Source organism: Ictalurus furcatus, chromosome 1 (genome assembly GCF_023375685.1).
Source record: "Ictalurus furcatus strain D&B chromosome 1, Billie_1.0, whole genome shotgun sequence".
NCBI classification, from domain to species: Eukaryota; Metazoa; Chordata; class Actinopteri; order Siluriformes; family Ictaluridae; genus Ictalurus; species Ictalurus furcatus.
The window spans coordinates 25,524,756-25,667,821 of NC_071255.1; the positions used below are offsets into that span (position 1 = coordinate 25,524,756).

The 143,066-nt window shown below is 38.2% G+C and overlaps 10 protein-coding genes and 2 non-coding genes across 25 annotated transcripts in view; 5 read left to right on the top strand and 7 right to left on the bottom strand.

The window, feature by feature from the left end:
- Positions 1–247: 247 nt before the first annotated feature.
- On the bottom strand, positions 248–2,732 carry LOC128613404 (trace amine-associated receptor 7d). The gene has a single exon (XM_053634134.1). The coding sequence runs from the start codon at positions 2,641–2,643 to the stop codon at positions 1,603–1,605; it is 1,041 nt and encodes a 346-aa protein (XP_053490109.1). The 5' UTR covers positions 2,644–2,732; the 3' UTR covers positions 248–1,602.
- Positions 2,733–6,449: 3,717 nt separating this feature from the next.
- plekhf2 (pleckstrin homology domain containing, family F (with FYVE domain) member 2) lies at positions 6,450–37,421 on the top strand. Of its 2 annotated transcripts, none has more exons than XM_053634146.1 (2): positions 6,450–6,883; positions 36,236–37,421. In XM_053634146.1, the coding sequence occupies exon 2, from the start codon at positions 36,247–36,249 to the stop codon at positions 36,970–36,972; it is 726 nt and encodes a 241-aa protein (XP_053490121.1). In that variant the 5' UTR covers positions 6,450–6,883; positions 36,236–36,246; the 3' UTR covers positions 36,973–37,421. The 2 variants fall into 2 exon arrangements, with proteins under 2 accessions (XP_053490121.1, XP_053490129.1); XM_053634154.1 differs by lacking the exon at positions 6,450–6,883 and adding an exon at positions 33,609–34,288.
- Positions 37,422–41,037: 3,616 nt separating this feature from the next.
- Positions 41,038–45,921, top strand: LOC128613425 (serine/threonine-protein kinase pim-1-like). Of its 4 annotated transcripts, none has more exons than XM_053634165.1 (9): positions 41,044–41,195; positions 41,998–42,123; positions 43,091–43,525; positions 43,615–43,706; positions 44,180–44,230; positions 44,394–44,766; positions 44,849–45,025; positions 45,505–45,600; positions 45,724–45,921. In XM_053634165.1, exons 1-9 carry the CDS (start codon positions 41,174–41,176, stop codon positions 45,801–45,803), a joined length of 1,452 nt encoding a protein of 483 aa, XP_053490140.1. In that variant the 5' UTR covers positions 41,044–41,173; the 3' UTR covers positions 45,804–45,921. The 4 variants fall into 4 exon arrangements, with proteins under 4 accessions (XP_053490164.1, XP_053490140.1, XP_053490148.1 ...); XM_053634173.1 differs by having other exon boundaries at positions 45,728–45,921; XM_053634189.1 differs by lacking the exon at positions 41,998–42,123 and having other exon boundaries at positions 41,038–41,195.
- Positions 45,922–50,159: 4,238 nt separating this feature from the next.
- Positions 50,160–65,645, top strand: LOC128613447 (T-cell differentiation antigen CD6). Of its 4 annotated transcripts, none has more exons than XM_053634219.1 (14): positions 50,160–50,564; positions 52,704–52,781; positions 55,298–55,615; positions 55,931–55,996; positions 56,151–56,291; positions 58,188–58,316; positions 61,104–61,187; positions 61,290–61,367; positions 61,458–61,541; positions 61,671–61,772; positions 63,757–63,834; positions 63,928–64,011; positions 64,141–64,242; positions 65,389–65,645. In XM_053634219.1, the coding sequence occupies exons 1-14, from the start codon at positions 50,513–50,515 to the stop codon at positions 65,517–65,519; spliced, it is 1,527 nt and encodes a 508-aa protein (XP_053490194.1). In that variant the 5' UTR covers positions 50,160–50,512; the 3' UTR covers positions 65,520–65,645. The 4 variants fall into 4 exon arrangements, with proteins under 4 accessions (XP_053490194.1, XP_053490185.1, XP_053490175.1 ...); XM_053634210.1 differs by having other exon boundaries at positions 61,461–61,541; positions 63,925–64,011; XM_053634200.1 differs by having other exon boundaries at positions 50,161–50,564; positions 63,925–64,011.
- A 1,872-nt stretch (positions 65,646–67,517) lies between these two features.
- On the bottom strand, positions 67,518–73,307 carry cfap418 (cilia and flagella associated protein 418). Of its 4 annotated transcripts, none has more exons than XM_053634252.1 (6): positions 73,074–73,307; positions 70,111–70,210; positions 69,950–70,008; positions 69,621–69,686; positions 69,147–69,242; positions 67,518–67,914 (listed from the first exon to the last, which is right to left on the bottom strand). In XM_053634252.1, the coding sequence occupies exons 1-6, from the start codon at positions 73,154–73,156 to the stop codon at positions 67,752–67,754; spliced, it is 567 nt and encodes a 188-aa protein (XP_053490227.1). In that variant the 5' UTR covers positions 73,157–73,307; the 3' UTR covers positions 67,518–67,751. The 4 variants fall into 4 exon arrangements, with proteins under 4 accessions (XP_053490227.1, XP_053490218.1, XP_053490244.1 ...); XM_053634243.1 differs by lacking the exon at positions 73,074–73,307 and adding an exon at positions 71,770–72,212; XM_053634269.1 differs by lacking the exon at positions 73,074–73,307 and adding an exon at positions 70,367–71,130.
- Positions 73,308–73,332: 25 nt separating this feature from the next.
- trnas-aga (transfer RNA serine (anticodon AGA)) lies at positions 73,333–73,414 on the top strand. The gene has a single exon. It is a non-coding gene; the product is annotated as a tRNA-Ser (tRNA).
- A 2,089-nt stretch (positions 73,415–75,503) lies between these two features.
- trnae-cuc (transfer RNA glutamic acid (anticodon CUC)) lies at positions 75,504–75,575 on the bottom strand. Its single transcript has one exon. It is a non-coding gene; the product is annotated as a tRNA-Glu (tRNA).
- A 1,465-nt stretch (positions 75,576–77,040) lies between these two features.
- cd83 (CD83 molecule) lies at positions 77,041–81,028 on the bottom strand. The gene is made up of 5 exons (XM_053634305.1): positions 80,886–81,028; positions 80,649–80,779; positions 78,896–79,130; positions 78,115–78,221; positions 77,041–77,964 (listed from the first exon to the last, which is right to left on the bottom strand). The coding sequence occupies exons 1-5, from the start codon at positions 80,929–80,931 to the stop codon at positions 77,821–77,823; spliced, it is 663 nt and encodes a 220-aa protein (XP_053490280.1). The 5' UTR covers positions 80,932–81,028; the 3' UTR covers positions 77,041–77,820.
- A 4,424-nt stretch (positions 81,029–85,452) lies between these two features.
- zgc:113232 (uncharacterized protein LOC541546 homolog) lies at positions 85,453–95,706 on the bottom strand. The gene is made up of 25 exons (XM_053628288.1): positions 95,524–95,706; positions 93,942–94,029; positions 92,860–92,966; positions 92,007–92,264; positions 91,872–91,925; positions 91,709–91,762; positions 91,543–91,596; positions 91,412–91,465; positions 91,196–91,249; positions 90,806–90,859; positions 90,607–90,660; positions 90,444–90,497; positions 90,306–90,350; positions 89,870–89,923; positions 89,722–89,775; positions 89,455–89,508; positions 88,715–88,786; positions 88,526–88,561; positions 88,236–88,280; positions 88,081–88,113; positions 87,684–87,830; positions 87,110–87,286; positions 86,127–86,217; positions 85,939–86,016; positions 85,453–85,747 (listed from the first exon to the last, which is right to left on the bottom strand). The coding sequence occupies exons 1-25, from the start codon at positions 95,704–95,706 to the stop codon at positions 85,542–85,544; spliced, it is 2,160 nt and encodes a 719-aa protein (XP_053484263.1). The 3' UTR covers positions 85,453–85,541.
- A 2,149-nt stretch (positions 95,707–97,855) lies between these two features.
- On the bottom strand, positions 97,856–105,258 carry snrnp48 (small nuclear ribonucleoprotein 48 (U11/U12)). 2 transcript variants are annotated; one of them, XM_053634292.1, is made up of 9 exons: positions 104,976–105,258; positions 104,307–104,420; positions 104,147–104,207; positions 103,943–104,023; positions 101,878–102,057; positions 101,569–101,690; positions 101,350–101,447; positions 98,479–98,625; positions 97,856–98,114 (listed from the first exon to the last, which is right to left on the bottom strand). In XM_053634292.1, exons 1-9 carry the CDS (start codon positions 105,117–105,119, stop codon positions 98,054–98,056), a joined length of 1,008 nt encoding a protein of 335 aa, XP_053490267.1. In that variant the 5' UTR covers positions 105,120–105,258; the 3' UTR covers positions 97,856–98,053. The 2 variants fall into 2 exon arrangements, with proteins under 2 accessions (XP_053490267.1, XP_053490258.1); XM_053634283.1 differs by having other exon boundaries at positions 104,307–104,423.
- A 100-nt stretch (positions 105,259–105,358) lies between these two features.
- On the top strand, positions 105,359–120,764 carry pik3r4 (phosphoinositide-3-kinase, regulatory subunit 4). 2 transcript variants are annotated; one of them, XM_053634331.1, is made up of 20 exons: positions 105,359–105,609; positions 105,980–106,752; positions 106,841–106,974; positions 107,091–107,700; positions 107,792–107,926; positions 109,016–109,237; positions 109,388–109,561; positions 109,756–109,901; positions 109,990–110,193; positions 111,863–112,064; positions 113,264–113,484; positions 113,721–113,943; positions 114,225–114,390; positions 115,586–115,750; positions 116,799–117,010; positions 117,113–117,244; positions 117,702–117,802; positions 118,842–118,930; positions 119,255–119,375; positions 120,204–120,764. In XM_053634331.1, exons 2-20 carry the CDS (start codon positions 106,035–106,037, stop codon positions 120,372–120,374), a joined length of 4,146 nt encoding a protein of 1,381 aa, XP_053490306.1. In that variant the 5' UTR covers positions 105,359–105,609; positions 105,980–106,034; the 3' UTR covers positions 120,375–120,764. The 2 variants fall into 2 exon arrangements, with proteins under 2 accessions (XP_053490306.1, XP_053490315.1); XM_053634340.1 differs by having other exon boundaries at positions 113,264–113,361.
- A 2,851-nt stretch (positions 120,765–123,615) lies between these two features.
- Positions 123,616–143,066, bottom strand: part of LOC128613512 (collagen alpha-6(VI) chain-like) — a 41,925-nt gene continuing 22,474 nt past the window's right edge. The window contains exons 16-40 of one of the 2 annotated variants that reach the window (XM_053634354.1): positions 142,930–143,001; positions 142,789–142,815; positions 141,636–141,680; positions 141,417–141,470; positions 141,210–141,272; positions 140,903–140,968; positions 140,222–140,275; positions 140,099–140,134; positions 139,784–139,846; positions 138,473–138,535; positions 138,310–138,372; positions 138,157–138,219; positions 137,824–137,874; positions 137,691–137,726; positions 137,406–137,468; positions 137,249–137,311; positions 137,117–137,152; positions 137,003–137,039; positions 136,877–136,888; positions 136,250–136,743; positions 136,032–136,128; positions 133,988–134,656; positions 132,938–133,046; positions 124,485–124,621; positions 123,616–123,965 (exon numbers count right to left, since the gene is read on the bottom strand). In XM_053634354.1, coding sequence (XP_053490329.1) covers positions 123,952–123,965; positions 124,485–124,621; positions 132,938–133,046; positions 133,988–134,656; positions 136,032–136,128; positions 136,250–136,743; positions 136,877–136,888; positions 137,003–137,039; positions 137,117–137,152; positions 137,249–137,311; positions 137,406–137,468; positions 137,691–137,726; positions 137,824–137,874; positions 138,157–138,219; positions 138,310–138,372; positions 138,473–138,535; positions 139,784–139,846; positions 140,099–140,134; positions 140,222–140,275; positions 140,903–140,968; positions 141,210–141,272; positions 141,417–141,470; positions 141,636–141,680; positions 142,789–142,815; positions 142,930–143,001 — 2,487 coding nt within the window. In that variant the 3' untranslated portion in view covers positions 123,616–123,951. The remainder of the gene's footprint in view (positions 123,966–124,484; positions 124,622–132,937; positions 133,047–133,987; positions 134,657–136,031; positions 136,129–136,249; positions 136,744–136,876; positions 136,889–137,002; positions 137,040–137,116; positions 137,153–137,248; positions 137,312–137,405; positions 137,469–137,690; positions 137,727–137,823; positions 137,875–138,156; positions 138,220–138,309; positions 138,373–138,472; positions 138,536–139,783; positions 139,847–140,098; positions 140,135–140,221; positions 140,276–140,902; positions 140,969–141,209; positions 141,273–141,416; positions 141,471–141,635; positions 141,681–142,788; positions 142,816–142,929; positions 143,002–143,066) is intronic. The other variant, XM_053634364.1, reaches the window with a different exon arrangement.

Genomic DNA, 143,066 nt, shown 5'->3' on the forward strand with positions numbered 1-143,066 from the left:
TAGAAAATAGTAATACATTCAGAACTAATATATTAACGTTAATATATAACTTCTGGAAAATACTGGGATTATGTAAACATGGTTTCAAGTATTATGGAATTCAGACACTTGTTTTTGTAACATGAGTGTGATGATCATGAGTGTGGAGAAGAATATGAAATTGAAGTATTAAATAAAAAATAAAAAAACATGTTTGTTTTTTTTTCAGTTAAAAAACATTTTTAAAATCCCATCCAGAAGCAGACCTGTGTTAGATGATTTAATAAGGAGTTTTACAGTTCCTAAGCTGACTTGGTGGTTAAACACTGCAACCACACAGAATAGTTTGTCGAGCTATGTGTTGCTTCTGTGAGCAAAAGCAAATCCAACATCAATACTAAGCAGCAATAAGCAAATTCTGACTTTTAAGGTAAACACAGGCATGGCTAAGTATTGAGGAGAAGGACTCATTCCAGGCAACCACCAAAAGCCCTCCTCGGTACGCTCTGAGAAACGTCCTCAGTACATTCACAGTCTTTCAGAGTCATTCTTTTCTTTATGGACTACAATGAAGAAAATCAAAGTTTGTAACCTCCATCAAAAACATCCTAATTCAAGTATAAATAGTTTAGGATCTAAGAATGTCTTCAAGCTAAAACCTTATTAGATGATTTAGAGAAAGTTGTTTTTTCAGGATTTGGTATAGAATAATCATACATCCTATCCAATGAAAATATTAATAAATATAAGATACATCCACTACAAATATATGTCTGATCAGACCTCAGACATACCCACTGGATAGCAATAAGTAGGACAAAACCTTTTTTTCCCCCAATAGGAATAACACAATAGTCTGGCTGAGCTTCTTAATTTTGCATGGACTATATAGTAACACAAAAAAATGGCAACATCAGTCATAAGAATGTACACACACTGTATATAATATACAAAAATGTTGACTAGTGTACCAAGCTGAGACCAAAGCTGAATACATTCATCAAATGAATGATACTGTATTGAATTTGATATGTTTTGCCATATAGGTGTACTATAACACACCTTGATGTATAGATTGTCCTGCATTATTTTATTTTTAAAAAATGATTTGTTTCTTGGGGTGCACGGTGGCTTGGTGGCTTAGTGGCACGTTCGCCTCCCACCTCCACGGTTGAGTATTCGATTCCTGCCACTGCGTATGCAGAGTTTGCGTGTTCTCCCTATGCTGTGGGGGTTTCCTCCGGGTACTCTGGTTTCCTCCAGCAGTCCAAAGACTGTGTGGTATGTGATTGTGCCCTTTGCTGTCCAGGGTGTACCTTGTCTTGTGCCCCAGGTTCCAGGTTCCCCGTGACCCTTAAGGATAAGCGGTATAGAAGATAGATGGATTGATTTGTTTGTCAGATTGTGAAAGCCATAATTCATCAGAAATCTCTCATACTGAATTACTCACCCATCAGATGAGTCAGGATTCTCATACTCATACCTATTGAAACAACTTGTGCAGTCTTATTTAACACGAGCAGAGTTTACTGAGAAATGTCTGGAAGGCAATGTGACACATAATAATAATAATAATAATAATAATAAATAATAAATAATATAAAAAAAAACTCCAGCTTATTCTCAGGGTGAATTCTTTATTTTTGAGAACACGAGAAGTTGACGTGCTCTCAGTCTAAACTTTTGGTCCCTCACACTGTAGATGATGACATTCCAGCAACTGCTTGCGGCCAGAATCCAAAAAGCAAAAAACGAGAAACTGCACCATTCGTTTCCAGTGACGTTTCCTACTACAAACACTGCAACAGGAGTGAAGGACGCGGTGAACACCAGCGTGAGCGCGCCGATTGTTTTGGCAGCCTTAATGTCGGAGAAACTTGGTCCTGATGTACTTTGGCATCCCGCTCGAGCCAGACGCCTTCTTTTCTTTGAATGGTGGCGGATCGTAGTGAAGGATATAATGTTTGTAACAACAGTCCCTACGAGAAGAGTAAAATCAAACGCTGGGAAAAGTAAGAGGATATGCCAAGCATGAGGCGGAAACTCGTTCGCTCCTAACGCGTAGATGCACATCCTGCTGCATGCGTTATACTCCAGCGCCATCCCTTCGCTGAAGATCAGTGGAGAGAGCGCTAAGAAAAAGCTGGCTGTCCAAGAAAATACAATCAGCACGCTCGTGCGTCGTCTTGTAATAACGGCTTCTTTGTGTAAAGGTTTCAAAACAGCAATGCTGCGTTCAAGAGTGAGAAGAAAGACTGTGGTGATGGACACCAGCGTGCAGCCTGCAAACACCGGGCCAATAAAACTGCACGGGTGGAAAGCTGCGCGCTGGGAATTACGCAATGTCCAGCCCGGTGCTGCATCCGCCAGCATCAGAGAAATCTCTGCGTACACGGAAAGAGGAACCACAAAAACACCCACAGCCAAGTCCGCCACTGCTAAAGAGGCTTTCAGATAACCCTGGGGGGTGTGGAAATGTTTCGTTCCGAGCACCACAGCCAAAGTCAGCGAGTTTCCAACCAGTATAGCAAACATCAGTAATATCATGAAGACGATCATCAGTGTTTTATTGAGCGCAGTGCAGCAGCACGCGCTGCAGTGTGTCGCTTCCTCCAGCATCACTGCTCTCCTGCGCGTAAAGGTGCTGTCAGTCCACAACCTCATCCACACAGCTGAAGCACCAACAGGGCAGCATGCTGGAAGTCTGCAATCAAATACTATTTAAAATGATCGACGAGGAGGGGGAAAAATTACAGGCAGTAGCTCATAAAACTGAACGCTGAAAAGACGATGGAGTGCGTAAAATCACGCGCATCAAGGGTTTTATTTCTGGAAATAGAAACTTTCCCGGATGTACATCTGCGGAGAACTACGCTGTCTTTCCTCCATGCTTTTGGAAAGCCTTTTAAAACTGTGGAACTATTATCACAAATAAAATCCACAAGTGTCTTTTGGATTAACACGAATTCCTTAAAGGTACATCTCGGGGTGCAACGGTTGCGCTTGCGCTTAAATCCCTTTTGGCACGTGATGCCAGTCTGACGTGTGTGTGTGTGTGTGTGTGGGCCCCTGGGCCGGATTATCCAATGGGCATTATGGGCACTGGCCCAGTGGCCCATGCGCACATGGGGCCCAAGCGAGGGGCTGAAAAAAAAAATCTACAGTGGTGTAGACAGTAGGTAGTGTGGCACCTGAAAGTTCAACCCGAGTTCTAATCCGCCTTTAGCTGAACTCTCTCTTCTCCATTTTCCATCACATATCAGATCGGAAAGGCATGTACTTTCAATATAAATGAAGAAAATATTTGAAAAGTGGAAATAAAGCGCCTCACGACTGTTTAATAATAAAGTGTTTATGGGCTAGGGGTAGGTGTAGGGAGGGCTTTATTGTCCCAATAAGGTGGCATCCATTTAATCATTTTAATAAATTTGGTCATGTAAACTCTGTTATTACTGTAAATGTACAACAATACTAAGGTGCAAATAGTATCTGCCACTATTTATAAGTATAAATAGCATCTAACAAATATTTGCACTTATTGCAAAGAGCTGCGACTTTAATATAGTGTAAATAGAATATATATCGCTATTTATTTTCACTTAGTGTAAATGACATATCGCCAAGAAAATGCTGCTATTGTCACTTAGTGTGAATAGCCACTTACTTCAGATAATGACACCATGTTCAATAAACAAAAGCAATAAAAAGCACGCTGATATTTTTTAAATCTAAACAGAATGATAACATTGATCAAGTACAAGTGTGGAAAGGCCTCTGCCATCAGATAACCCAGTGCTGAACAAAGGGGGACTGTGGGAGTAGTCGTCATTTAGTTCAAAATGAGTGAGGAGAGGAGAGAGAATAGGGGGAAAGGAGGAGAGAGACAAACAGAGAGGCCCTGAGAGAAAGAGCTGAGGAGGAGAGAGACAGACAGGAAGGAAGCATTAACAGGTGTGTGAATGTGTGTTTGTGTGTGAGTGAAATGTCTGGCTATTGTTGCTGCTGGTTCAAGAAAGCATTGTTGCAATCATGTGGTGTAAATCCTGTATGATGGAGAATATCTACAGGTGTTGATATTGTCCTTCAGGTTGTGATCATAAACTGGAACCTGTCAGTGTAAATCCTGTGTAAGCAAGAGGTGTTTCCAACAAATAGTACATTACAAATCAAAACCTTGAGTGTGTGTGTGTGGGGTGGGGGGTGCCGTGCTACAAGACATTGTGCCCAGGCGCCTCTGAATTCATAATCCAGGCCCAGTTTGTGCATGCTCTCCCAGTGTTCCTGGGAGTTTCCTATGGGTTGTCTGGTTTCCTCCCATCTCCCAGTGCTCGTAGGGGAATTGACTACACTAAATTGCTGCTATGTGTAAATGTGTGTGTGTATGGTGCCCTGCAATGGACTGGTGTCCCGTCTGGATGTCGCCCCTGTCCAGACTGAAATTATAAAGCTACACCATCATTCTTCCACCTACAACCTTACGTGTATACAAAAACAGGACAAACAACAATATGTGAGGTTATAGTTTTTTTTCTCTGGACCTGTCTGCCTTTTGAATTGCATCTTCAGATCCACCACGACCCTGACAAGGCATGCTGGGATACGTCATGTTCAGTTAACTGTTTCCTTTCTTTCCACATGCAAGGTGCCCATTCCAGGTGACAGCAGTTTCTTTCAGAATGTCAGGATACGTTTAGAAACCCAAATAAAGCTTTTGATGTTCGTTTGGTGGATATCAATGTCAATGTTTTACAAATAATCTCCTGATGTTAATTGGGAAAGGGAGGTGTGAGCGTTCTAAATGAACTGATGTATAAACTTGATTTGACTCTTAGAAAACATAAACATATGCTGTTTAGTTCTTGGCAGCTAGGAATGATAATATGGCCACAAAACATCCATCCATTTTCTGTACTGCTTTGTTTGCAACACTAACATATTAACACAGACACAAACATCAAATCCAAACCCAAATCCATTATTAACTCCAGTGACACAGCACATTACTGCAGATTATTACTTAAAACTGCCATTAAAGGTGCACATTAACCCATTAATAAATTATGTTCAAGAACCTACTAAAATTAGGAGCATCGCTACACCTTAACCCTTATAAAGAATGCTAGGATTTCGGATTATGAATGAATACGCATATTGCATATTTGCATGTCCTTTCACAACTTCCTCTAAATCCACCCCATTATCCGGTTATAGTATACCCATGGATCATGGTGTGCTACACAGTTACAAAATAACAGCTAGGAAGTAACAATGGAGAAACAGAAAATGATATGTCTGAACCTCAAACTGACTCATAGTCTGACGTGTTCATTTGTTCTCCAAAACTGGGAAATTATCGACTGATCAATTTTGTTTTTAAAATAGAATATTGTGTATGACATTCCTAAATCAGTTCTGGTGCAACCAGTAGACATCACAAATCACTTCAATATTATGGGCTATATTTTGTGTAGATTCATGACATATAATCCCAGTTACAATAATTACAGAACAGGTCCAGGTTGTAACACTAGCAAATGTGTAAAAAAAAAAATAAAATAAATAAATGTTAAGGGAGTGAATGCTTATGCAGGACACTGTATGATATCTAAACCTGAGTAAGATAATACATGGCTAAATATTAACGTGACTCCTCTGAAATATAGTGAATCAGTTGTATTGAGAGATTATTTTTAAAAATCAGCAAGCTTTTTCACCTTAACCTTTCCCCATAAGAAGAGCAGACTACAGTTTAACCCGTCACTGTAAAGCTGTTGTAAAGCTTTCCCTGTTGAAAACAAACAAACAAACAAACAAAAAACAAACAAACAAAAAAACAGAAATCCTCAGAATTTGTAATCTTTTATCTTTTACAACGGGAATTGTATTGGTTTTAATGGAAACTGGAATGGTCCCTGTGGGCCTCTACTGATAATTAGTTGCCTTCTATTAGTACCATGTCTACTGGATACCATTAAGGACCAATAATTTATAATGGATTTAATGATTAGCTGATGGTTTGTTTCTACTGTTTTGTTTTGTTTTTCAGCAGGGTTGTTGACACAAAAATATACTCTTTATAAAGTCATACAGTAAATGTAACAAATCATTTTCCCCAGCAAGAAAGAAGCACAGCTGTGTGATAGTACCATGAAATAGTTTTGGACCTTAATTCCACATGGACATTTTCGCTGTGGTTTCTGGGACTACGGTTGCTGTTATGGCCTTGAGACTGAAATTACCACATGCAGTTTTGCACTCAGGTCCCCTTTAATGAACAGTGGACTAATTCAACAAAGACTTCATGTAAAAACCAGAATGCACTTTCTTTTACTTTCATCTTAAGGAGTTTTTCCTTGCTCAATAGTGATAAATTCACACATTTAAAATCGGTATCCTGTGTTTATATATTTCTGTAAAGCTGCTTTCAGACAATGTCCATTATAAACAGCACTATACAAATAAAATGGAATTGAATTGAAGCTGTGCGAGTTCACAGCAAAAGCTGGTTGTATTAAAAGAAAGGTATTAACACATATTAAGGCTGATTTTCTCTCAGGGAGTGGTATATTTGAGAAGAAGTGGCTGTCTAGTCGTACAGGTTTGGGTTACAGGATCACTGTGTAGCAGTAGCAGTTCATTCTCTCACACTGAGAGAGTGTGTGTCGCTCTTTCCCTTCTCTTCACCGACCTCAGCCATATTGTTGTTGATCACACTGGACTGTAGCCGCGCCGATAGCGGCAGAGAAGTTGAGAAGGGATCAAACTTTACGGATTACCTACGAGTGCAAGTTGGATTTTATTTACTCAACTCTTTTTTTTTTTTTTTTAAACCGATTAAACGTTTAAGAGGAACCGGTGCCTGCGCGGCTGCTCCCCGGCTTAAACACTGCGGTTACTCCGCTGGGTGAGTTTCTAACTTGCTAGCTCTAACGTTTATTTCATTCGGCTCAGGCTTCTCAGTCTAACAACTCTCAGTGCTGAATTAACCACCAACTAGTTACCAAACTACAAAACTGGATAGAAACCCCAGATTTTTTTGCAAACGCTGCCTAATATACAGTCTTGTACTCTCCTTCAGTGGTAGTTAGGAAAAGCTAAGCAGTTGCCTTGGAGCTGATGTTTATAGATTAGCTTGCAGCTAAATGATCACGACAGGTTGTTTCACACTTTTGTGTTTACGGTCGGTCAGCTCATATCCACTTCACCTAAAATAAATTGTCTAACGGTATTTCCGACCGTTTTCGAAACAAGACAGGAAACATTTAGCATTTATGGTCGATGATAGGTGTCTTCGCTAACAGGCTAGTTTTAGTGGCGGAACTGTGTGTTCAAACGAACTGACCTAACACTATCCACTCTCCCTGAAACTTTTCCTTGTCGCTTTTGGCTTCTTCTTCTTTTTTTCTTCATTTACTATTTTAAATTAGTTTATTTTTAACGTGCTGTTTCCAGGTGCTGTCTGAAGACTGTGTGAATTCAAAGCCCTGCTTTAGAAAAGTTTTGGTGAAAACATTGGAGGTTTGGATTAGTCTGGGTGGATCACTCACTCACTCACTCACTAGCTGGCCAACTATCTAACATTTTAATTAGCTATGTAAATTACTTGTTGAACTAGAAGTTTGTATTTAATGTTACCCAAGCTTTTTTGTTTCTACTTACCTGTACTTTCTTGGTAATATAAATAATTAACAGAGCCTGCAGGCTGTCTATATGAGGGGGGAAATGGATATGTGTGTGTTAGGAGTGCTCTGCTATGTACTTTGCTATTTGGTGGCTAAGCTTCAGGAACCTGGATTAGTGACAAAAATATCTGAGACACTATTTCCTATCCCGGATCTCACAGGGCAGAGTTAGTGGACTGTTAAAATACTTTAGGAAACATGCATTTTTACCTCGGTCACGTTTTAAAAATCAAAACAAAACTACTCTCCCAGATATCCTCCACATTCAGACACAGTCAGGGAGACATCTAGCTGAAAAATTTCCTCTGAGTACAGATTTACATGATTATTATTCGTAGAGTCATAGCGCTTTCCATTTCTTGAACTTTCCACTGATTGAACACACATTAGGTCCAAGTTGACATTATTTATAGGCAACTAATCTTTTGAGTCACTGAGGTTTGGATTAAAGTTCAAGGGACTGAAAAAACATGCGAAAAACTATATACAGACTCGATCTCGATAATAAATCGAACTTTGATGAAAGTGGCATTTCCACCCTAGATTTAATTTATGAACGTAATCCGACTCAGTAAAATATTATGTTCATTATTTAAATGTGTACAATAGTATTTAGTTATGAGTTGTAGTCATAAAGCATTGTTTGTATTGCTGAAGTTTCCACTCAGAAAACACAATTTTATGAAAATGGACTTGATTCCAGTAGATATTATTTATCAGTCCCTTCAGGGTTTTGTAGTTTTGCAATCGCAGGAATTAACACAAAATCAAGCAAACTCTCCAATATTTTTAAAAATTACTGCAGATTTTATACAGATTTGGGCCAAGATGTGTCATGTGACACGCATTCAGCCAAAGCCCTCTTTGATTCATGTGCATTGAAAATATTTACAGATAAAAGGTCTCATTTACCAACAAACGGCACAGTGAAAAACCATGCAAAACAGTCGCTGCTTTGAGACAATGTCTATTGTAAAAAGCGCTATACAAATAAAATTAAATTGAACAATTTCGTGCAATTGCAATCTCGCCAATTCACATAGTTTTCCGCAAAAAACTCTGCAAGTTGCATCGCACCATTGTAAGAAATGTTTTTGCTGCAACAATCACAAAACTGAAAAAACTGAAATCCTGTATGGACTGATTTATAGGCCTAGTTTACAGGCCCAGGCAAATCGGCTAATATTTATAAGAACTCAATAATATAAGAAATAAAACACTACAGGATGTGTTGTTTTGGGAAGATTAGACGCCGGCATGGTGTAATACATCGTTACCTCCCTGTAGAGTTTTATTCCTCTTATACCACATGACGAACGACATGTTCTTTTAGTCTGAGACCAGACAGTTGATAAAGTTCTGCTAATGTCAACATATCACCTCAAGCTCACTTTGAAGATTGTTTCTGTGAATGCGACTTCATTTTCTGTACAAACTCAGACTGCTGGTTGCTAACGTAAGCAGAATGTAGCGATTTCTTAAATCACATAGAGTGCTGCAATAATGAGGTATTTTTGTAGGCCAACCCGGAAGTTATCATCACCCAGGTTCCTTCGACAAAAAGCCGGTAGTATTTTTCCATTGGTTTTTGGATTATTGCAAAAATTAAGCTCAGTGACCAGCAAAACTTTACGGCTCTTACCCGTTTTGTTCACCAAGATAATCTTCACAAATTAGCACAACTTTCATGAATTTTGAAGCCTAAATACAATCGCCAGAAGTAAAAAAGCTAAAGGTATGCTAAAAACGAACTACACCAGGGTTGCATGACTTGAATGTTACCATCACTAAGCTTTATAGTGCTACGATAAAAAAAACAACACTACAATTGGAAAATACTATATATTGATAAACCTGCAAGTTGGAAAGTTTGAGTTGGAATAGTTTGCAAAAGCGCGAGTATAAACACAACGAGGCTGTAGTAGATGAGATTTCCTGTTCGGCGTGATGACGTTTAATGTCCCTGACGACCTCTGTAGTCCCAATTAGCCACTTGTTAGCAACTGCCTTTTTCATGACAGATAAAAGCTTAAAAATGAATGATATTTTATATCATAGTATACAATGTGAAAACAGCAGACCTTATTTCAGGCATTTAACCAAAAATCCATCCAAGAAACCCATTGACTTCAGCACGATGGAACCGGAAGTGCAGAAATGCTAACTCATTTCTGGGTTTTAGGACTCATTTTTGCAGCACTCTATAGCTAATGTAAGAGGATGTTTGTCATGTAACCTGACATGGAGAACACATTATTGCACAGTCTGTTTTAGAATTCAGCCAAGTATATTCATTTAACATAGAAATAAAATGCACCATGAATGATACCAACTAAAATGCTTTGCATGAGATGTAACCCAAGTAAGAAACTGATAAAAATGCACGTGAAGTAAAAAGCCGAGCTGATCCAAATGCAAGAAGATGAATTAATAAGCCATTTAATGTCATACACTGCAAAGATAATTTGCTGAAAACTGAAGGTTTTTACGAGTAAAATACGAGTCGTGTTCATTATTTACCATCACGTTCTGTACTTTTTATGCACTTATTAGTCATATCAGAACCAAGAACAAAGAAGGGTGAGCGGGAAAAATATTATTTAATAAAAGTCAAGATGATGTCAGTTAAAGCATGTGGATTAAAAAAAAACCGGACAATTTGCAAATCATTTTATTGTTTTTTTTTTTTTTGTCATGTCATCATTTTATCCATTAAGCTGACATTTTGTTCTGCTCATCATTTAAGTGAATATTTTTGTTACTTTTACTTTGTTTATCTCTCGGTGTGGATGTTACCTCCCCGCCTTTGTTACTTCCGATGTCAGCAGCTATTTTTATTGTAAATAGTAGGAAGTTCTGGGGTGTGATTCACATCATTAGATGTGATGGACCAAGGTGAGAGAGAGTGATGCTGCATATAAACATGATTACTCAGACCGAAATAGAAAAAAACTCTTAACACGCCGTGCATAGAATACTCTGAATACTCCGAGTCGTTTTGGCCCAGTGTTGGTTTCTATCAGTGGAAAGGTCAACTGGCAGAATGTGAGCAAGTGCTGTATGAAAATAACACTGAATGAAGCTGTTTCACAGAGTGTAAAAAAACAAAACAAAACTGTGAACAGGAAATAAAATGAAGCGAAAGCACAAAAACGGACTTGGACTCGAATGCCCATCCACAAAGCACAAGTCACAGAGGCTTATCAAGAATATCTTCGTCAAGACCAAGAAAGCTTTAACATCATCAGCAAGGCGACGATACACATCTCACACCACACACACTCCAAACACGCCTACGGCATTCAGAGACTTGGTCAAATGTCAAGCCAGTATAGAAGGAGGAAATGCTTTCTATATGCCAGCTTTCCAAAAGATTGCACATATGCTGAGGTGAGAGGAGAAATAAGTTGGAGTATATTCCCTTTCTGTTGGCTGTTTGTTGAATATAGCTTGTTTTTGTATGGTTTGCACGTAAGTGTAAATTATTCAACTAATTTAAGTTTTCAAATGAATCACTAATCTAACCATTATTTTCATTTTAGTGATAGTAACACTTAACCGATTACAAACAAGAAATCTGACAGTGAAGCGCTTCCTTGATCAAAACTACAGCTCAAATACTACAATATCTCGATCTTGATCTTAAATTTACCTCAGACATCTTTTTTGCATTTGATCCAATTTCTAACAGTACATAGTTGAGATTGATACCAGCTGTCTCTTTATTGATTATCAGTAGTATTCATGAAATTAATGTTTAAAAAAAAAAAAAAAGTTTGTTTTTGCATCATTTTACTGTTGTAGGTTTCTTTGGACTGCACAGGTTTGTTAGCTTAGTAGTGAGTCCCTCCAGAATTTAGCGATTTTGCGATTACCGCAGATTTCATCATGATGTAATGTCATCACAACGTGCATTCAGCCAAAGTCTTCTTCAATTCACATGTGTCAAACGTGAGTACAGCTAAAAGGTTTCATTTACTAACAAACATCAGTGCGAAAGGCTGTGCAAAACAATTACGTGCAATTGCAATTTCCCCAGTTCAAGTAGTTTTCCACACACAAAAAAGCACAAAAAACTCTGCAAATTGTATCATACATTTTGAGAAACAGCAGCAAAATCAAACATTTCTGGCTGCAAACAGTCGCAAACTTGAGTACTGTTGAGTACTTGAGTAGCAACGTAAAATGTGCGATTTCAGAAACCTAAAACTTGAATTGATGTACGAATACTAATATAAGCAGAGGTTATATCCCAAATTGACATATTCAAGTACAACTGAGTTTAATTATCCAAATTGCAATCATTTGCTTTAACATGAAAAGTTTATTTATTTATTTTTTAAATAATCCAAAGTACAAATTGCCATGCAGTCAGCTGCAGAATTATTGGCACCCTTGGTAAAGACGGACCAAAAAAGGGTTATTAAAAACAAAATGTCTTTGGGACAAAATACACTCCGGTTTTGCTGTTAATAGCAAAAGTTCCACATGGACATGGGAATGTGTGTGCGTGGCGGCGCAATCACTTTTCGTAAGCCTGTTAATGTTTGTCTTTCCTGTGAGAACATGCTCAAGTAGGCTCTCAATTTAAATGCTTTTTAATTTTGATCTTAAAAATATATAGTGCATCAAGTCCTCGACATGAATAATTTTTTACATATTTATACTGTATGTAAACTGGCAAGCTTTGAATACTGAATTCAGATCACTGCACTCACGATCACGATTCACACTGTGCCAACACGCCAGTCACCTGATTCAGATTAAGACAATATTCTGATTCCCCATATTCTGATTCCCATCCCTGGAATATGCCGGTTTTAACCGGAAATTTGTTGAATGTAGTCACCTTATTCAGAAAATCCTCGGAAAGGAGAGATATGCACATGCTCAGGCCACAAGGAATTGTGGGTGCTAACAGATGCTAATCTGTAGGCTAGGTATTTAGGATTGGCAACTCAGGCATATTTCCATCAACCATGTATACAGGAATATTCCAATGCCTCTACGCATATAAACATCGTATTCGGAATATGGCCGCAACCTGAATATAGACCGTAAACATAATCTGATGTTCCTAATAAACATAGTCATTCATAATGTTGCTCAGCATAAACAGGTGACGTTTCCTCAGTAAGTATTATCTTTATAAGTATTTAAATTTCTATTGGAAGATACCGCAGATGGCAGTTCCATCACTATCAGAGAAAACGCAAGCCGTAGTGTAACCTAATGTTGAAAATACACATCATGACGAGGTATATAAAAATGCAAAAATATTTCCTACTTATTTTGCTTTTAATGGGCCTCATTTATTAATCTTGTAGTAAAATTGTGGTGCGTGAATGTTTCCATAAGCCAACTTTTCTTGGATTACAGAAGATTCGGAAATGCTGATTTTCTTCATAGTCCTATGTGTATGTTACTCACACGTCACGGCTCATTTGCATTTAGTGATGCCTAAAAAATTTCTGTAAAAGGGCAAGCGCACAGAAAGCTGGAACACAAGATGACTACTAAAGGCTAGTTCACACTACACGACTTTCAGCATCAGCAGATCTCTGTGCTGTTCAGATGACACAACTTGCTCTCTTGTAATCGGGAGTCTTGAAGTCGTAGCGGAGTTCACACTACGGGATTGCTCAGCGACGGTGGGTCACACACTACACAATCTGACAATGACTCTGTCACTCGATGACTCTATCTGGTGTCTGAACTAGGTGTTGTTGTTTATTAGAAGATGGACGTTGGACATAAACGAGTGGTGTGAGCTGTTTGCACGATGATTTGTGCTGAAGAAACCCCAAAAATGAAAAGACAAAGAAAGTGGGTGAAAGAATATCTTCTTTAAATGTTAAAAAGTTGTTCCTTGCCTTGGAGAACTGCTTTTTCTTAGTGTGTTCAATACTTTTTTCCCTGTGTCATTCCACTTTATTACACAACTTTATTTATGGACTTTAATGTTGTGAATTCTTTATATTTCCAGATTTCTTGAGTTAATACTGATGTCTGGTGAAAATTACATGTGAATAGCCTCATTGGAAATATATTTACTGAAAAAAATGTTGATGCGCTCAATACTTATTTCCCCCACTGTATATGCCAGGTGCAAAATGAATACAATGAATCAGTGGAATATCATTTGCATATTTGCAGGGAAGAGACAAAGAAACAAACAGTGCTATTTAGTGTAGAAAACAACACTGAAAGAATTAAATGGATCATTTAGAACATATGCGTGCATTTCAGTGTCGTCAGAAAATAGCCACAACATAATAAATACACAACATAATACTATACAAGTTAAATATAACTTGTATAGTATTAATGTATAATTTTGAATTTGGTGCTTTCAAAGGATACCTTGGTTATGTGTGCAGGCAGAAGGATTTATTAGCAGTGAGCATTTTATTTCGGCTATGTCACTGATGCACGCTCACTAAAATGGTGGGTGTTGTCATCTGCTTCTTTTTCGGCTTCTTCTTCGTTGGTAAGACAGTTTTGTACTCAAGCGCCATCAAGTTGTACTTTTATGTAACTTCAGCAGCTCCGGGCACGTGAACAAAAGCATGACTCTTATTGGTCGGCCAGTTTTTGGTGCGGCGGTGTCCGAAAAAAAAAAAAAGGGAAACCCTCGATGTTGAAATAATTTGACACTTTGATGGCACACGTTTTTACGCCTGAGTGTGAATGCTCTCTCTGACAGCCATTGTGGCGTTAAATGGACCGTTTTTCGCCCTGTGAAAATCGTTTCGGTGTGAACAGGGCTTCAGTTCCTGTCCTGGTGACCTAGCACGAGCTTGTGTGATAGAGACTCCAAAGCACTTCTGTAAGTTACACTTGATAAGGGGCGTCTGCTGTAAATGTAAGAAAAATAAAGAATTTAAACTCGATAGTATATTAAGTAATTACAGACGAACGATATGATTTGAAGGATGTTGAATTCAAGGTTTACATTAGTTAATCTCCGTTGCATACACTCAGGAGCGTGAGTTGGATATGAACGTTTTTCTCAAATTCGGAAAAGATTTTCACGGATTCCAAATTTCTTGCGTAATTGCTCCTACGTACAGTTTTTGAATAAATACGTTCGTATCCAGCGTGATAAATGAAGCCCTCTGTTTGCCACGGGAATGTGGAAAAACAGTTCAGTTGTTAGCTTTTCACATCAATACTAGGGCTGCAACTGACGATTATTTTCATGAGAGTAGTTGGCCGATTATATTTTCGATTAATCGATTAATTGAATGGGGAGGGGGCAAACTTTCAGTACCCCTTTTTTTTTGTTTATTTAAACTAAAATCCGCAAACTGAGTTTTACAAATATAAACTTCAGATAAAAAACTTTACACAATTGTTCGTCCAATTATATACGACCCCAATTATAAAAGAATCCAGAATATATATTATTCATTTATGACTGTAGTTTTATTCAGTACTTGTTGTGCATCTATAAAAAATAATGCATTAATGCTTATATATAGTTTATGTATGTTTATATTATATATCGATAATGAGATTCATTGACGACGATTTTCATAATCGATTATTATCGATTTTATTAGTTGTTGCAGCTCTAAATCAATACAAATACATTTTCACAGTATTTTTGCCTCTACAACACTGCATCACTAAATGACATGAATTTGATTACTCCTTGAGCAATGATAGCACTTTGGAGGGAGTTTGAGAGTAGAGAAGTGAAATATGCCCGAAATAGAGACAGCCCGAGTGACTTTCAGGTGATAATCGGCGTCATGCTGACATCGTGGTCATGTGGACACTGCAGTAGGAGATCGTGTTCTCTGTTGTGCCGTGCAGTCTTTCGCTCCGTTGCATCGCAGTCGATGTGGACCATGTAATTTGTTGTCTCACGTAATTAAACTTTTTCTTTGTTTCATGACAAGAAATGAATGTACAATAGTTTAATGTCTTCCTGTTTTCTGAATCAGCTGCTTTTAATGTTAAATAACAGGGGGTGTAATAATGTGATGTTGTAATTCGACACAATACGGTGGTGTGTGGATACAGTACATTTTCAATACTGGAAATATAAGCATTGCCTGAGTATGTGCCTTAGGTTGTGTGTATATGTATTAATAGCACTTAGCAATGTTTTATTAGTCATTGTCAGACACTGTTTGATAACTAAAATATCCCCCCCTCTCTTTTTGCCAGTATTAGCCAGAGGAGGATGTCCTCCAGGAGTTTTTAATTTTATTTAAAAAAAATTTTATTATCTTTTTTTTTATACCACACCGTGGTATCGACTTTGGTATTGAGTATCGTGTACTTTTGGTGGTATCGGTACAGACTACTAGATTTTTGGTATCGTGACATCCCTAATACACACACACACACACACACACACACACACACACGCATATATAATTTAGATCAGAATAAATAAGATGAACTGTTATAGTGCACTTCCACAACCAACTGAAAACTACTAAAATATGTCAAAATGATAAAAAAAAAAAAAAATTAGCCCCAAATAAATTATATCACACATGATGTAGTGCACTGCCACAACCTACTGAAAACTCCTATTTATTTAACATTTTGGTAAACTATATTCAACATATTCCAGTCAGTACGCATTATGTAGGGTATAATAAATAATAGGCGATTTCGAACACAGCCGCAGTGTTTGTGTGAGTCAGACATCCAGCAGCGTATATAACGAAACAAAAGCAGTGTATTCGAATGTAACAGAATTAACCATGGCTAAGCTTTCACTGGTGTGACTCACAAGCTAATGTGTCTGAAGCACAGAGCGTTTCGCATTCTGCTGTGAGAGTCACACAGTTCTCTGTGGCCTCAGATCTACTTTTGAATTCTGCGTCCTTTAGCCTGGGTAGAATCAGCGAGGACTTGATGGAGTGTTTGCTGCGTACTGTATGCGCACGTTTGCGTGTGGTTTCATGTGTTCATCTGCTTTTAGAAACGGACACAGAAGCCAGAAGATGAAAATGTTTGTGGTATTAGCGCTGATGTGCTATACTCGTATTCGACACGTTGTAATGCTTGGGTCCACAGCTTGTTACCCGGAAGCGTCTAATTTACCAATAAACTGTAGTGCTTCCATACACCAGACCTTAGATTTTGGGGGGAATCTTCCAGTTCCTGCTTCCTGCTGATTGTAGCCATTGGGGTTTTTCCTTTATCTAATATGCCAATGTTGTGAAAAACAGCATGCGTAGGGGAAATGCATTTTTCTAACCCTTCCTGATGCAAGATAAAGAAGACGACACGTTTTTTTTTTCCTCGAGGAGGATGTGTGAGCTTGATTTAAGTTGTAATGTTTGTTAGTATAATAAATTTCATATAAGCTGTATTTTAGGTGTTTTATTATGCAACCTGTTGAATGTATTGTTCAGTACACAGAGATATCGAATCGATGGCCTCATATCAAACGATAAAATACAATAGGCTGTATCATTACACCCCTAAAGTATGCAGATACACTTTGGCATTTGGTGGACTATTGGTGCATTAGACCATTTTTAATGATCGTAAACTATGGTATTCTCTGTAAAGCAACAGCATGCGTTGTCTTTATTAATACTCTGCAGCTGTAGTAAAGCTATTACAAATGAAAGACTTCAACGTTGCTCAAAGCGCAGAAGGCTTATAAGAGACAGCATCTAGGCTTTTATGAGCTCTCGTCCCTAATGGCGACTGTGTTAAAGTTAGGTTTTAGAGAGTTTAACCACCATGGTGGTGTTTTAATAAAACAGCAAAGTTTAGCAGTGATGCTTTAGAGTAATATCCTCCAGCATGCATTGCAATAGCTGAGGTGTATCATAAATGACACCTCACAACCTGTTTTGATACGTAAAAAGCCAAAGTAGACCTTATCTCTATGTTGGTTTAGTTCAACAGGATGTTTGTGCGTGTGTCTGTGTGTGTGTGTGTGTTCAGTTTAGCCTTTTATGTTCAGATGTGTTCAGTCTTAGAAGTTCAGCCTTAGCATTCTATATTTAGACGTGTTAATTTTGTCTCCCTGATATTTTGGTTAAAAACCTTGCAGTGTTGTTACCCCGAGGGTCTGTGAGCATAGTCAGGGGATCCGTGATATTTTTTAAAATTTAGTTATGGCGGTGGAAATTACCACCCAAAGTTATTGTTATCAAAGTTATTTTATTTATAATTGAGTTCTTGTAGTTATTAGCCTGTTTGCCACAGCCTATTTGTGTATCGTTGCTGACCATGTGCCACAATTTATCTTCTAAAGGCTAGTTCCAGCACCATGTCACAAAGCAAAATTCATCTCAGGCTGGTTTTATTAATATGACAATGAGTTCAGTGATCTTCAGTGGCCTTCCCAATCACCAGATCTGAACACCTCTGGGATGTGGTAGAAAGGGAGATTCATAGCATGAAATCCTGCAGGAATTGTGGGATGCAATCACATCAACATGGACCAGAATCTCAAAGGAATGTTTCCAATATCTTGTGGAATCCATGTCATGAAGTATTGAGGCTGTTTTGAGAGCATACAGTGAGACCTTACACAGTATAGTGTTTCTAATAAAGTGCTCAGTGACTGAATGTTTACTATCTATATGTGTGCTAGGTGCCATTTGTTTTGTGCAGTTCTGATATACCTGACAGTTCTTGGCAGTTAACTTATTTCATAAAAGTGTTGCTGACTAAGTTCCTAACGAGGTTGCGATAACTAGTCAAGACTTGGTGGGGGTGTTTTTGTTTTTTTGTTTTTTTTTTCCTCAGCCACATTGTAATAAAACTCAAGTTACAGCCAGGGAGTGGATCTTGAGTTTTGCGCCACCCATATCCTGATGAATGCCTTTTGCAAGATGGTTGTCTCAACTTGTTTTCACAGTGATTTTACTTTCTTACTGTTGTGTTCCATCATGTTTTATGCCCTGCTTGGTTAGTTAATAAGGGCTGTTAAATGGTGGGGTGGGGTGACAACCGAACCTTGCCTAGATTAGTCAAATGTATTGGGGTGTGACATGAGACAGTGCACCTTTTGTATTCTGTTCAGCTCCTAACGTATCTGAGACTTGTGGATTTTATTACCTTTGGAGCTGGTACAGAAAACAAAACAAAATATGAACTGTGTGGGAGATGGCGCTTCCCTAATTTCTTTGCCCCACATATCCCATAATCCTGTGCACCCACTGCCAGTCTGCTAGAAAATGGCTTTGGAAAACCCTGGCACTGATTAGCTTGTGTTCAACATGCGTTATGTGTAGTCCGTTATGCGTAATTGTTTTTGACTTGAGGTGTTTTATTTCTAACAAGAAATAGTTGGTGAAGTCAAAAAATCTGTTAAACGTATTTCCCCAGTGGTTCTTTATTCCATCTCATTTAACACATATTTGAGGCTAGTGAGCATGGTGTCTTGGCACTGTGGTGACGTCTGCTGCCTTCCATGCTCATCTCAAAGCATTTTGTTCCAGGCACCTTCATGGATATCAAGTCACTGACCTAAGCCTGGTTTAGACAATGTGATGTTTTAAAAGATTTATTAGCTTTATTTGTCACAGTGTATGAAACGATCCCAGAAAAATCTTCCAGACCGTGTGTTTCTTCATTTCTGATTTAAGGCCCATGTGATAAAGATCCTCTAAGGATAGACCTGTGATGTAAAGAAAATTGCTGTGTTCTGCATCCATGTTCTCGGTCAGCAGAATGTGTCCTCCAGCAGATAGTGGAGTCGCATGAACAGAAACATTCTTCTTAGTGAGCTTGAAGTCATAAGGGTATATTTTTCTGTTCATAACATGTTTTGTTTATGGTTCACCACAGCCACTATCATATTTGAATCTCTGCTTGTGATTTCCGTGTACTCGTCTGCCATCCTCCTTTTGGTTGCTGTTAAATGAGCATCATAGCAGCAGTCCCACTCTGAGATTTGAATCTGTCAACAAAAAGAACTTCGGCTGTCTTTGGTCGCAGCCTCGAGCCGCCTCTGAGCGGCCTCTGAGCGCGCTGCATTATCTGTTCTAAATCAATCTCACCGTCAATCTCACTTCCTGATTAAATTATTTTACGGTGTGAGATTTCACGTTGAGACCACGTAGGCATCAAGTCAGCTGCCTTCTCTCCTCCTTCCATTGGGAAACTTAAAAAATTTATTTAAAAAAAAAAAAGTAATTGTGTGACAGTGGTGGCTCAGTGGTTAAGACATTGGACTTCTGACCAGAAGGTCATGAGTTCAAATCCCAGAACCACCAGGCTGCTGCTGTTGGGCCCCTCAGCAAGGCCCTTAACCATCAACTGCTCAGTTGTATAAATGAAATATATGTAAGTTGCTCTGGATAAGGGCGTCTGCCAAATGCTGTAAATGTAATAGTTGCTAGATTGGAAAAATAGTCCATTTTTCTTTTCTGAATAGTCCATCAGAGTTTATAGTGAAGAGAGACTTACTCACTGACAGCTTGTGAAAATTTATCCTCATCTACCTGTGGCATTCAACACTGTCTGTCCATTTCACACCAGTCTGCTGTTCTTGTGTGTAAACAAGTCTAATAATATCTAGTGTGTAAACAAGTCTAATCATATCTAGGATGTAATAGCAATATTGTGGTAATCATGATGTAATACACTTTTCTGAGATATCACATGTCTCGAGAGTATTTTTTTTAGTATTTTTTAGTATATCTTTAGTATTGTATGGAATATTTTTATCTGCCCTCTTTTTTTCTGTTAAATTTAAAATAAATAAATAAAAAAATTCTCACCAGTAAATAAAAGTATAAATTTTTTTTTATTTAAAAATGTGAGACTACTTATTTTGCTGGCAGTTTCTTAGTAAACCTGAATATGTTGATACTTATTAGGGCTTTTCACACTTAGGGTCATCCTACACACCTGTCTTCTTTCACGTTTCACATTGCTCAAACTTTACCCTGCGTTAACTATTAATCCGAGGTGTTCATAATCTGACGTTTGACGCTGTACATTCCTAAACCCTGGGTTAACGTTCTTGTTTGCATATTTGCGGTGTTGACAAACATGATTGGATAAATACAGCTTGCAACCGGTTTAACTAACGGTTTGTCTCGCAACTGTACGAAGCACGTGATATGAGGCATTCAAACATTCTAACACCGCATCATTTTACACCGTACACGTTTAGCATCACGATGCAGGGCTAAACCCCGTGCTAAACCTGCTTCTAAATTCCAAGTGAGAAATGCCCCTTTACCTGTGGTTAAAAGCGGGATTTAGATTGACGATAACCCGGGGTTAAGCGCAGTGTGAAATATTGTGTATTATAAAAACATTCAGATATACTGATTTGATCTTTTCATCATATCGTCCAATCCCGATCGCATCTGATTACCAAAACTGTTACATTTGAATAGCCCTTTGACTGATATATAGGTTTTATATTTTCAGTTTATTCCCCTTGTTGAACTTTTCCTTATGAGAACAATTAAGACGTGAGTTAGCAATGCTCACAGATGCATGGAGACAAGGAAAACATAGCTTTCATCAATAAAGCATGCAGGTAACATGATCCTCCAGTGCTCTCATCACATTTCCTCACCTAGAGCTATGACTTGCTTTTCCACATACACCGCGTGTGAGCAGGTGCCAGCGTGTGATATCCACCTGTTTTCCATATAATCCATGTAAAAAAAAATCAAATAAAATAAAACGGACCAGTTGTAGCTGGCGAAATTGGTTCAGTTTAAGCACTTATAGAATGCAGCACTGTTGAATTCTCAATCCTGATTGGTCAGAAGGTGTTAGTTTAATGTTCTATAACAGCAGCTCTGACAGTAATTCCAGCTGCAAGACAAATCATATATATAATGGATAGATATGTGTGTGTGTGTGTGTGTGTGTGTATGTATATATATATATATATATATATATAAGTTTGAATATCTTATGTCTGAAACATACTTGTGTGTAACGTAAGTGACTAAAAACAAAAGGAATACTTCTTGAACTGACTTACTCGTCTAGTGGGAAGTGTTGTGTTGTGTTAAAGGACAATCCACACCAAGGTGGTGTGATGAAGTCCAGCATGAAACAGAGGAGTCTGGTTTATACTTTATACATGTAGAAGCAGCAGCATGAGCGGCATTACTGTTCAAACACTCGACTGCATATCTTATGTACACCCGGATGATTTAAAAGCAACAGGTGGCACATCAGAACCCAAGCTTCCCTGTCTGTCAGGTTTCCCAGTCGACTGTAAAATGTTTAGAGATTTTTTTATGCACAACGAGGTGAAGCACATTGAAGAGCTCTGTCTGCCTTAAAACTTTCTGCCACCATCGAAAACTCTGACCTTACATTCAGGAATATTTACTAATCTTGAAAGTCCTGAAGATTGCTACACAAGACAGACCTTTTAGTAGGTTTGAAGGACATGAGAGGTTTTTAAAATGTAAACAAACCCAAACATAACTAACCATAATGAGAGAACCGGTTTGTGTTAGTACTCAATAACAGTCTAGAATATACACAAATATGTGGTCTGAGACACATGGGGAAATTTATTCCTTTTTACTGCTGATCTAGGCTATGCTAGTGCAGCATCTCAGGGTAGTGAAAAAGAGTCAAATAACATGCACTCTATTCATTTACCTAGGGCTGCAACTAATGAGTATTTCTTTAATCGATTCATCAGCCGATAAATAAAATCAATTTAAAAAATCCACAAACGGAGTGTTACAAATATAAACTTCAGACTATAACAGTTTCCCTAAGCCCTTACAGACAGTGGAGCATTTTGGATATAAACAAAAGTTTGTGCTCGTGCATCACTGTCGTGCTTCCGTGCTACACAAGCTCCGCTTTGTAAAGTTTACAGGTTACAGTCTTCTTCACGGCATTTAATATAACATGCTCCCCTGCCTTAGAGGACGTGAGTAACACACTTTTATTTCGCTGTCACTTGACGATTATGCCTCCGTCTGATGGTGATTGAGGTTATGCTGGGAATAAAAGGTAACGCTGGTAAACAGTAAACTGAAAATTTTTATTGTTGTTAACTCTGGGTATCTGCTAAAGTTAGCGGCGTCACATTACGTGTGTTTGATGTCATGTGCCATCGACTGGGAAAACGGCTTATGCTTCCAGTTAGTAAAAAAAAAACGCTCGTGTTCCATATGAGATGATAATACCTTTCTAAATTTCATACACTAGACGGTAGAGTACAGAGTGCATAGTGTAAGTGTACAGTACGTCATTTGGGACCCAACTTTAGTATTTACTCTCCGATGCGTCTTTTCAGAACAGAAGTAACTTAGTGAGTAAATGTGTCCCATGCCGCGCGCAGACCAACTAATCGTTAATGAGATTCGTTGACAACGATTTTCATAATAGCTTATTATCGATTTTATCCATTAGTCATTGCAACTCTAAATTGAAGTGAATAAAACCTGTTCTGATGTTATTGTTCCTATATGTTTTATACAGTGACACTTTCTGTGATGACACGTTTATTTAGCATTTTTGGTAAATCTGTTTCTTTAAGTTTTCTGACAGTAAATATCTTCAGAACTGAGGGATTTGTGGTTTCTGACTAAGATGACAAGCTGTGTTTTTTTGTGTTTTTTTAATTTAAGAGAAAGAAAAAAGAAAAGCTGATGAGAACTTTATAGCTGCTATAACATAAGTGATAACAGGAACTAACGTGTGTTGTGGACGTTCCACAACGTTAAACGATTTTAAATTGATAAAAAAAACAAATCGTTGGGAACGTCATGTGGGGAAAGGAAAAATAAACCTCACACCACCCCATCATTAATACTTTTCCTAAAACAGGACCATCGTGTTTTATTCATTACTGGTCTGTAAACGAGGAGCACATGATGTCCGGGGCCTTCATCCAGGGTGAAATTATTGCCTTGACAACTCAAGCACCTGTTCACATGGCCACCAGAAGAGAACAATGAGTAGAATTTTAAACATTCATTATTTATTTTTAAATTAACGTTTAAAAAGAATAAAGAAAATCATGATTCAATGTTCAGTAGAAGAAACACGTGCTGGTGGTTGGAGTGTAGAAGAGACACGTGCTGGTGGTTGGAGTGTAGAAGAGACACGTGCTGGTGGTCGGAGCGTAGAAGAGACACGTGCTGGTGGTCGGAGCGTAGAAGAGACACGTGCTGGTGGTCGGAGCGTAGAAGAGACACGTGCTGGTGGTCGGAGCGTAGAAGAAACACGTGCTGGTGGTCGGAGCGTAGAAGAAACACGTGCTGGTGGTCGGAGCGTAGAAGAAACACGTGCTGGTGGTCGGAGCGTAGAAGAAACACGTGCTGGTGGTCGGAGCGTAGAAGAAACACGTGCTGGTGGTCGGAGCGTAGAAGAAACACGTGCTGGTGGTCGGAGCGTAGAAGAAACACGTGCTGGTGGTCGGAGCGTAGAAGAAACACGTGCTGGTGGTCGGAGCGTAGAAGAAACACGTGCTGGTGGTCGGAGCGTAGAAGAAACACGTGCTGGTGGTCGGAGCGTAGAAGAAACACGTGATGGTGGTTGGAGCGTAGAAGCACGTGATGGTGGTTGGAGCGTAGAAGAAACACGTGATGGTGGATGGAGCGTAGAAGAAACACGTGATGGTGGATGGAGCGTAGAAGAAACACGTGATGGTGGTCGGAGCGTAGAAGAAGCACGTGATGGTGGTCGGAGCGTAGAAGAAACACGTGATGGTGATCGGAGCGTAGAAGAAACACGTGGCAGTGGTTGGCGTGTAGAAGAACCGTTTCTAGTTGTTGGAGTGTGTCATGTGAAGATCACTAGTGCTAATAACTTTATTTAAGCAGCTACATGTTTAGTGATTGATTAGTATTTTGGGAATGTTTTGAAGCTCTCGATGCAGGACCGTGTGCAGTCTGATCGTGAGTATGTTGCTGTAGCTAGTGGTTCGTAGAGCGAGGACAGTCCCTGATGGATCAGCCGTCTACTGTGATTTTAATGACGCATCAGCATTCCACAGAGAGGAAGCTCTGCTCTGCACCTGATGCTGCTGCTCTCTTCCCCGACTCCCTGAACGCTGCTCTCACACACAGCCTTAAGAGAAACACACACACACCATGCATTGAGTTTACTGTCATTTTATACTCGATGGCTTTAGGATGATTTTTGTTTAAAACTGGTTTAGCAAGATCTTCATTAGGAGAGGCAGAGATTGTGCAGGGATTTGTTCACACATGGAATCATTCACACAATTTCCTGAGCTTTCGTCCTTCCTTGGTTCTGTGCCAATCTGCCAAAAGGCAGGGACAGAGGCCAAGGGGGAAAAGGTTGAGAAGAGAACTTGTGATGACTTGCACAAAATACAGGAAATCTCAGCTGTAAAATATCTGACGGGACCTTTTTGAGTTCCTGCTTGTGTGCCAGGCAAAAAGTCTTTCTAGTATCTGAAACTGATTATTGTACTGACTCAGTTTAAGGCTACTGAAGGGTGCTGGCAGTGTGCGTTACTCACATTTGGAATGATAAAGGCACATCTCCATTTTATCATCGCTCAGAAACAGATAAACATCATTACTCAACAATAGGGCTGGGTCAAAAATATCGATTCTCCCATTTTAATCGATGTTCAGTTTAATGAAAGGATATCAATTTAATTCCATTTTATTTGTATAGCGCTTTTTATAATGGACATTGTCTCAAAGCCACTTTACAGAACTATAAACACAGGATACAGATTTTATATGTGTGAATTTATCCCTATTGAGCAAGGAAACTGATGAATGAGAAGAAGGAACCAGACTCAGAAGAGAACCTGTCATCATCTGGGAAACAACGGATAGTGTGAAAGTAAAAGAAAGTTCATTCTGGTTTTTACATGATGTCTTTGTTGAATTAGTCCACTGTTCACTAAAGGAGACCTGAGTGCAAAACTGCATGTGGTAATTTCAGTCTCAAGGCCATAACAGCAACCGTAGTCCCAGAAACCACAGCGAAAATGTCCATGTAGAATTAAGGTCCAAAACTATTTAATGGTACTTCAAGCGGTAGCATCCTCAGGAATCTCCAGGCTGTAGCCTCCAGTTTATGAGAGAAACCTTACCGACTGTTACAAGGCGCTGACCCTGAAGACCCTTTCCATAAATGTTAAATAAATGTCTTCTAACAGAAAGCTTAGGAAGTTTATTATTAGTTTTAAGGTTATGTAGCACGTCCGCTGTACAAGTCTAACTGTGAATTAGCAGTTGCTTAGAACGAGTCTATTAATATCAAAATTAGTCAACGCCTTCTAAACAATTCGATCTAATAATTCAATAGTGCTTTAGTATGATTCAGATCAACAGCCTAATAACTGACTAACACCTAGGAAAGTGATGATCCGAGCATTGTAAGAGTGCTGTAGTCGTGTGGTATTCTGGAAATCCTGGTAATGCTGCAATTTAAATTAAGAGCACATTAAAGTGTTTTTGGACCTTGGATGCATGTAAATCTATTGTATGAGACCTTTAAAACAAAATTAGGCATGTTTCAAAACCATAATAGGTGCACTTTAATGAATTTCACTGTTGCAATGTTTAAAAACATTTTTTTTACAGCAATGTGCAGTTTGTGCTTACCTTGTGTGCATTGTATAGACATATTTATGATTTCCCACTTGTTACAATGTTTGTTACTCAAGGTAAAAGTAAAAAGTAGTTAAACATAATTGTGTGCGCCTTATTGTTAAAGTAAATGTGTATCAGTAATATAGCTAAGTAGGAGGGTTTCAGTTACCAGCATTTATATTAAAACATGGATTCCATGTCTACAAAACTAACATTTTAAATGAAATATTTATAACTAATCAATATTGGATCAAACCATATAAATACGAATCGAATCGCCAAATTGGTCGCAATATCCAGCCCTGCTCAACAAGGATGATTTCTAACGCATACGTTTGTTAGTTTCCATATAGTCAATAAACAACTTCAGATTCTTCACCTTGCGAATCATATCACAATCATTTATTCATTCATCTTCAGTAAAGCCTTTATCCTTGTGAGGGTCTGATAAACCGTTTGTAGTCAGTGTTCTAGATTTAACATGTGAATATTTCTGTATGTTGATTTGATCTAAAGCAAATACTCATGCATTTATAGCATAACTTATTTAAAGGTAAGAAGTGCTACTTTGTTTATTTCTGATGTCGTGCACAGCCAGGCCGATTTGCTTCGAATATTCGAAGTTCGAATTTTAACTTGACGGCCTTAGAGCAGACGGGAGAACTGAAGCAGCGCGAATGGTGACGGTGACGTTCATTCTTATGTAAACAAACGCGGATGTAAACACAAAGGGGAAAATCGAAGTCAGCAAAAATGCTCGAGGTCATGTCCGTATATCTCACAATTAGTCGATAACGTGATTATCATGACAGGCCTATACTCCATTTTAGTTTTGAAGCAGTCCTTGAAGCAGAATTTATACAACTGTTCAACTGTCCCTTGTTGTGTGTGTTGTTGTCAGAATATGTTCATCAGAAATACACGTTCCAACAAATCAACAGTAAAGAAACATGGAATATTTACATTTATTCATTTAGCAGATGCTTTTATCCAAAGCAACTTACAAATGTGGAAATACAAGCAAAGCGATATATCAAGCAGAGAACAATACAAGTAGTGCTACTATACAAGATCTTTAATTGAGTTCTAGAAGAAGCAAAGTGTGCAGAGTAGAGGTGTAAGACCAGGGTAAGGTGGTAGTGTTGTGGTTTTTTTTTTTTTTAAGGGGTTAGTTAGGTGCTCACAGAGGAGGTGTGTCTTTTAGCCATTTTTTGAAGATAGTGACAGGTTCTGCGGTCCGGATTGAGGTTGGAAGTTCATTCCACCACTGAGGAACAGATAATGTGATTTGTTTTGGAAAGGGACCTTGAGCCACGCTGAGTAGGTACTACTAAGCGTCTGTCATTGATAGATCACAGATTGCATGAGGGAACATAAGCCTTCAGGAGACTGTTGAGGTAGGGGGATGCTGTTTCAGACAAGGTCTTGTAGGTGAGCGTCAAGGCCTTGAATTTGATACGAGCGGCTACAGGAAGCCAGTGGAGGGAGATGACGAGGGGTGTGACATGGGTTCTCTTGGGCTGGTTGAAGACGATGCATGCCGCTGCATTCTGAATCAAATATTTGATTATCCAAATAATATTTCAAATAGTCCTGGAAAAAATGGAGTTTGTTATATGATGACAAACTGAATCAATACTACAGTGCAACCAAACACACATACAAACGTGCACACACACCTATACGATGTATGTCTATTACCTTAAAATACAGCTACTGATAAGATTATTAACAAAATCAAACTAACCAAATGTCCTGATTGGAAATTCACCCTCTGTATGACATTTCTGTTTTTGACTTTTGCTTTTAGATATTCTTATCACTCAAGTTATAGCAGCTATAAACAGTTCATTTACTTTATCCTGGAGTTAATAATGCAGAAAAAATGCAGCTTGTTGATGAGAGACTATAAAGTGCATAGTCTTCAGTCCTCAGGACTTTCCTGTGCCAGAAATATGATCGCTTTACCTCAGACTGTTATAAAGAACTGATATTGGAGACTCCAAAAATGCTAAAGATCGCCTTACAGAAAGCTCCGATATATCAAAAATTACACACTTTTGTTTTTTAAACAAAAATTGATTTATGTAGCAGATCCACCATACAAGTCCTTATAAAAGCTGCTACTATCACAAAGCTGTCAACATGTATAGATTAGCCATACAGTTTAAAGCAGTGGTCAGAATAAGCATGAATAAAATTCACCCAGCAGAAAAGCCAGTTCACTGAAATGGGAAAGTACATGGCACATGAACGAGGCATGCACTTCTGGTTTCAATTTGCATGAACTTTATCTAGGTGAATTTTGACCCGTGAATTTATTTTCCTGGGTCTTGTGAGCCAATAGAAAGCACGACTGTGGTCTCTTTGGAAATTGAGGAGCTGTTAAATACTCAGATTTATTAGCTTTTGCTAATTCTAACTTTTGACTTGCTGTTTTCTTACTGTTGCTTGATGCACATGTAGGGGGAAAAAAAAAACGTTGGCTAAAGTTGCACCTACAGTGGCTTAACACCTGTCAGAACAGTGCATGACCATATCACATGATCATTTCTTCTGCATGTCACCAAAATACATCTGGTTGGATGGCTGTGGTTTAGATATTTGAATGACTTGAGGCCACTTCCCATTCCTGCCCATGTTCACAGAGCTCCACAGAGCTACAAGGCCCTGTAGCGTGTCTGTAAGAATGAGAGGCTCAGTCAAACACAAACAAGCATCTTGGACCAGATATCAGTTTTGCAAATCGCTTTTCTCAGCCACTTAATCATTTTGTCCTGAAGTCATGGCTTAAACCATCATTTATTTTATCATGCACTACATATTTTGCCAGTTGTTTGCACAAATACAAACAGTTTTTACTATGGAAAAAAACGACTAGGCGACGTGGTCGCCTCCACAGAGTGCTTTAAAATCGTGTAACGCACACCTAGCCGTGGATTATCTCACTTATACCATGGTCACTGCCACCACTTGCTAGCTTGTCATTGATGTTTGCAGTTCAAAATTTGATTGAAAGGATAAAAATAACGGTTAATTTTTGTTAGTTATTTTATATCCGGGTCGTTAGATCTAGAATTCTGCCGCCTCTAAATATTACACAGAGATAAAGTAGTGCAATAAGATTACATTTATTTGAATGAATAATAAGCTATGAGAGAGAGAGATCGTGTGTGTGTGTGTGTGCGTGTGAGAATTACCTTTGTCTGTACTAACTACTGTATGCAACTGTAACTGTATGTTACTATGGTTACAGTTGTTTATAGGCAGCGCATTCATTTGGGATGGTGATTAAACCGACTGGAACTACCTGTGCATTACACGCTTTGAATGCACCCCTTGCAGCCAATCAGAATTGAGTATTCAGACAGCCCACGGTATAAAGACACTATCCTCAGAGGGCGCTAATATAGACCTGTGATTTGCTTTGCAGCTATAGTACTATTGTCAGAGCCGCTGTGAAAGAAAATTCATCACCACTTTCACCAATCAGAATCAAGATTTCTGAACTCTTTCGACCACACTAGTATTTCTTGCCAGAGGAGATTATGGTCTCTTGCTTTCTGCGGGCTTTGGCCGTGACCGATTATCTCACCTTACTTTTTCAGTGAGGTATTTTAACGAAGGCTAGCAAGGACTGCAGGTTTCACACAGGCTGTGAGCGTTGTGGGGGCGGCTGTAGTAAGGTAGAACCGGTTATGGAACCAGTTATGGAAATGTAGTTAACGCCTCTGTATCACGTGAAAGCCTGGGTTTGTTGATTTAAAACTGCTTAACAGTTTTTAATGTGAAAATGTGAAATTTGTGTGAAAAGCAGCACAGTGTTTCAGGGAATAGTGTTCTAGCTTTAGATGCATCTCGCTTCAGTGCTTCAGTGCTCGCTTGTCCTGCTGTTATTTTACAGATGGAGTGCATGGAGGCAGTGTATTATTAGTAGCTTAATTATTTTTGATTTGACATGTAGAGAGACACAGGGGAAACAGGCACTCTGAAGACTGTAGTGTGTTTCAATGGAAATGCCAGTTCCACTTCTGCTTCTCTCTTTCGGTGGTGGCTCTCATTGTAGCCTACAGTGTACAATAATTTACGTTAAATGAATCAAACTCAAATAAACAGAATGATAACTTGCCTTTTTCTGTATAACTACTTCTCAGTTGTCGTATCATTTTAATATTTAGGAATGCCCCGAAGGCAACTTGGCTCTTAATTAACAATGACTCAACTTTCTGATTTATGAGCTGATTATACATGAAGGTTTGAGAATTTGAAGTATTCAGGCTCTACGTTGGAAGTGATAATGGTGAGCGAAATACCGACGCTGCTGTAATGGTTTCCAAAATATTTGTAGGGATAGCATAGTAAATAGTACGCTAATAGACTTTCATCTGCAATAATGTGTCTAATACAAAGTTGTAATTACTGTGCGGGTTATGCAAGTGTATACGGGTTCACTTCTCATATCCGATTGGTTTTGTTTTTTGTCTATAACAACAGCTCTGGCAGTATTGCCAGATACAAGGCAGTATTAATACGCTCAGTCATTTCTACAGTAACATCTCATTCACAGTGAATATTTATATATATATATATATATATATATATATATATAAATATTCACTGTGAATTATTTATATATATATATATATATATATATATATATATATATATATATATATATATATATATATATATATATATATATATTAAAAAAAAGAAAGAATCTAATCATTGATATGGCGAAGCTTTCTGTAGAGAGCATTTATGGAAGGAATCTCGAGTATCAGGGTCAGTGTTCCACCACAGCAAAGAGGAATTTATACTTTCTAGTTTATAACATTGTTTTTTTTGTTTTGTTTTTTTGCCGCCTTATTCAAAAGAATGAAAAAACACTTTGTTCATTAATTAGTAAAACATGCTGTTGGCAAAATTGTTGGTAAATTGCTTTGAAATAAAAGTCTTCTGGACGTGTTATTTTGGGGAAATAATTACATTTGGTGTGGCGATGGCCCTCCACTTTGCATCGTTGATTATTTTTACGACAAAAGCATCCTCTGTCATGTTTTATTCCTTACTTATGTATACAATATACAAACTTAAGTGCTGAAAACATCATGCTCACATCTAGAGATGGAAATGACGTGATGCGTACCAAGTATCTGTATCAGGCTAATAATAGCAAAATAACAGTGGATCAGATATCAAAGAAAACATGTCGCATATCAGATCCTGTCAGAAACGGCGAAGATCGGAATTTTTGGAATTAGAAATGTTGGAGACATGAATAGTTTTTTTTTTTTATTATATACTTTTTTCTATTCTATTATATTTATACTTATATTTTTTATATTTACAATGCAAGCGATTTTGTGTGAAAGAGTGTGAAGTGCTTCAGTCCAAAAAAAACATTTTAAAACTTAGTAATTTTTAAAAAAAATTTTTTTTAAAGAAAATGTGTATGAATAGATGTGTATCTGCTGATGCTGACGGTTTGAGTGTCAGTATTGGAAGAGGAAAGGCGGTATCATGCGGTCTCTTCAGGCCCCTGAAGATTTGATTTGCTTTCTGTCGTATGTTTACGTTTCTACGGCTCAGTTCTCAGGGTTGACTGGTTTACCATGTGTTACTTTCATGTCTTCTGAGAGGGGGAAGTGAGTCAACTGTGTGGAGATTCTTGCCACCACATGTCTTGTTCCACATTTGCCTTGACTTGGTTGAGGTAAGGAGCTGGAGATGGAAAACTGTCATTTCCATGACTCCAAGTTATATGTGGTGAACTCCGTTGGGTTTTCCAAAGAATTTATGTGAATGTTTTCCTTATTTGTCATTTGAAAATAACTGCTATATCCCTTCTTTGTGAATTATGCAGGAGGAAAATTAGGGTTTCTTTGCTTTCAACCATCAAAGAAGTCTATTTTTTAAGTGGAAAAGCAGTTTCCATTGAATATTTGCAGTTAAGGGGAAACGTTCCCTCTCCAGAATGGTAAAGGCTATATGCATTAGTAATGTTGTTTGATTAGATGTTGACTTTTAAAGATACAGTGAGTCCACTTTAAGTGTCTGTAATACCCGTGTCGTAACACTCAAACTATACACAACTATAAGGCAACTACCGAGTGAGCATGCCTGCACTATTACAGAAATCATAGTAGCACATAATGTTTAAATACATGTGTCAACTTTAGTTTAGATTTATTTATTTATTTTTTACCCCTACATTTGGCAGGCTTCACCACACGAATGAAGGAACGTTTGTCTGTTAGTTTCTATCTTGTCAATAAGCAACATCAGATTCTTCACCTTTGCAAATCAAACCACAGTCATCCTTTTAGTTCTCTTTGAATTAGTTTGAATAAAATATCCACCTGTATTCCTGCCTCCCCAAGGAGTTGTCCTGAATGCAGACTGAATGGCTCATGGGTTACTGCAATCTAAAATGTAGTTTGCAGCCTCTGCAGTTCAGACCCAGACGTCACATAATAACACTAACACCATTATCACTCTCGTGGATGAGTACTGCTTAGGCCTACTCTGACCTGACCTCTGGAAAGAAGAGATGTATTACAATCCTGTACCGTCATCCCGGGCACGGCGTGGAACATTACACACACTGTGGGATGTGTGAGTTTGTAAGCAAGCCTGCACATGTACCTGTGTGGGTGCACTCGGTTAGATTGCGGTGTTGTTCATGAAGTGTGGTGCTTTCACCTTTTCCATTAAGTTGATGACCGTACCAAGATAAAGCAGTTTAGAACCACCAACGTTGTGTAGGTGAAACCTGTCTGTGTGAATTTTTTTTATTTTTTTATCATAAGCATGCTTTCAGACTTGTGTAAAATGCTACAAGTAATTAAGATGCATACTATATAAAATTACTATGGAATTAAGATGCATACTATATAAAAGAAAACCTGGCTTACAATACAGTGACTGAAAATATTCCTGATTGATTTCTGTGCGGTGCTGAGAGGCAGCTGGTTTCAGCCAGAGTTCCCCTAGTTTTCATCAAAACTCAGACCAAAGTGGGGAAAAAAAAACCCTTTACTCATTTTAAGTGTGTATTTGAGTAATTGAGAAGCAGGAGGCTTGTCTTCACCATTTCCCCTTGAAACACAATGGCAATCTTAAATGTAGTTCTATTACTGTATTACTTTGAGACATTTGTTGGATCCCCTGGATGGGATCGAGTCGGCATAAATGTTGACTTCAGGAGAAGAACTTGCATAGAACTGTTTACGATCTGACACAATTTCATTTCCTGAACTGAAAAACGCTGCATATATGTGTAAGCCAGAGTGTAATCCTATATTATTAAAAACATGAGAATTTCCTAACACGCTACAATCAAACTGGGTTTTATATAGCAAACAAGCTTGGTACATAGGGCAAGTGCAGTCCTGTTTTAAAATCGGTTCTTTGTGTAACATGTGATCGCTTGTGTGACGTAGATATTACACCACTGCCATGCCACGAGGGGAAGACGACGACGACGAGGGCATCTTAAAAACACTACTGAGGAACTGTCCACTAGTGCTGCCTAAACAGCGATCTCAAACTTTTATTAAATACATTGCCGCCACACTGACCCAATTTGCCATGAGAGTTTAAAACGAAGTGATGTTATTGTAGGGAACAACTTTCCTGATTCACCTGAACAACCCGAACCCTCCAATACTATATGGTCACATGATCAGAAATGTGAGAAACGCTCAGTAGAAAGTGGAACTAAAAGTTATGAAAGACTTGACATGATTAGCAGTGATTTGTCAAATGTAAGATAAGTGGCCGTAAAAGTTTGAAGTCTAATCCAAACCCAGATTGACACACAAGACGCATAGTGCCTTGCGAAACGTTGGCCCTTCATTGCCCCCTGGTGGGACTCTCCCCGAGTAGTTTTGTTTTGAATCTGAAAACATTAGCACTCGAGTAGTGGGTGAGGTGTGAAGGATCAGATCACTACGATCTTCTGACTTTTACATTTTTATTTCTTTATTGTTTGTGTAGTAGACTTTCATGCTGTGTGTAAAATACAGCCTTCACAGATTTGTTCCATTACTGTGTGGACAATTCAACGTTGGTAGAAGTGCGGATCAGTGAAAACACCGTACTCTGAAGGTAACACTTTCTCCTTTGGCAGTGGTGTAGTGATTCATGTTGACAGTTGAGTGATTACCTCACATTGAAATTAAAACTGTCATGGCTTGAAAGAGGAATTATGAACAGCCTTCAAACTGCCATGCTGTTGCAACTTTTAGCTGGCCGAACCCAGATTAGCAAAGAATTTCTGTTGCTTTTGGGAATTCACACATTTTTTGTTTCTTGAAATATTACAAATGTTAATACTGTGTTTTTATATAAAGCTGTTGTCCCTTCCTCCACTGCATAGACAGCTCTCAGGTTTACCACATCTGTAGGTGGGGACATTCTAGACAACTCATTTTTAAATATACAACATGGACATAAAGGAAAATTGACTGTTACCTACACCCCCATGCATGCGTAATCAAATTTAAACCGTTTGGATATTTGTGTTAGGTGTTAAATAGTTTTGGCATGAATTGTGAACCCAGTTGAATTTTGTTGTGACATGAATCTGATGCGTTATTAATCACCAAGAGAAGACATGCACTTACTTTTACCGTTTGTTTTTAATCTTGCTTGCTTCTTACAGGTCTGGGTATATACAAAGCTTCTTTTTGATTATACAGTGCTGTGAAAAAGTATTTGCTGATTTCTTCTGTTTTTGTGTAGATCTCATACTAAATAGTTTCAGAAATTAAAACAAAACCTAAGATAAAACAAAGGCAACCTGAGTAAACACAAAATATAGTTTTTAAACGATAATGTTATTTGTTGAAGCAAAAAAAGTAATCCAGTATCAACTGGGCCTGTGTGAAAATGTGTTTGCCCCCTCAGTTACTAATTCCAGAAATCTATGAAACCCCATTCATAATGGGGTTCAGCTGGACTAGACGCAACCAGGCCTGATTACTGCAAGCCCTGTTCGATCAAATCAACACTTAAATAGAAATTTTTCAACAGCATGAAGTTGGTTAAAAGGTCTTACCCAGTAACACACCATGCCAAAGTTGAAAGAAATTCCAGAAATTATGAGGAAGAAGGTGATTGAAATACATCAGTCTGGGAAAATTCCTCCAAGAGCACAGCGATGACTCATCCAGCGAGTCACCAAAGAACCAAGGACAACGTCAAATGACCTACAGGCCTCTCTTACATCAATAAAGGTCAGTGTTCATGACTCCACTATCAGAAAGACTCTGGGGAAAAATGGCATCCATGGAAGAATGGTGAGGTGTAAACCACTGCTAACCCAGAAGAACAATAAGGTTCATCTGAAATTCGCCAAAACACACCTTGATGATCCTCAAACCTTTTGGGAGAATGTTCTGTGGACTGATGAGTTGAAAGTGGAACTGTTTGGAAGACTCGGTCGTGTTACATCTGGTGTTAACCAAACACAGAATTCCACAAAAAAGAACATCATACCTACGGTGAAGCATGGATTGAAGTGTGATGATGTGGGGATGCTTTGTTGCTTCAGGTTCTGGACAAATTGCAGTAATTGAGGGAAACATGAATGCTGCTCTCTACCAGAAAATCCTACAGGAGTATATCCGGTCTTCAGTCTGTAAGTTGAAACTCAAGCACAACTGGATTATACAGCAAGACAATGATCCAAAGCATAGGAGTAAGTCCTAGTGTTTGGTTGCAGTTATTGCTGCTAAAGGTGGCACGACTAGATTTTAAGTTTAAGGGGGCAGTTAGTTTTTCACATTGGTAATAGGTGTTGGATATCTTTAAAAAAACAAACAAACTGTAAACTGTGTTCACTCAGGTTGCCTTTGTTTTATGTTGTATTTTGTTTGAAGATCTAAAACGATTTAGTATGAGAGACACACAAACAGAAGAAATCAGGATGGGGCAAATACCTTTTCACACCACTGTAGCTAAAATAAAAGCACTAGAAGTATAGTTTAATTGAATGAAGTGCTAATTTATTGTGTAACTTATTGGTCCTGTCTCTTCTCTCTGGATTGCTAGGTTACTGAAAGATGGTGGATCGCTTGGCAAATAGCGAAGCTAACTCCAAGCGCATTGCGGTCGTGGAGGGCTGCTTCGGCACTGCTGGACAACCGCTGGCCATCCCGGGCAGAGTGCTTATTGGGGAGGGTGTGCTCACCAAGCTGTGCCGCAAAAAGCCCAAGGCTCGCCAGTTTTTCCTTTTCAATGACATTTTGGTATACGGCAACATCGTCATCCAGAAGAAGAAGTACAACAAGCAGCACATCATCCCACTGGAGAGCGTTACTATCGACACTGTGGCTGATGAGGGCGAGCTTCGGAATGGTTGGCTCATCAAAACACCAACCAAGTCGTTTGCGGTGTACGCCGCCACAGCCACAGAGAAGTCAGAGTGGATGAACCACATCAACAAGTGTGTGTCGGACCTGCTGGAGAAGAGCGGCAAGTCGCCCACGGGCGAGCACGCGGCCGTATGGGTGCCAGATTCGGAGGCGTCAGTGTGCATGCGATGCCAAAAGGTGAAGTTCACACCGGTCAGCAGACGCCACCACTGCAGGAAGTGCGGCTTCGTCGTGTGTGGCCCTTGCTCCGAGAAGAAGTTCCTGTTGCCCAGCCAGTCATCTAAGCCTGTGCGTGTATGTGAGTTCTGCTACGAGCAGCTCTCCACAGGGGCTACGCTGCCACCTCGCTCGAACTCATACAGCCGCACCAACAACATCTCTGAGGATGAGGATGAAGACGATAGCAGTGACTGAAAACCTTCACTTTTGCTATTTTAGGAATATTATCTTCAGTTCAGGTTCCAGTGCATTAGTGTCTTGTTTTTCCTTAAAGGCTTTGAAATTAACAAAGATTCCATGAAGGTTTATGGTGATTTTATTTTTAGTACAACATTAATGAAATGGCATAATAAATTTACCCTGAAAGTGTAGACACCATAGGCATATAGTCGAACTGCAGTATGAATCCTAAGTTCCTGCATTCACAAAAAATATTACTTGCAGGCTCACTTAGCCTTTTGCAGATAACATTGAAACAACTGTAGGAATTCTAACCAATCCAACTCGCTCCTGCAGAATATTTGGATCAATCCCATTCGCTCCTGCAGAAAGCCTGACTAAAATCACCTTCTAACCACAGTTCATTTAGGTTGTACCCATCCATGATATTTTCTAATGAATTGAGATGGTCAATTTTCCCAAAATATAAATAAAATAGGAATTTAATTCACAGCAACACTGAGTAGGATAAATCAAGATGGATGGATTGATGGGTGGATGGATGGATAAAGCCCATTTTACACCAGACGCGTACCATGTACCACCCTGCATCCAATACGCTCCCAAGCTAATCAATGTATTCTTTGTTCCATGAGCTTCGTATGAGACTGCCCACAAGAGAGTAAAAATGGCCCACTACTGTGACTTTTTTTGCTCCAGTGCACACCTCTGAATGGATGTGTAAACACAGCAAGCATATTTGCTAATTTCACGCTCTATGTACAGCTGATTTTATTGTCTTCTTGTTTCCCACCCCCCTGATTTCTTTCCAAATTACTGTTTTGTTTCCCAATGAATCGTAGACTCTGCTATGACACTGCTTTTTCCACAGGGAAGCGTTCACTCAGCTGTTTCGGTGCTGACAGTATTTTTTCTAGCTGTACCCCTACCAGGACCTGTAATTATTACAGCGGGGATAACAGAAGAACTAAAGAAAGGATGCATATTTTGATAGGTGTATATGTAAAACGTTATCTCCCTGTTAGTTAATCCTTAATAATAATTAATAATAATAATACTCTTTGCTAATGACAAATCAAAAGTGTTTGAGTTATATGAAGTTCTTAAATGTATATAATGTGGTAATTTACATAGGAAGTCCCAAAATATAATCCGACAAAGGCCTTTAATGCCATGGTGCCTTCTTAAAGTCTGTAGACATTATTGAACCTATTAAAGCCATTTTATGGCCTGTTAGCAGTTAGAAATGTCTCACTTGAGATCAGACTTTATATTTAGAGACTCTCTTAAAGCATAAAATGATCAGAGATCTGTTTAAATATAACAAAAGTAGATAACTTTTTTTTTGGTGAAAGATCCTTTAGTCCAGATGTCCCAGTGCACAGTTTTGTTTTGTTTAGTTTTTTTAGTTTTCCAGTGCTATCCCGAGAGTAATTATCAGTAGATCTTGTTGGCTCAGCACTGTAGTCCAGTGTTTGACATCGTGCTGCACAGCTGAACTGGGCCCTGAACGTCAGCAGGAGCCAGTGCCCTCCTCCTCCTCCTCGTGCTTTTATTGCAGTGGGGCTACACTTCAGTGGCCTGTTTGGTCACACCCATGTCTCAAACGGGAATTGAGATGCAGAGCATTATGAGGAAGTAACCTCCATACAACCATGCCTTGTTCTACATTTGAATCACACATGACTAAATGCACTAATACTTTTGAATTTTGGGTATAATATATCATTTCTAATATTGTAAGACTGTTATGATCTACCTGTGCTAAGGTATAATTGAGAGCATGGGCTTCAGGTGGAATCACAATTGAACATGCAGGATTAATCTGCTTTTGTTAATTTTGTTAACTTTGTCTCTCAGTAAGGACTTGATGTCATATCACTTTTCTAGAACTGACATTGAAAAGGGAAATTAAATGATTTTGGGACCTACGGTCTAGACTGTTCCAGAGCTCTACCTTTATATGCAATGAGAAGAAACGAATCTCAAAAGGCAAGCATTTTGTTATTTAGAAAGTAGTTTATATTGTGATTTTTACTTTTGAATAACCACAGACCGGATGAACTGCTGTACAATGTCTGTCTAATCATTGCCTCTCGGTCCATCTTTATTGTACTATGCCTGTGTAGACGTTTTGGCAGTAATGCTGAGCTCCAGCTCTTCTGCATTTGTGTGTCTCCTGAACATCTACGGATCAGCTATCGGCACTTTATTGTGTGTTCGCTCGACCGAGGTTGAGGGTCAGCACATGCAGGATTGGCAGTGGAGTAAAGACCGGTGTTGTGACCAGTCTTCATACAAGAGTAGCTGAACATGCCTGAGAATGCTTGCACTTGTTGGACCACAAGTCAGTGTGATGAAGATGGTTCCTGCTATTGCGTGGACCGCTTGTCCGGCTTTAAACCTACACCAAAACCAGTACATGATCACATGTTTGTAATTATGTGAGTTGCCTGGCTGCTTGAGCTGAAATTCTTGCGTTACTCATAAGTATTTGGTGGTATTCAACAAGTGCAAATGGCAAGGAATTACAAGAGAATTTTCTTTATTTACCTAGTATTAATGTTTCTTTTTCTTGTTTCCTTCACCTGTCTGTCTCGTCATTGAGAACTTTGAAAGGGCTCAAAGTGGAATGTAATCCATCATATAATTGTTAGATACTAATTTTCAGGAACAAAAAAAAATATATATATATATTAATTGTTTACAACCTGTGTCTTGTGTTGTGTCCCTCACAAATCTTTTAAATTGGTTTACAATATTAGCACTCATTCATTTATTCATACATTTATTCATTATTTATTTACTTGGTCCTGGTCAGGATTGTGAGCTGGAGCTTAGCACAAACATGCTGGGCAAACAGCACAGGAACACAACCATGTAGCTACCATGACAAGATTTGTGAGAAACTTTTAGCCATATTCAGAATCATTTTTACAGCGGACATTAGCCAGCTAGCTAACATGACAAAAAATAGAGGAAATGTAAACATTTACAGCCAGCTAGCTCATATAAATCTGTGGTAGCTCTTCAGAGGTTTACTCACACAGTTACTGCACTACTATACACTAGAGATGCACCGATACTAAATTTCTCAGTCGATACCGATAACTGATTATTCAGAGTGATATCGGCCGATACAGATAGTTATGCCTTTTATACTTTATTTTAAATGAATAATAATTAATTCCACAATTCTGAAAGAAATGCAAATAAAAACTTTATTCTCTCCATTTCAACAAGTTGTTTCACAGTAACTGGTCTCATAAACAGAAAACACATTACTCAAATTAACATTTACACATGAACTAAATTCTGAAGATTAAAGTAAGATTTCTTAACTTATTGAACGTTATTAATTCATATTAACATTGACTGAATCCTAAAAAACCTGTTAGTCTCACATTCACTCACCACAAACAAAAGTATTTCTACTTCATCACTGACATCAAACTGGTAATATAAAATATCAACTTAAAAAAAAGAGATATTAACTCGTTAACATTAACTGGATACGAAACATACTACTCTACACATATATTTTACAGCATCCGGTGTAAAATTTGAACAGTGCAGAGCTTATAGATAGGTAACCTTAGCTTAGTATAGAAGGCATCATACCATGGCTTGGTTCGTTCTTAAGAACGTCAATTGACTGTTGATATTTGTACACCCACGAAGTAGGCTAGGCTAACGTCAACTCCGGTTTTTGACCATTAACGTTACATTCACTTGCATATCCTCCCGCCGAGTTCGTTGGACCCCCCCCCCCCACCCCCCCCCCCCCCCCCATACCATGGTTACGCCCTTGATTCAAATAATTCCACACAAGAGACATCATCTTACTACTACTACTGTACTCCGTCATTTTAAACAAGAAGAATTTAATGCAAACTTTAAGGCAACACTGTCCTGCCATTCCTAATAAAATCCCTATTATTCTTATTACTCTCAAACATGTGTAAATACAGTGCAGTATTGACGCAATACACAGTTACTTCACCGAGTCGCTCTAAACTTAAGTTCATCCATTTTAGTTGGCGTCAGACGTCAACTACGACGTCAGACAAATGACGTCAGACAACGTCAGCAACAGAACAGAATATTCTCTCCACAAGACCTGATCTATTTAAACACAAACACAAACACAAATACACTTGTGTTACGCTCGTGGTGGCTGTGTTTTTCACCTGTGAAGAAAGTACACCTGAAAGATATGCGCCAACAGAAGAAATCAGGTAAGGGAACTGAAATCGACAACAAAGCGCCACCTACTGGACTGTTTCAGAAAGAATAAAACAAGTACAACATCGTCGTTTAAAATGGACTCACTGTCGTTTTAGTATCCGCATACAGTACACACTTAGTATGAAAATTGGTAAAGTGAGACACTTTATCTTATCTGAACTTTATCAAACCAGTGTATCTTAACGTGTAAATACACTCACTGATCTAAATTCCTCCTAAAGTAATGAGTTCATGCTTGGGAGGTAAAGAGTGAAGTTATTCACATCTGGGATCATGAGAATTAATGATAAATGAAATGACAACTATATGAGGCAAATCATGTTAGGTAAAAAAAAAAAAAAATCTTGATTAAGGGTTTGTGAATGTGATGTATACTCGCCGTCCACTTTATTAGGAACAGTTGTACACCTACAGGGTCGTGCAGTTATGTAAACAAACAATCATGTGGCAGCAGCACAATGCAAAAAGCATCATGCAGATACAAGTCAAGAACTTGAGTTAATGTTCACATCAAACATCAGAATGAAGAAAGTGTGATCTCTGTGACTTTAACTGTGGCAGCGTTGCTGGTGGCAGTTGGGCTGGTTAGTATTTCAGAAACTGATGATCTCTGGGATTTTCTCTAGAGTTTACACAGTAAAGTGTACCCGGGAACACCCCACGATACCTGGCATTTTGGAGAAGCTCTGACCCAGTCATTTAGCCATCACAATTTGGCCCTTGTCAAAGTTGCTCAGATACTTATGCTTGCCCATTTTTCCTGCTTCCAACACTTTGAGAATATATTTACAGGGTGTCCCAAAGGTCTCCACCCATCCATCCATCCATCCATCCATCCATCTTCTATACCACTTATCCTTCCTTCAGGGTCACGGGGAACCTGGAGTCTATCCCAGGGAGCATCGGGCACAAAGCAGGGTACACCCTGGACAGGGTGCCAATCCATCGCAGGGCACAATCACATACACATTCACACACCCATTCATACACTACGGACACTTTAGACATGCCTATCAGCCTACCATGCATGTCTTTGGACTGGGGGAGGAAACCAGAATACCCGGAGGAAACCCTGGGTATTTCTTGGTTTTTACTTTTGAATAGTTTAAAGGATATTTCAAGCTTTTTATGCGGATATCTTGTTAGATTATAGCACACTGGGATGATGGTAAAAAGTGATCGAAAATGTACAAATTTCAAAAGTGTCTCACTTTAGCAATATTCACCATAAATAATGTCCTAGAAATAAATCTGTATTGAGGGGATCTGTGGAATTTATTTTAATGTTAAAGGAGTCCTTTATAAAAAGTATGACTCCTGCACTAGTGTGTTAATGATTAACCACACCATGGTGACACTAGCATAATTAATCTGTTCAAAATCCATGATACAGCAGTCATGGTAAATAGCGCAAATGGTAAATGGCGCACTTATATAGCACTTTAATCCAAAGCGCTTTACACTGTATCTAATTCACCCATTCACACACACACACACACACCAGTGGTAGCAGAGCTGCCATGCAAGGCGCTAACTTGCCATCGGGAGCAACTTGGGGTTCAGTGTCTTGCCCAAGGACACTTCAGCATGTGGAGTGATGTGGGCTGGGAATCAAACCGCCAATTCTATGATTAGTGGACAACCCGCTCTACCACCTGAGCCACAGCTGCCCCTGTGGTCTAAAATAACACAATCACACATGTATGTCTGTAAAATGTAGCAAATTTCCTATTATTTAAATAAATAAATAAATAAATAAATATCTGTCTGAAAAACTCAATTACATAAATACACATCTATACAACTTTGTGTGTATTGCTGCATGATTACTAGATCATATGTACAAAGCTGTCTTGAAGTAATTATCATCAATGTCCCTATTTAGATTTAAACATCACCCAGCACAGTGAATGCAGGAAGGCAGTGGGGAGGAGATGCAAAAATGTACCCCACTCAAACTTGAGTGACCTGAACGTGCTGGACGAGAGCTCCAGCAGCTTCTTTGTGTCACCGAACCAACCCCAAGCAGAACTCTTACCAAAGACTCGCTATTACCTGAGAATCAATCGAAGACTTGCCAACAGGGGCGATCAGGCAAAAGCTGAGTCCTTGTCCCAGCAGCAGCCTGCAGACCCCAGAGCTCAGCATCAAGGGTTTAAGGAGACAGACCAGCCCAAGTCAAAAAGTACTGGCCAAAAGAGGTCCATTAACCAGACAATTGCAAACACTCCTCAGCAGAAGAGACAAAGAACACAGGAAACTAAAAGGAAAGCAGGACCCTCCAGTTCATCTAACAAACCTCCTCACTGTGCTTGCAATGGTAAGGCAGAACTCATAGGTGAAGTGTATAAAAAAGCAATGGGACTAGTTATGTGAATAAGAGACGCATATGTGGATGTATTTTTGCAGAACATTTGAAGGTGTATGAGTTGGGACAGCTGCTGGGCACAGGATCATTTGGCAGTGTGTTTGCTGGGATACGCAAAAAAGATGGATTGCCAGTAAGTCCATTCATTCCTTTTTTTACTCTAGTCTTAAACTGCCCTCATAAGTAACCAGAAGTAAAGTTGATCAGTGCTACTAGTATACAGAAGATACCAAATGCACTCAAATTAAGAAGCAAAACTTTTCTTAAAGCTGCCACATATTAATCATAAACATGAATATTAAAACCTGAGCTCAGGAATGGCAGTGTTCACTATGCCTTTTGAAAGAGACTGATTGTTATACGTCTTTTAACTTCCCTAAATTTGGACATCTTTTGCTGCTACTCTTGACACCATGGATCACTGTAGCATTGTGGGATTGGCAGTAAAATTGCAAAGCTGTTATTCAGAAGATGTACTGTAATTACTACTCTTTCATGCATGTCTAAAATTATATAACCTCACAGGTCAAATGAATCTGAAGACCTCTTTTAGTTAGTTTATGAAATGATTTCATTTAATTACACATAACATTCATATTTCCTCAGGTCGCAATCAAGTACGTCTCCAAACAGAAAGTAGATGAAAAACTCGAGATTGTAAGTTTCATTTATCATGCATTAATGTACATCTTAGCTATAACTATAACCTAGCACACTTACTAATAATCAGATTCCTCAGAAGACATTGATAAGTAGTATTACAAAAGGTTGGAGTTATACTGTGTGGCACATATTCTTTCCCTTTTGTCCCATGCTACAGAACGGACAAGGCTGGCTGCCCATAGAGATTGCTTTGATGATCATGGTAAACACAGAACCATCCTGCTCAAACATCCTGCAGATGCTGGAGTGGTATGATGACCCAGAATACTACGTCATGATCCTGGAACGGCCCAAGCCATGCGAGGACCTGGCTAACTTTTGCCAAAAGCATGACGGACCCTTGACTGAGAGTACGGCTCGTATTGTAATGTTTCAGCTGATGAAGGCACTGAAGCATTGTAAGAGCCGTGGAGTACTTCATTGTGATGTCAAGCCAGAAAACATTCTGATTCAGACAGACACACTGAAAGTCAAGCTGTTTGACTTCGGTTGTGGAGACGTCATCAAAGAGTCTTACACGGACTTTGCAGGTATCTGATATGAGACCATGAGTTCTGAGTGGCATTGAGTATTGTGCTTCTTTTGCTAAATCTCATGTATCTTTGTTAACAGGCACAATTGAATATACCCCTCCTGAGTGGTTCATACAGAAGCGGTTTCTGGCAGATCCAACTACCGTCTGGTCTGTGGGCGTGACGCTGTACAGACTAGTGTGTGGCTCTCTGCCTTTCAAGAACAGGAAGGCAATAAAAGAGGGCCATCTGCGCTTCACCAAAAATCTGTCTCAAGGCAAGGAACTGCGAAGACTGATAAGCGATAGAATAATTCATAGAAGACTGAACTCTATATTATACACAGGCTTGAGCAAACAAAGAAGCATTTATTCATTTTAATGCATTTTATTTTATGACTATTATGAATTAATTAGTCAATACAACGAAAGTGTCAATACCATGAAATGTGTACAGTTACAAGTGTGAGGAATTCAATATGCACTCAACAGCAGGTTCTTTAAGGGGTTATATATTATATGGCAGGTTCTTTAAGGGGTTATATATTATACGGCAGTTTCTTTAAGGGGTTATATATTATACGGCAGGTTCTTTAAAGGGTTATATATTATACGGCAGGTTCTTTAAGGGGTTATATATTATACAGCAGGTTCTTTAAACTGTTATATATTATACAGCAGGTTCTTTTATGGGTTTAAGTATTATATTCTTCTTTATATGTCTTTTTGATTTATGTGCTTGGGCATTGTATAACAGAATGCAGCCATCTGATCCGTTGGTGTTTGCGTAATAAAGCAGCAGCCCGCCCCAGCCTGGAGCAGCTAGAGCTTCACCACTGGTTTCACTTTCCAGGTCTTTGCAGTATTCTTTATCATTATTTTTAATAGAGAGTGGGATAGTTGTAAACAGTGGAAAAATATCTTGTAATTCATGAAGTAAATACATTCTCCCATACTTTATTGTGATTTCGGATAGGCAGTTCAAACTACTGGACACGAGACGGGGACGGCTGCACTGAAATACATCTGAAACCTTCAAATACATCTGACCCTTGATATTGTATTAAAATCCAATCATTTTCTATTGTATTTCATATTGTATTAAAATCATCAGTTTCTTTTGCAAAAACATTATTCATATCATGGTTATTCATTAAAGCAATAAACCACAAGAGGTTACAGAATGCATGTTACAGTGACTTTATCATGGGTAAGGGCATTGCTAAGCACAATGCAAAGCAAAGTCATTGTATCATATGCCACTGAGTGTGGGAGAGCATTAATATAGCTGTATGAAATGATTTGACATGTCAGTCCCAAATGTTTGTTAGGAACAGCAATAATAAATTCAAAGATGACATGAGTGCCGGTGGTGCACAATATATAAACAGCTATGCTTCTTTTGACTATAACTCGAGTCCTCTGAACAGACAATCTTGCCCTCTGTCCGAGTTTCCCCAACCAATCTATCCCAACCTCCACATTTTCTCTTATTTCATCTCAATATAAATAACACAGGTAGACATGATAGACAGCTCTCACATTCTCACATTTATTCTGGTGAAAGGTTGTGTTGTGTTGAGCCTCGTCACTATTGCTTGTGTAATGTGCACACTGCTATATCCTAAAAACAAGTGCCGGAAGTCATGTAAGCAGCACAGCATTGCTGAGATTTTGAAAATGATTTTTTATATAATTTTTATATATTTTACTCGAATATCTATTGATCTATTGATTTTACAAACGCTTCAAATGTGGCTCGAGTGTGGAACTGAAACTATCCATTGATATGTTACACATACCTAAGAGACCAGTTCATCTTTAAAGATCATTTAAAGCTTTCAGGAATTTGCATAAACTTACATTCATATTACTACATTAATTTATCAACTGTATATTTAAAGAGTTTCTTTCCATTTAATTAAGCAAAGTTTTGCTAAAGTTTTAATCTAGGAGCCCACTGTATTGTATAGCATTGTAAAGCAATTGTATTTTATTTAAATTGAATCGATATACAATTCAATTCAGTAGTGTGTATCAGTTGTGTATCATTGGGGATGTAACTGATTTGAATCCACGCATTTATACATGTTTATATTGACGTTTATTACTATTACTACAGGCATACACATCCTTTTGTTCTACGATTTAGGTTACTATACAGGTTTTCCTGTATGGTAACTGGTAATAACTGGTGATTATCAATATTCTACTTGAATCTAGCAATTACTAATTATGTCATTTTTTGTTTCATTGTATATCAAGTGTTCAAACCAGTGGTTTTTTTTTAAAATTATTATCTTGTAACAAGTTCAAATCCAGTAGATGGTGCTATAGCACTTTAATAAACAGCACGCAACAATTGCACTGCAAAGAGCAGTTAAAGTGGACACTTTCTGCCACAGCATGAAAGTTGTTAATGACCAGTGTCCAGGTTACAAACATGAGCAACACCATTGTTGCTATACACAAGGCAAGGAAGAAAGCAGGATTACTTAAAAAGCTTATTTAAACATACTGAAATTAACACAGAGGACTGGAAATAGCACTGGATTTTTGAAAACATATTTCTTCTAAACGGAGACTAGTATAGAATTTCCCGTTGGTGTTTGAGGTAAATTTTCCTGTGGAAGACAGAGCTACAGGGAATACAATTTCTCCACTGAACAACACAACAGGCGCATCTCAATATGCTGCAGCTAGATCTCTCCCTGGTAAAGAGAAGGATAATGCAAGACCCACTGTGTTCACTGTGCCTTAGTTCATAAAAGACAATTGCAGATGGATGGCATACAAAGAATAAAACCTCAGCGGTGATATATGGCTCCATGAACTAATGACTGGATACATCAAGATTAGGATGTGAACTTTTGGTAAAATTTTAATTAATCTAATAAAATCTAATTAAACAATGTTTATCAGCTCCAGCCTTATGGACCCATTGTGCTCATTAAAGACTTACCTTCTAGATAAGGTGTTGGGTACGGTGTAGTCTAGTCTAGTATGTACCATATAACTTGATTTGAAAAAGCCAGAATGTTCCACTGTGGGAACATTAGGGGGACCGGAGAAAATGTGGCCCAGCAGTACCTCAAGGACAGAACAATATAAACATCAGATCTCCAGAAGAGTTACACTTTCTCTCTCTCACACACACCCACACCCACACGCCTTGTGAATGGGTAATCATCGCAGCATGTTATAAAGAGGCAGAGGAAATCACTGTTTATAAAGCCAGAATAATCACTTTCAGGTGTTCAGGTTGTGACATGCTGTCCACCTCCTTGTGGTGGGAGCGTCTGGTCTCTAATGGGAGCGTCTACCATCAGTGCCTTAATTATTATAGAAACTAATTATACTAGAGGAAAAAGCTATAAAATAATATATATATAAAAAATTACATATTTAAATGACTAATATAAATCACTGGCCACCTTCTCTGACATGCCATATGGTTAACTCAGTTTTCCTGGCTGTCCTTCATGATTAAACCAAGGGGTTTTATCTATGGAAGATAATCACCACTTCCTAAATACGAAGCACAAAATACATTTATGGCCAAGAGACATCTTTCAAAGCACCTTTTAAGCACCGACCACCACATTTCATGCTGTTCCTGGAAATGAAAGAGGCATTTGAATGGGTGGCACTTCAATGTCCATCACTTCCCAGCACACAACCTGCACAACACTGTATTGGCAACTACCAAAGCTGGCTTCCCAACATTTCTGAGTCAACAAGTCTCATGTAGCCCAGAGGCCAGTGTCTGATTAAAATAAGTATATATCCACGGCCTTTCTCTAAAGGCTGGCTGCCTGTATTACATGAATCTAAAGATCCTTTTAGAAAGAATGAAATGACTTATTGCCAGTAAATATTATTATTTACTGTCTATATTAGTTATTAGTTATTAATAATATTAATAGTTATTTAATACAATTAAAGCAATTCTATTTATCACTTGTAGTGATACAAAAGCCTGTCCCAAATAGGGGTGTAAATGAACGCTACTCTGTATCTGTTTAGTGCTACAAAAATTCATATCTGTATTTATATTCTGATTTAAACTAGAATAAGCATGGTCTAGATCAGAAAGGTGTTTTAAAAATGTTTTATTATATATTTATTTTAAACGTGAATCCTACTGAAGAAAAGGGGTTGTGGGAAAAAGAAGCCCTTTTTCACTCAAGTTTCATTCAATCTGTGTGTCAATACAACAATGTCTTTGAACAGGAAAGTGTTGTTTATAGTTTACAAAATTAACCATGTAATATTATTTTATCAGAGTTACAAAGTTACCAATTTCAGTAAACACAGATTATGGCAAACAACGGGAAAGTTAAAGTACAGACAGTGTACCTATAATGTACAGAATCTGTTTTAAGATATATTGCAGAGATTGGGAGAGGGAAAGAGATTTATGGAGTGGATAATGGCCAAGAATTGCAGATACTACAAATCAGAAATGCGTGCACACAACTGTTTAGACTGAGAACAAGATGCAAAATGCATCTCCTTACTCCAGAGCCTAACTTTTTGGGCTAGATTCAGATCTTTTGTTGTGCAGTTTTTGATATGTAATTGAGATGGGAATTTTGCTGAGCCTTGCCGATAAGTTTCTTACACTGACGTATGAACACGTATAGAGTTCTTATGCTCCGTTAGCAACTTGAAAAAAATATGTTTGGTCAGATTTTAACAGCAAAATCTAATTATTTTGTGAAAGTTCTGTTTCTGGTATACAAGTCTCTCCCAATACAAGTGTATAGGAACAAGGACTTGTACAACTGAAAATAACTGCATGAGAGTGTTGTCAAGATGGACACCAAGCGGACAGATGTAGTACTTCAAGATGCCAGAATTATTTGACTCAGAGAGAAATACCATGAATATATTCAATGCCTTGTATTGTGTTTCACACTTTAGATTACAAAGCAACAACTGACTTTGTAATAAAAAAATGATTTCAACATTATGTAAGGATTAAAACACGTAGGCACGCACTGACATTGGGAAAATAATCAACAATGGGCTGGTGGCATCATGTGAAGCGGAGATACAACCCTGAAGTTGATTATTTTCATACAACAGCACATTCTGAAGTGTTTTATGGCTATACTACAACAGTTTCCCAATGATTACATTGATAATTAATTAAAAATCAACATCTTGTACTTTCAGTCTATATGTATGTTTAAAATTGTGGAATGACCTTAAACCAATTTAGTTTCTGCTATTATTTCTAACAGCTATAAACAGTTGTTCCTTCACCAGCCTCTTTGTTTTTCTCTTTCTTGAGGTTAGACAAAGAAGTAAGCTTAAAAAAAATGCAATTTCTCATGTTGTGAGATAACAATGAGATGTTATCTGTTTCAGATATCATCAAAGGTTAAATCTTCTAAAATTAAAATGCAAATAAATGTACAGAAGCATGTATTTTTTTGACAACTATTTATGATGATGCCTATGCACAAGAAGGATATAAGCTGTCCCACAAAGCAAAGCAACATTCAGATATCCATCAGCAGCTGTGTATGTTCTTGACCCATGCAAAATGCAAATGGGGTGTGTGTGTTTCTGTGTGTGTGTCAATGCTTGTGTTAGCTTTATAGGAGAAACCACATTCTGCAAGGGTGCAAACACAGTGTAAAGGTGCAGGGTCACACACATGCAAATGATACTATTTGAGATAATATACATCAGAGGAGGTTCTGGGGTTGTCAGACTCAGAGTCAGTCTATCATTTTCAGCCAATCTGCTGTGAAATGGAAGTTCTGCTGATGGCGGTCCTTCTCGATGCTTTCTGCTTACATCAAGGTAAAATGTTCTGTGCTTGACATTTCTTCGCCAGGCTAAGATTCATAGTTAGAGTGTGTCGTTGCTTTACATTTGAAAGTTAGTCCCAAAAAAAGAAATACTTTCTCTTTTCAGTTTTTTCCCTTGTGTTCAGTACAGTGATTACACGTACATAGTTCTTATTGACTTATTGAAGTAAAAATAGGATTAAATAACCGGTTATGCACTTCAAAAACAACTGCCACAGTGCCACATGAAAAACAAGTCTTTGTAAATCTGTAAATGTCATTATGCACTTTGCAAGAGCACTGCTTTTACAATAGCTGAAATGAAAGTAATAGTTGCAGTGTGTAAACATTAGTTCAGCAAACTCCACTAACACGGAGTATGTTTATTATTAATAAATATTCAGACATGACACTTTAAACAGATTATATGAGCAGTTTACCCTACTATAAAATGTTCTATTTACTATCCAACCTTAAAACTGGTTTAGTATGCTTGTATCTGAACCTTAATTATATTGTAATATTATATATTAATATAGACAATAAGTCTATTACAAAATCAGCCATTACAGTTGTTTAAGTAACATTATACAACGTCTTCTTTGACGTCTTCTCATGTTTCAAGTGTGAGCCCCTTCCTCAATAAGAGTGATTTCTTATATATACAGAATATAAAGATATTATATATGGATTTGGTCATCTTACAAAACAATATGTCTAACACAAAACATTATTATTATTTTTTTTACACAACCATGGTCTGTTTATTCAAGCTGTAAGTTGACATGTGGATAAAAGAGGCATTTCTTTTTGAAACCGTGTTACCGTGTACTATTTTACAAAGTAACGTTGTGTATCATCGTACCACGTTTTAACAGCTTTGCGTAACACATTGGTAGAGTGTATACAAACATCAAAATCTGAAATACATTTCATTTTTATAAATTCAAAACATTTATTATGATGATATTATAATAAATATTCAGACTTTACACAGATTATATCCAATGTTCTATCTACTATGCAACCTTTTAAAGACTTTAATACCTTAATAACCTTTTAAGGACTTTAATATGTTTGCATCTGTATATATTATATAGCAACACACACATACATATATATACATCTACAGCAAACAGCCATTACAGTTGTCATTTAAGTAACGTTACGTCTTCTTTGACGTTTTCTCATATATCCAGTTTGAGCTTTTTTGTAAGGAAGAGTGATTTCTGTAAACTGTATATAAGATCTTATGGCTATGGTGATTCCAAGTGTAATGAATGGTTTGTAACACAATTGACACACTACACATCCATATTTTTCAATTGTTTACGCGCAGTTTACACACACACACACACACACCAGTGATGCCTATTTACGTATTTATCTCATACACACTAGTGATGCTTATTTACTTATTTATCTCATACACACTAGTGATGCTTATTTACTAAATATACAATCTGAAAATTCAAGTTAATACAATATAAAATAAAATAAAAACTAAAGGACAAGAAATACCCATTTTAGATGGAATGTGTTCTCCGTCGTTTACTTTTCTTGCTTCAGTTTGCAAGGTGTAAAATAAAAGAAAAATGTTTTCTACTAGTACAAAATTAAACGTACTAATTCTACATTAACTACACGCTAAAGGTTTTTGTGTACAACCGTCATTTTGTAAATAAGGTTCACAAAACATTTAGAAACATTGTTATGTTTATTCACTAATTTAATGTTTGAAGAAACACTTTTAAGACCATTTCTGTATGAAATTATTACTTATCGTTGTGCTGATATCTTCAAACTCATATGATATAATATGACACGGAGAGAAATGTCACATTGCGCAACTGCTAATGATATGTTCCATTTACTTTTTAACACATACATTATGGTGGTTACATTTAATATATACCTCATACGTATTATAGAAGACACCCAGCACAACTTTTCAATTAATCTATTAATATTAACACAAAATCTTAAATTAATATTAATACAAAAAAAAAAGAAAAGAAGTCCAATTACAAATGTGAACAAGGGAACTCCAGCTTTTTTTCGGTAATACATATTTTTGAAAATGTGGGTTTATATTTATTTATTCATAATTTATTTATTTATTTATTTTACACATTTCTATTTTTTGTTTTAGGACTCCAGGGTGCAGCGATTTCTTCTAATGAAAATGGGACCTACACTAACAGAAGTGACGAGCTTGTGAAGAAACAGGGTAAGTGTTATCGCTGCTAAAATCAACACTGCACTTTTGGTTCAAAAATAAATAAATAACTAAAAATATCTGTCTTTTTGGATAATTTGTAAATTAATTTCAGTAAAGAAATCCAGAAAAAAGATAACATTTTTGTTACCAAAATTATTAAGAAATACTCTATTGTTATAAATGCATTTAAGAATATGTCCATAAAATCACAATGATTAGATATTAAAAGGATGGGACACAACAATGATGAGACATTTCATTGTGCATGTAGACAATAATGGGAACATTCGCACTGCTATAATAGTGTGTTAATCCAAGATTTGCACTATAAAGGACCCTGTGTGAATTGTCTCTACAAAATCTCACAGCATCCCATTAAGAAATTACTGACTACACCCCCCTTCCAGCTTCATTTCATTTGCAATAACATCAACATTCACTAATATTGCACATCTGCCATTCAGGCTCTGCGTCCTAACAAAAATCATGCCTTGGTGCCTTTAATGCTACAAACCTTCTTTTAAAAAAAGGAAAGAATAAGTTTTCCCCAGTGTCCCCCGTGCCACAGGTTGACATTTCCACAGGAAGTGACTCACGGGATGTGGCTGTGTTGCAGTTTATTTCTTGCAACACAGCATACACAATGCTATTGTATAAGTGTCAACAAAAGCCCTTTACCTTCTTTATTAGAAATTAAAGTAACTGAAACACACAGCAGATAATCAAATAACATCCTTCTACCTCTCAGCAAGCACATGTTTTTCATATATTACTGTACACAAGTTTTAGAATGCTCAAAAATTAACTCAAATATGAAAATATTCATCTGGATACAAGAACTGTGTAGGTGTTGGTTATGCAATAAACCACACAGAAACTATGCTCAAGTGAGCTGTCTAGATACTCCTTTAGTTGTAAGCATTTGCATGGCATGCAGTGGGCTATCTATCTGATCTTGAGGAAAAGTTTGAAGAGAAAAGTTCTGTAGGGTGTGTTGCAGTTAAGAAACAATTTTTCCGGAGAGGCAAAACAGAAGAGATTGCAATACTTAAAAGGCCAAACGCAAACAGAAAAAATCTTCTGAAGTGCATATGGCACTAAAATTGAGCTTTTTGGCTCATAAAGACAAGTATGTTAAAAGAATAGCTGAATAGAAGTATGCCGATCTCCGTCTGTAGTCTTAGCTTTCTCATGTGTCTGGGAGTGTATGTTAGCAATAATGTAATGCACCTGAACAAAATCAATAGAATGATTAATGCAGAGAAATGTAAACTCCTGTATTCAGTATGTTGTAGCCTTAGGGAATAACATTCCAAAACCCAATTAAAACCTAAACCAAACCAATTAAAACCTAAACTAGAGAGCAGTGATTTCGCCATCAACTGACAGAGCAATATTTGTTCATAACAGTGCCTTATGCTGACAAGATTTTACATATTTAGCATACTTGATTCAGTTAATCAAGCCTATTGGGTTGATAAGATTAGTTGGGCAAATAAGCCCTTATTTTATAAATACACTGTTAAAGTAACTTGTCCTGTGTAAATAAGCATATTACTGTCTATTATGTTGCAGGAAAAAATGTTCGTGTTCATTTTTCAGTCCGTACAGGATTTCGGAGTGCTTTTTTCTGATGGTTGCAGCCAAAAATGCCCGATTTTGTTGCTTTTTTTTTTTTTTGAGAAAAACTACTCGAATTGGCAAAATCGCAATTGCACAAAATTGTTTTGCACGGTCTTTCGCAGTGATGTTTGTTGGTAAATGAGACCTTTTAGGTGTACTCATGTTTGACGCACGTGAATCGAAGAGGATGAATGCGCCTTGTGATGACGTCACGTTACACGTCTTGGCCCAAATCTGAGGAAAATCTGCAGTCATTTTGAATAATTGCAAGCTCCTCGGAATACTGTAGAGTTTGCTTGATTTTGTGTTAATTTCTGCAATCGCTAAATCCTGGAGGAACTGATTTCCTGTTACTGCAAATGGGACACATATAACATTACGTTGGCCACCTCAGACCCAGATTCCAACATGAATTCAACCAAAGTGACAAAATGTCTGTAAACTTTTATTGTATTCTATTGTATAATAATAATTGCATTATTGTATTCTATTCATTGTTGTTTTTATCTAGCCAAATAAGATGTGTTCTTCAAAGTAATAAACAGCTGTTATCCAAATATCTTTAAATATTATATTCTCAGGATTCTTTGGCCAGAGGTGGAAAGTACATAACTAGCCTAAACATATTACCTGAATTCAAAATTCATACCTTCACCATACCTTAGCAACGTCATGACATTTTCATTCCGTATACCTGTTACAAACCTCAAAGATCATGACTCAAAATTTTTTTCTTTTGGTGGGCTCCCAATTCAACCAGTGCCATTTATGTTAACTTCATGTACTGTATTTAAAACAAAAGAACTGACTATTAGTCTCCCTTGCTCTTCATACATTAAGATTAAGAAAGCTGTCTCATGGCAGACTTGTATTTCTGACATTGGGTTACGTCTCTTTCTCAGCGAGACAGGTTGTGCAGTTGACTGGAGGCAATGATCGCTGTGCAGGTCGGGTGGAGCTGTTTGGCACTGGAGGCTGGGGCACAGTGTGTGATGATGGATGGGACTTAAAAGGAGGAGATGTGGTGTGTGAACAGCTGGGCTGTGGCACTGCTTTATGGGTAACGGAGGCTGGTGATATTGGCCCTGGCTCTGGTCCTATTTACATCAGACAACTAAACTGCAATGGGACAGAGAGAAACCTCTGGCAGTGTGAGACTATGCTAGATGAAGGCAAAAACTACTGCGGCCACAAGGAGGATGCTGTAGTGGTGTGCTCAGGTACTGATCAGGGACACCTTCAAAAGAAACACCAATGCATAACTTCTTGTCTATAAATGTTTAGTAAGAAGTAGATAGTAGACGATCATGTAGACCAATGTGACGTCTGAGATTTACCCTCAGACAAGTTTCTGTGCCTGAAAACAGTCTCAGCTTGCAGTGACTACTAGTTAACTCTATTTAAAATCCATGGACTGCAGAATGGCCTCTGTTACAATTACTGTACTGCTGATTGCTGACTGACAATGACCAAAAGAACACTATTCTTTATTCAAATGCATTTCAAAATAATCACATGTATTTCCTCTCAATAAGGAAGTTCCTACAGACCGACTACCACAATGAATACATTCATGCCAGATTTCACAAACTGGACAACAGGTGAAGCCTACAGTCTGTCACTTGAAACAATAATGAAGCAATAATATATTTAATTTCACAAAGAGAGCGTGAATTGCCAAGCGCCTTTCTGTGTTTAGAATCAGACTTCTGCTGAAAGGTGATCTGAGAAGTACAGTGCTCTGTTTCTTTTTAGAGAGTGTAACAGAGGTAGCTGCTGAGGACAACCATGATGGGATTTCAGCACCAGTCCTGGGTTGCATTGGTCTCTCTGTCACTCTGTTCTTACTGCTGGTTTTAAATGCTGCTCAATGTGCACACTGGAAAAGACGAAATGGCAAGTACACGCAATCTCCTCTAACCTCTTCAGTGTCTTGGTTTGTATTAGCAGCATTTCATGACTGAGGTTAGAATAAAACAAGGTTTCACTTCACTAGATGCATGTCTTTGTACTGGCAGACTCACTGCAAAATAATGACCCCATATTGCAATAACATCAGACAAAAATGTGAATATCAATGAAAAGGAATCTGTCTTTTTGTCTTCCATGATGATTTTGTTCTACTTCCTACACTGTTATACACATTGTTTCAATTTAAATTCTACAAAAGGAATGTATCTCCTTGAGCTGACCATGTGTGACGAAGTTCAGGAAAAAAATATCTGCTTATTGTACACAAATTGCCAAAAATCACACCTTTAGGTCTGATTTAATCAAATCTTAAATTGTAACTACTGGAAATAAAAGGTAGATTTTATCTTAATCCAGGTTCACACTGTACGATTTTGGCCATGATTTGGTTGTCTGAGACAAATTTTGAGAACCTAAAAGATTCCGATAATCCTAGGCCAAAGTCTGTAGTCTTTGATCGCTAGTTTGATGAGTTCCCTGACAGCGGATTAACGGCCGTTGAAATAAAATTTTTTCCTCTGATTAAATTCTGGCAGTGTCAGAAGATTTGAGGCACAGTCCTGTAGTGTGGCTTCTCCTACTCCGTACGAGTCTTCTTGCATGCATCCGTTTTTCACATCTTGACTGTCACACAGTCTGACATTAATGATAACTGAGATCCTACCGTGTGACATGACTTACAGCAAGAATCATGTTCGTATAGACAAGTAACAGTCGCAAAGGACTATTACAAATCACACAGTGTGCACATGGCTTTAGTTTAAGTTATTTGACTTGAAACCACATTTGTATTTATAACCACTAAAGTGCAAGTTTTTCCAGGGTTTCAAAATACTACAACAGTGAGACATAGTGATGCAACACCAGTGAAAACCTTTGTAACGAATTCCGGTAACAATTTCTGTGAAACAAAACAAAAGAAAAAATTCTGGAGAAATCATAATCCGTCCTTAGACTTTCCTGGCAGAAAACTTAAAGGAACAGCCTCAGTTCTAATTGGTAATGTATAAATAATAGTTTTTGTAATTTGGTATTTACACCATATGGTGCCTACAGGCAACAGCTACACTAGACCAAAGATTTGTGGGCCCCAGACCAACTCACGCATATGTGGGACTTCCAAGTCAAGTCAATTAAATTCAAGTGACTTTGAAATTTCAACCTTATACAACTAGTGCAGTACACAAAGAAATGAAAATGTTTCTCCAGGACCATGGTGCTACATAAACTAACACAGGACTACAAGAGACTACAGAGAACTAAATAAGACCTACACATTTCTACATATAATGCATGTGCAAAATGTGTACAATCAGCACAAGACTGTACAGTAACTACTAAAACAGGACAATAGGCAGGGTAAGAGACAATGTAGCGCCGACCAGTACACAGTTCTAGTGTGGAAGTGTCAGATATAACAAGTAGTTCAAAAGAATAACAATATAATAAAAATGCTGTGAATGTAAACATAACATACTATGACATAGTATAAAGCAGATAAGCTTAAACCATACATGGACATAGCAGTTATTGCAGTAGCAGCCAAGTAGAGAGTATAGTAGTGACAAGAATTTAAATACTATTTTTAAAAAAATTTTTTTTAAATAAACTATATATTTATACTGTCCCTAAACTCTTGCCACAAATTCAGGAGCACACAATTGTACTGTGTAGTAGTAGGGTGTTGCACAAACACCCTAGTTTGTGCAAACTCATTAATTAATGGGCACGTTTTGGAGTTACACAATTAAATTAACAGTCAAAAATTTATGGTATGTGATGCTTACAATATGCAGCTATTCTAAAAATTCTTTCCCACAGGAGGAACTGAAACCATAAGACCATCACAAGCCTCACCGCAAGACAATTCTGACACTTCAAGTGAATCTGATTTTGAACGTTACTACAACCCTGACCCTCCACCTACTACTGTGAATAACAATGAGCACAGTAAGATTCTACTCATCTTGACAAAGAATTGTGTTTAAAAATGTCAAATATTAAAGAATATTTGTTTAAATTCACAAAGAGATTAAATCCTCAGCAACTCTGAAGTCCTATACATTTGCCATTATCACAGAACAGATAATAATGATAAATGTGAAGTCTGGCCAGTGGACGCTTTTTGCCAGACTAACAAGGCCATACACTGAGATGAGTAATTATATTTTAACAAGTTTAGATGATACTCTTAGTGTTGGCGATTGCAATCAAGAACAAGGAAGAGTCTGTGAAGAAAGAAATTCTGTATAAGCCAAGTTTTAAGACACTGCGTAGGTTCCCCAGACAAAAATCAGTCTCATTTTTTCCTAATGCAATGGATATAAAAACCCTACAGACCGCTGATAAAATGGCAGGTTTTTGTGATGTAAAAAAAAAGGAACCAAAGATAAATCACATCAGAAATTTTTCTACCCTCAATGTGGGTGGGAGGGTGGGGGGACTTACAATAACTTGGTTGCACAAGTGTGCGCACTATTTTATAATTGGGGATGCAGCTGTGTTCAGAATGAACCAATCACATTCAATCTCATGTTCAAAATGAATTATCATACAGCTGTCATCAATGAAATTAGTCTGATTAATCTTTCTCACAAAAATCATCATGGCTCAACTAAACCCCCCAAACCATGTGGCAAAATGTGTTATGGTCTGATGGGACCAAGTCCAAAAGGTAAAACACCAAAAGAACACCATATCCACGGTGAAGATTGGTGGTGGAAGCATCATGCTTTAGGACTGCTTTTCTTCAGCCAGAACTGTGGCTTTATCAAGGTGGACGGAATCATGAATAACTGCAAATACCAGTCAATATTAGTGTAAAACATTCAGGTGTCTGTTAGTAAGTTGAAGATTAAGTGGAATTTTACATTTCAAAGCATGCATCTAAGCCAACAAAGGAATGGCTTAACCAAAAGAAGATCAATGCTTTTGAATGAATTAGCCAGAACCCAGACCTGAAGCCAACTAAAAATCTGTGGGGTGACCTGAAGTGGGCTGTGCACAAGAGATGCCCTTACAATCTGATGGATCTAGAATGTTTTTGCAAGAAATAGTGGAAAAATATTGCCAAGTCAAGATGACAAACTGATGGACTTGCGCAAAAAGACTGTTGTGTTAAAATTGAAAGTTTCTTAATCTAAATAGTAGTTTAGGTATGTGCACACTTATGCAACCCGGTTATTGTACATTTTTTCTTCGTCCCTAAAATGATTCTTATTGTTTTTCACTTGGGTTGCAATTTCACAATAAAGCTAAAAAAGGTTCTGACATGATTTATTTTGGTTACATTTTTTCACATCACAAAATCCTGCCATTTTAACAGGGGTGTGTGTACTTTTCATTAAATGTACTTGTTTACATCTACCCTACCTTAACAAAAGAACCAATTTTGTTAGGCAAGGGTTCCACCAGAGTCTGCAGAACTATTTTCCAAAAGTATTGGAACAGCAAAGCCAATTCTTTTGTTTTTTGCTATACACTGAAGACATTTGGGATTGAGATCAAACGATAGATGAGACAAATGAGGTCAGATCAGAATTTTGGATTACATTTCCTGATATTTCCATGAAGATGTGTTAAACAGCTTAGAACATGGCACCTTTAGTAGAACACCACCCAATTTTTATGTGAGCAAAAGTATTGGAACAGATGGTCTTAAAGTAAATAACACTTAATATTTGGTTGCATATCCATTGCTTGGTGTAAATGCATCAAGCCTGCGACCGACTAAAATAACCAAACTGTTGCATTCTTTTTTCCCCCAGGCTTGTACCACATCTACTTTCAGTTGTTGTTTGTTTAAGGGGTATCTCCAATCAGGTGGAGAAATGCATGCTCAAATGGGTTAAGGTCTGGTGATTGACTTGGCCAGTCTAAAACTTCCACTTTTTTCCCCTGATGATGTCTCTTGTTGTGTTCGCAGTGTGTTTTGGATAATTGTCTTGTCAAGTTCTTCCCAGTTAAATTGGATGCATTTCTGTGTAAACTGGCAGACAGAAGAGTGTATTGTGATACCTTCATTTCTGCCCTGCGGAGGTTATTGTTGATGTCACTGACTGTTGTTTTGTGGTTTTTCTTCAAAACTCTCACAATGATTGTGTCATCAACTGCTGTTGTTTTCCTTGGTCGAACTGTTCAATGTCTGGATTTTTGGAAACCACTGGTGTACTTTCTTTGTCAAGACATTCCAAACTGTTGTATTGACTATGCACAATGCTTGTGCAATGGCTCTGATAAATTTTCTCTCATTTTTCAGCTTCAGAATGGCTTGCTTTTCTCCCATAGACAGCTCTCTGGTCTTCATATTGGTTTATCCTTTTTAACAACAAACACTCTTCCCAAGCAAAACCCAGGGCTCAAACCAAGTGTAGATATTCAGAGCTATTCATTGTTTAAACAATCACTCTAACAGGCAACACTAGGGCAACAAGAAGCACCTGTAAGTTACATGTCCCAATATTTTTTGATCACTTGAAATGGGTGGGTTAAAAACTATTCTAAATTATTTAATACATCTAGATGTAAAAATCTGGAAATGAAAACTGAAATTCTGGTCTATCTTTTCATATTCATCTTTTAATCTCAAACTCAAATGTCTTTGGTGTATAGCAAAAACAACAGAATTCGCCGTGATGTTCCAATACTTTCAAAGGGGACTACATAAATTTCACTACATGGTTCTATTAAAAGAAATGTTCAATGTTCACTACTGATTACTTTTTCCAATATGTATAGCTCATGCCCTTGATTCAGAGAGCACATCCTCAGGGGAATGTTATGAAATAACAGAAACTGAAACGGAGAACCTTTTGAATCCAGGTCTGGTGATAAAACTGTCTCTTCTACTGTGCCTTTAGCACCTGCATGATATTTTTGTTGTGTTAAGCAAAATAGATTATAATGCCTTTGTTTTTATTCAAGCTGTTAACCAGTTTTATCCTGAGCGCTGCATACAGATGACACCTTTGCACAATACCAGTGAACCAGCTAAAATTGACTGTAAGTAAATTGGTCTTTTTTACTTAATGATATAATACTGTTGAAATCCCATTGAACACTGCAGCGAAACTTCTACACTCTCTGCTGTAGCAGCAGACTCGTTTGATTCGGACAGCACATGCTCTGGAGAATGCTACGAAAACACAGCGAATGCAGAAGCTTGTCTCCAGACACGTGAGCTCGATATTTAACTGAACACTAAAAATCATCCTTACGTTACATCATATCTTCAGTGAAGTGAAGTATGTTAGAAAAAGTCCCAGCTTATAACTTCAGACATCATGTCTTGTTTCTGTCTTAAAGTGGAGGGAGACCCATTACTTCCTGAGCAGCCCCCCCTGAGTCACCCCAAACCTCAGATGGCAGGAAACAGCAGTATTTCCCAGCCATACTCCACTGAACAAGGTACTTCTCCCATGTGCGGCAACATCTCTGTTGTTTTTCATCGACTGACTCAGACAGAGATACTGGCTCATGCAGAAGTCCAACGCTGAAAGAATTAGGCAGCAAAGTTAATTTATTTTACTACCTCAAGTCTCCTAACATGAACACAAAAACACTCACCAGCCACTTTCCATTTACAGCATTTAGCAGATGCCCTAATCCAGAGCAATTACAGAAGTGCTTTGTAGTCTCTACCAAAAACCCATCATCAAGCTAGTTCACTAGTTCAGGGACTAAGAGTACCATCAGTCTCAAAATCCAGTTCAGTGTATAGTACAAAGAGAAATTCAAGTGCATATTAAAGAAGTGGAGTGGATATAAAATGTCTACACACACCACTGTTAAAATTGCAGACTTTTGTGATATAAAAACTTAAACCAAGATAAATCATATAAGATCTTTTTCTACCTTTAATGTGATATAGCAACAAACTAAATTCAAGTCAAAAACAATAACCTGACTGCACGAGTACGACTGTGCTCAGAATCAACCAATCACATTCAGTGATGTGATTCTGATTAACACCAAATTAAGACCAGCTGTTTCTGTAGGATTTTCTTCACATCATCTTGGTTTCATCCGACTGTTGAAGCCATGGTCCACAAAGAGCTTACAAAACATGTAAGGGATCTCATTGTCAAAAGGTACCAATCAGGAGAGGGGTACAAAAGAATTTTAAAAACATTAGATGTAAAATGGAAAACCGTGAAGGCAATCACATTACCAAGAACAGAAGTTACCAAGTGACATTACCAAGAACAGAAAGTCCCTCAAATATTGATGAAAGAATGAGATGAAAACTTATCAGAGAGGCTGCCAAGAGACCTACAACAACATATTCTTCGTATGTCTGGGCTGTGGGGCAAAGTGGCTCAATGGCAGACTTTTCTCACAAAAAAAATAAATAAATACACCCAAGCCCACCTAAATCACCTCAAACTATGGGACAACTTGTATTATGTTTTAATGAGACCAAGGTAGAACGTTTTGGACATAATTCTAAAAGATATGTTTGGTGCCATAAGCCAGGTTATCACCCAAAGAACACCATACTCATGGTGAAGCACGGTGGTGCCAGCATCATGTTATGGGGCTGCAGACCTCTGCTAATTTAACAGTGGTGTGTGTAGACTTTTCATATCCACTGTAGGTCTTCAATCTTTGGTTGAAGAGAGCCAGTTACTCAGCTGTTCAGACAACCAGGAAATGTTTGTTCCACCACCTGGGTGCCAGGATAGAGAAGAGCACTGATGTCCAGTCTCAAAATGACAAAGGGACTGAACAAGCACCTGATTGGCCTGTGGATAGAAATGGTCAGTTCTGAGGCTACAGTGGGCACAGTCTCTGTGAAACTAGACAGTTAAAGATTAGAAAAAGACCAGGAGTGGAACCTGATGTGCTCTTCTGCTAATGTAGCAGATTCAAAACAATTCCTCAAGTTTTCTACAGCATTGAAGTCCTGTGATTCTACAGGCCAGCAGTGTCCTTGTGTCTTATAATGGATGTTTAACAATTAACACAAATAATTGATTCTATGTACCATACAGTTGTAATCCTGGAACATAGTAGTACCTTGTTGTGTTCTGTTTGGACTTGAAGCAATGCCTTGTAGTGGCAGAATTGGTGCAAATAAGGACCACATATAGCAATAACATCAGACAGTATATATGAATCTATCAATGATAAGGAATTGGTGTTTTGTCCTCCATTCAGAGTTAGTTCTTCTTGTTACATTGTTATACATATTTGAAATAGTTGAGCTCATGCTTTGATTCAGAGAGCAAATCCTCAGGGGAACGTTATAAAAACATGGAAACTGAAATGGAGAACCTTTTGAATCCAAGTCTGGGATTAAAACTGTCTCTTCTATTGTCCCTTAAACACCTGCATGGTGTTTTTGTTGTGTTAAGCAAAATAGATTATAATGCCTTTGTTTTTATTCAAGCTGTTAATGAGTTTTATCCTGAGCACTGCATACAGATGACATCTTTGCACAATACCAGTGAACCAACTAAAACTGACTGTAAGTAAATTGGTCTTTTTTACTTAATGATATAATACTGTTGAAATCCCATTGAACACTGCAGCGAAACGTCTACACTCTCTGCTGTAGCAGCAGACTCGTTTGATTCGGACAGCACATGCTCTGGGGAATGCTACGAAAACACAGGAGTGAATACTGAAGCTCGTCTCCAGACATGTGAGCTCAATATTTATTTAACCGAACACTAAAAATCAGCCTTACATCATATCTTCAGTGAAGTGTAGTATGCTAGAAAAAATTCCCAGCTTATAACTTCAGACATCATCTCTTGTTTCTGTCTTAAAGTGGAGGGAGACCCCTTACTTCCTGAGCAGCCCCCCCTGAGTCACCCCAAACCTCAGCTGGCAGGAAACAGCAGTGTTTCCCAGCCATACTCCACTGAACAAGGTACTTCTCCCATGTGCAGTAACATCCCTGCTTAAAGTTGTCTTTTCTCGACTGACTCAGACAGAGATACTGGCTCATGCACAAGTTTAATGCTGAAACACTTATTATTGACCATATGTACAGTACCATTTAAAAAGGTGCACAATTTGGCAGCGAAGTTCATATTTTCTACTAAGTGAAATATGTGAACTTCAAAAATAGGAACACACATACACCAGCTCATTCATGGAATTAACCAATCAGCCAATCATGTGGTAGCAGCCCAGTGCATAAAATCATGCAGATACAGATCTAAAGCTTTAATTAATGTCCACATCAAACATCAGAATGGAGACAAATGTAATCTCACTAACTGACCATGGCATGGTTGTTATTATTAGAATGGCTGGTTATAAACTGCTGATCTCCTGGGATTTTGACACACAACAGTCTCTTGGGTTTACACAGAATGGTGCGAAAATCATCCAGTGATTGGCAGTTTTGTGACTGGCCAGACTGACCACGCAGTCCAGCTGATAGGAAGTCAGTAACCCTGGTAATCTCTACAACCATGTTAAGCAGAAGACCATCACTGAACACACAACATGCTGAACCTTAAGGTAGATGAGCTACAACAGTTGAAGGCCACATTGCATTCAACTTCTGTCAGCCAAGCACAGGAATCTGAGACTACAGTGGGCACAGACTCACCCAAATTGGACAGCTGAAGATTGAAAAAACATCATCTAATCTTTTTCCAATTTCCAAGTTTGGGTGAGCATTCTCAGTGGATGTTTAACACCATTCTCTCTAGAGCAGGGGTGTTCAATCTTATCTACAATGGCCTGGTGTGGGTGCAGGTGTTCATTCCAATCAAGCAGGAGCCACACCTGATTCCACCTGTTTAATCAGTTGATCTTAGGTTTCAATAGACTCAGGTGTGGCTTCTGCTTGGTTAGAATGAAAACCTGCACCAACACCGGCCCTTTCCAGATATGATTGGACACCCCTGCTCTACAGACTGTTGTACATATAACTCCTACAGGGATCAGCAGTCTCTGATATACTCAAATCAGCTGCTCTGACACCAACAACCACGCCATGCTTAAGGTTACTGTGTATTAAGTGTATTTTGTATGGACTAATGCAATTACCTTTCCTTTGTAGATGACAGCAGCACATCATCTGAGGAAGCTTATGAAAATGTTGTAGAACTAGAGGGGATTTACTTTGCTAGAAGTGAACGATCAGTCCACTCCTCTTCAGACAGTGACTATGATGAAGTCGGTAATTGGTGAATGCTGAAGCCACTGATACTGACAAACTCAGATTGAAACAGTACTCCAGGAAATGCTTGCTACCACATTTATTTAACATCTAGAGGTTACATTTTTAAAATAAAGTCTTTCAGATTTTTTTCTATGTACATGTTTCTTTGGTCTCTTTTGAACCAAACAAAAGTATTCACGACATCCTACAACAGTTTAAATGAATATAAATTTGTAACACATTATATGTTTAAGAAATTATGAAAGTTTCTAGTCAAAAACAGAATTTCAGTCACAAAAGCATTCAAACAGCACATGGGAATTTCCACTTAAGTTTCATTTATTTAACTTGGCTCTGTTGTAGTTAATGATTAATTCCTCTTTCAGCCGTTTTATAGATTTGACTATAACTGAGTGATTTCTAGTCTGTGGGGAAAAGCTTAGACACGTCACATCCATAATGCAAACACATTATAACATTCATAACAACTGATTTACTTAGTAATGTCCACGCCAAAACAACAAAAAAAAGACACATTATGTTAATTTACCTCCTTCATTCTTATGAATGAATTAATGTGACTGCAGCTGTCTTTAAAAGTCAGTTTGTGGAAATGTCACTGCATACCACTTCACTCGAAAATTTTTATGTATCTGTATTACAGTGGTGTGAAAGAGTATTTGCCCGATTTCTTGTTTTTGTGTACATATACTAAATTCTTTCAGAAATTAAAACAAAATCTAAGATAAAACAGAGGCAACACACAATACAGTTTTAAAATGAAAATGTTATTTATTGAAGCAAAAAAAAGTTATCCAGTATGAACTGCCCCTGTAGTTACTAATTCCCCAAATCTATGTAACTGCATTCATAATGGGGTTCAGCTGGACTAGACGCAACCAGGCCTGATTACTGCAAACCCTGTTCAATCAAATCAACACTTAAATAGAACTTTTTCAACAGCCTGAAGTTGGTTAAAAGGTCTTACCCAGTAACACACCATGCCAAAGTTGAAAGAAATTCCACAAATGATGAGAAAGAAGGTGATTGAAATACATCAGTCTGGGAATGGTTACAAAGCTATTTAAAAAGTTCTGGGACTCCATAGAACCACAGTGAGAGTCATTATCTCCAAATAGAAAAACTTGGCATAGTAGTGAACCTTCCCAAAAGTGGCGGACCTTCCAAAATTCCTCCAGGAGCACAGCAACTACTCATCCAGGAAGTCACAAAAGAGCCATGGACAACATCAAAGGACCTACAGGCCTCTCTTGCATCAATAAAAGTCACTGTTCATGACTCCACTATCAGGAAGACACTGGGTAAAAATGGCATCCATAGAAGAGTGGCGAAGTGAAAACCATTGCTAACCCAGAAGAACATTAAGGCTCATCTAAAATTTGCCAAAACTCACCTTGATGATCCTCAAACCTTTTGGGAGAATGTTCTGTGGATTGATGGTGGAACTGTTTGGAAGACGGAGGTCCTGTTACATCTGGCATAAACCAAACACAGAATTCCACAAAAAGAACATCATACCTACAGTCAAGCATGGTGGTGGAAGTGTGATGGTGTAGGGATGCTTCAGTGCATCAGGGCCTGGGCAACTTGCAATAATTAAGGGAATCATTAACTCTGCTATCTACCAGAAAATCCTAAAGGAGAATATCCGATCTTCAGTGTGTAAGTTGAAACTCGAGTGCAACTGGATTATACAGCAAGACAATGATCCAAAGCATAGTCCAAGAAGTTAGTGAAAGATTGATCTCCAGTTATCGGAAGCATTTGATTGCAGTTATTGCTGCTAAAGGTGGCACAACCAGATTTTAAGTTTAAGGGGGCAATTACTTTTTCACATTGGTGATAGGGGTTGACTTTTTTGGTTAAATAATATAAATAAATAAATAAATGAAAACTATATTGTGTTTTTACTCAGGTTGCCTTTGTTTTACACTGTATTTTGTTTGAAGATCTAAAACGAAGATGAAGAATTCAGGATGGGGACAAATTTTTCACACCACTGTATGTACATGAATATATCTTTTTATTAATATTAGACACTCAGTGCTGGAATGCGCATTGATCTAATGGGACATTAAAAACCAAACTTGTCTATCCCAACATATCATCTAACATGATCATCTGAGAAAAGGAATATAGGAAATGGCCATTTTCTTTTAAGTGGAGAGCACATAAGTATTGTGTGTGTTTTTTTTTTAATCCCTTTTGAATAGCTGCAACTTTGGAGTCTGTTATAAACATCAGCAAGCTGTGTGTTGGCCACAAACCCACTTGAGCTTAGGTACGTGTCTGAGTTCAGACAGCATAAAGGCAGAGTGCCAGCTACACTGGCAGGCATACGCCCGAGCGCCTTGCCTCCTCTTTAGCTTCACTCGCAACTTGTTACTGTCCGGCATGTTGTTTCTACAAGACACAACATAAAGTGTTGGAAGTATGAACAGACACACACAAACATCTCTGCAATTAAACCTGTGAATTTCCCAAGCATATCATTTGATCATTAAAACAGACAGGGAGATAATTAAGCATAAATGCAAAAATACCAAGCAAGTGGTGAAAAAATCTTGATGTGATCAATATACAAAACAATGTGTCTTGCCATGATGTCCCTGCTAATTGAAAATAAATAAATAGGGATTTAAAAAAAATGAAAGCCCTTAGCTTCTAGTGGCATGATAGATGATGATAGTCATCAGCAGTGATGTTATCTGTAACCACTTTCCTACATCTCATTCGCTTTTTGTACTTGGTGCAGTTCAGCTGGTGCTTGCTGCTGCTGGTTCTGACCAGAGTGCTTTAATCTGAAAAGTGTTGGACTTGCAGTGACATTTTTAACCAGCTATGCACATTAAGAGAGTCTGCATACCTCTAAAATACATTGTAAATACATTGGAAAAAAAACCTCCCCTTTGGCCCCTTCATTTAAGAACTTGCTCTGTTTAAGTATGTCACTGCAAGAAGTGTATAATGGAATAATTACAGATGCAATCATGTCATAAACAGATGATGAAAATAATACTGTTAGATGGTGAAAAAACAAAATAGAGCAACCAGACAAAGCCCACGATAAGAAAATGTTGCAGTCATGTGGAAAATCTATTTATCAGAGTTGCTGCCTTTTGCATCTTTATGTTTCCATGTCAAAAAAATGTGTTCTTCTGTCACATTCCCTTACTGTATTATGGCACTTATTTTCTGCCTAATTTTTTTTTACATTTGTGCAATGACACAAACACCCATTAACAAACAAACCCACAGGCTTGGCAGTTAAGGCTCTGGGTTACTGATTGGAAGGTCAGGGGTTCAAGCCCCAGCACTGCCAAGCTGCCACTATTGGGCCCTTGAGCAAACCCTTAACCCTCTCTGCTCCAGGGGTGCTGTAACATGGCTGACCCTGTGCTCTGACCCCCAACCTCCTGACACGCTGAGCTATGCGAAGAAAAGAATTTCACATATGTATAATATGTGAGCAATAAAGACTCATTATCATTAAAAATCCATAATTCTCACAGATACACTAAACAAAGGAACAAATACAAAAAACTCGTTTGTTTATCTGTGCTTAAGCACTTCAGCATGCATCGCTACTGCCCTCTCCTGGCTAAAGTGCACTACTCAATACTGTAACAACATACCTGAAAAACAGATAGTCACAGGAAGAGTCCCACTCCTGGTCATCAAACATGATGACACGAAAGTCACAAGATGTACATCTTATTTGGTCACAAGCCCTACAAAAATAGGTAACATGAACAATATTGTACTTGTTCCCTGTCTAATTATCCACAGATCTAGCATAAACTTTGTACGTATTCGAAGAGGGAAAGTTTTGGGTCAAATCCTTTCTGAATGTGGATTTCCAGAAACATCAGCAATAACTACTAGGAGCGGCACGTTCATCTCAAATTTCAGTTAAAAGCTGGACGTCATGACTCTACATCCTCAATTGTGACACAGCACATATTTTATTAATTACTATTAAACATTACTGCATCAGAAACACTTGACAAAAAACAGAGAGTTCATAACAGACAAAGCTCGTAGTCTGTCTTTCATAAGTAGGCTCACATTGCAGAGCATGACTTGGAAGACGTTACTGTAACACTCACTTCTGCGTAACACTTGTTCCCACACCACATGCTGTAGAGCTTCCACCCAAATATACAGGGCAACACCTGTTTACAAACACAGAAGCACAAGTTATCTTTAAGACCATATGTTGCATCTAATTAGACGTAATATTTTAGACCATCAGTGGAGGTTAACTTTGGGTAACGCTTTAGTTTCCATTGTTTCTTCATTAACATGATTCAGAGCCATTAAATGATTAAATCCCTACACCATCCCTACCCTCAATATAAAAAAAGCTTAGGGCTAATGTAGTATTAGGGCAATACATGCATAATAATAATAATAATAATAATAATGATCCACTTACTTCTTTAAAGCTGTATGAGAACAAGACTCCATAGCACAAGGTTTTGATAAAACAGGTCTCTGTGAATATGGGGGAAAAAAAAGAAAAATAAAAAATTAGACAGTGTGCATGCTGATGTTCTCAAGTTATCCTGTATGCACTAAAAACCTTCACATACTCACGTGTGAACTGGAGGCTGGATAATCATCATCATTTAGTATTTCATGAAGCACAGCCTCAATGTTATTGTCAACTCCTTCAACTTCATGTGGATTTGAAAATCTGGCATTAAATGAACACCTTAGTTTAGTGTTTTACAAAACAACAACAGCAACAACAACATGAAAAATATACATTAAGTGGCCACATTATTAGACTTTATTTATTAGCCATTTTAACAGATTCACCCACTACTACAGATGTACTTTGTAGACATACAAGCATTCAATGTAGCCCATTTACATAACTTGTCAGCCATCCATGATGAGGGATCACCACAGACCAGATCATTTTGATCTTAGTCCTTTTAACCATGGCATGATTGTTGGTGCCCAATGGGCTGGTTGGAGTATTTCTATAACTGTGGATCTCCTGGGATTTTCACACACAACAATCTTTAGAGTTTACTCAGAATGGTGTAATGAAATAAAAACATCCAGTGACCAGCAGTTCTGCAGACAGAAACGCCTTGTTGTTGAGAGAGGGCAGCAGAGAATGGCCGGACCTCTTCGAGCTGACAGAAAGGCTACAGTAACTCAGATAATCACTCTATACAATTGTGGTGAGCAGAAAGGCATCTCAGAATACACAAAGCATCAAATCTTGAGGCAGATGGGTTACAACAGCAGAAGCCCACGTCGGGTTCCACTTCTGTCAGCCAAGAACTAAAAGCTGAGGCTGCAATGGGTTACCAAAACTGATTACCAAACTGGACAGTTGAAGACTGGAAAAACGTAGCCTGGTCTGATGAATCTCGATTTCTGCTGAGACACACAGATGGTCAGAATTTGGCAGCAACAGCATGAATCCATGGACCCAACCTGCCTTGTGTCATCAGTCCAGGCTGGTGGAGGTGGTGTAATGGTGTGGAGAATGTTCTCTTGGCACACTTTGGATCCGTACATACCAGTCAGTCATCGCTTGAATGCCACATCCATTTTGAGTATCGTCGTTGAACATGTGCATCCCTTCATGATCACAATTTATCAATCTTCTAATGGTTACTTCCTGCATGATAATGCACCATGTACCAAAGCAAAAGTCATCTCAAACTGCTTTCATTAACACGACAATGAGTTCAGTGTTCTTTAGTGGCCTTCCCAGTCACCGGATCTGAATCCAGTAGATCACCTCTGGGATGTGGTAGAACGGGAGATTCACAACATGAAAGTGCACCTGGAAAACCTGCAGGAATTGTGGGAGGCAATCGTGTCAAGATGGACCAGAATCTCAAAGTAATGTTTCCAACATCTTGTGGAATCCATGTCATGAAGAATTGAGGCTGTTTTGAGAGCAAAGGGAGACCTTACCCATATTAGTATAGTGTTTCTAATAAAGTGCTCAGTGAGAGCAGACTGTACAAGGGAGACGTTATGTTACCTGGCTGCAGGACGAGATAACTAACGAATCAGGACCGCTACATAATAACAGGAAATTTAGCTAACTAGCTAGGAATCATAACATCTACAGCAAATGTACAACCTTGTTTATAATTGTTTATTATATTCAGTCAGGAAGCTATAGGGGCTATATGTCTCGTTTATGTGGTTCACTATCTACATCTGCCCAAAGACGGTTAACGTTAACACTGTGCACTTGCAGACTGGCGGTAATTTATATACCTGAGCACGGAGTCATTATTGCTTTGTTGTCTGTTGCTGTCTTGCTCGAATTTTAAAGTGCATGAAGGCCGATGCGACAGCGAAATCTCTCGACAAAACTTTGCTTCAACCTCGTCTAACAAAGCGTCCAAACTGTCCTCCATGTTTGGGGTTTTATTTCAATCCCTCATCTTGTTCCCTTTCTAATGATGCCCGCGTCATGAATGAATCGTTCATATGAACCGATTCTTTTGAATGAATCAGTCAGCCAGTTCACAAGTCCATCTGAATCGTTCTTTTGAGTCTATGCGATGTTAGTGTTATTGGTTGAAGTTGATAACCTCATAAAATTCTGTTCCTGGCTAACGAAATAAAAAATGCGCCGAATGCACACAAGATGAACTGTTAAATGACTCTTTCGGCTCAGTCGGTAAACCGAACGGCCATGTTGGGAGAATCGGAAAAGGCTTGGGAGCGCCGTTGTAATATTCTGTTGAAACGAAAGGGGGCGACTCGGAGTAATCGTCCTGTAAACCATCAGGAAGTAGCTGAGAGAAGAATTGGTTTGTCGGAGCAACCATAGCAACGCGTACAAACATGGCGCCTCGCGTGGAGTTGCTGAATGCTGAGGAGGAATTGTTGTGTTTGTTATTGGCGATGTTTGTTTTCAGTAAACTTCACTAAAACCCACAGTATGGAAAAAAGAGCAAAGAATCATATAAGAATCAGATAAAACCCCAGTAAACCTTGAGATTATCACTTGCCACATTACAGCAAAATATATAAATATGAGAACATGTATAAAACTAAACTGAATAACCTCCTTTTTTTCAAATTTTATTAAACATTGACCCTTGCTTTCATTAAATACGTATTATTTAATGTAGGCTCATTTTGTAAATGTTAGCAATTACTGTAGACATAAGCAAGTTCTCATTTGTCATTCCTCACATTTACACAATCAGGTGATTATGTTCACCCATCAGTGTAAATGTCTCTTTATGTATAGAGACAAAAGAAAGATATTACAGAATGATCACTCTGTATGCTCACCTATCACTGTAACTGTCTCTATGTATAAAGACGAAAGAATGAGGTTTAATCACTGTGTCTGACGGTGTAGTGTAGCGACTGTGTTTATTTGTGAAGATACTGATGAATGGAAACATGGTTCAGCCCCCAAAAACTTTCATCTTTGCCATTATTCTTTCAACAATGTGTGCAAAGCAAATCACTTAAAAAAAAACTTTCCATGAATTTTGTGACATCTGGCTATCTCTATGCTCCTGCATGGATGGATTGTAGAGATGCCTGTACAATCGTACCTGTTCGGCAAGAGTCGCCTCATCTTCGGCTTCTTAGCCGCGCGGAAAGTTAGAAAAATGCCGTGTGCACCGCCGCGTGACATGAGTGTAGTGTAGAGTGCTCTCAACGCGCTCGACACCTCACACAGCGATGACGTCACTTTTGCCACGCGCTCCCTCGCGCTATTGTGTATAAACAAGGCTTTACTGTCCTGCGTTCTGTCTAGGTTTTATTCTCAACTTTCACCCGAAATTAAAAAAAAAATAATACACTCTCTGTGTTGTCGTGGCCGAGTGGTTAAGGCGATGGACTAGAAATCCATTGGGGTCTCCCCGCGCAGGTTCGAATCCTGCCGACAACGTCGTCGTTTTGCATCTGATATCCGGTCATGAATATCATTTCCATTCCTTTGTGTATAGAGAGAAGTGCTTTTTGCCTGTGTATGACCCTATGCCCGATTTGACTTTGTTTATGCTCTGCCCCGCGATTCGTGTGATACACTTGTGTATATATTATTTTGTTAATTAAGATACTAATAGTCACCTTTGTGAATAGTGCACGGTTAAGAGTGGTTTGTAGGAAGTCGGTGCCATTTGTGTTGATTCTTCTTTTCTCCTGGTTTTGGGTTAGCTAGGGAGTGAGGGAAGAGGTGTATTTTTGCTTTCTTTTCTTGTAGTTTAGTTAGTTTTCTTTTGGTAAAGTTAGAGGGAATTTTTGTTTATTATTTTGGCCTGGTCGGCTTCTAAAGAGTGAAACCACTGTGTATATAAAAGGTGCTCCGTTTGGAGAATAAAAACAAAGCAAACGCAATCTTGGTCTCGCCAGCCCTTTTCTTTTATTTTATTGTATGTTGCGGCCCGACCTAGACCGGGTCGTAACAAATATATGAGCAAATATATGATACCTGCAATACACACTCTGGACGCAGTCAAAGCACGACCTAAAAATAAAATCTGCAACAGAAATCGCGTACTACCTTACTACTCAGTAGGCGAAAGTTCCCATAATGCAACGGGACAGGTGCGGACGAGCTCAGGAAAAAAATGCGCGTTGACTCTTTTTAAGTATTAAACCTTGGTTAACAGGACTTTTTAAATAATACCTGAATAAAGTGCTGTTGAAGGTTTAAACAAGAAAACAGCTGTCAGTGTTTTATACCTTTTTTTTGATCAGAGAATTTTTATTGAATATTTACATTTTACATAACACCCCACCCAACAACCCCAACAAACAACCACAGCCAAAACCAAAAGAAAGGGGGAAACAAAAAACAATAAACAAACAACCAGAGAAAAAAAAACATACAAAAACAACAAAAAAACTAACAAACATAAAAACCCAATACAACAACAACAACAAAAAAGGGGGTAAGATGATCGGGAATTACAGTCCACCTCTCCTCAATCCACCACCAGGGTGCGTACATCATTGAAGTAGGTAATATATTGTGCCCATTTTCCCAAAAATGAGTCACCCCTGCCTCTGATGTTGTACTTGATTTTTTCAAGTTTTAAAAAGAAGATTAAATCTTTAAGCCAGACTGATATAGCGGGGGGTGGAGGAGAGGTCCAAGACAACAGTATTCTGCGCCGAGCAAGTAATGATGCAAAGGCCACAACACTAGCTTCTTTATGGTTCAGATGCTGACGCCGAGATGGAACACCAAAGATGGCAATTAAAGGACAGACATCTAATTTGATTTTAAGAACGTCGGACATAGTTTTGAAGAAAGAGTTCCAAAAGTTCTGCAATTTGGGACAGAGTGCAAACATATGACTGAGGTTACAGGGTGAAAATTTGCATTTTTCACACGTCAGGGACATTGAGATATATTTCAGATAGTTTACTCCTAGAGAGGTGAGCTCTGTGGACCACTTTAAATTGTATGAAACTAAGTCTAGCACAGGACGTGGTGGTACGTATATTAATTAACGCTCTGCCCCAGTAATCATCCTCAAGCTCCAGGCCCAATTCCTCTTTCCAAGCACTAATGGTTTTGATATTGTAAGAATCGTCCTGTGACCAGATCGTTGCATATATCCGTGAGATAATGCAACCCTTATGAGGAGTTTTATACCTTTTTATGATCTCCATCATGCCTTAGCCGGATTTAACTCAGTCTGTTAACCCCGCCCACATGACATTACGAATTCAGTAAACTTTCTTAATGTGCAGTTTGCCGTTAGTGCGTTTGCTTTTATCTGGTGGTCCCTTTAAGATTTTTCTGTTTATGATGACTTCAAAGGTCACATGACAATGCCAACATGGCGGATGTAGTATGTCGGGGATTGTAGTCATACTACAAACACATACTGATTAGTACGTACTGTTTCAACGGCCATGCAGTAGGGACTGTATTGAATACAGTACGAGATTTCGGACACAGCCCAAATATCAAACATTTCCACACGAAGAAGAAAATAAAAGCGGATATTCATACAAAAGATAAGTTCCCTGACCGGGAATCGAACCCGGGCCGCGGCGGTGAGAGCGCCGAATCCTAACCACTAGACCACCAGGGATCTGAGAGGAAATACAGTATTATTATTAAAATGAACTACTTATGTAAATTATTTTCATTAGAAGAAAGTTTAAGTAGCTGATCCAGTCATTTATTATAATTATTTTAAAGGATGCAAAAACATTTGCAGCTGACTATATGAGGCATTGCCTAGTGGAAATACTTTGCATTGCACTGTGCATAAATGCCACTTAAACATTAGCTGTACAAAACAACAACAAACAACAAAACACACAAACAAACAAACAAAAAAAAAACAAATAGCAAGAAAAACTAAATACCACTTAGTTAACTGTAGAGAAATGAAACTATAGAAAACTATTGTATAGAAAAATCCTCCAAAATTGTTGATTAGTGCTTTAAACATTAGCTTACATGGGGGAAAAACAAAAAGATAATAGTAACAACAACAACAACAACAATAATAATAATAATAGTTTAAAGATTTACCAAAGTTCTTTACCACACGGCTGAAGTGGCAACATGTCGCCAGTAGATGGCGATATTTATTGATTAGTCCAGTGTGAGCACTAACTGGTTGAAAACTGCATCCTGATCAACACTGCTCTTGAATCTGACGTCAATGACGTGAATAGGTTTAACGGAGCTATTCACACCCTTCCATACGCCCACCATCACTGCACATCACCAGCATAATGCTGCTATGGGACACTTCTTAAATTACTGCTACTTTTTCTTGATCTTGCTGGTGCACTTCTAACACAGTCAGCAATGTACAGACAAAACTTTGCACTGGTTTCTCTTGTGTTGTCCTGTATATTTATATTACGCTGTCCTGTGTAGTTATTGTACAGTGCTGTGAAAAAGTATTTGCCCCATCCTGATTTCTTCTGTTTTTGTATATATCTCATACTAAATAGTTTCCAAAATGTAAAAAAAAAAAATCTAAGAAAGAAAAGGCAACCTGAGCAAACACAAAATACAGTTTTTAAATGATAATGTTATCTATTGAAGCAAAAAAGTAATCCAATACCAACTGGGCCTGTGTGAAAATGTATTTGTCCCTGTCACTAATTCCCCAAATCGATGAAACTGCATTTATAATGGGGTTCAGCTGGACTAGACACAATCAGGCCTGATTACTGAAAACCTTGTTCAATTAAATCATCACTTAAATAGAACCTTTTCAAGGTAGCATGAAGTTGGTTAAATGGTATTGCCCAGTAACACACTATGCCAAAATTGAAAGAAATTGTACAAATGATGAGGAAGAAGGTGATTGAAATACATCAGTCTGGGGAGGGTTACAAAGCTATTTCAAAAGTTCTGGGACTCGAAAGAACCACAGTGAGAGCCATTATCTCCAAATGGAAAAACTCGGCATAGTAGTGAACCTTCCCAGAAGTGGCCGACTTTCCAAAATTCCTCCAAGAGCACAGCAACGACTCATCCAGCAAGTCATAAAAGAGCCAAGGACATCAAAGGAACTACAGGCTTCTCTTGCATCAATTATTATTGTTATTATTTATTAATAAACACAGTTGTCATCATCATCATCAACTCATTTAGCCATTAGTGCAAAAATAACCCCCACTTCAAACTGGGCCAAAAGGTGCTAAAATGAATTAACATGATTTCTAAATAAGAAAATGAGAACATATCTTTAGACACAGAAACACATGAGTCTTAAACATACATTTTTTCTGTCATAGGTTAATTCTAACCCAATAGCATATTTGGCTTTATACATACAATTAAAACATTAAAGTATAAAAAGAAAAATACAGTAATGAATGCACATAAAACACTAACAACGAGTTACTCAGCTATCAAACTAATTATGCAGTTGGCAAATTGCTGACCTCCTCTCATCTAAACACCCTGCCAAAACTCCACTTAATATACACTGGTATCAGAGCTGTAGGTTAAAATGATTTGGGCAGGGTATTCTTGTTTTCAGATCAAATTTGTATATTTTACATTCGACATATAACTTTTTTTTTACTCCATATAAAATGAGTTGATATTCTTAGCTTAAATAAACTAAAGGAATGGTAGAATATCAGAGCTTGGTATACATTTTTTTCTTTTCTTCCTCCTCCACCTCCTCTCAACACCACTCTGGAAGGGACACCACACATGTCCCAAATCCAGTACGGAACAATATCTGCTCTTTAGATAATGTCCACATAGCACCATTATATTCATGCATTTATTAATTTCTTCTTCTTCTTCTTCCTCTACTGTGTCCCTTAGCTTAGGACCCGAACATGAAGACTGTAGTGTCACACATATTCCTGGGGCAAAATTGTACATACAATTCCTTTTGATTCCATTTTAATCATAGTGTCCTTCATTTGATGAATTTTCTTCGATGTTACGTCTGAGAACTTGCTTTTGTGGCTTAATAGTGTATTCTTTAGACACGTCTGAAGAAAAGAAAACATTAAAATAACATTAACAGTCTGGAAGTATCTTGACATTGGCATATTAATAAAATTTTAATAATTGTATTTGCTTGCCTGGTTTTGAGTTATTCTACAAACCAGAGCAAAAAAGAGTAAGAAAATGTTACTTACATAACTTACATACAGCATCAGCAATGCCACCATGAGTAAAGTGATGGCCAGTATTACATAAAATGTATCCTGTTCCTGTAATGTTCCATTATCATTACTGGGAGCATCTACGGAAAACAAAACAAAGTTTTAGTTACAGTCAGTGTTGCACTCTTAGAAGAAACACTTAAAGAGTATACCAGTTGGTTTAGGGAACACATAAAACTTATATGTAGAACACTACAACAGAGCAGAAGCTTTTTAACAGGCTAAAAATCCTCAATTATCCCATGAACTCCTAAAGAACTTTTCAATAACCAGTTTTTGAAGAGTATACCAATTGCCAAGACAGTGTAGCCAAATGGTCGAAAAGTTCTAGATAATAAGAAGGGTTCATTAGATAATTAATGCAAAAAAGGGTTCTATTTCAAAGCCTGTGTGAAAGGAAACCACTACCTAGAACTACACAGAACCAGGATAGGTTCCTCCAGAGGGACAACCAAAGAACTCTTAAGGGTTCTTAAATTTTAAGAGTGTATTTTTACTGCCATGTAATTTAGGTTTTTTCTGTAAATTCTGTTTCTGGTGTGTCAAGTCTTATCAGCAAGGGCCCACAGTGGCTGCAAGCTTGGGGATAATAACCTGTAGCCATACAGTCACAGATAAGACAGGGCACCCCTGCTGAAATGGCTTTATGGCTAGAGGTTTTCATTCCATACAGCAATGTAACATTCAAAACTTCAGGGTTTCATTTGCGACTTGAAACCACGTTGAAAGTGTGTCTTCAGGTCATTACACTCACCATAGACACTGAGATGAATCTCTCCCTCCTGATTCTGATGACCAATTGGAGCAGACAGAAAGCAGCGATATCTCCCAGCATCTTGCAGCGTCACATTAGGCAAAATGAGGTTCTGTGAATCCGCTAACAGTTTCAAATCCCGCTCCACACCTTTATATCTTTGAATAGTGCTGTTAAGATGTGTGAGTTTCTTCATCACTAGACCAGTTAACTGGCGAGAGGGAGCATCACTGACCTGAGAAATGAAAAGCAGTGAATTAAATCCTCCAACTGGTCTATCAGATCAATAGGCCTATGTGATTACTTAATACCAAGCAAATAAACACTGATGACTAATAAAACACTTTTTTAAATTTCTGTCTAAGTGAATACCCTGAACATGTCTCACTATGTTAGTCCTGAAGTAAAAAGCAATTATATCGATGTTTCTCATACTAACACAACAAATTCAACAAACTGCAACTAATTAGTGGAGAAAACACAAACATTTATTCTCACTGATGGAAACACATGTTCAATTTACACACATTGCCCACTTCATTAGGTAGAACTACCTTGTGCCAACACTCATCACTGCCCATTTTATCAAGTACACGGAGGGGTTAAATTAGGGGGAGCACAAGAGAACAGAACTCATTTAGTGGAAGAGTAACTCATAGCATTGCATAATAATGATAATGAGGAATTATGAAAATTGATGATTCATTTGAGCCGTGAACTGCTGTGAAAAACACTGAATCATTAACATAATGTGTTTTTATTTTGCTATAGCTTTATCAATTATCTTCACCAGAAAATATCTTTGCCAAAATTGACAAACCCAACTGTAGTCAGTTACATTAGCACAGAAACACATATAATCAACTTGTTTTGAACACATTTCATCATGAACAATATTATGAACCAGTTTCTGTAGCAGACCCTCTGTTGTAGTGTATTCAATCATTCATTAATATACATTATCTAGCTGAGGTCCACTCATAAAACTAGAGACTAGCTACAGAGTTACATTCATTAGGTCAGAAAATGGAATTTTCACAGACTTTCATAGATTTTTTTACCCTCTATTGTCTGATTAGGGAACTGACGACAAGGTTGTGTAAAGTGTTCAAAGACAAATGTACAGAGAAACGTGTTTATCCTCCCTGCTGAAAAAAAAACCCCCAATAGAAACCCTCATAATGGTGATAATGGGAATTGTATTGGTTTTAATGGAAACTGTAATGGTCCCTGTGGGTCTCTACTGGTAATTAGTTTCCTTCTATCAGTAGCATGTTATGTCTAGTGGATACCATTAAGGACCAGTAATGATAATGGTTTTAATGGTTAGCTGATGGTTTGTAATGGTATTCATAGTGGAAACCATTAGAATTTCCGTGATGGTTTCGATTGTTTTTTTCCCCCAGCAGGGCTGACTATGTAAAAATTAAAACACGCATCTCATCTGCTCAGAGTACATGAACCTTTACAAATTTTACTTGAATACCTCTGTAATAGTGTATATAAAAGACTCAAGAAGTACTAGAGTCAGTAATTGTAGAACTACAATGTGTACATTGGTGTAAAGGTTCAAATGGCCATTGAGTGTAGCTACAAGGGGGTTGGTGTACTGTACCAAATAAACTGGCCACATTTACTTTCTTAGAACAATCCCACAATCCATAGGGGACCGAAAAACACACCAAAGAGAATAATGGATTACATTACTGAGGACAAACTGGAATTGAAAGAGTATGTGTCCAGGTAAGCTTACCTTGTACCATATGACTGACCGGTACTGGACTCCAGGCTTGGACGTGGCCCGGCAGTGCAAAAGTGCGTCTTCGCCGCAGATAGAGCGGGTCTCATGATGAATTCTGCTGTCATTACTTCTGACTCCTGCACCTACGTGTACATTTAGGACTAAATCAGAAATCACATATGTGGCATACAACAACCACCACCTCTAAACAAATTAGTCCAAGCAAGAAAAAACACCAGGCAGTCTTACCAAAAGTGAGGAGCAGGATAAAGGACAGAGCATTATTATTCGTCATCGCTGTGATAGCCAGACTGAAAGAGGTGTGTAACAGCACGTCTAATATACACAACCCAGAAAAGTGAAAGAAGGAAATCCCCAGTGAAAAAAAAAGGAAATAGACGTAATGACGCAGCTACCTCCTGTAACATAATACTTTCTTCCATCGTTCATGAGCATGAGTGCGCTGGTGCTTCTTACGGTTATGATTTATAGTTATGGTAAGTAATAATCCTTGTTTATATCTCTATAGGCTACATATAAAACAAACAGGTATATCCGTAGAAGATTGCGAATACGACATAGGTTGTGCTTGCTCATGGAAATCTCTCGAAAATGCAGCTATTTGCGTCGAAACTGCGTTTGCGACCAAAACCGCGTTGCGTCACTGTTACTTTCGTCATAGCTCAACTACGTCGCTTTATAGCACGTTCTTTTCTGTAACTTACTTAAATGATTCTATCGGCGTTTTAGATGTAAACCTATCAAATAAACCACCTGGATTAGTTTAACCTGTAGAGTATATATCACGCAGCACGTGTCTGCGACTGACTACTATAATTTTGTCCGCTTTACCGAACTGCATTACAATAATTTAGCATTAAAAGGAAACATCATATTATTAAAAATATAATAAGGAATATTCATAATAAGGAATCGTTTGCCGTTGTTTGTAAACAAAATATACGTCCGCGTTTTGGCTCTCTGAGCTCTGAATTCCCCAGAGATGGGAAAGTCTTCGGTAAAACCCCAAAAGCACATTGCTTCACTGGGAATTTACCTCGGACACCTGACACACACACACACACACACACACACACCATTACAGCAGATGTTTACATTTTGACCACGTGTATGTAGTAGTAGTAGTAGTAGTAGTATTTTACCAAACAACCCCAAAACAATACCATGACATACAATGACACTTGTAAGCTACTCTTGATAGTAGTTGAATATGAATTTTTTAAATTAAATTCTGATTTTCATTCCCACGCTGTAAAATGACTGTGGATGATGGTTAAAGTCAGTGCCCCATGTGTAATCTTTGAACCCAGTAAATAAGGTATTTAATATTAATTATAGGTAACACTTTCTTCTTAACCCCTAAGACAGTTACAAATCTTTTTGTATTTAATGGTATTTTATAAATTATGTTGTTTCATGGATTTGCCATCTGGCCTGCCTACCTTACCAATGGAGAAAATATAAAAAAAAATGCTTTGTGGAGCACCCGAGGGGCGCTTTTGTCCAGAGATCACCAAATTAGGGAGAAAATGGGGGAGAAAAAAAAGAAAGTGTTTAATTTTCTATAAAACAAGGGAATGGAGCTCACTTTATAGGGAGAACACATAAGGATTGAGAAAGATTATTTATAAGCATTTTGCACACTTTTCTACACATAAGTAGGCTGTATGATTTCAAATATTGGCAAAAGATAGATAGATAGATAGTTAGATAGATATACCCTTGGTTAATATCAGCAAAGAAGTTCACAAAAATACTCTGCTCTCATAGATATCAAACAACTGCAAACAAAACACAGGTTTATCACAATATATATATATATATATATATATATATATATATATATATATATATATATATATATATATATCTTTGTTAAATATAGATTAAATATATTTATGTTAAATATGTTAAATATAAATATGTTAAATATAGATATATATATCTTTGTTAAATATAGGTGTGCAACAATTATAGGCACCCTATTAGTCAATATACCTCCCTTTACCAAGATAACAGCTCTGAGTCTTCTCCTATAATGCCTGATGAGGTTGGAGAATACATGGCAAGGAATCTGAGACCATTCCTCCTTACAGGGTGCCAATATTAGTGGAAGGCACTGTAGATAGATAGATAGATAGATAGGTAGAGTGATAGAGTGAAAATGAGCTTACAAGGCTTATTTAGCCTGCCCAGAGGTCTAAACATTAGTCTACACTCTGACAGCTATGGGATGATAGTGGAGAAATCCTATGATGACCTTAGTTGGTGAAATATTGTATTTATTTTCTCTGTAGTGGTATCTGCATCAGTGCTGGAAACCACTAAGGACTATTCCTGTCAAGAGGGATCACAAATACTAAAGTTGGGGCATGCAAACAGTGCCACAGATTGTGAACAAAGCTGGACTGCTGAAGGCATCGTAAGGCACAAGTGTTATAACTTCAATTATCATGTTGTTGTTTTTTAAATCACTGATGTATTAGCTACAGAAAATATTCAACTGGTTGTTGAAAGCCATAGCTTATGTAATGTTACCTTTTTCTCAGCCGATAGGTAACTTTGTGAATGGTATTGGTGAGTGCCACAGCCCATGCATTAACGTGGCTGCCGGTGAAATTCTCATCAGTAGTTGTCTCAATGCAACTCTGACTATTATATGTGATCAGGTAAGTCCACAGTTGTCTCTGATGGTCATGGCAATTTTTTTGTTACCATTTAACATATGTATTTTTCATATATATATTTTTAATTGAATTTTTGCAGGGACATCTGACTGAATCTCGAATACATTTTCTGGGTAAGCATTTTTTTCCTGAATATTTTACCCTACGTATTAATTTATTATACATTAATACAAGGCAGATTTAATTGATCATTCGTGTTTTATTTTCTTCAATATTGTCTTTTTAATTATAGGTATTCAAATCAATCCTTCACCTCTACAGAATTTCAACAAAAGAGACCGCTATGGTAATTTACAATAAAATATAAATATATCAAGAATATATCTTGATGTCTTGCAAAATCTAGAAAATGTACACTAAACTAACACAAATGTGAACATTTTAATTGATGCAAAAATAATAATTTATTTTGTCGAAATTTCAGAGTGACTTATGAATTTATACATGGACAACTAACATATCTGTTCTTGTGTCTCTTAGGTATCTATGCCTGTTTCCTGCTGCTGATATTTGCAGGATTTGCCATATGTACTTGTCATAGGATCAGAAACACTGGACAAAATCACCGTTAAGACCATTTTATTGTGTTGTTTATTGTCAGATATATAACCATATTGCAATATTTAAATATTTTAATTACAATATAATTATTGTACTGCAGTACAATAATTATCATTTAAAATAATATTTTATAAAATTATTACAGGTGCTGGTGGATGATCATCCACATGACATTAATATTTGACATTGAGATTTAATGTATTAATCATATATTTGTTTTTGTTTAATATGTTGTGTTTTAGTTTACATGACTTGATGGTTGTTGGTTTAACCCAGTGACCCCTTTGTAATGTTTAAACCCAGTCATTAGGGAATTAAATTTTGCTCTGCCCACCTTATAAATGGAGAAAATATTAAAAACACTTTTGTGGAGCTCCCAAGTGGGATACCACATGTTTTAATCCAGATGATGGCACACCATCCATGGATGGGAGTCCAAGACAGCAAAATTGGTCATGTTCTTATGGTGGGAGGGCTGGTGGTACTCTCTCTCCCCTGTAAATCACAAAAGACACTACCCAGTTTTGGGCATTTGTGAGCTCATGCATGTGGAACAGGGTAGGTAGGCTTTTCCTACAATGTGTCATGCTCCCCTATGGCAAAGCATTAGCCACAGTTTGAAAGATGTGGTTGGTTTAGCATGTTTTGGAGGAATGTTAGCTTTTACCATCCACATTTGGCAGCTGTTGTATTATAGGTGCTTTATATAAAAGAGAAAAAGAAAAAAAAAATTTTTTTTACAAAGAAATTTGGAGAATAAAAATACCTGTTTAATAAAAACACATGTTGTGTTTTAGGCTGCATTAATTTTAGAATCGTTTTCAAAAGAATTTTTTATAACTGAGCATTTGTATCCAGAATGTTTACTAACATATCAGTATGTACAGTGTCTTCTGTTACAGACTGCATACAGCTAACTGTTTATTTCAGGCTAGCTATAAACAATTTACTACAATAAAACACATTGATTTCAGTGTCATTAAACAATGTGTATGTGATTAATGAATGTCTCTTCCTACATTAACATGTGCATTCATGTAATTTTGAAATAAATTTAAAAAAAAAAACCATTATATTATATTAATATATGTGTGTGTGTGTGTGTGTAATTATACAAAATGAAATAAAAAAAAATTATGCACAAATAAATCTTACCTTACTTTGCTCTTTTGTTGATCTTTAGGTCTTCTTATTTCTCACATTCACATGGTTACTAAATAAGTCAGGACTAAATTTGGAAAAAGTCACATGTTTATCTTGAACAATGGTATTTAGGAAAACAGTACATGTACATAAGATGTATTACAATATTATTTACATGTCTTCTTTATTTGCAGTGGAACCACAGCATCTCTCATACTGAAAACATCATCAGACTTATCCCACGCATAATAAGGCACAAGGCGTTTTTACCCTTCTGAGTTTATACACTTAAATGCATTTATTCAGTCACACGTCTGTCTATCCTTTAGAGAAAATGCAGAGACAGATTGTTAAAATGAAAACGGTAAAGTTCTCAAGGAGGTTTTGCTCAGCTTTTTCTCTCCAGTTAAGTCTTCCAAAATGTGCGCTGGACAGCCACTTGGTTACGTTACTCTTGTGGAGCAGGCCAAATGCTAAGCATCTTTGTTTGTGCTTAAATCCCAGAACTCTGAGGGCCCTTTACTAGTCCTTGCTCTTTGCGTACAACAGGTGCATAAATGCTACAGTCCCGTGCCTCACACACTCCTGGTACACCTGGACTACCAGCCATACCTGGCTGACCCACGGGACCTGGGAACCCATGAGGCCCTTGAGGTCCCTCAAGTCCATTCCTAGGCACTCCTGGATAACCTGGAAACCCTATATGGGGAAATGAGTGAGATTTGTTGAGATCAGCTTGGAGTGTGTCATCCTTTTTTTTAAAGTCAAAGCTCCACTATGGAGTCTTGTTGTTCAGAATGATGTATTGGGGATTCATGCTACATGAGGAACAGTCTATATGGATATTTAAATGCTGATCAACATGCTAACAGTATTAAGGTACATTTTACCTCTGAGGCCTTGGTGACCATCTTGCCCAGGAAGTCCTTGGCCAGGGTCACCTTGCTGTCCTTTTTGACCTTTTGTTCCTTCAAGGGTAAAATTAATATTTTAAAAAATATTTTAGAGTTTAATTTTTTCCCCCCAATCGGTCATTGCATTTATCATTCTTTTGTAGTTTAATAATTGCATGCTGTACCTCTGTCACCCTGTGCTCCTTTCTGTCCTTCTACACCTGTTACGCCTCGAGGCCCTTTGGCTCCTTTAGCTCCAGCTTTGCCAGCTCTTCCCTGAACAAATCATCCCACAAAAAGAACACACACACACACACACACACACACACACACACACACACACACACACACACACTGTTCAGTTTTGGAATGTGCCACCTACAGAAGTTTTTGGATGACTCCTCCAGCAAGCGGTCCCCCACCCCTGTCACCATAAGGGGGGAGGGAGTGGAGATAGTGGACCCCTACAAGTTCCTAGGGGTGCAACTCAGGACAGGCTGGAGGAAGTGACTGAGAAGAGGATGAGAGGGAAGCCGAAAGCTATCACGGACCATCCTTCTCATCCTCTCTACACTGAGCTGAGGAGGCTCCAGAGCACAGTCAGCCACAGATTCATCCAGCCACATGCCTCAAAACGTCTGGGGGGCTCTTTCATACCATCAGCCATCAGACTCCACAATGCAACAATAGCCAGTACCTCCTACTCCACTGATCGAGTCTCACAGAAACACACACTCAACAGTTAATTGCCATTTCACAGATCTTGCACATGTATATAAATTCTGAGGATATTGCACATGTGCATATACAAATAGATCTCTAGCATATGTACATACACACAAATCTGTTTAATTGTTTCTATTATTTCTATTGTATAGGTATTTATGGAAATTAATTATTTTCTTTCTTTCTTTCTTTCTTTCTTTCTTTCTGCTGCTATGTCAATTTGAATTTCCCCTACGGGGGATCAATAAATGTACGTCTTATCTTATCTTATCCTATCCTATCCTATCCTATCTTAATAGAAATAGAAATAGAAATCTTCAGTGAAATCTGTGACTTTATATATTTAAGCCAAAGCAAATCTATTTTACTCATATGTTTTCTAAAACACACAGACTAATCTTGTCCTTCATAACTACCAACATAGGTATATTTAGGGACTCACTCTTTTGCCTGTATTCCCAGGAGGCCCTTGGGATCCTGGTGGTCCAATTAGGGTGTGGTTGTTAATAGGACAGCCTTGTGAACACTTAGCTTGAATAGAGGAGGCATACTGGGAGATCTGGGCAGTGACCACACCTCGACACAGCTGCAGTACTTGCTCATCCGTCAGACTAGGACCCTGCAAAGTGCAAAAAGAAACATAACTCGCAACATGTATGAAGTGTTAGTGTACCTGTCATCTCAGGGAGTTTTTCCTTGCCTTTTTAATTTATAGCTGGTTCATTACATTCAGCTTTACATTCAGATTTCTTAGAGCTGCTTTGTGTCAATAACTAATGTTAAAAGAGCCACATAAATAAAATAGAAATTAAAATTGAATCACTATTTAGGTTAGTTATTCTTTTTGCAGCATGTGAGATAATAGATGGTTTTGGTACCAAAGTCAGATTAACTGTATATTTTTGTCTTTAAAAACATTAGATGCAGATGGATTTAATCTAGTGTAATAGGAGATTTGACATACTTTTATAAATATGAAGCTTTGAAAACAGATGAAGTAAATGTGTGGTACATACAATTTCACCTGTGTTTCCTTTTGGTCCACTGCGTCCTTTCACACCCATGTCCCCAACAGGACCCGTGTCACCTCTGGGGCCAGGGACACCTGGAGGTCCCACCCGACCAACAGGTCCAACAGGTCCGACATAGCCTTTCTCTCCTTGCTGCATAAGTGCACGATGACTCATAGTAAGAGGAAAATTATATAATAGTAGTAGTGTAGGGTATAGGTTTGTTGAAACATTCTATAGGCAGTAGATTCAGAACCAGGTAATGTAAGTGAACTTACTGCTGAATTCTCCTTCAGCTATTCTCATTTTAAAATGGGCTGAAGGTTATAGGTGTGCTATTCAGATTTAGAAAAAAGCCTTAAAATGTAAATTAACCAAAAAATACAGTGCTTCTGCAACATACCTGCCCTTTGTCACCCCGGGAGCCTGAACTTCCCTGTGTGGAAAGTTTGAGAAAGGAAGTACTGGTTAAAAAAAAAAAAATCTCCTGCATGCGTAATGGAAACGAGAAGAGAAACGAACGCAAATCTAAATAAAATCAAATGTCATCTCAGTCACCTTTTCTCCCTTAACACCCTTTATGCCTTTTCTTCCGCCTTCACCCTATAGTCCGGAAAAAAAACATTACATTACAAAGGTGATGATTAACATCATACGAATAACGTCATTTGATGTTATATTATATTAATATAATTTTAAAATGTGTCATGTTGGTCACACAATCACAATCACTTCTTCTCATAAGAGGAAGTGGATATTTATTGTGTGAGCAGTACATTTACAAACCGTGACTGTACAGAATGTATCTGTATAAGCAAATCTAATGTCTCTCACAGTATTTATGCTACCTTAATGCCATCTTCTCCAGTTTCCCCTTTGGGACCCTGCAAAGCAGAGACTCTGACAGTTAACTTAATATAATAAACCTAGATAAAGGTATTTGAAAGGGTATATTACATTATTATAGATGAAATGTTAAAACAGAGTAATTTATTTTCAGTTCACTGGTTATTTCTTTAGAACATATTGGTCCTTACAGCTGGACCTTTCAGGCCTTTTGGACCTGGCTTTCCTGGAATCCCTGAATCGCCGCTTTCCCCTTGTGGGCCCTGAGGCATATCACAGGGAAAAAAAAAAAGCCCCAACAATTTAGGATTACTGTTTACCCACTATAAAAGCCATAAACTTAATAAATCAGGTTTTACAATGTCACATGTCATCCTAACCTCTTGCTATATGTAATATATTTACATAAATTTATTCTATGAATTATTTAAAACAGACTCTTAAACGCAGATTAAAAAAGATACAAAAATTCCAAATGCACTCTATTCTCTCTGTTATACACACACAAAGCAAATATCATGCCAAAAAAGGCGAAGCTATGAAGGCATATAAAAACAGATACTATTAGTGGTTTCACTTTCAGTAATGCTTTCACTTCCACTGAAAAACCCCTTTTACTATAGTGGGGAGGGAGAGTACCGAGCGTGCCATGTCTGGTGTCTGATATGACGCATAGCAGCAATACTCCCACATAAATGTCACACATCAGTAACATGTGACACCAAAGGCTTTTTTAAGCTTTGATTAAAATAAACGTCTGCTGTCCTATATCCTATTAGACTAAAATTATTCTCAGAAAAATGACAAATTTTAGGCAAATATTGGCACATCAAAATAAATATTAAGAACATTTCAGTATTGATAACAAATATTATGATTTCCCCTTAAAATTCTTGTGTATTCTGTTTTGAATACAGGATGAATCACCTACCCCAGCCCCCACTCTCCCGGGAGGTCCCCTCTGTCCAGGTTCCCCTTTCAAACCCTTAGGGAAGAAAGACTGTTTTTTACTTTTTACATTTCTTTTTACATACTTTTTACTTTTGACACTTTTTACATTTCTGTTTAACATCTCATATTAAACAAAATCTTTATCCAGAGCACAGGTTGTAATAACTGTCTAAAATATTTCACAATAATAATATAGTCAGAGTTCAATTAATAAATTGTATATTAAAATTTTACTTTTCAATTTTACCTTTGCACCAAATGACCCTTGTGGCCCTTCAATTCCTGGAACTCCTAGTGGACCCTGTGAAAAAAAGAAATCATAGCAGCTACATACTGGATATTAAAAGCTAAGTGCTGAATGATAAAATTCCCAAATTAATCAAGCTTAAAGTTACATCGTCTCCAGACTCTCCATCACTTCCTGGCATGCCACTAATTCCTTCATCACCCTGAAAGGAAAGCAAAAAAAAAAAAGTATTCTTCTTGAAGTGCTACAAATTGAACCTGTAATGACTAATAATGAAATAATTAATCAGATTATTGACATCCATTTAAGATTTCTGATGTGAACATTACTGCAATGAGTGAATGTTGATTCAGGTTAAAAGGTGAAGTGGTTGGGGAAAGACTAAAAACAAAGACCAAGTACCAAGCACATACTGTATTAAGTGCTACATTTGAGATCATTTATAAAATATACAGATACATGCATATTAGTATAGGTTGTATGTAATCTTAGACCAGCACTAATTCCTGTTAAAGTAATAATTTGTAAATCAGCTCATTAGGTCATCATGCCAGATGCTCTTCATTACAGTAACTGAGACTTACCTTTGGTCCTAGCACTCCCTTATCTCCTGCTATTCCAGGATAACCCTGCAAAATACACATAACAGGGAATGTTTTGTATTAGAAATAAGTTGCATTTAGGTAGGGTGCAGAGATTACAAGAAAAGACATGAATCTCACAGTGTAACCCCGTTCCCCAACATTGCCAGGAAAACCAGGTGCTCCAGTCTGACCCTATGACCAAAAGAGACAGATGTTATTTATCTTGAATATTAAAGTCTGACAGGAGCCTACCATGTCATGCGCTTGTGTATAAAAGTGTGTTTTTTCTCTGTACGCTTACCTTTGGTCCCTGTCGTCCCTGGGGCCCCTGCTTCCCAGGTTTTCCTGTTGATCCCTAAAAAGAGACTTAGAAATGCTGATTCAGTTTGAGAGGTTCACTATGTGGCAATATGAGGATATAGTGTTATGCATAACACCATCCTAACAGTCTTTAGAGCTTTATACATTGAAAAAACATGTCCTTAATATGACTGGTTTACCTTAACACCTTTACCTCCTACAGTTCCTGGTAGGCCAATTGGACCAGCTGGGCCCTGTAATCAAAGAAAAAAACAAAATTAAGGATTAAGTCAGAGTTTGTTTGTAGGACACATATGACTACATGATAAATCTATGGTTGTCAATCCAGATTTCAGTCATGTTGTTTGTGTTAAATGAACACTTTAAACACCATGCTAGTGGTGCTGCAGTGGTTTCATTTGAATGTGAGTAGAAATAAAAGTTAACAAGTAGGGGGAAAAAAACAAATGTCAGGCTCATGCTAATAAGGAATGAGCAATAGTACTAGGAAAATAAACAAAGTGTGTTTACACACATTCTCGATGAGTCATTCTAAGCATTTTTTAACCAAACAAAGATCAGTTACTTACAATCTCTCCTGGAAGCCCAACTCCTCCAATAGGACCTTCCATCCCAACCTCACCCTACAAAACAGGTACTCTCAGTAATGAAAATTGCTTATAGGCATTAACATGTAATTGCACTACCATGTCACAGGTACATAAACACAATATTAATTTGCAATCACTATTTGTGATCTCTTAAATCAGTCATCTACTCATAATCAAAATTTAAGAAGCTTTTACCTTTAATCCAGGCTCTCCTCTCTCACCTGCGTCTCCAGGAAGGCCAGGTAAACCCTGAGAACATGAATTAGAACATACGTAAGAGACACTCCAAGGTCATACAGTAGATGTTAAATCCATCTTCCACTCACCGTTGCACCAGAGAAACCAGATGCACCATCCTCTCCATCAGGTCCAGGATCACCCTATAAAGTGAGAGAAGGCAGGAAGTGCAGAGATAATACTGTTTGAACAGGACAGTGAGTGGTCTAAATGATCCAGATATGAATATGATTTTAGGTGATGATATGAGCTTACGTCAGGGCCTGGATCTCCTCCTTGACCTCGAACTCCTTTGGTTCCTTTGTAACCCTGACAGCATGATATAAAATAACGTTTAAAAAAAGTATTGAGACATTCTGGAAACATTGAAATTCAGAGCACAGTGCTTAAGTTTCTGATCAAACCCTAAACTTCTTACCTCCCTGCCTTGAGCACCAGGGAATCCCTGTTTTCCTTTTGGGCCTACAGATCCCTGATTACAATGAGATATTAGTAAACTCATCAAAACAACAGCATAGTTGACAAAAATCCTCCCAAATGACTCTTGATGTACCTTGGGACCAGGAAAGCCAGCAAACCCAGGCTCGCCTGGTTCACAGTCACACTCAGTGGGTCCCTCCTCCCCCAGATCAGCATCCTCTCCATACGGGACATGGGTTGTCAAAGTGGTCACCTCTTTGGCATAGCCGTATGACTCAGTGGTGCTGGCATAAGGGTAGTTCTCCTCTGTGATCATGGTGACGCCTGGGGAAGCAAGATTGTAGGGGTTATACGCAAACACAATCTGCTCATCCTCATAGCTGTGTGTAGGCTTGGGATGGTAGTACACTTGAAATGCATTGAAAAGAATTTTTGAGGCACTGCTAGACTCAAAAAGAGATTGTTGTGACTGATTGTGGATGTGGACTTTGATTAAATATCAGTGAACAGAGAACAAATTATATATATATATATATATATATATATATATATATATATATATATATATATATATATATATATTGCTGAAAGCAGGGTAGGTGAATATAGTGTGTCAGAAGAACACATCAGAAAGAATGATGTAATGAGCAGTAATGAGTAATGATCCAGAGTAGATTTGATAAATGTATATAACTAAGTGGAAGTAAAGGGAGTTTCCAAATGTCATTTAAATCTATAGTGTATATACTGAATGGTGAAGCTAACCTTGTAGGTTATCCTTGTTCAATTTACTCATGACAAACTTAAGAAAAAAACAACTGTATTAGTCCCATCCATTAAAAGCTATATGGAGATGGTAAGTTTAGGGTAATAATATTTGACATTATTTATCATAGAAATTAACAGCTGAAAGTGCAAAATGTTGCTCCACCTTTAAATATACTTGTTTAAAACGTGTTTAAAAATTCCAATATTGCTAATATTACTTGCATGTTTTTGCAGATTTCAGATGAAATGATCATACCAGGCTGTGGGTCTCCAAACTCGCCTTCATATCCATTTACTAGAGAACCATCATATGTATGGTCTTCACCTAATTAATAAAAAAAAATTGCATTCTCCATCACCAAACATAAATATTGAAGATACATTATCATGAAGAAGAGTGCAAAATTTGCGTGGCAGCCTGGGAAAACCCTGCCACATGTTTATGTATAATTCTGAAAACTACAGTATTTTCCTGAACTGAAATATGTTTCTCTTTTCTTTGTACAGGGTTTCCCAAAAGTTTCCATACACAGGGGAAATGAACACTTTTTTTTTTTTTTTTAAATGTCATACTTAGTGTGTATATATACAGTATTGAAATCATTCTCATGGCTGGACTGGGAAGCCGTTGCAAGCTTGCAATGGACTTTAACAGGACACATGGCAAGCACATCAAACATGACATTGTTGCCAAAAATTCAAGAAGATTTGAAGTGTTGCCGAGAAGTGAACTGGTGAAGGCACAACTGACTTGGTGCTGGCAAACATAGACCCCTATGTATGGAGACTTTTAGGACTGTATATCATCAAGTAAAGTGCAAAAAACAATATCTGGCAACCCCACAAGTTGAAAAGGAAGAAAACTGCATGCAATGATTGCATTCTGATTGAGGTGCAGGAGTGTTACACAAATTTTGACAATTTAAACTAAACTGATTTCTTTTATGTCCATTTCGCTACTATCTTTAACCAAGGAAATTCACTTAAATAGAAAGGTTTTAGACATCTTTAAGCAGACTGTTTTCACCGCCATGTTTGTTAAACTTGCTCCTTACCAAAATGATCTTTGCAGGAAGGTAGTCTAGGCAAATTATAAAGTTTTAAAAAATGCAGTTTAGGTAAAATACATAGATGGTTTCTTAGCGTTGAGTTGTCAAAATTTGCTATAAACAGAAAGGCCCATGTGCCTAAATATTTTTGTCTTTTTATTTTGCCAGAATTCAGCCACAGTGACACCTGACAGGCTTTTCCAAGGCACCACACATTTGTTAGACATTTGTAAAAGTCTTTTTAACTTCACCTGAATTGTTACCGCTGGAGTAGTCTTCCTGGGCATTGGAGTGGAGCACACACAGCAAGAGCACTAAGCCTAGAGACACAGCCCACACCTAACACCAATAACAGAACACATAAACTAGGACATAATTAATACTTTGCTTTCCAAAAATGCTCTAATGCTTTAGAAAGACTAGAACATTACACCGGGACTCATTTATGCATCAGTTAACATGTAGCAAAGCTCTTTTTTAAATTTTTTTTTTTTTAAGTTTCTCTACCTGGATACTGAATTTACATTATTACAGGTACACTGTATATTTTGTGTGATCTTATTTAGGTTGTTAAGATATACATTCTTAACCTAATGAAGCACAGCAATTCTCAACCTGCTCCTACATTCCAGACCAGACAGTCGTTGGATTCAATTTCTACACATTAACTCATGCATGAACACCATTTTCTTGATCTGTACGTTCATCTCATTAAACACATATTCTGCATGACGTTAATAGACATTAAACAGCTGGTTTAAACAATAAAGTATTTAAATTGTTTTTGTAAAATAAACCCACCACTATCCCCCTCTTCAGATGATAAAAAAGTATTTCTTCCATCCATCACGTTTGCGCTGACTTTCTAGTTCATATGCACTGTTCTGTGTATTTATTGTCCTGTGTTTTATTACACATGTTGCACTCATTTCACACTGTCTTGTATTTGTAGTGTATGTACTGTTATGCTTTGCACCATACTCCTGGCCAAAGGAATTTTCATTCCAATGTAATGTATATGAGTTATATAGAGAAATGACAATACAAACCCACTTGACTTGTTTGCGATATACAAAGTTACAATTTTATAGACTATTAAAACGACTCCTTTAATAAAGGGGTGTAAATGAGTGAAAAGTATTTTCTTGCCATTCAAATGTCATGCCCTTTGTGCTCTTTCCATCTGACAATTTAGATTAAATTAAGAATAATATTTGGAGCTAATGGATTACTCTCACTAACCCAAAGGCTCTCTGGGGCAGGGAGGTGTAGTGTGGAATACATGGCAAGATCGCTCTATCGCTCTGATCAAAACATCAGTGTTTATCACATCTAGTGAAGGATTGTTAGCTGTTACACACCGAAGCCACACAGGAACCTGACAGAACACTCCCACTTATGTACTCCAAACTAGAAAAAGTAAATGAATAAGTTTCCACTTCCTGGAAACTTTATGACAAAACATTAACAAAATGTTACTTTTATTTTATTATACCTTTTACTTCAAATCAAAAACCCCAAACAGCATTTCAGAAACTTCCCATGTCCATATTTCAGATAATTTTTGTGCTGTGTTGTGTCAAAGAAAAATCTAGCAAAATCTGTTAGCAATTTAGCATGACCCATTAGCAGATGACCTTACAAAAACAACAACAACAACAACAAAAATTACCATAGCAAACCCATCATTAAATATTGATCATAAAATGAAACTAGATGCACCAAGATGAAAGTAAAATAACAACTCACAAAGTAACTAATCTGAACTGTATCACTCAAATCATTTATAACATCATAAATTTTACAGTCCTATGAATATGAAGAGCTGCTCACCTTCACCCTGGAGCCTCCCATGGCCAATGGGCCTTCCTGCTCTGGATTCATTCTGGGGTTTAATTCCCACTGAAACCGGCCTCTCTCCCCACACACAGGTTTACCGTTTTGGGCTGTGTGAGAACACAGAGCTCCGTTTATGTCTGACTTCTTCACAGCATTCTCCAACCTCACAAACAGCATTGGACCCACAGTGCTGAGAGATAGCCATGCAGTGCTGCTGAGACCTCACCAGGCTCGTCCACGATCCATCCTTTCCTCAGCTGGGTGACAAATACCTGAACCTTTCTCAAACACACATAAAGCCAGGCAAGACACTGAATGGCTATGGGCCAAGGTGCAGAAAATGAGAACAAAGCGATATATAAGGATGATGGGAGCACATCTGATTCTTACAACTGCAATTCATTTGTCATTTTTATTTTGCAAAAAGCAACTTGGTAATGCTTTACATTAAGGGTCCAATAGCTGGCATAATTTAGCACATTACTTAACATGAACAATCCATGAACTTCAGTATAAACACATCATAATGGTGTGTACCACACTTGGTAATGTGGCCATTTTATTTAAAAAAAAAAACAAAAAACAAATAAACACCAATGTTTGTCACATCAATCAAAATGAACACCTTAATTAACATGTTTATGGTTTGTTAACTGACAAATTTCAGAAGTGAGGATGAAGCAAATTTCAGTATGTATACTTCGAGACCAGTTCAGTTAGTTATCAACATTTAAAAACATGCTGCAAATTATTTGTTGCAAACTATATGGACTATACAGACACCTGACCATCACACCCATATGTGCTTTTTGAACATCACAGTACAGATCACAGATTCCCCCTTTGCTGTTATAATAACCTGCACTCTTCTGGGAAGGATTTTCACTAGATTTTGGAGCATGCCTGTGGCAATTTTATTTTTTTTCATTCAGCCACAAGAGCATTAATGAGGTCAGGCACTGATGTTGGGTGAATGAGCCTGGGGCACATCCCAAAGGTGTTCAGTGAGGTTGAGGTCAGGGTTCTGTGCAGGTCACTCAAGTTCTTCCACTAGAGACTTGGCAAATCGTGTGTTCACAGATCTCGCTTTGTGCACACGGGCATTGTTATGCTGGAACTAGTTTGGGCCTCTTAATTCCAGTAATGGGAAATTGTAATGCTTCAGCATACAAAGACATTCTATACAATTGTGTGCTTCCAACCTTGTGGCAACAGTTTGGAGAAGGAACACATATGTGTGTGATGGTCACGTCTCCACATACTTTTGGCCGTATTTAATTGTGGATTGAACAGTCAAACAGTCAATATGAAGGTATATTTTGTTAACATGTCAATGAATACATGTGCAAATGTACTTTGTTAATACTGCTTATTTATTAATGCTAAAAAAGTTATTTGTAACATTTTTTTCTTAGTGATAACTAATGTACTAGATAATTAAGCAACATTGCACAAGAAAGAGTGTGTTCATACTGAATATCGGCACAGCCTTGATTTGGCTGTGTGCCAATATTATGATTGTGAGATTGCTTTTATACAATTTTTTTTTTTTAAAGCAGACATTAATATTGAGAAAGTGACATTTCAGACACAATATGGTCATAATAATAATTTGTTTTGTTTTTCTCTGCAAACGGAATTAGATCCCGAACATTTGTACATTCGCATTAAAGGTGCACCCGGTGAATCTGGATACCTTCTTCCTTTTTTTATCTTCATCTGTTGAGCTTTCAAATTTTACTCAGAAGATGAAAATGTATTATTTGCCATGTCTGATGATGTCATGAATTCAACTGTAGCAACAGTTTCAGTGGGACTGTTCCTAGAATTTTACAGTGAAATGCCCCTTTTCAGCTATAAATACATTTTCTGTACCGCTTTTCCTACACAGGGTTGTGGGAAGACTGGAGCCTATCCCAGGGGACTCTGGGCACAAGGTGGGGGACACTCTGGATGGAGTGCTAACCCTTCGCACACTTAATGAACCTTAAATGTTAACAATGACACCACATGATTCATTGACATATAAAGCTCTTCCATTAGCTCCTCCAACAGTAAGGTCTTTTGTTTGTATTTTTTCAAATTATGTTGAATATTGAAGTTAAAACAGATTGGTAGAACAATGCAATACCTTGTTAACAAAATTTTAACTACACCCACATAAGATCATGAAAGGATGACACATGGTTATAAATGTGAGTAATCTGTGACTTTGGCTCCATTTGTAAACTGGAACACTGCAGCAGAACAGTCAGGCCTACAAACTCACAAATGCTGAATTACAAAAAAATAATATTTCTTAGGCTATATGAAAAGAACACTACTATTTAAGGTTCACACAACCTTTAATGCAATTGTACACACTGAAATCCCACAGTGAACAAGGAAGAACAAAAGCTCCTAATCTGATGATAAAATGATGCATCATAATGCCAGATCTGTCTTTACTGATTTCTTCATAATATTATCTGAAATCATTACATGCTCATTTTTGACCTAATAACTGCTAAGCCAAATGAACAAGTCAGGACTTATTTTTTTTCTTCTTTTTCTTGTGATGTCTCGGTTCAGGAGAGTGGGAATCCCTGCACACACACACAAAAACAAGAGAACAAGTTAAAATGGCAACCAAAGAAGAAACACAATTCAATAATTTGGTTAAGATAAATTGTCTGTTCAGGAAGTAGACAGTCAGTTTATTTATTCAATATTGAATATGGACAGATACATAAGCAAACTGTATACATTATATCATATACCAAAACATAGTTACATGATGCATTGTCTGTCCCTAGAGGTGATTTTAATAAAAAAATACTATCTATTATTACAAGAGAGAGAGATACAACAGCATAAATGCTAACATGTGCAAACAGAGCAGAGTTTACACACATCAGTATCACCAGTGACAGATATTCCCTGAATGCAAATGCATTTCAGTGGCTTTACCTCCTTCTGCTTTTGCTGCCTTGTTCTTGGCTGTGCTCATGGCTGTGTTTTTGGTGATGTTTGTGACGAGAGCTGTTCTCTTCTCTGGAACTCACGTGAGATTCGCGTGACTCAACAGAGGCAGATCGGCCTTCATCTGGCAGCCTCCTGGATCCCACGATCATAATGAATAAAGTGAACAAACAAAAACAAACTCATCAGAATATACCAAATAAATCGTACTGTGAGTGGAGGCATAATGTACATGCCTACACAGGACGTGGTCAGATGCACTATATGGCCAAAAGTTTATGGACACCTGACCATGTGGTTCTTCCCCAAATTGTTGCCACAAATGTATAGAATTTCTTTGTATGCTGTAGCATTACAATTTCTCTTCACTGGAACTACGGGGACTAAACATGTTCCAGCATGGCAATGCCCCTGTGCACAAAGTGAGGTCCATAAAGACGTGGGTTGCGAAGTTTGGAGTAGAAGAACTTGAGTGGCCTGCACATAGCCCTGGCCTCAACCCCACCGAACACCTTTGGGATGAACCGGAACACTGACCGTACCCCAGGCCTTCACACCAAACATCAGTGCCTGACCTCACTAATGCTCATGTGGCTAAATGGGCAAATCCCCATAACCACGCTCTAAAATCTAGTGGAAAGCCTTCTCAGAAGGTTTTTTGTTTGTAGTTTCATTAGATATTGTGCAACTTCTTAAAAAAAAAAAAAGTTAGTTCCTCTTATAATGTTATTTTAGCTATAAACAGTTATTCCACTGCCAGCTTCTCTTTGTCTTCTGTCTTGAAGTTAATAAGAAAAGACAAAAACAAACAAACAAAAAAAAAACCCTGAAACAAAAAGGAGAAACTACTGAGAAAAGGGAAAATAGCCCTGGAAAGTCCATCCATCCATTTTCTGTACCTACACATGGTGCGTGTTTAAAATTTATTTATTTATTTATTTTAAAACACAGGGTCAAGGGGGGCCTATTCCAGGGAACTCGAGAGACACACTGGACGAGGTGCCAACCCATTGCAGGGCACAACTGTGCGCGCGCACACACACACACACACACACACACACGACAATTTGGGAATAGCAATCAGCCTACAGCACATGTCTTTGGATATTGGGATGGAAACCAGAGTACCTAAAGGAAAGCACAGGGAGAACATGTAAACTCCGCAAACACTGAGAATCGAACCCCCAACCCTGGAGGTGAGAGGAAAACATGCTAAGCACTAAGCCACTACACCCCTCTGGAAAGTCCTTTCTTCCAAAGACTTTGTGGTGGAAAACCTACCGACAGTTACAAAGCACAGACACCCGAGACTCCCTCTATAAATGTTAAAGTAACATATCCTTAATGAGAGCATCACCATATCAACAATTCTACATTTTTCTATGCTTAAACAGCAACACTTTTTAAACCTGTGTATTATTAGCCTTTTAGTGTGTGGAGTATGAATGAGCTGTAACTATAGAAATGATAACATTAGAACAAGCGCATTTAATACAGACCTGTGATTTGAATTACAGACAGCACTACTGTCAGAGCTGCTGGTACAGAAAACTAATTAATACCTTCTGACCAATCGACATTGAGAACTTTACAGCACTGTGGTATAACATAACAGAAATTGCTCCTACTATTAGAGTTTGGATTTGTATAATTTTTGCCTTTATTTAGTTGGTGCGCATATTTTATGTTTGATTATCTTGTCGTGTAAAAGCTAAAAGCATATTCATATTTATGTATATTTTAAGGGATTTGTCAGACACCCTTATCCAGAGTGACTTACATTAATCTCATTTATATAACTGAGCAGTTGAGGGTTAAGGGCCTTGCTGAAGGGCCCTGGCGGTGCTGGGATTTGAACTCACGACCTTTCTCTACCATCAAGGTGCCTACCAGCATCCTTAGGCACTAATGTGGTTTAGGCACTGGAAATTGTGCCCGCTCTGTCCATCCATCCATTTTCTGTACCGCATACCCTACACAGGGTCACCTGGAACCTATCGCAGGGAACACAGGATTCACTGGAGGTCACTGGGATTGCTGAGGATGGTACCGGTTAAAAAGAATAAAGATGGTGTTGGCCCTGAATTCATGTGGACAGTTATGCTATGATGGCCAGGACTACAATAGCTATTATATCCTTAGCACTGCAATTACCACAAACAGTTTTGCACTCAAGTCTCTATAAGTGAACAGTGGATAAGGTCAGCAAAAAAGACTTAATGTAAAAACTAATTAATTTTTTGGTTGCACAACTGCACTATGAGCATGTAGTATTAGTGCATTTATAGAAGGGATTTATTTACAATCGCACTATCCATTGTCACCCAGATGAGGATGGGTTCCATTTTGAGTCTGGTTCCTCTCAAGGTTTCTTTCTCATATCGTCTCAGAGTTTTCCCTTGTCACCATCGCCTCTGGCTTGCTCGTTAGGGACAAATTCGTAAAAAAATTATAGGGATAAATTACATTTTATATTTCTGTAAAGATGCTTTGGGATAATATCCAGTTAAAAGCGCTATACAAATAAAACTGAATTGATTTTAAATGAAGAGGGCGGATACCCTGGACAGGATGCCAACCCATCACATGGCACAATCTCTCTCACACACACACACACACACCTTGGTAATGCCAACCAGCCCACAGCGCATGTCTTTTGACTGAGGGAAGAAACCAGAGTACCCAGAGGAAACCCCCAAAGTACGGGGAGAACATGCAAACTCTGCACACACAGGGCGGAGGCTGGATTCAAGCCCTCAACCCCAGATGTGTGAAGCAAATATGCTAACCACTAAGCCACCGTGCCCTCTGCCCACTCTGTATTAATCTGAAATTATGTGGAAGATCACCCAACAATACCTGTGGGAGTGTTGTGAAGTTTTGGTCTCCTCCGCTCTCTCCTCCTGCCACAGCTTGGCTAACTCCCCCGAGTGGACATCAATCACTTCACGAATGATCTTGAGGATATAGTATCGTACATGTAAGAAAACTTTCCAAACAAATATGTTGGTGTTTCTTCAGCACTATCTTGGTCAGTTACACCCTCAAGAGGAGAAACAAAAAAGCTACAATACTGACCTCTGTGTAAGACTTTTTGGTGATGTGAACATTTTTTGCTCTGTATGACTGACGGCGTCTCCTGTAGTCCCTCATCTCAGCCAAGACCTCAAGGTGAGACTTTGGGCCACTTTTCTCCTCATCTACATTTAAAAAAAAAAAAAAAAAAAAAAAAAAAAAAAGGTGTTCTGAAAAGATTTACAACAAGAAGCTCCAGAAAACAAGCCAAACTAATGTTCAAATTCAATCAACACTAAGCAGTGTTTGGTAAAAGCATTACCAACAAACCAAGTGGATACCAATTGCAAGGAGATGCGCACACACACACACCTTTGTTCAGCCTGGACACAAGATCCACATAAAGATCCTCATTGCTGGATGCCTTTGTGCTCTGCTGTATGGCCTCCTGTATCACATGATCATACAGAGCCAATCGGTCAGCCGCTGTGAGGTCACACATTGTTCGCTTGTGGTTCTGAGGCACATCTGCAGGCTCAGTGGAGTAATCTTCTAAACACAAAACAGGGTACTTGTTACAGACTGGATTCAGGATAGTATTGATGAAATCATATACAGGTGCATCTCAAAAAATTTGAATATCATGGAAAGGTTAATTAATTTACAAGAAAAAATAATTATTATCTGCAAGCCACAATCATCATGATTCAAACAAAAAAAGGCTTGAAATATTTCACTTTATGTGTAATGAATATAGAATATAATGAATTTTTCCACGATATTAAATTTTTTTTTTAGATGCACCTGTAGATTCTTCTTACCAAAACTGCTAAAAAATTAAATGCACAAGATGTAGTTTCTGAACACAAGTGGACATTCCCAACATTTACTCATCACCTCTCATTTGCAAGATATTCATAATAATTTTCCACAATACCCGTCCTTAAATCATTGTACACAAGTGGAATGAATTAAAACATAACATGGCAGTGGATTCTCTTGCTACTGCACCACTGCATCGATGGTTAATGTTTTAAGCGTATATACCGACACCTAGTGTTTGAATTTGTATTGTCATAATTAGCCAGCGTAACTAACTAAATTAATTGTGAAATCCAGACACATTGTTTTTAACCAACCTACAAGAAAAATGAGTTGTAAAGTGTGATGAAGTTTGCGAACAACACATCACTAGTCTTCATGTTAAAGTTGCAGGGAGCGTAGGGTGATAGTCGCAGAGCATGCAGTGTGCATGTACCCTTCCACACCCTGCAGCCTTTCACCTTCAGTGAACTGACTTTTCCACCAGGTACATTTTTCTTTATTTGGACTCACCTCTGCTTTAGCTGAGAATACAGAAAAGCGCATTTTCCAGTGGTCTCCAATATTAAAAATCATAACTGTTATAGCTAAACTGTAGGTGCTAGCACTTCTAGGTTTAACAGTTCATTTAAAAACGTGATTAACTCAAGTACAATGGTTTTAATTCTGATACTAATATCTTTTGCCTCCCACACTCATCCTCCTGAGCATGGCAATAACCTCATGCGTCCCATTCCTGGAAAATTTTCTGACTGATTTTAATGCTATACATATATTATATACATATACATATATTTTTTAAGACGGCGTATGCATTTCTTTTTAGATCACCCTGAGCGGAGAAAAAGCAACTTCCTCTTTTGTCTTATGGATTAAAAAAAAGAATTTTACATGCCTGCAACTTCAGATTTGGTCAAGTGTTTTGGAGAGAAAATGCATGTATTTAAAAAGAATTTTTTTTGAAATAAGAATGATTTATATTACAATAAAAGTAAGCAACTTTTAAATTAAATTGTCTTGTATAATAGTTATTTTATATTCATTTTAGGCCATTATTTTAAAAAGTAATTCTGGAGTTAAGGTGTCTCTATTGGACTTTTTGTAGAATGCTGTTTACATGACCGCCAAAATCAGATCAAGTTGGGATTATCAGTGTGCATGTAAACACACTCAGTTATGCATCTCTAGGTATTCCAAGTTTTTTCCCCCTCACAAAGCCATATCATTTCTTATGGAAAGAAATACAAATTTTATATATATCCAGATAAAGGATATTTCAAAAGGATACATCAAGCATGAGTAGAAAAATATCTTGAGTAGACATCCTCTAATACTCACCCCTGTTACTAGGGAAAAAATACAGAAGAGAAATAAATGATGACAGAAAGATACGTAAAAGATTTTTTTTTAAGAGGGCAAGTGCTTGTTCATAGGATGCTGTTGAACATCAAATATTAGTATATAGACAGGCCAATGTATCATGAATCCAATTACATGAATATTACTAGTAATGGCTAGTAGAGATAAAGGGTGCACAGTTGTTAGTGCAAAACAAACTGTGTGCCCTGAAATGGAAGTAAAAGGTAGATGGAGGTGAAAGTGTTTTCAGACTTACTTTGGCAGTAGTTTCCTGTCGACTGAACAGGAGGGGCACTCGCCCGGGCCTGCAGAATTACCTGATGCTGTGCAAGTTTATCTGTATCGAATACAATACATGGTTTCAAATCTCTAACAGGAAATTATATATATAGAAAAAATATATAAGATTAAAAAAAGCTCATGAATGCTTTTTAATGTCACCGCCTTTAAGTGGGCTCACCCAATTTGATGCTGGGAATGTTGGCTCTCTCATAGCAAAACGATGTATCGTACATCTCTGCCTAAAAACACACAAGAAGCACCAGATTGTGATCATGGACACAGATCATTTTGAGTACACGCAGCACATTAAGCACCATTTCTAAAGAGTCTTTCCAAACCTGTTCTTCTTTGGAGTACCCTAACTGGCTGAGTAGACAGGTTGCTTTGTGGTTCTCCATGCTCCTACACAGAACTATGTGGTTTGGGTCATGGGGGCACACCTCCATCTTGTCCTGCTAAGGCATTTCAGATTGTTGATGCCAAACAGCTCAGAAATAACAACAAGAGGGCAAATGAGGCATTTCAGCAAGCCCATGCTACATTCACATGACTTGAAACATTCACCTGCAACATTTAGATCAGAAACTCGTATTTACTATAGTTCATATAATATTAGGGCAGTGGTAGCTCAGTGGTTAAAGTGTTCAAACCACAGCATTTCCAAGCTACCATTGTTGGACTTTTGAGCAAGGCCCTTAACCCTCAATTGCTCAAATGTATGAATGAGATAAATGTAAGTCGCTCTGGATAAGGTCTGCCCAATACCATAAGTTTAACGCAAGTGTAATATTAAAAATGACGGTTGCATTAACTACACATAGCTAACATAACTACCAAGCTACTTGCGTTTACATTCATTCATTCATTCATTCATTCATTCATTCGCTTTAATCCAAAGCGATTTACAAATGAGGAATTTGTTTACAGGGTAAACTAAGATTATATTGAAATCAAACAGGAATTTCACTTATGTCTTGTTGTGACACAAATCAGGTGGTTGTTGTTACCTGCGGGGAATAATTCTCCCAGCTCCATCCCAGGACCTCGAGCAGCTCTTCCAGCTGTGTCCGACAGTTTTGAGTAAACTCAGTCAGTTGATGCAGAGCCTGTAATCGGTCCTGTAGCGCCTCAGAGGAATCAAAGTCGCTCATTATCACCCAAACACCTCTCCTAAATACAGCCTTATAACCCAATACACTAAAACAGTAGCTACAGTAAAATCACACGTCTTATTTCAACCCCTTCCCAACGCATTAAGGTAGCGAGAGATTTATTTGAGATTCAACGAGCGTCGCGTGACCCGGAAGTACAGGGGCTTCCGTATTCCGGTTAGTTCAGCAGATCCAGGATCAGGGTTAGCCATATCTAAAAGAATACAGTGCGCCGGATTCTACATTAGACTGACCTCAGATCAGCTGACTTGGCAAACACTATGTGTGGTCAAAAAACAAGCAGCGATTCCATGTTTTAGGTCTAAATGACAGGTTTTGTTGCGCTCAGATGGATTAAAAAAATAATAATTCTTACATTCCAGTGGAGCCGTCTGACTAGCTGTTAGATTGTAGATTATTGTTATCAGTCAGAAGAGCTCCGTCATCGCGGAAGTAATCTGCGTGCTGGGAACTAAACACTAAACAGCAGGTAAACAACACTCAGTGTGGGGAAACATGGTAATAATGCAAGCGTCGTATAAACAACAACAACCGTAAACATCTCTGTCGAGGTTGTTTGACATTAGGCTAGACTTTGTGGTTTTGTCATTATGTAGGTGTAAATACTGTGTGTTTGTATTGTTAATGTGAGGCATAACATTACCTTTAGATAACTGCGATTAGTCAATATTCTGCTCTCTACCTCCAAACACACACACTTCAGCACTATCATCACTGGTGTCAGCAGTTGTACATTGATCTCTGTCAATTTTTAAAAAAATAATATTTGTCTGAAAATCAAGGTAGAATTAACCCCCCCCCCCACCACCACCCTTTAAGTAATATTCTCTCATTATCAGATTAGGATCCATTTTCTGGAAGAAGCTTCACGGGAAAAAAGAAAAAAAAAACACTATGGGAAATCAGCTGGCAGGAATTGCTCCATCACAGATATTGTCTGTCGACAGCTATTTCTCAGACATCCATGAATACGAATATGACAAAAGTCTCGGCAGCACCAGATTTTTCAAGGTGGCCAGGGCAAAGCACAGAGAGGGTTTAGTGGTGGTAAAGGTATTTGCCATTCAGGATCCGTCACTGCCGCTCACCAGCTACAAGCAGGAGCTGGAAGAATTGAAGATCCGTCTGCATTCCTGCCAGAACTGTTTACCCTTTCAGAAGGCCACACTGTCAGAGAAAGCAGCCATTCTTTTTCGGCAGTATGTTCGTGACAACCTGTATGATCGTATCAGCACACGACCGTTCCTCAATAACGTGGAGAAGAAATGGATTGCGTTCCAGATCCTTAATGCTGTGGACCAGGCTCATAAATCTGGGGTACGTCATGGTGACATTAAGACTGAGAATATTATGGTGACTAGCTGGAACTGGGTGCTGCTTACAGACTTTGCTAGTTTTAAACCCACATATCTGCCTGAGGACAACCCGGCAGATTTCAACTATTTCTTTGATACATCTCGAAGGAGAACCTGCTACATAGCTCCAGAGAGGTTTGTGGATGGCAGTATGTTTGCTACAGAGAGTGACCAGACTACTCCACTCATGGATCTCAGCAACAACAGCCAGAGGACCAGAGGAGAGCTCAAACAACCGATGGACATTTTCTCAGCTGGTAAAAAGAAATATATCTTTTATATATTTATTTTTAAACTCTGTTGAAAGCTATGAAAAGCATTTCACATTCTGTATCTGTTTCTCAGGTTGTGTCATTGCAGAACTGTTCACAGAAGGGGTCCCACTCTTTGATCTCTCGCAATTACTAGCTTATCGCAAAGGGCAGTTTCAAACTGAACAGGTTCTAAAGAAAATTGAAGACAAGAGTATACGAGAGCTGGTATTTAGACTATTTTTCACATATTCCACATTCAACAAGTGCTAGTAGTTTCATACATCTCCAAACTCTCAATATGGCATTTTTGTTCAGTGTGCATGTGTATATATTTGTCACAGGTGGCCCAGATGATACAGCGAGAACCTGAGAAACGCTTGACAGCGGAGGAGTACTTGAAACAGCAACGAGGCAAAGCCTTTCCTGACATCTTTTACAACTTTCTTCAACCCTATATGGCCCAGTTTGCTAAAGAGACCTTCCAGTCTGCAGATGAAAGAGTGTTGGTGATTCGAAAAGATCTGGAGAACATCCTGCATAACCTTTGTGATGGTGAGCAGGCAGGAAAGTCTGAGATGCAAGAGAAGGCTTCTCAGGAGCTTGGATCAAACAAAGAACATGGTCTAGTGGTACTGGTGTCAGTAATCACTTCCTGTCTGCAGACCCTGCGTTTTTGTGATTCTAAGCTTGCAGCGCTAGACTTGGTGCTTCATCTGGCCAGCAGGTTAAGTGTGGAAATCCTGCTAGATCGAATCACTCCTTACTTACTTCACTTCTGCAATGACTCAGTGCCTCGGGTCAGGGCAGAAGCCGTACGCACACTGGCTAAAGTGCTGGCGCTGGTAAAAGAGGTGCCCCGTAATGATGTCAACATTTACCCAGAGTACATTCTGCCTGGTATTGCCCACTTGGCCCAAGATGAAGCCACAATTGTCAGACTTGCTTATGCAGGTAAGATAAATGAATGCGATGCATACACTCAGATGATTGTGCAGACATCTTCATAATGTTTTAACTGAACTGGATTGATTTTCTTCTTTAGAGAACATTGCTCACCTGGCAGAAACAGCACTGCGTTTTTTAGAGTTAGTGCAGGAGAACAATCTCAATTGTGAACATGATGTAAATGGAGACGATGCAGAAGAAACTCTTCACCCAAATGAAAACTATGATTCAGGTACATGTCTATCTAGCAGTCATTTTCCTGTTTTATACAAATGTCAGGATTTCAAATAATGTACATTAATTATGTTGGGTAATATACAGTTAATTTATGTAATGTTTTAAAAGTAACATAAATGAGAATGGAGACTTTGTTTTAAGTTGAGGATGAGAATATTTTGAATTTATTTTACTATGTTGGCTTGACAAATCCAACATATTGTTCTTCTGTTTAAACTTAATTTTCTTCTTCTGAGACCCAAAATTTCTAAACGCTCATCCTCCCAGAGCTTTCAAGCTACATGCACCAAACTCACCACATACCATCAGCCTGTTCTGACTATGACTTTTCTAACTGATTGGAATTACAATTTTCCAGTTACACAAGCTCCAAGTGGCCAGAATTCCCATTGACGTCCATTAAAAATTTTTGACTGTTAGACCTCCTTGATCTTTCAAGCTACTTCCACCAAACTCAGCACAGTCCTTCAAGCTGTTTTTCTAATTGATTGGACTTAACGGTTTTCCCATAGTGGACAATCAAGCCTGGCTCGGATTGTTCAAGATTTCAAACGCCGACTGTCAAAACTCACACACACACACACACACACACACACACCTGTGTGCACATGACCTGAAGCCCCTCTTCTCTCACTCTCACGCTGTCAATGTACCTGTAACAGAGACTCTCACTTCGTCCATCTATCTATCTATCTATGCTACACACTCTCTCCATCCATCTCTCTATAAATCTAGCAGTAGTGCACACACACTCTCTCTGCATATTTCTTTCTATCAATCTACCTGTATCACTCTCTCACTCCTTCTGTCTTCCTACTAATAACACTTTCTCTATCTATCTACTTGTCACTCTCTCACCCCATCTGACTTTCTACGTGTAGCGCTCTTATTTGTCATCTTTCTACCAGTAACTGTCTGCCCACTACCCTTTCTTTCTTTCTTTCTTTCTTTCTGTCAAAATTTCAAAGTCGTCAAGCTTATGAAGCAGTTACAAACTTTCAGACTGGCTTTGTCGAGGCAATATCAAAGTTTGTCGTGACAAATATTACCTACTTAGTTTATTAATATTGGTCTATCCTTACAGAGCTGCAGGCATTGCATGAGATGGTTCAGCAGAAAGTGGTGACACTCCTTAGTGACCCGGAGAACATTGTGAAGCAGACGCTGATGGAAAATGGCATCACACGTCTCTGTGTGTTTTTTGGTAGACAGAAGGCCAATGATGTACTTCTTTCCCACATGATCACCTTTCTAAATGACAAGAATGACTGGCACCTCCGTGGAGCTTTCTTTGACAGTATTGTGGGTGAGTTATTTTGTTCTGCCAATAATTTCCTAATCTATTTAACGGTTATTCTTAAAAACCAAAATAGTCAAAAGTTGCTTTATCATCTTGAACATGCCCTGGGAATGGTGTACATATCTAAATGTATACACCTTTCTCCACCTTCTCTAGGTGTAGCAGCTTATGTAGGATGGCAAAGTTCATCCATCCTAAAACCGCTGCTACAGCAAGGTCTGAGTGATGTGGAGGAGTTTGTCATCTATAAAGCTCTTAATGCCTTGACTTGCATGTGCCAGCTTGGGCTCCTTCAGAAAACACACATCTATGAGTTTGTCAGTGACATTGGTGAGAGAAACTGCTTATGTTTATATTAGTGTTCACTGGAGATCATTACAATATGTGTTTTTTTTATAAGATAACGTGTTGTTATGCAGTGTAATTAATTAAACAGGTTTTGAAGGTACAATTCAGAAAAATAAAAGATGACTTTATTTTGATAAGCAGTGCAGCAACATTGTGTGCATGTCTTGTCCTGCCAGCTCCTTTCTTGTGCCATCCCAATCTATGGATCCGTTATGGGGCTGTCGGATTCATTACTGTGGTTGCACAACATCTAAATATCGCTGATGTGTATTGCAAGCTAATGCCTCACCTTAACCCCTTTATTACCCAGCCTATTATACAGGTGAGATTGCAAATCCAAAAAAATTACTGTTCTTAAAAGTAACACTTGGGGTTCTCATTTCACAGTGAAAATGTTTGTTCTTTGACAGATTGATAAGGAGATAGTGCTCCTGAGTGTACTCAAAGAGCCGGTAACCCGCTCCATCTTTGACTATGCACTCCGCTCCAAAGACATTAGCAGCCTTTTCAGACACCTGCTGCTTCGTCAGAAGAAACGTCATGGCTCCATCCCTGAGTGCCCCATTCCTGAAGATCCTGCTATTGCACAACTCCTCAAGAAGCTTCTGTCACAGGTCAGACAGCAAGCCTATGTAGCTTCCTCTTTAAACAAGTGGAAAAGTTTCAGACGACAACACTGCTTAGTTAGAAAGTAGTCATGTTATATACTGTAGTTTATTCAAATCTGTGGAACTAGCCATGTTCTGGACAGTAGAGAGAAGTTGGCAAATGTGTGAACTGCTCTTTTATTATCCTCATTGTCACTCACATAGTTAGTTCTGGAGTCAGATTCAACACCTTCAACTACAATCCCTAGTAAGCTTCTTGAGCTTTGTCACTAAATATGGCATGATGATACAGGACCAGCTTCTAGACTTCACTAATGGTGATGGATCAAACATGTTGAATGCTTCAATGTCATTATCAGCTGTTAACTTTGTAAGTAAAGCCCAAAAGACTCATCAAGGCTTCTGCATTTCTTCCTGGCACGCTTGCAGAAGGTCCTCCATGAGGAATTTTAGTGACAGGTGTACCTCCGTGGTGGTGCACTAACTTTGCATTTGTCAATAGCTATGTTTCCACGTATTGTTATGCAAATTTTGGGATATCGCATAAAAAAAACGCTGGATGGAAACACCAGATGTGAGTAAAATCCTCCAAAATGTACTCAATTGAGGAAGATAATTATTGTATTCAATAAGAAGACATGCATAAACTGTGATGGAAATACATTTACCAAATAAATTCTTTGATGCGTATCAAAAAGTCATATGACTTTGCCTCAGCAAATCAGGTGATTGGATGATTGGATGATGGGGCAGTGGTAGAACTGTGGTTAAGATTTTGGGCTACTGATCGGAAGGTCATGAGTTCAAACCCCAGCACTGGCAAGCTGCCGCTGTTGGGCCCCTCAGCAAGGCCCTTAACTGCTCAGATGTATAAATGAGATAAACGTAAGTCGCTCTGGATAAGGGCGTCTGCCAAATGCCATAAAATGTAAATGCTCAGAAAAGTAGAAATGGCAGCGAGTGAGCTGCGCCAGTTTCCACGGAAATGACAAGTTTGTTCTCTTGAACACATGGGATGGAAATGGTGCTTTATTCGCGATTGTTTTATGCAATATTCCAATTTTTCCCCCAAAAAAGTTAAATTCGCAACTCTGAGAGGGAGAGGAAGTAAGGTTAAGAACAGTTTCAACATTTCGTAGTGTTATAGACGTGTTTTGTGTTCCCATGTCACAAGTAGGAGCCTGGTGTAAACACAAAACCCATTAATGTCTATGCAAAGTGTATGCCATGGACAGTGTGTTTATTGATGTAAACATTGGGGAAGAGCGAAGGCGCTATAGGAGCAGACGATCTCAGGAATACACCGGGGGTGCAGATGTGCTCAGTACTGGAGGTGTGGTGCCAGTGAGGACAGTTCTGAAGGGGTGTGACCATTGTCCACTGTTCTTCTGAATCTGGCAAGAATGAGAATGCTCTTCAACTCAACATTTCTCCCTCAACAGTCGTGGAGAGTCTGAGAAATTTTTAAGCTCCAGCCAAGCGTGATTCATGAGTATAGTATTGTTTTAATTTAATGACCTGTCCTTTGTTGTGTCTGTGCTTTGGGAGAGGTGATGTTTTTACCCAGCATCATAATTTATTGTCTATAACCTCACTATGATGAGCATTCCTATCCACATGATTCTTCATGATCAAGCAGTGTCATTGCATGTCTCATACTTTAATTTTCACTTAGGGAATGACCGAGACTGAGGAGGACAAACTCCTGGCTCTAAAAGACTTCATGCTGAAGTCTAGCAAGGCCAAGGCCAACATTGTCGACCAGACCCATATGAGTGATGGGGCACAGAGCGGAGTTATTGACCTGGGTTTGCTGGGTATCACTGGGCGCCAGGTGGACCTGATCAGACCAAAGCAGGAGTCTGAGGACAAGAGAGGTACAAAGCATGTTAACATCTTATTAGTACCTCAAGCTCAGAATGCAGGTTGACATGTAATGTTTTTTCTGTTGTTTGCAGACATCATCTCTACAATTTCTGATTTATTCTTTAGCTTTTTTTAACAGTGGCTTTCTTTGAAGTGTAATTAAAAATCCAGACTTTTTGCTGTCATGTTAGAGAACCGTCTAAACCTGGCCGTCTTTAGTTTATTCTGGCCGTATGCATACTGATATGAAGTACATTCTCTTCTACTTCTGCACAGCAGTATATTGGCTAAAATCAATGGATAAATAGTATTTTCTTGTTACAGCTTATATGTTGCAGTAACATGAAAGTGGCTTATCGAGGGCTGAACTGTATGCAAGTGAACTAAGTTGATAGTTGAACTGATTATGCTGTTAATGCTGTCTTAGTATGGCATCAACCACATCTTCTGGCATTTGATGCACTCTCAGAGTATCTGTTCTAATGTATTGAGGCCCTATATTTTGAATTTGGTTTTCGATGTTTGTCATCAAATATAACAGTTAACTAACTGCTTTTACCTTTAGTGCATAGTGTTTGTTTTTTTGCATATTATTAGTGTATGGGTATTCAGACACTGAATTACAACCAAGAATTAGTCATTTTTGGTTTAAAAATAATAAGTCTTAAAATTTCTTTGCAATATTTAACGTTGTATGAAATGGAATTTGTACACATCCTAAATGTGTCATTTTTATATTATCACCATACAATTACTGACCACTTCCTTTCAGCTTGAAGCGATTTCCCATGCTTTTCTGACCTCTCTCATTAACAAGGCATTTCTGCTTGTATAACTGCCACCCACTGGATGTTTTTGATTTTTGCACCATTTTGTGTAAACTCGATCGACTGTTGTGCATCAAAATTCCTGGAGATTTGCAGTTTCTGAAATACTCAAACTATCTCATCTGGCACTCACAACCATGACACGGTCATAGTCACTGAAATCACACGTTTCCCCTATTCTGTTTGATGTGAACATTAACTAAAGCTCTTGACCTGTAGCCACATGAGTTTATGCATTGTACTGCTGCCATGATTGGCTGATAATCACTGGCTGATTATTCAGCAACTCACACCTGAAATATGTAGAATATGTGGAGAGAGATTGAACTCAAATCCAGGGATGGATAAAACTGATTGTTGTTTTTTTTTCACTCTTTTATCAGCTCGTAAGCACACAAAGCAGGACTCGAATCTAAATGAGGAGTGGAAAAGCATGTTCGGTTCTCTGGACCCTCCCAGCTCTACACCAACTCTGCCGACGGTACCTACTGTTCTACTTGCAAGCGGTGGTGGGGAGCCCAACGGGACTCTGGCGGGAGGGCGTCTGCGATCAGAGAGTTCCTCCCAGACTCTTAACCTCCCTCATGTTCCATCCTCAGCTCAGGTCGACTGCTGAGCCGACTACACACTATCTCTCTCTGCCTCCCTCCTTTCCACTCTACATCTGCTCATCACTCTTTCTTCTCTTTTATTAATCCATGTTTTAGTCTTCTTTCCATTCTCCATAAACATGTGCCCCTCTTGACTCATAAGCTTTAGCCATGTGTCCTAAACATTTGACCATTTCACAGCTTTACTAGCAATAGTACTAAAGTTTTTATTCTTGTCTTCCTACACTAGATGCCTGAAGGTGGAGGCACTCAGACCAGGAAATCCACAGTGTCCCCTGCCGTTCAGGTAGTGCAGTCGATGAGTGGGGCGTCCACCTACCAGCGGCGTGTGACTACATGCAAAGCCGAGCTGCAGCAGCTGGTGCAGCAGAAGAGGGAGCAATGCAATGCAGAGCGGATGGCCAAGCAAATGTTGGAGAGTGCGGAGTGGGAGAGCAGGCCTCCATTGCCAGGTTAACAGCTGAAAATAATCTCACATTTCTTTTAGGTCAACATCCGGGATTCTTTAGCTGCACAATTGCACGCTAGCCAACCACATGAAACAATACAGATCAATGAGTGAAACAGTAAATTGACAGCAGATGCTTCCTCAGAAATCTCACAAGTGTTCTGAGGTCTGCTTAACACATAGCAAAGCCCACTGCACTCTCTGATCTCTAGATTTATTGGCTGTTTAGAATAAAATGAGCTTTTTTTAATCATGTCAACAAAATTAAATTATTTACTTCTGCAGGATGGCATCCTAAAGGCCTGTTAGTAGCCCATCTCCATGAACATAAGTCAGCAGTGAACCGAATTCGAGTGTCTGATGAGCACTCTGTCTTTGCCACATGCTCCAATGATGGAACTGTGAAGATCTGGGACAGTCAGAAAATGGAGGGCAAGACAACAACCACAAGGTAGATTACCATGATATAGCACCTTGCACCTAAAAGCTATATAGGATTTCGGGATTTTGCCCTCTCAGGTACAAAAATGTTTTTGCGAGCTGATAGAACATTTTGCAACATGGATTGTGCTGCCTTTTCCCTCCATGCATTACTCTCACAGCTACCAGTGCACACATTTATAAAGAATTCAAAGCCCTATCTCAAACTGCATAATGCGCACTAAGAGCTTGTCTTTTACCTACAAGAACCTATGAGCTGGTTCTTTCTGTGACTATCAGCAGTTAATGCATCGCTGACCTGCCGTGGTCTAACTTTCCTTATTCTGTGGTAAAATAAGCAGCACATAACCTACAGAATGAATAGTCACCTAACTCCAAATAGCTTGCTAATATGTAAGCTCTGGTTGAAGGAAGAATTGTTTCTCCTCTGTGATCTCACAACGTGCCGCATGCATTGGACCGCAGGTTGAATATGGGGACTTTCTTCATGGCTCTGTGCATGTCCAGGGCTGTTGGACACAGCTAGCTTAGAATAAAGAATAAAAACAATAATGCCTGGTCATTTACAATTGTTTTTTTTTCTTTTTTTTTTAAACCTGATTTGTGCTCTCTGTGTTTTGCGTGAACGGTTAGTGTTAGCACACTAGCTAAAACCCACACAAGAGAATAAAAAGACAGCTCAGGTGAGCAGATCGATGTGACTCCAATGTAACAGAGTTTGACATTCAAAAATATGGAGAAACTTCAACAGCTTCACAACTGATACAAACTCCGCAATAGGAATAAATTGGCTTATTTACTAGGTTCCCACCAAAATAGAGAATATAAATGCCTTACTTGTCAGCACCAAAATCTCCATCCATAGAGAAGTATAGTATAAGTGTCTGACACATTCTAACTCCCGTTTGGTCTCATATTCTCTTATTCTCTCTTTCCCCTAATTGGCTGCGACTTCTGCCAATCACAGTGTAGTCTGATTTCTTTCCTGCGATAATTATATTTTTAACAACAACCCTACAAATTTGTTAGATGTCCCAGGGACTCTTCTCAGTAATGTGCATTATTCATAAGAAAAGAATTTAATACACGAAAATAAAATAATTTTTCCCTGTAATTGTTGTTGAGTATTGAATGTTTTGGCTTGTTTAATTGATATTCCAAAAAGACAGAAAAATCTGATGGAAAATGGTCAACTTGTTTTTTAGGTCAGTGCTCACATATTCCCGTATTGGCGGTCATGTGAAAACCTTGACGTTTTGTCAGGGGTCACATTACCTTGCTGTTGCTTCAGATAATGGATCCATTCAGCTCCTTGCAGTTGAGGCCCACAAGCCACCCAAATCCCCCAAGGTGCAGCAGTGTCAGACCAGGTAAGTGATATCAACTGTAATAGGAATTTCATGTTTGAAATTTGTTAAAAGATCAAGTTAACTATAATTCAAAGTTCAGATAAAAGTAATGTTGTAATGGTAAGAAATACCAGTTGCCATGAAAACTCTAAATAGATATGAGAGGGTGTTAATAAGTTTGCAATAAGTTCCAGATCAGGCCATAACTTTCCAGATGTATAATAACCAGGGCTGGAAATGGGGGTGTGTGGGAACTGAGCCCTGGGAATAAATTACCAGATGTGACAGAATTCCAGTTTACACTGGCTACGTTTTTTTTTTTTTTTTTTTTAAACGAACAATGTTTCTAGCTTTTATTCCCCCGAAAGCCTATGTAAGCGGGCTCCGCACATAAGCGTAGCGAGGATGTTCTGCATGTGGTTGCACAATGTGTGATTGGCCATAATACCTACAGACTGCAGCCAGTGGAAACCTGCATCCTCACAGAACTGATCAGACCACAGCAGATAAGTTAACAGAGTCTTAATGTAGCTGGAAATCTTAACAGAAACAGATACTTTAACAGATGCGATAGCAGAAACCTTGATATGGATAAAGATGCGTGCACGTACCTGAAATGGTCCAGGTTTAATCTATTTTGAATGCCCTTGTTCACCTTAAGTTCTTTTTATTATCATAGCTTGCTAAGAATTATATCCACAGTTTTGTTAGCCTACATGTTTATTAATTGTCTCCAAGCAGAGATACTTTTTGTATGAACAGTTTGTTTTGTGCCACACATAATTGTTGTTCTTTGACCTTCCATATGCCTGTCTTGATACTCAAGAAAGCATATTGTTTGGAGGAGACATGAAATAAGTGTAATGTTATAAATACTTCTATGATATATAATATTTTTATATTTAAATTACTTAATTTAAATATTAATTAAATATAAAAATAATCCCCCTGTGTATCTCAGCCATTTCTAGCACTGATGATAACACTTGAAGACCCTACAGAATCCTTGATAAATCTGATTTACCCCAGCTTTAATAAATATGTGTACCATGACCATTGCTGTATGCAGGTTCCTGGACTTGAAGGAGGACGGCTGTGTGGTGGATATGCATCATTTTAATTCTGGGGCTCAGTCTGTGCTGGCCTATGCTACAGTGAATGGCTGTCTAGTGGGTTGGGACATGCGCAGCAACACCAATGCTTGGACCCTCCGACATGATCTGCGTCTTGGCCTCATCACCTCCTTCGCGGTTGACATGCATCAGTGCTGGCTGTGTGTGGGTAAGCACTGTTAAGTGCATACTTTTTTAATCACTGTAATACAGAGTCCCTTTTATGGATTTTTTTTAATAGAAGATCATATGTGTACCTGTTTATTTGAAGGTACAAGCAATGGAACAATGGCATGTTGGGATATGCGATTTCAGCTGCCAATCTCCAACCACTCCCACCCGGCCCGAGCTCGAATCAGGCGACTGCTCATGCATCCCCTTTATCAGTCCTCAGTCATAACAGGTGAGATGCTTTATATATTTATTTAATATTATTTTAAAATACTGCAGGATTATCCATTATCATAATATACCAGGCAATGATCAAAACCAGAAAATGCTAAACATTAGGGATAATGTTTATAAACACACAAAAAAGAAAAACAGAACAAAAATGTGCCAGTGGCAGCTGCTATAAACAGACAGGTACAGTATGAAAGATTGTGTGGGCTTTTTCTAGCAGTGACCTAGAAATTAAATTAGCAGCCTTTGAAAGTTACCTGTTTAGGCCTCATTAGGTTAAAAGTGCACCCAAAAACATTTTTTTAACCAACAGGCAAGTTCTGGTCATAGAACTTGACAACTTTCTGTAAAATAAAAACTGTACCTTTTCTTACTCTCATCTTACTACTTTCCTTTGCTTGTCCATTTCCTATGAGAATAATAATTCTAGGTTAATAGTAATCCTCTGTGTTGCTCAGCTGTCCAAGGAAACAATGAGGTGTCAATGTGGGACATGGAGACAGGAGACAGGAAGTTCACTCTGTGGGCCAGCTCTGCTCCACCTCTCTCAGAGATGCAGGCATGTAGTAACACTTCTTTCATACCTATAAATTCTCCATTATGAATCAGCCATCTGACAGAATATTAGGTACACCTAATAGTAGCATAGTGCCCCTCATTTGGCCTTCAGAATAGCTTTATTCACCTACGCCTGAGGTCTACACGATGATGAATGCACTGTAAAAGAATGTTGTACCAACGCGAATGTGATTGTGTTTTAAAGAAATTGGCACATATGTGTCCTGTGGTCAGGAATTATGCAGGCCTTAGAAGCAAAATCTTCATAGAACTATTTTAGTGAAAACACATGCCTCATCACATCTTACATTTCCAAGCAATCCACATCCACTCTTTAGACATTCTGTGATTAGTGTCAGAAGCCCTAACGTGTGCCAGTAAAACATTCCTCACCCCATTCTGTTGCCACCAGCCTCTACTGTTCATATGAAACAGGATATCATCTGGATTGGATTTGCCTGAGCAGGCTATTTTTCATGGTGTTGCTGATGTGGACACACTGTTTTGTTATTTTACTAAAAAGCAACCAGCATAATTTTTGGATGTTACATCCCATTAGAGACAAAGTCCATTAAGTGGCACGTTATGAGAAAAACGTTTGAAACATTCTGCATACCAAATATGCCCATGATTTGCATGAAGTTGTGGCTTGTCTGTTTTGCTTGTATGATCCTTGCCATCCTCCCTTGTTATCTGTGATCTGCAAGGTGTTATTGTCTAGTATTCTCAATTACTGGTAATTTCTTCTTTTCGCACCACTCTAGATAAACCCTTGAAACAGTTGTGTATGAATAGGCCAAGATGATAGGTGTTTGGGGGAGGCTCATCTTGTTTTGACCATTCCAACTCTCGTTTAACCCCTAGTTGTTGCTAGAAAGGTTTGCCTGCATGATTTAAACCACACACCTCAGTCACATTGTGGAATATATCTTGCTTGTGACTTGTCAGCAGATGGAAACTGGCAACTTGGTGTAATATAAGCTCAGAATAAAAATTAGTCATATTAGCCTTCTTATATAAAACCATGCTTCCTGTCATAGCCATCCTCTCATAGTGTACATGGAATATACTGCAGCCCTGCTGATGGCAACCCTCTCCTACTCACTGCTGGATCAGATATGAGAATAAGGTATGTCTAGCCACAATATCTAGTTCTTTATTACTGAAAATTGAATAACACGTTCTAATAAAAAAAAAAAAAAAAAAGTTAAGGTATTGAAGTCATTTTCAAGGTAGGTAATCTCAATACGAAACTCACTTTTATAGTGAAGTTCAGCTTGCTTATGGAGAACTTGGCTTTTATTAGATTTAGCTCTCTTTTTTTAATTATTACTTTTATGAGTCTGTTTGGGGAAAAATGAACTGCAGACTAGAAAACAGTCTGACATTGCTTTCCTGGCAATGTCATATGTTGTTTGGGATCATTAAGCCACACTACATATGTTCTTTTCAGATTCTGGGACCTTGCGTACCCAGAAAGGTCTTATATTGTTGCTGGTGGTGCCAATGACTCTCTACACTGCCCTTCTGTATTCTACAACCGGAAGATTATTGAGGGGACAGAAGTAGTACAGGTTTGATTCCTTATTTTTTTATTTCCAGAATTGTCTATATCCTTTTATTGTATGTTTTTATTTATTTTTATTAAGTACACCCCATGGAAATTGATGGCTTTTGTGACATATTTGGATGAGCAAACATTTGCTCACCTTCGAAATGGCGCCTATTAATAAAGTTTAGATAAATAGCTTTTTCACTCATTTATTCAACAGAATAGTGTATCAACTTTATTAATAGGCGCCATTTCGAAGGTGAGCAAATGTTTGCTCATCCAAATATGTCACAAAAGCCATCAATTTCCATGGGGTGTACTTATTTTTTCACATGGTTGTGTGTGTGTGTGTGTGTGTGTGTGTGTATATATATATATATATATATATATATATATATATATATATATAAAATATAAAATATATATATATTATATATATAATATATATATATAAATATATATAATATATATATATAAATATATATTATATATATTATATATATTATATATATATATTATATATATTATATATATATATTATATATATATTATATATATATTATATATATAAAATATATATATATATATATATATATATTATATATATATATATAATATTATATAATATATATTAAATAATAATATATTATTTATATTTATATATATATTTATATATAATTTATTATATATTAAATAATAATATATATTATATATATTAATATATATATATTATATAATATATATTAAATATATATATATATATATATATATATATATATATATATATATATATATATATATATATATATATATTTAATATATAAAAACATGCCCCCTTCTTCATCATTAGGAGATTCACAGTAAGCAAAAGAGTGGTGCCACAGAAGATGCCCCTCGCCGAGGTCCAGAGTCCTTGCCTGTGGGCCACCATGACATTATTACTGACATTGCCACCTTCCAGACAACCCAAGGCTTCATAGTCACCTCCTCTAGAGATGGCATTGTAAAAGTCTGGAAGTGAGAACACTCATTAATGCCACTCTATGTGGAAATCTAAACAAAATGGTAATGTGCAATGTATGTGAATATTATCACCATGTGACCTCACCAGGTCTGTTATTTAACATGATAACTATTTCAAGTTTATTATGTGTTTCCTTGTCATGAGCATATGCAAATTGTAAATGTGAATATATTGCAGTGTACCTATACACAGGCAGCCAAACTGTGGTAATATTAACTATATATATTGTAGTTAGTGCAAATCCATGAGCTATTGATTTTGGCCATCAGTATTATGCAATAAAGATTTAGGATAATGTGTTTTTTTTTGCAGTTGCGATTATATCTACAGCTTTATTTGTATAAAACATCAACTGAAACAAAATCATAAAACATTAAAGAGAGCAGGTGATAAAATCCAAAGTCTCCTCTAATTTTGTTATTAGATCATAGACACATTCATCGTCGATTTCTCACCTAATCAACAACAAAAAAAAATCAGTTTATTTTTAGTGTGAATATTTGGACTATGCGAACAAAGCAAATGTTCTGAAATGTGCCTTGTTCCAGAGGTTATTAATGAAGGCATAGTGTGATCTGACATAGTAACCTAATAGATTGAGAATAAGGCTGTTGTTGTTTTTCAAGTTTTGAGATTTTCATTTGGAATCTAATGCAAAAAAAAAGTATCTTGTGAGTTGTGAAAGATGCAGCCGTTACAGCTGATAGCTGTTCTGTGATATATCGGAGAACTGATGAGTGGGTTTGAACGTGCAGTGGCATGGTTTGTATAACCCCAGTTCTAAAAAAGTTAGGACAGTATGGAAAATGAAAAAAAAAAAACAAAACTAACAAAAAGGGTAATTTGAAAATTCAATATAATACAGGGTGAATTGAAAACACATTATTAACACATTATTTGATGTTTTCCTTTGTGAATTTTGTTTATTTAAAAAAAATACACTCATTTCGAATCTGATGACTGCAACACACTCCAAAAAAGTTGGGACAGTCGACTGTTTACCGCGGTGTAACATCAACTTTTCTTTTAATAACACTTATTAAGCGTTTGGACACTAAAGACACCAGTTGGTTAAATTTAGCAAGTGGAATTTTACCCCATTCATCCATTATGCATTTCTTCAGCTGCACAACTGTCCGGGGCCTTCGTTGCCTTATTTTGCGCTTCATAATGTGCCACACATTCTCAATTGGAGACGGGTCAGGACTGCACGCCAGCCATGCTAACACTCGCACTCTCTGCTTACGCAACCATGCGCTTGTAATCCAGGCAGAATGTGGGTTGGCCTTGTTCTGCTCTGGATGGCAGCATATGTTGCTCCAAAATGTGTACATATCTTTACTGTATGTACATAGTACATACTTTTTTTCTGCATAATTCAATTCAAATCAATTGATATTGTCCCAAAGCAGCTTTACAAAAAATATATAAATTCAGAATATAGATTTTAAATGTATGAATTTGTCCCTAATGTGCAAGCCAGAAGTGACGTTGGCAAGGAAAAACTTTGGGTAACATTCTGACAAGGTTCTATCTGACAAAGTTATGAACAAACATTCTTCCATTAATGTTAATAGAACATTTGTTCAATGTTATCTTGTCTTTAAAACGTTCTCTAAACGTTTTTAAACGTTATCCATACAACCTTTTTTGTTTTGGAATATAATCACGGTATTCTGTTCACCCTCCCATTTACAAACTTAAATACACACGATAAAGTGTATATAGCAAAAAAGCCCCCTTAGCCTACTCACCATGGCAAAGTATGTCCAGGAGTTACTGAACTGAATAAATGTTTTAAATGTACAAAATGATGCCAGATTTTTCTATATTTTAAGGGAAAGTATTATTAAAGTAAACAGTTACATCATTTATATTAGTGATGTGGCTATCCCACAAGCAGATTCAACATTTAATACTGAATTAATAATACAAATGTTTTATTTGCAGTCAAAATCATGAAACGGTTTGGAATAGTTGTGGGGGGTTTTGGTAGCTAAGAAAATATCACAATTATTTACTTTTTGTCACAAAAAATATTGCTAAAAATGGACCTAAATGCATTTTTAATGGGTTGGACCCCACTCATTTGAAGTACTTCCTGTACCAAAAGGTCAGTGTGAGGAGTGCTGATTGAAAACTTTGAATGGTAAATTGATAAGTTCTTACTGTTTATCCATTATTTGTTAATTTAAATGGCAATAATGCCCTTCTGCCTAGCCAACAAATAGTTAACCTATTGTCTCTGTTGTGTTCAGATTAGGGATGTCAATTTACACAAATTCCCATGAACAATAGCCATTTAAATTAATGATCAGTCTTTATCCTTTATAACACAAGATGCATCTACTGCAGTGGCATATAGCTACCAGCATGACAGGGTGTGAAAATCAAGCTCAAAACATGAGCTTCCTCATCCAAATGAAAAGTTTTTTTTACTCTAAATAATAGGCTAGTAGGCCATGCATGATCATAATTTTTTTTTTTTTAATGCACTCGGTGTTCAGAAGGAATTCATTACTGTAAATAGAGACCGCTGGCAAAAGGACATGAGCCACGCTGTAAAGCTGAGCATTTTTTAAAAAAAACTGTATGCAAATTGGAAGAAAAGCAATGTGATACTGCCAGATTCAGGCATTAAATGCCAATCTTTTTCTTTTAAATTTACATAAACTGTGGTTGTTAATTGGGAGAATATCAGATATTTGATGTAGTAGTGAAAAATATATAAGCAGGTGTAATGTAGGTGGAATATAAATATAAATAAATAAATTATATATATATATATATATATATATATATATATATATATATATATATATATATATATATATATATATATATATATAAATAAAATATGTAATACATATATATATTATATATTATATAATATATATACATATATATAATATATATATATAATTAAAATATATATATATACACACAATATATATATATAATATATATAAATAAAAAAATATATATTTTATTTATATATATATATATTGTATATATATAAAATATATATACATATTATATATATATAAATAAATAAATATATATATATATATTTTATATATATATATATATATATATATATATATATATATATATATATATATATATATATATATATATATATATATATATAAAAACATGCTTATAGAATGTGTGAATTATATCCAAAATCTTGATTAAAACATTTTTCTTCAAAATGGTAACTACATAGAAAAATGAATTCACAAAATTATTCACTTTATTAAAGAATGAGCATCTTCAGAGGAATTTTCTTTTATGATGAAGTGAAATATGATGCAAATGCTATTACTTCTGGTAGGGTAGCAAACAAGCTGGACGCTTTAATGTATTCAAGTTATTTGGATATCACAAAAGTGTTGTTGTATCCTACTGTGCCATCATTTCATATAAAGCCAGAGAAAAGGAGGAGTAATTTTAGTGTCAAATCTGTTAAGGTTTCCATCACATCCTCCATAAATGAAGCGAGAGCTTTTGTTCTGCTCTTGATTATAGAACCATTTGATTACGTAGTTCCTGGAGGGCCCTGTGTCTTTTTTCAGATAGACTTTTCTGGAAGGGGAGACAGGGAGAAAAGAGGGGGGTCTTAGCAGGAATGATTTACAGTTAAGTTATATAACAATGATACTGCTGATATTGCAGTGTTTATGGATACAGATGATGCATGCCATGAAAACATTCAATTTCTGTAACAACAGTTGCTGTTACCATCACACACACACAAAAAAGTGTAAGCATGCACCGTCCACACTATCAAAGTACCATCTTTTGACAGATTCTCCACACATGGTGCCACTGTCCATATGCAGTAAACACTGGGCTAGGAGCAAAACAGTACAGAAACATGCATGGTTCATGCAGGACACAGGAATCACACTACAACTGCTCACATTTGCACTACTCATGTTCATACACAAATCTCATATAGTCTCTTTATAATGATTTAAACTGTAAGCCTAGGTCTGTTGTGATATAAACTCCAACACTTGAGGTGCAGTAAAATTACTGTTGTCATAATAGATGTTTTTTTAAGACATGCTCAATTCCACAATAAAAATGAATGTGCTGTACCATGTCCTGGAGTCAGCAGGCCCAAATTTTCATACTCCATCTGTGTCCCTGTCTGTTCAGCATATTCTGTCTCTTCTTCCATCTCCTCATATTCTTCCCCTGAATTCTCAGGGTAAAATATTCTTGGGGGAGGGATCCTGAGGAAAAAGTACTTCTTTTATTAATGTTGTCAGTATACGTGCTCCTGATTTGTAAAACAGAAGTTATTTATTTTAATCAATCAATTATATAATAAGAAGTACTAATGCAAGCATTATAATATAACTTAAATAAGAAATAATGGGTACAACTAAATCCTTGGATAAAACTTAATGTGCCTGACTTCACAATGTGACTGCCTTTCGAAAAATGTGCATATGGTAAGTGTATAATGTTTTAATTGATATTTATTCAACATAACTCAGGGCCACCATTGTCAATATTGCCAGTATTGCCATGGCTACTACTACTTATTTAACGCCTGCAGTACTACTTTACATAGCTGGCAAAGATTCAGTTTAGTCAGTGAATAAAGGCACTTTATTTGAGCATTAACCCTCCTGGCAGTTTTATTGAACCTAGGTAAAGCCAGTTCTGATTTAATCTCAGTAATCTAGATGCAAATCATAACTTCAAGATGTGCAACTGGAGCAAATCTTTCCATACTGTCAAATGGTCCAAGGTTTTGTGATTGAAAAACCTAATTTTTGCTTTATATTTGAAAACCACAGATGAGACCAATGGATATGAGTTTTTACACATCACCATAATATTTTAACACTGTTACTAGGATCTGTGCTTCTATCAAAATTTTGACAACTTACGGTCTTCCAGTTTCCCAGTAACATTACAAACCGTGTTCCCTTTCAAAGAGACCATCGCCGTTGCGTTTAGCAAAACACTATGAGAGCGCCCTTGCGCGTGACCAGTATCTGAAGTTTGTGTAAAATCATGCCTCTGTTTATAGGCCTGCCATGATCAGGTGACGTGGCAATTACGCGGGTCGCGTGATATAAATATGGCACCTGTGAGCCACACCGTCAGCCTTATTATCTTTAGAGAAAGACTGCATGCCGGTTGTTTGTGTAAAGAAACAAAAGGACGCTTCATTTTCTCTCTATCTTTTCTCAAAATCTCAGCTCTTTTCCATCCCTTTAAAAAAAAAAAAAAAAGAGAGAGAAGGGGAAAAAAAAGTTATGGGCGAGAGAGAAAAATGAGTGAGAGGATTCAGGAAGTGTGTTACGGCTTGCTCCCATTTCATCACGAGGAATAGTGCACACTTTCTGGGTGTAGCATGCGATGGCCTCTCGAGGCTGCGCATTGTAGCGTCTACATTAGGACGCGACTCGCGCTTTTCTCGGAAACGAGTTGGGTTTCAGAGCCTCGCGGATCTGGGCCGACCGCTGCCGAGGCAGGTAGCTGTCTCAGGTTCGGGGGATCTCTTATGGATCCGGAAGAAAAGCCGGAGACGAGCGCTGCTCTATCTCTTGCTCTGTCTTCCGGGTCCGGCTCTCCGCTGGATTTTGAGGCTCGCTTCGCGGCGACTCCTTCCGCTATGGAAAGTCAAAAGGGGAAAAAAGGAGGGGGAACCCCCCCCCCCCCCCCCCCCCCCCATATGATAATAATTCCTCTCTGACACCAGTGTCAGGTAAGAAAAAAATACAGCCATGTGTAAACTGTACCCTATGATTTGTAATCTGTGCCCTCATATTTGTAAACCGCGTGCACCGTGTTAAAGTTGGGTTTATATTGGACATTCGCTGTTCATTCGAGCTTCTCTCTTCTTTTTCTCAAGAAATAAACACACAAAAAAGACATAATGTGTATTGTCTTAATAATGTGTATTGATTGGACATAAAACCAATACAACGGAATATATTTTTTAATTTTCTCCCATTAAAACTTGTGGCTGCCATTTTGGCCAGCCACGCCCCTATTGATGGAGCCTCTGTGGGGCAACATCCTCTAACTTTGAGGTTTATGCATGGTGTCAGGTGGCTGAGGCCCATCTACAGGCTGTGCATACCTTCCTGGGACCTTCTGTGGTCCTGGAAGGTCTGTCGGGTGCCCCACTTGAGCCCTTAGAGTGGTTCTACTGTCTCAAGCCAGAGGGCTGATTTATCACCCTCGGCCAGAACTATGGAAACTGTGGGTCTGGCCCCTGAGGGGCACCAGCTCATAGATTCTGGTCTCACAACTGAGGTTGTAGAGACCATGTTAAATGCTAGAGCGCTATCCACAAGGAAATTGTATGCACTCAAGCGGTGGCTTTTTGTCTTGTGGTCTGAGGAACGTCACCTAGACCCAGTGAACTGCGCAATAGCTACAGTCCTGGAGTTCTTACAAGGACGTTTCTCAGCGTGGTGGGCTCCTTCTACAATCAGGGTTTACGTGGCCACCGTTTCAGCCAGCCACGAACCTGTTGATGGAGCCTCTGTGGGGCAACATCCTCTAACTTCGAGGTTTATGCATGGTGTCAGGCAGCTGAGGCCCATCTGCAGGCTGCGCATACCTTCCTGGGACCTTTCTGTGGTCCTGGAAGGTCTGTCAGGGACCCCATTTGAGCCCTTAGAGTCAGCCTCTGAGAAGCTTCTGACTCTAAAGGTAGTTCTTCTGCTGGCCCTGACATCTCTCAAGCGAGTAGGAGTTCTACAAGCTCTCTCTGTTGCCCCTTCCTGCCTTGACTTTGCCCCTGGATTAGCCAAGGCCTTCCTGTATCCTATGCCGGATCATATTCCCAAAGTGCCTACATCGGCTGCCCACCCTGCTGCAGGGTGGTCTACGCCACACACATTCATTCGTTATTACAGTCTGGATATTCATTCCACCCTCGGCTCGAGTGTCTTGCAGTGACCCTCGGGCTTGGGTCTTTTTGAACAGGCCATACCCTCGGTATGATGGAGTGGGTATTCTAATTCCCATAGTGTTATGCTAAACGCAACATCGAAGTTCCCTTTGAAAGGGAACGTCTGGGTTACGCATGTAACCCTGGTCCCTGAGAAGGGAATGAGATGTTGCGTAGCTTTGTCATATCAGGGCAGGTCTGTGAATTGTGTCTTCGCTTCAGATAATAGAGACTGACGGTGTGGTTCACAGGTGCCATATTTATATCATGCGACGTGCTTAATTGCCACGTCACCTGATCATGGCAGGCCTACAAATAGAGGCATGATTTTACACAAGCTTCAGATACCGGTCACGCGCTCAAGGGCACTCCCATAGTGTTATGCTAAACACAACGTCTCGTTCCCTTCTCAGGGAACAGGGTTACATGCGTAACCCAGGCGCTTTTTGTCTCTTAAATTCAAGAGTAAGAAAAAAATAGAGGCTGGTGAAGAAACAACTGTATATAGCTGCAGTGTTGTGAAACTTGCTGACTTTTAGAAAGCACTGACACTAGACACTTCACCAAAACTTCACCAAATGTGTTGTTATTTAACAACAAATTTTTAATGTTTGAATAAGCTGACATTATATGGTGTGTCCATTATACAAATCCCTCTAAATGAGCTGTTAGGAACGATAAAGCATTAATTATAAGCACATTATATAACCATGTAATCATATTTAAACACATTAATCTTACAGTAATAAATATGCACATCTATGCATATTTTAAATTAAAATACATTTTTAAAATAAAGAATTCAAATGTAATGTGATGTGGTATAATTAATATTAATCAACACACAATTTCTGATTTAAAAAAGGCAAATTATTTGACTATAATTCATGTGACATCATAGCGCACACCCCATACTACTTAAATTCCAGCACCTGCAATGTAAAACAGCTTCCTGCATTCCTACACAGAGTGTTCCATCATGACAAAGTGAAAACATTTTTAGAAATCAAAATGTGAAATATCTCATTTAGCACCCTAGTTTCATTCGTACCCTTATGTCACACCAAATTCAGCTTAGGTGCATCTTGTTTGTTTTGATTATCTTGAGATGTCTCTAGAACTTGACTATATTAAGGATAGGCACAAGTACACGATTACTCGAGTAACTCAGAAGAGACATCAGTGATCGAGCATTGAAACGATGATTGTGCAGTTTTTTTTCTCCATTTTACACTTTTGCTTTTACACATTTCTGTCAGCCACACAAACAGCAGTGCACGCATACTACTACAAACTGGTCTTCACATTATGACAATATCCACCTTTTTCCTGAGAAACCAATGAGCACCATGATGGATTCTAACTTCCTTTGTACTGATTCTGTCCCGGTCTCTATAGGAACCCTTATTAAAACTGGCTAAAGAGAGTCACTGAATTACTTAAACAGAAACTTTTTTGTTAATAAGAATAAACATGAGCTTAGGGTCAACCTGTGCTGTCATTGGCTGCCACAAAAACAGCAATAAACTTTAGAAATTCCTGGAAAATACTTGTTTTGAGCACCAGCAAACCCAAAAAGAATGTCTGTCTTCTGACAGTGAGGCACTGTCAAAAGACCATCATTGCGACACTGTAAAGTGTCAGCACTATGGAGCCATATGCTTTTCTTTTGTTTAGCCATTTCACAAGTTTAACATCACATTATCAGCTAATTTGAATGTAAACACCGGTGACCGGAAATGTAAAACAGGCTTCCGGTGTGAGCCAGGCGAGACTTCTGCATTCAGGAAAAAGGTAGATATGATGCTTGTATTTTTATTAATCTGTTTTTTGTGCTTTTTTGTAACAAGCAACATTATAACAGCCTGTATTATTAAACAAGTGAGACACTGAAACAGCTAGATGCATTGCAGAAGCAAAAGACATCTTGTTACCTACAGTATATGAACACAGACAACAACGTACTTCTCCCGAGTACTCGAAGAGTACTTGCTAGAGTAATTACTTCAAGTACTCGAGTAGACAAAATGATCAAAATGCCCATCCTTAGTCTATACAAGGTCCACAATTCATGCTGAAACAAAAACCATGCCATTAAGACCAAGGAATTTCCCATAGACCACCATGGTCAAATTATGTTGAGACATAGATCCAGGCAAGGGTCTAAAACCATTTCTAAAGCTTTGAATGTTCACAGGAGCACAGTGGTCTCCATCATTGTGATTCCTCCTACAGTTGACCCAGCAAACTCAGCAATTGGGCTAGAAGGGGCCTTAGTCAGAGGGGTGATCAGTAACCCAATGGCCACCCTAACAGTGCATCAGAAGTGCTCCGCAAAGTTGGAAGAACCTGCTGGAAGCATAAACATCTCAGAAATACTCCAGCAACCAGGACTTTATGATAGTGTATTTGGACGGAAGCCATTTAGAGTAAAAGGCATATGGCAGGCACTTAAAGGAAAAAGCATGAGGAAAAAGATTCTCTGGTCTGATAAGGGAAATACTGAACTCTTTGGGCTAATCTCCATGCACTATGTCTGGCAAAAAACAGGTACTGCTCATCAAATGGCTAATCAAATCAATTTTGATTAACCATGGTGGTGGAATCGTCATCCTTTGGGATGCTTCTCAGCATCAGGGATGGGGAGACTGGTCAGAATTCATGGATGAATGCAACAAAGTGCACACAACCTCAGACTAGGCAGACAAGGGTCACCTTTCAGCAAGACAATGACCAAAATCACACAGCCAAGACAAGGGATAAGTCTCTGAATATACTTGAGTAGCCCAGCCAAAGCCCAGACTTGAAAGCGATAGACCATTTGTAGAGAGTCCTGAAGATGCCAGCTCACAGATACTCCACATACTATCTGACTGAGCTTGAGAGGATCTGCCAGGAACAATGGAACAATAAGAGAAACTGCCCAAAGCCAGGTGTGCAATGCTTGTAGGTACAAGGTACAAAGAACTGAATAAAGGATCTGCATATTGTGATTGAAAAGTGTTGTGTAATTATGGTGTCCCTGAGAATATTAGGAAGCTCATATACCTTCACCATGATTGCTACTTGAATATACATATATACAGTACTGTGCAAAAATCTTAGGTACCCTGTGACTACTGTGAAAATTTTGCTTTCCAAATATTTCGGTTACAACAAAAAAAATGTATGCTACAGAAAAATGTTTGTCTGTTAACAAAGCAACATATTATGTAACATATCCGTCTCCACCTCTAAATTGTGACAGAAAGCAAGACCCTAATATGAATGCAGCAGACTCTTTTAGAATTCAAGAGGCCCTGTATGAAAGGGAAAAGCAGAGGTGGGAGAAGGAGGGGAAATTCTTCCTCATTCAAGCCAACCGGGAGTGGCTCGACATGATGTACTCCATCATGGGTTATGTCAAGGAGAAGCCTTCCAACCAGGCTGGAACCATCTTCCTCCCTGCCCCACTGTGGATCTCATCTGCTGTGTCGACGGAGAACGTTCTTCAGCCTTCCTGCTCATCTGAGGATGCTTCTCAGCATCCCTATTCAGCTAAGGACGCTGCTCAGTCTCCCTTTTTAGCTGAGGACGTTGCTCTGATACCCGGTGCGGCCAAGAGCTCCGCTTTTCTTCCCTGCTTCACCTCTGATGTCACCATGCGAGGCTCTGCTTCAGACATCGCTCCGCCTTCCTACTCCACTGAGGACGTCGCTCCGCTGTCCTGCTTGGTTGAGGACGTCGCTCCGCCATCCTGCTTGGTTGAGGACGTCGCTCTGCCTTCCTGTTTGGTTGAGGACGTTGCTCCACCTTCCTGCTCGGCTGAGGACGTCGCTCTGCCTTCCTGTTCGGCTGCGGACGTGGCTCTGCCTTCCTGCTTGGCTGAGGACGTTGCTCTGCCATCCTGCTCAGCTGAGGACGTTGCTCTGCCTCCATGCTCTGGTTGACATCACAACCATCAATGTTATGCTTGCACCTGAGTTTGCTGACACGGCCAACCAAGTTCTGCCATCCTGTTCTGCTGAGGATGTCGCTATGCCTTCCTGTTCCACTGAGGACGTCACTCTGCCTTCCTGTCCTGCTGAGGATGTCACTCTGCCTTCTCGCCCTGCTGAAGCTGATGACCCAGCTTCCAATGCTTGGGTGCTGTCTAGTGACCCCGGTGAGCCTTCCTCAACCTCATGCCTGCCCCTCGGCTCCTTGAGGAGCCTGCTATCTGTTGGACAATACCTGCCTCGGGACCTGAGGGTCTGTGAAGACATTTTGCCCAGAGGGCCAAGACTGCTGGGGGAGGGAGTGTTTTCTGGCGCTCCAGGAGTAGCGCCTTTGGGAGGGGAGGGGGGATTCTGTCATCGATATCCCGGAGGCTCTGGACTACTGTACTTTTGATTTGCTTTAATTGTCTCACTTTTCCGTTGTTTCTTTTCTGGTCCTTGTGTCATGTTTATTCCTCGCCTTAGTGTTTTTGACACGTGTTTATAGCTTCTTTTGTATTTGTTTTGATTATTATTAAACCTATATCTGCACGTGCATCCATGTCCACCTCTAAATCATGACAGAGAGAGAGTTGCTGATGAAGGCATGACTGTTTATCATGGCAATAACAAGAAACAGGAAATAACATAGGTGTGTGTCAGATGTTCCGCAACATCAAATCTAACTATAAACTGATGCATGATGTAAAATTCATTAATAAATTAAACATTGTAATCATTTGCAGATCACTGTGTTGTAAGTGGAATAACACACTCCGGAGCGTGTGCTTATATGGAAGTGATGCACTTTGGGTGATAACAGCACTCCTCTTCACTCGTGCTGTCACATCTCCCTGCTGACACTGGCAGTATAAAGGTGTGGCAAAATTAACTATTTTGTACCTTCTTAAAAAGAAAGAATGCAGTTGTGAGCTCAGAAACACCTCAAAGCCTGGAAGACCACCAAAATCAATTGTTGAAAGAATTCCGTTCCTGGTGGAAAAAAAGACCTTCACAATTGTTAGCAGGTGTATCTGTGTCAACAATCAACAGATGTTTTCACAAATACAGAGGGTTTACCACAAGATGTAACACTTAGTAAGCTTCTAAAACAGTAAGCCCAAATTAGAGTTTGTCAAAAACATCTTTATAAAAAAGCCTGTATAATACTTTAACATCATCCTATAGATGAGACAAAGATCAACTTTAACCAGAATGATGGGAAGAGAAGAGTATGAAGAAAGGAAGGAACTGCTCATGATCCAAAGCATACAGCCTCATCTTATGGCATGGGCATGTATGAAATCCATTGAAACTGGTTCCCATGTATTAATTGATGATGTGACTGCTGACAAAAACAGTAGGAGGAATTTTGAAGTGTATAGGGCTATATTTCAAATGCTTAAAACCCACTGGTTGGCTCTTCACAGTGAGACAGACAGTGATCCAAAGCATTCCTCAAAAGCAACCAAAGACTTTTTTTAAGGAGTAGAAAGAAGTAGAATGTCCTGCAATGGCCAAGTTTCCTGGCTAGTCATCTGACTTGAATACAATTGAACATGCATTTCACTTACTGAAGGCAACTGCTTAACAGCTGCAGTAAAGGTCTGGCAGAACATCAAAAAACACAGAAAATATTTTTTTGTAATTTTTGTATAGTTTTGTAATAGTACCTTTCAGTGGGTGGCCTCTTAGTAACCTCAGAGACATCAAGGACATGACCTTGCTGAAGACTCTCACATTGTTTTCTTAGCATCGGAGCAGGGTAGGTGTTCATATCCCCTGTATTCATAAAATCAAAACAAACCCAACTCAACCATACACTCATGCAATATCTGAGAGCATGAAACAAAAGGAGGGTAAGAAAGCACTTTGATTTTAATTAGGGCTGTCAAAAATAATGCGTTAACCCATACAGTTAATTTTAAAATCATATCATGCTATTATTTTTAATTGCATTAATGCACAGTCTTTGTTACAGTATATTCTACTAAGGTAGACACAGCCACTAGGACAACGCACTTTTAAAATCACATTTTATAATCATAGGCAATATTTCCTGTACTCAGGTTGTTAAGCATGTGGTTATGATTTTGTGGTTTCCGTACTGCAGACATTTAAAATTGAGAAAATTGATTGAGAATAAATCAAATATTTTAGACAGTTCTTTTCATTGTACCGTAATGTAAATGTGACAAAGGTTTACTTCTTCTTTTTTTTTTTTTTTTTTTGGGGACAGGGACTAAGAATACCAAATTCTGTGAAAACCAGTCATTTAATATTATTGGTATTAATTAAAAGCTGTTCTCTCTACACCTAGCCATAAAACATAAACAAATGCTCAGCTGGCCCTTTTTATTATTAATATTTTTATTAATAATGTTGTATCTTATATAGAATCTTTTTATTGGAATAGTACTGAATCGAAATCATTTGCGCTACTGTTTATGAGGCATCTATTTGTAGTCAGAAATCTTCTGTTTTGCAGGCTTTATCCTGATTGATTTTTGTGGGTGTTTTTTTCTCTACATATTGAAATCTGTGATTAGAATTAATCAATACTCTTGGAGTTAAACACTTAGAGCTTATGGTTTTTCATGAAATCTCAATGTGATGAAATAAGTGATTAATCATAGAAATTGTGCAGATATTAAGAAAATGAATCAATTGACAGCCCTTGTTTTAATACCAGTATATTTTTGTGAATAACAAATTTCACTTACGGCTCAGAATGTGTAGGAAAGTCCTTATGAAGCGCCGAGTGTACTCCGGTTCTCCTTGCTTTACATTGCCCAAGTGAACTATGTGCTGCTCTGTGGGAAAGGTGGCAAGCTCCTCCACCTGAGTGCTGTTAAAACGATCCCCGACTATAAGAGTGAAAAGCACCACACCCTGACACTTTGCTTTCATGGAGATAAAGTCCAGTTTTGCTCTATCAGAATATTCGGTCTCTCCTCCAACTATAAGCAGCACCATCTTGTATTTTCGAGGCTTGGAAACAGTGAGAAGACCATGCATGATTACGAATTCCATGGCATGACCCAGTCTGGAGTATCCACCAGTCTGCTGTAGATTTTCGAAGATGCTCTGCTTCATCAGGTTGCGGTCTTGGAACTGCTGGAAAGTGAAGATCTGCTTGACTGGAGCCTGGGCCTCTCTGTATGATGAACTCTGCTGGTAAAGCGCCACCCGTGCCTGTCTGTCAGCTTTGCTGGGCTGACGACTCACTACAAGCTGGTCCAACACAGTGCCCAACACCTGCTTCACTCCCTCATACTGATCTGCCTGGATGCTGCGGGAACCATCCACCAGCAACGCCAGGTCCACATTTACCTGCTTTGGAATGGACACCTCACCGGGGCTGGGACAATCTCTAGCTGGATTGCAAGGATCTGAGAAAGCAGCAGATAAAATAAAAGCCTGTTATTAATCCTCTCCATATGGTCTTTATTCATGACTAAATCTGCTTTTTATGTTTTAATACAACCCCAATTCTGAAAAAGTTGGGACAGTATGGAAAATACAAAAAAAAAACAAACAAAAAGAGTAATTTGAAAATTCAATTCACCTCGTACTATATTGAAAACACATTATTAACACGTTATTTGATGTTTTACTTTGTGAATTTAATTTATTTTTGAAAATATAAACTCATTTCAAATCTGATGACTGCAACACACTCCAAAAAGGTTGGGACAGTTGACTGTTTACACCAGTTGGTTAAGTTTAGCATGTGGAATTTCCCCCCATTCATGCATTATGCATTTCGTCAGCTGCGCAACTGTACAGGGCCATCGTTGCTTTATTTTGTGCTTCATAATGACAGACCCTGGCTTTTGGACCTGACGCTGATAACAACTTGGATGGTCCTTTTCCTCTTTGGCCCGGAGAACACAGAGGCTGTTTGTCCAAAAAATATTTGTTTTTGAACAACTATCGAACCATAAAACATGATTCCATTGTGCTACTGTCCATCTCAGATGAGACCGAGCCCAGAGAAGTCAGCGGTGCTTCTGGACAGTGTTGATGTATGGCTTCTGCTTTGCATGGTAAAGCCTTTACTGGCATCTGTGGATGCAGCGGAGAATGGTGTTGACTGAAAAAGGTTTACCAAAGTATTCCCGAGCCCATGTCAGGATATCCATTACAGACTCATGACAGTTTTTAAGATAGTGACGTCTGAGGGATCGGAGATCACACGCATTCAGAAGTGGTTTTCGGCCTTGCCCTTTATGCACCGAGATTTCCTTGAATCTTTTAATTATATTGTGCACTGTAGAAGGTAAAATGCCCAAAATCCTATCGGTTTGTCTTTGGGTAATGTTGTTCTCAAAGTGTTGGATTATTCGCTTAGATTGGTGAGCCTCGACCCATCCTTGCTCTTGAAGGACTAGGCCTTTTTTGGAGGCTCCTTACATACTATTATTAGACGATTGCCTCACCTGCTTCAAATCATCTTCTTATTTCAACTTGTCACATCGCTATTAGTCCTAAATTGCCCCTATCCCAACTTTTTTGGAACGTGATGCATGCATGAATTTAAAATTAACGTTTATCTTCAAAAAACTATGCAGTTGATTAGGTAAAACATCAAATACCTTGTCTTTATACGTTTTTTGTTTAAATACGAGTCAAAGTAGATTTACAAATCACTCCTCTTTGTTTTTATTAGCATTTTCCATAGTGTCCCAACTTTTTCGTAATTGGGGTTGTAGATCACAAGAAAATGTTTTATTCAGATCAACATTAACTTATTTTACATATTACCAAAGCAAATCACACATCGCTGGATCTTTTCAAGTGCTGCACTCTGGGTATCTGGTTTGCCCAGCACAGACAGAATAAAGCTTCCTGTCTCATCAGCCTTTATTACAACACAGAACAGAAGGAAAGTTGATAAAAGGTGCATCACAGCAATCAACCTGATCATCATCAGGCTTCATCTGCCTCAGACATCACTTCAGACTGTTAACATTTTATATTACCTCAAAAGCACGCTGAACATTAGGAGTATCCCTAAAACCAATAACACCAAGGTTTATATCCAGAGCCTTGTATTCTAGAACAGCCGTGGTTATGGATGTCACATCCTGGGACTGTCCACCAGAGAGGAAGATCGCCACCTTCCTGATCAGAACACCCTGACGAATACGTTTGAAGACATTTCTGCCCACAAAGCGCATGGCTGCACCAATGTTGCGTCTGTTGGATGTACGTTCCAGAGGGATGTTCTTCACAGCTTCCACCAAGTCCTTCTTATGACGATGGTCAGAAAAACGGATGAGGTACTTGGTGTTAGAACTGTAAGAGACCACAGCCACTCGTGTCCCTGTGGGACAGTTGCTTTCAGTGATATCGATGCTGTCCAGCAGAGAAAGAAGAGTCGAGCGCATTCCACCAAATAATGCAGGAGTCACATCATCAGACATGTCCAAACCAATCACCAGTTCAGTGGGGTAGACAGGGCAAGCTGCTTTATCTAGAGGTACAGACATGCCAAAAAAGAGAGATATGTTCATGTTTACTGATGTCCTTTTAAACAATTAATCCTTTTCATACTTACAAACGTTTATAAATTTTGTGTTGCATAGCAATGAAAGTAAGATACCTACCTTTACAGCAGACTGTGGGAGTAAACAAAGGTAAATTACAGTTTAAAATATATGAAGTATAAACTTCAAATTTAATGTAGCTATTAATTACATATGGGAATACAGTTAAGTACAGTATTACTTTACCACAGTTGTCTCGAACGTAGTTGATCAGTTGACAAGTCTAAAAGAATACAAGGCAATAGTTATAAATGGCAGAAAGAAACTGATCATAACTGGGAAAAAAAAAAAAAGACTTACAGACATTGCTCTGCTTCCTGGTGGTCCTTTATGGCCCTTGTAGGAAAAGCACCAGGAATATTGATCAAATTAATTGTATTTTTTTTTTCAAATCACACAAATAATACTTATTAATTACTAAAGCTTGCAAACCCTGTGTCCAGCTGGTCCGTCGTCACCAGGATTACCCTCTGCTCCCTGCCTGCCTGAATTTCCCTGTAATACATCAGGTCAACTTTGAGCAAACTAACCAGTCAGAGAAAGGAACTATTATGAGTTATGGATAATTAATAATGGCAACCATTCGTACCCCTCTTCCTCTTATACCATTAAGGCCATTAGTACCATTTCGCCCAGGTTCTCCAGGTTCACCCTGAACATAAAAAAGAGACTTATCTTGTCAAACTCTCATAGCTACTTAGAAATGTTTCCACTAAAATACAGTACCTGTGATTGCATTTATGTATTAGTTGTCTCAGAATTGGTACTAGAGTGATTGATGTAATTTCAGTAACTCTTAATAGCTAGATAAAATATGACACCAAATATAAGCAAACTCATCTCTACAAAAAGAAAATCTGCAAAGAAACTGTACCTGAAATCCAGGATATCCTGGAAAACCAGGATCCCCCTTGGAGTAGGCAGAATCAGTTTAGATTAGTGTTTTGTTCGAAATTCAATATGTACCTGGCAATATTTTAAAGCAAGAAAAAACTGTATTGAGTAACCTTCGGTCCTTTAGGTCCTGGTAACCCAAATCCATCTGGACCATCATTTCCCTGTTGTAGAGATCCAACAGAGATTTGAGGAATATAAATCAGAACGCAAACTGTTTGCCATAGAAAGAGTGCAATAATGTCATGTCCTGATAAAACTAGCCTAATTAGAACTAAATTTGCAAAAAAAGAGATATATGAGGACTAATAAACTGAAATTAAAGTACTGTACTTTCTGTGAAATTCTGTAAGAAATCTACATATGATCAAATAAAAAATGCTCAAGCTGTCTTAAATCAAAAATATTGTAATCAGATGATAAAATCATGAGGGTTTAACACATACCGGAGGGCCTCTGGTGCCCTGTGGCCCAACTGCTCCTTTATTTCCAGGTTCCCCTGGCTGACCCTGCACAAGTACATGAATTGACCAAATGCTATATATAAACTGTACATGAGTATCCTTGTGATACTGAATTCAAGGTCATGTAAAAAATACCTTTAGTCCTCTGGGTCCTACACTTCCTTTTGATCCACTGTTTCCTTGTGTGCCAGGTGGTCCCTGGTGGAAAGTAATTATTATATAAGTAGCATTATTAAGAACAAATAGCCTTGTGGGAAAAAAAAGTGTTTATTGTACTTGACTGAATTTTGAAGCATACCTGAGGTCCTGGAAAACCAGCTATCCCTTTCAGTCCGGGAGCACCAGAAGGTCCCACTGGTCCCTGGACAAGAAAATAAAGATAATTCCTTTAATCAGCCAAAAACCCTAAACTGACATTAAGGTTAAAAGGTTTAACCTAAAAAAAAAAAGAAGATGTAACCTGCTAAATGAAACCACAGCTTTTAGGTTTAAATGCAAGTGTACTTATGAGGGCTAGTGATCCTGTAAACCTTCAACCTGCTACAATTCAGACATTTCACTTGCCTCTAGATTTTCTACTATCCCCCCTGAACAGTTATTACCTGTCTTAGAGTGGAACCTTCTTGAATTTGCGTGCCAGAATCATCAGCTGATAATGAATAAAGTTAATAGCAGTGGAGAGCACTGTCCTAGGGAATTAAGAGTACACCTTCTCAGAAATTTTAAGTTAAACTCATGGAATGAACAAAGCTGTCATATTTGACATAATCTCATAATGCTTTTCTAATATATATATTTTTCCTTTTATTGGTATGTGGACCACTTAAAAATCTTTCAACTACAATAGTGACTTAGGGTATATTTTTCTTGGGGTTTGACGCCAAAATAAAACATTGCATCTCATTCCCACAATTCCCATTTTTGGTCCAACATAACTATTAGTAACGTACTGACATGTCACAGCAAACCAGTGACTACCTTTCCCATCCGGCACTGCGGCCTACAAACATGGCCGCCATGGACTGCAATTCCCAGAACACTCATTCATTCTAATCATGCATACCCGCATCCAATCTCACACAAAATCACACCACAGTTTAAAAGGACTTTTGAGGCTTTCACTCTTTGCAAAGTATTGAGTGTTATCACCATACCAAGCCTTTGTACCCTGTTCCTCATTTTGATTCATGTTCTTTGATCTTGTTTCTGGTTTCTCGTTCTCGATTCTTGCCTTGCCTCGTTTATGATTCGTTTTGCTGATGCCTGGCCCATTGCCTGTTTTTGACCATGTTATTGTCTCATGATTTGGATTTGTCTGCCTGTCTCTCTTTATTAAAAGCTCTTATCTGCACTTGCATCCATCTTAACCTTCATTACGTTAATTAGGTGACACGTAGAACTTAGGTTAGTGAACTTGGTGCAACATTTTGTGATGGAACAAATCTAATACATTCCAAATTATTTGAAACACAGTTCCAAAAGCTATTCAATACAACTGTAGCTTATTTTATTTAACTGTGTTTAAATATTGTGTAAAGTATTTAGGAAAAGTAAAACAAAATTCAACACAGGAAAATTACAGTAACCAAAAGACAGTTAAATAAGGCACCAGTGGTCCTGAAGCTCCAGATGTTCCTCGTAGTCCTCTTTGTCCTGGAGGTCCACTGGCACCCTGAAAGTAAAACAAAAGAAGCTCCTCTGGTGTCATTGCCGTACTGGAACACTGTTGTTAGATTTAACAAATCAGTCATCCCTGACTGTTTGCTCCTAATTTGTACTGTTCTGAAATTTTCCTAAATCAATCTGGTGAACATTCAGTTAAAAAGGAAAATGGTGCAGTGGACAACCAATGATAAAAGAACTTTCTTTTTTTGCTGCAAAGACAAGGTGTCATTTAAAAACCATTTCCAAATGTAAGACATACCGGTTGACCCGCTATGCCTCTTCTTCCTTTCTGACCCTGTAAAAGGGTTAAAACAAATTCTTAAGCATTAGAAAAACCTCAGTTTGTTATTTTTTTTTTTTATTAAAAATTGAGAGCACCTACAGGATTACCAGCATCTCCAGGCCTGCCTGGATTGCCATCTGTACCTGTGTCACCCTGTGATTTAAGCAGAGAGAGTTATTGTGTTATGATAGGAATCATAATGGCTACTGTGTTTGAAGGGACCATTTTCTTTAAAAAAGTGGGGAAAAAAATATGTACATCTGTTCATTTATTTATTTATTTTTTAAATTTATTATTTTTTTTACAATTATCCAATCAGTTTATCATGTGGCACCAGCATAATGCATAAAATCATGCAGATGTAGATAGTGACTTTGATCATTGCATAGTTGTTATTGTCACACAGGATGCTTTGAATATTTCGAAATTGATGTCTTGGGATTTTCACTCAGTCTCTAGAGTTTACACAGAATGCTAAAAAAAAATCCAATAAGTGGAAATTCTGTGCCCGAAAACACCTTGTTGATGAGTGTTAAGGCATGGTGGTATGGTCAATCAAATAACCACTCTTTACAACCACAGTGAGCTGAAAAGCATCTTAGAATACTCAACATACTGAAACTTGAGGCAAATGGGCTACAATAGCAGAACACTACATCTGGCCTCACTCCAGCCAAGAAGTGTGTAAACCATTGCAGACATCTAGGATGTATTCCCTGTGTTCCTGAAAGAGGCTCCACGTCCACTGTGACACTGACCTAACCTGAACAGTCGGCATACCTGTAGGCCAGGGTATCCAGGCTCACCCTTAGGACCACGGAAGTTGTTGTCAATTCCTGTCTCACCCTTGTTAGAAGAACAGAAGACAATATTAGACCTCTTGTGCTATAACTAAGCATTCAGTATATTCTGTGTAAAGATTAATGACCCAGGGATGAGTAGTAGTATTCACAGAAGCAGATGTTATAATTAAATGTATAATTGGACTATGGAATCGGACACAATTGGAAAGCTGCATCAAATTTGCAGGTAACTAACTTACTGATTTAAACACCCACATCAAAACAACAAAAAAGAGAAAGCTTACTGGATCTCCTCTCAGTCCTTTTTGTCCTTGGACTCCTGGTATTCCTCTAACACCCTTCTTGCCCTGTAATGTTTATTTTTAATAAAAACAATAATACATTATTATATTAGCAGATGAAATTCAGTGATGGTGGACAAAATTGTCAAATGTGCATGGAGTACATTAGAATGAACACAAATACAGAGTGAGTAGAATGAAGGTCATTACTGGGCTGCCTGGACCCCCTTGCTGTCCTGGGGCTCCTGCTAATCCAACTACTCCCTAAAGAAAATGGAGATGTCAATTTAGCACATTTTCAAACAAATCTGACAAAAATCATCTAGATATTTACAAATTATATCTAATGGCTTTTCAAAATAAATGATTTATAGATTGTGTACATTCACTTTGGTTGAAAGCACACATTTGCTGACAGCAAAACATTACCTGTGCTCCATTTACTCCATCCAAACCACATTCTCCATGTTCTCCCTATTAGATACAGATACATATATCTTGTTGAACACCAATAATATATAAATACACTATATAGCCAAAGGCCCGTGGACACCGGATCCATATGTACTTTTTGAACATCCCATTCCAGATTTAGTTCCTTCTTTGCTGTAACCTCCACTCTTCTGGGAAGGCTTTTTACTAGGTTTTGGAGCATGGCTGTGGTGATTTGCCCATTCAACCACAAGAGCATTAGTGAGGTCAAGGACTGATGTCGGTCAAGGAGGCCTGGGAGCACAGTCAGCATTCAAATTAATCCCAAAGGTGTTCAGTGTGGTTGAGGTCAGGGCTTTGTGCGGGCCACTCGAGTTCTTCTACACCAACCTCTTCATGGACCTTTTTCATGAACCTCGCTTTGTGTACAGGGGGATTGTTGTACTGGAACATGTTTGGACCCCTTAGTTCCAGGGAAAGAAAACTGTAAAGTCATCCTACTGTATATAATTGAGTGATTCCAAATGTGTGGCAACAGTTTGGAGAAAGCCCACATATGGGTGTGATGGTCAGGTGTCTACAAACCTTTGGCCATATAGTTTATATAGATTCAATAGAGATACATATATTAAACAAAAACTTTCTTTTTCAGAACAATATACATTTACATATTTGGTAGATGCTCTTAACCAAATTGAGATAGAGCAGTTATGGTTAAGATGGTCTTGCTTGACAACCCAACAGTGGCAGCTTGAAGGTGCTGAGATTTGAATTCACAATCTTCTGAACAATATTCCAGCACTCTAATCATTGACCAAACACAGTCCATTAACAAAAACATCAGTTTACCGATTTTATACAGGAATAATCATTACAATCTCCTTGTCAATCTCAAACTTTAATCCTTTTTACTGGGTAAAAGAGGGTAAAGAATATCCTCTTTTACCCAGTCAAAAGGATTAAAGTTTGACAGTAGCACTGTTACCATCAGTTTTGGCCTGATTTTAATGGTTTGTTGTGTAAATATAAATATTAATTATTGCAGTTGATATGTTTTCAGCAGCAGTTTTTATGTTGACAAATCTATTATTGTCCACAAGTTGGTAATAACAGTAAACCATAGTTACATGTGAAATAATTCAGTACTTACTATATCACCCCTGTAGCCTATGTTACCCTGTGAAAGATTATAAAACAAAGTTGTTGTTTTTTTTTTTTTTTAGGTAAAAATCAAACATGATCATGTTTCTGAGTTGAAGAAGAAGCATGCACTAATGAGAACTACTGCTACCTTTAGACCTCTTTTCCCATGGCAGCCTTGATGTCCCTGGGTTCCATTTAGACCCGGTGGCCCTCTCTCCCCCTGCAATGTCACAGTGAATTCACAAAGAATTAAAGAACTGTTTAAGGGAAGATTTTAATGGTGTT

Bases quoted from the DNA above. Each gene is read 5' to 3' on its own strand.
- cd83 (XM_053634305.1), bottom strand. From the start codon at position 80,931: ATGACGAATAATAATGCTCTGTCCTTTATCCTGCTCCTCACTTTTG. The intron at 79,131-80,648 runs GTAAGCTTACCT...TTCATTTCTCAG, and splicing joins GGTCAGTCATATGGTACAAG to GTCAGTGATGCTCCCTCTCG. The intron at 78,222-78,895 runs GTGAGTGTAATG...TGTTTTCCGTAG, and splicing joins GATTCATCTCAGTGTCTATG to ATGCTCCCAGTAATGATAAT.
- LOC128613425 (XM_053634165.1), top strand. From the start codon at position 41,174: ATGCGCCAACAGAAGAAATCAG. The intron at 44,231-44,393 runs GTAAGTTTCATT...CCCATGCTACAG, and splicing joins TAGATGAAAAACTCGAGATT to AACGGACAAGGCTGGCTGCC. The intron at 45,026-45,504 runs GCAAGGAACTGC...ATTGTATAACAG, and splicing joins CACCAAAAATCTGTCTCAAG to AATGCAGCCATCTGATCCGT.
- zgc:113232 (XM_053628288.1), bottom strand. From the start codon at position 95,706: ATGCTGTTTGTGAGGTTGGAGAATGCTGTGAAGAAGTCAGACATAAAC. The intron at 94,030-95,523 runs GTGAGCAGCTCT...TATTGGTGTTAG, and splicing joins TGGGAGGCTCCAGGGTGAAG to GTGTGGGCTGTGTCTCTAGG. The intron at 88,562-88,714 runs GTAAGGACCAAT...TCTGCTTTGCAG, and splicing joins AAGGCCTGAAAGGTCCAGCT to GGTCCCAAAGGGGAAACTGG.
- snrnp48 (XM_053634283.1), bottom strand. From the start codon at position 105,119: ATGAGCGACTTTGATTCCTCTGAGGCGCTACAGGACCGATTACAGGCT. The intron at 104,424-104,975 runs GTAACAACAACC...GAAATGCCTTAG, and splicing joins GGGAGAATTATTCCCCGCAG to CAGGACAAGATGGAGGTGTG. The intron at 104,208-104,306 runs GTTTGGAAAGAC...GTGTGTTTTTAG, and splicing joins GGTACTCCAAAGAAGAACAG to GCAGAGATGTACGATACATC.
- pik3r4 (XM_053634331.1), top strand. From the start codon at position 106,035: ATGGGAAATCAGCTGGCAGGAATTGCTCCATCACAGATATTGTCTGTC. The intron at 107,927-109,015 runs GTACATGTCTAT...CTATCCTTACAG, and splicing joins AAATGAAAACTATGATTCAG to AGCTGCAGGCATTGCATGAG. The intron at 117,011-117,112 runs GTAAGCACTGTT...GTTTATTTGAAG, and splicing joins TCAGTGCTGGCTGTGTGTGG to GTACAAGCAATGGAACAATG.
- cfap418 (XM_053634243.1), bottom strand. From the start codon at position 71,912: ATGGAGGACAGTTTGGACGCTTTGTTAGACGAGGTTGAAGCAAAGTTT. The intron at 70,211-71,769 runs GTATATAAATTA...ATTTAATGCCAG, and splicing joins AATAATGACTCCGTGCTCAG to ATTTTCAAATCCACATGAAG. The intron at 67,915-69,146 runs GTATGTTGTTAC...TGTGTCTTGTAG, and splicing joins TGTGACTATCTGTTTTTCAG to AAACAACATGCCGGACAGTA.
- plekhf2 (XM_053634146.1), top strand. From the start codon at position 36,247: ATGGTGGATCGCTTGGCAAATAGCGAAGCTAACTCCAAGCGCATTGCG.
- LOC128613404 (XM_053634134.1), bottom strand. From the start codon at position 2,643: ATGAGGTTGTGGACTGACAGCACCTTTACGCGCAGGAGAGCAGTGATG.
- LOC128613447 (XM_053634200.1), top strand. From the start codon at position 50,513: ATGGAAGTTCTGCTGATGGCGGTCCTTCTCGATGCTTTCTGCTTACAT. The intron at 58,317-61,103 runs GTAAGATTCTAC...CAATATGTATAG, and splicing joins TGTGAATAACAATGAGCACA to CTCATGCCCTTGATTCAGAG. The intron at 63,835-63,924 runs GTAAGTAAATTG...TCTCTGCTGTAG, and splicing joins TGAACCAACTAAAACTGACT to CAGCAGACTCGTTTGATTCG.